This window comes from Pteronotus mesoamericanus, unplaced genomic scaffold (genome assembly GCF_021234165.1).
Source record: "Pteronotus mesoamericanus isolate MK-2021 breed Mesoamerican mustached bat unplaced genomic scaffold, CSHL_Meso_final scaffold_31, whole genome shotgun sequence".
Lineage (NCBI taxonomy): Eukaryota > Metazoa > Chordata > Mammalia > Chiroptera > Mormoopidae > Pteronotus > Pteronotus mesoamericanus.
In genome coordinates, this window is record NW_026555312.1 from 3,197,526 (window position 1) to 3,341,704 (window position 144,179).

Here is a 144,179-nt window from a genome sequence, read left to right on the forward strand (position 1 = left end):
TTTCTGTTTTATAACTTGGGTTGCCATTTTTCCAGGTGGCTATAGCAGTTTTCTTGCCATTTTCCAACCTATACCCAAAGCTCAATTTCAAAACTGATGCTACACATTTTTAGTTTTTGTTATGGAAAGTCTCTATTCCTTAGAACCAGTATCAGTTTGTTTTTATTATGTAACAAACACCTAAAATTTAGTGCTTAAAACATATATTTAGCCCTTGAGTCTTAGGAAGGGCTGGGTAGTATTTTTGGCCTGAAGTGGCTGACCTCTGCCGGGCTTTCTCTAGCTTCTACAATGAGTTGGCAGGGCAGCTGGCAGCTGGGTGACCTACGATGGCTTCCGTCCTACATCTGACAGTTGGCAGTTTCTCATTTGGTAGCTGTGTCACTAAACTCTTACCAACCTTAGGACAACAAGAGAGGGCAAACCCTAATGTGCAAGTTGTAGTTGAGTCTCTGCTTATTTCACATTTTCTATTTCCCATTGGCCAAAACAAGCCACAGTCACATGACTAAACACAGCAGGTATATAAGAGGGTATAACCTGAAGCACGGACATGAGAAAGCATGGACAAAGTGGGGCCATCATTACCACAATCTACAACACAGAGTTTCCTGAAACTATAAATTGTCACTGTACATTCACTGATCAGGCATTGTTTCCAAAGAATGATTGTCGGGTCAGGGGCTGACTTGAGTAAAGTTTCTCATCATAATCATGCGTTTTGCAGAAACTAGCCATTTTCTTTCTCTCCAGCCATGTCCCAGTATAAAGGGCTTGGCTTTAAACAAAGTCATCTATATAGACTTTTGTTCATGGAGAGAATACTCTCTGTGGACCATGAGTATATTTTTCCAACAGAAAACTTTAAGCCTGGTTCATTTCAGTCTATCCAAAGAGTTCTAATAATGCTGAACCTCAAAAAGGCTTGGATTTCCATTTCCTTCTCTCTAGGAAGAAAAAAAAATTGTCCCTATGCAGGTTTTCCTACCCACTGACTGATTCTTCACTCATAGTTATTGCTTTTGCAAAAAGAATTTTAAGCTCTGCTTCATCGGTGCCTTGAAGTAAATTGACACACACATACATCCCCCAGTACACACTCACATACACAAAATAAACACACTCTAATAATATAAACATGAATATGGGCAGTGGGCATGGCTCGGCCTCAACACTGAGACTCACTAGAACTCAAATAAAATTCTGTTTGAATGTTCTAAGCAGTCACACACATTTACCTACCAAAATACAGTATAGCTTAGTGGTTAGTAACATGGGCTCTGGAGTCAGACTGCCAGAGTTGAATCTTAGCTCTGCCTTTTACTGATTTTATGACCTTGGGCAAATTAAATAGCTGTTCTGTGCCTTAGTTTCCTCATTTGTAAAATGGTGATAATAAAAGTGCCTTCCTCCTGAAGTTGTTCTGGGGAACAGCAAGATGTTTGCAGAGCACTTGCCACAAGTAGGTTCTCAATAAAGAAGAGCTAACGACCTCTGTCATGTAACTGGGACAGGGAAGGGCCCAGGGTCTCAGCAGAGCAGTTGAGATATAATATTTTCCTGCTGAGGTAGAGGGCTGGGAGGCTCCTCTTTTTCTCAATACTGAGACAAGTTTCCTAATAGCTGCATTATCTTTCAAGACTTTAGAGAACCCATGCTGAGCCCTGAGGCCTAAGCCAGAGACTCAGCTACCACAGTTCTTTGCCTCCTATCGCAGACACTGGAGAGGCTGCAAAAGTAGTGAGGGAAACTTCTCCTGGGTACTTTCTGAAGTGCACTTCATTTGCCTCACAAAGAGTTGTGGAAGCTTCAGCATCCCTTTTCAGAAAAGTCTCCTTTGTGGCAGGCAGAGTTAATGCTTGTTTTATTTCACAAAACCTTATTTTCTTACCAAGTGCCATGACCAGTTCTAACTATTTTATAAATATCAACTCATTCAATCTTCATAATAGTCTTATGGAGTAGGTTCAGTTATTGTCTCCATTTTAGAGATAGGAAAACTGAGGCACAGGCAGCTCAAATATCCAGCCTAAGGACGGCTAGTAAAGTGGCAGAGCCAGGACTCAAACCCATGCAGTCTGGGCCAGAATCTGTGCTTTTAATTACTAACCTGAGCTGACTTTCTCAATGACAGGTTATTACTTATTAAGCAATTCTTCTGTGTTTGCACCAAGCAAAAGTCTTGTCATTCATTATCTCATTTAATCTTTCAAAAGGTATTAGGATCCCCATTTTATAGACATGGAGACTGAAGCTGGTTGAGTTTCAGTGGCTCGGCCCAGCTCCCATAGGTGATTAGGATCAGAGCGGTACCTAGTCTTGTGAGGCCCACACGATCTCACCACCCGGAGAAATATTTGATAACTAAAAAAAACCACAAAACATGTTTTTGCTCCAAGTACAAAACATACCACTATTGTCCCTGCTTTTTCATGGTTTTGACTAAATCAAACTAATTTCCAGGATAATTCATTTAATAAAAATCTTAGAATATTAGAATAAGCACATTTCATATTATTCATTCATTCATTCCACAAACATTTGCATAGAGCTCATTCTATGCCAGGTACTGCTTGTGTTGGATCTGATCGATGTGCCAAAAGATACACAAATTGCAGACCTTTTTTGTCTAATGGTGATTACAAATGTGGCTCCGAAGACACACACCTCTGGCATCACAGCCCTAGTTATTTCTTTCCCAACACATCTGTTTGCAGTTGTGCACTTATTCAGGATAATCATTGGCTTCAGACTCCTAGAGGACACGCGTCAGATGGGGTGAGGGAAGTTCTCACTGGATTTAAAAGAGCTTTGGTTGATACCTGCTAGGAAGATTTACCTTGCCCGCGCAGGCTGCTGTGCTATAAATCCCTATTCTGTAGCCAATTGCAAATTTCGTAGGCATTTAAATTTGCTGTCCACTTCTGGAGAATAATTACAGCTATTTAATTGTATTCATAATTTAGCATACACCTGAAAAATATGCTGTGAAATATCAGAGGGATCCTTTAATCCTGGTGTTCCATTTACAAACTGTCACATTTATAAAGCATCTTTAATCTTCTAGGGTCTGCTGGAATTTTTTATTACAGTCTGCTTTGTGCTTTAAATATTAAAGATTCAGCAATACTTCAAAAGGTGATAATGCCTGATGCTCTGATGGAACTTCAACCTTACCAGCTAAATATATTGAGGAATGTTCAGCGGCCCTGGCTTAATTAAACATGCATGTGTATTTTCAAATACAATATTTTTCTGCTGGTTAGGTTTCTGACAAACATCCAAACGGGCCCAGGTGGAACAAAGCATGTAAACAGCCTTGTGAGTGAAGCTTAAAGCACTCAAATTAGCACCTTCCCTCAATTAATATGCAAACCTTGGAATCTCTGCATTTGATAATGTCATTGAATACTATTTGCAGCTTAACAGTGTATCTTTGTCATTTCATTCTTCTAAAACATGTCCAGTTTAATTATGTGGAAAAAAACACACTGGTGCCGGTTTTTTTAGCCAATGAGATGGTATTTGTTCTCAGTAACTTACTCATCTCTCTGGAACATGGCATACATTATAAGGCAATGGCAGGCTTTAAATGTACCATTTGTTTTCATTATAGAGCACTTAAAAGGTACCCTTCTTCTAATTTAGCATGCCATCTTTAAGCAGCCAGAGTTCTCATAAGCCTTGAGACCAAATTACCTATGGCTATGGCTACCTGAAAAATTACTTAAACACCTTTCACAATTTAAAAAAAAAATGCATCAATGCAAAAATTGCCTATTTTTGTTTGTTTATTTATTTAATTGTTGACATGAATACAGATGTCTCCATTTTCTCTGTTTTATTTTGAAAAGAAATCTCTATCTGGCATTTGCCATGCTTTGAATTTCTCTGAGAAACCTGTTCTGAAGGAACTATATTTTGTTTTTAAACAGGTATATTTAAATTTTTATAAGAAGAAATGAAATACTAAGCTCAGATTTTCAACCCAAAACTTCCAGATATCTTTTCATACAGTTATATAATATTGCCTAAAATATTAAAATCTCCAAATAAATACCACTTGGAATAGCTGCTCATCTATTTGGAAATATGACTTACTAAAGCTACCCAGATAGAGATTGGCAGTAGTTTGAAGAGGGAACAAGATGTTTTACAGATGAGCAAAAGAAGATTGGCTTTGAATGATTCAACTTGCTGTAGAATCAACATGTAACAATTGCTGGACTAGAAAAAATATATAGTAAAACTATATGCATAGGCTTCCAATAAAAGTTCAATCATTGTGCTGTAATAGGTAAACTTGTGCAAAAAAATTAATAAAAATTGCAAGATCTGAGGCAGTATTAGAGCAATTTTCTAGGTGAGGCAGTACTAGTGGAATATGACAGATGAGGTATTGTTATTATAATACCTAAGGCAAAGCAGCAACCACACAAAATGATAGACAAATCTGAATTAATATGACCAGCAAGGTGGCATTCGAATATAATCTTCCTTTATTGTGGGGAAGGCTGCATGCATATTGTACAGTGAAGGAATTGTGTGGACGTCTGTAGACAGAAGACTCAGTGGGAGGAAAGATTTCAGGAGATAGCTGTGCTTTGCTGGGTAAGGAGTACACTTGGAAATTGGATTTGTAAACAAATTAAAAGCCGAATTTCTTTTTTTAAAGCAGTCTTCAGTGGGTGTTGACAATAATCACTTAACCTTGGCAATTGGAAGCCTTTGAAACAAATAATTAGGGTAAAATGGGGAATGTGAACTACATTTTAATTTCGGCTCCTGTTTTGATAATCCTTACTTAGTGTTTCTATCCTGGATCTGTGAGCCAAGTGGCCATTTTAGATCCCTGGATGGGAAAATATTGCCTCCCCTGAGGATTCAGCCATCTTTTGCTGTCTTAATCTGCAATCACCACCTCTAATTAAAAGCCTTAATAGTATCCTGGCCCTAACAGTAAAAAGGACGCCACAGCCTACTGAAAGGGCGCATTTTATTAAGCGACAGAAACTCTCAGAAATTTGAGCCTGCAGAAACTGCCTGCATGATCTTTAATGGATTTTTAAAGATGACAAGAAAGGAAATGGGAAAGTAAAGCCATGGAAGGCAGAAATTCCCTGAAGGAGCATTCTGAAGTAAATCAGTGCAACTGAAAAAGTGAGCTCCCAGGGCCTGGGGATATCTCCCAGGTTTTTCAGCTGGACACTTATGGCCTGTTGGGTCCCTGAACACCTCTGCTCTGGGCGGACTTTGACAGAGCAAGTCACAGAAAGATGAACGACAGCACCTGAAGTGCTGTTTGTGGGGCAGAAAATTGCTCCCTTTGCACGCTGGGCTGCCTTTGCTCTCTGTCACATGACTTATTACAGTCTCCCCACATAACAGTGCCATTTATGTATGTTAACTTGTCGAGCAGTAATGGTATTCTTTGCCTTCTTTTTCTCTGCTGCTCAGCCAATTAAAAACAAAGGAAGCAAATGAGGTCAGCACTCCTAAAATCTGAGTCTAGAGGTGACAGACACCCCAAGACCAAACGGCCTTGGATGATGTTACAGTATAAGTAAACCGTGAGCAAGAAAACATCCCTGCTTCTCAGGACTTTTACTTATATATTCATTTTTTCAGGTAAGAAGATGATTTCAGGTTTTTCTCTTTTAATCAACCTAAATAATATACATCTTTTAAGGAGTTGGGTAATGCCGCTAATACAATTATGTGTCCCATATGGAAAAAAGGACATAAATGAGAGGTTGTCTTTAGTCTTCTAGCACAAAGATCAAGATTAAACCACGAAGTAGATTTTTATCTCCAGAAGCTCTTAAAATAGCCCCAACAATGTTGCACAATTACAATAAGTGCTTTTGAAATGTTCCATGCACAGGTATACAGAGATACCTCATCCCATTCTGATCCCAGCCTTGTGATCGCAGTGATTTTGAAAAGCTAATTAGAAGAATCTTCTTGCTTCCTTTAGGTGTGATTTAAATAACACACTGGTTCTTATTCCATGTCCCTCGGCTTGACTTCTACATTATGTATCCTATACATCTTGGCATGTAGGACAATCCCTTACGGAGAGAAACTGCTCTCAAAATCAGAGGTGACTTATACGATGCCCTGGCTTTACTGCTATAGCTCGGCTGCTGTCCCCGAAGCCGGCAATAGCCCCGGAGCCCTTCCCACCCTGAGGCCTCCTCGGTGTGCTGTAAAAAGCCCCCTGGAGGGGTTAGTGTGGAAGGAGGTGGTCAGTACATGTTGTCCTCTATCAGCTGCTGAAGGGGATGTAGCAAGGGAGACTACAAAGTCCCCCTTGACCTAATTACTTATATTTTCTGCATAGACTTTGAATCTGAAGATATAGATCTTAAATTTGAAGATACAGATAGCACCTACTCTAAACTTGACTCCAATTGAACAGATATCTCAAACCAACCAACCAACAGACAAACCCAAAACTATCCTGGAAACTAGGATTATCAAGACTCTTGAGTAGAATAACACACAGGACAAGGCAGGGCTCAAAATGGTCAAGAAGAGAAAGGATTCTAACACCATCCTGGTGTGGCTTTCTGCCTCAAGACTTAAACTGTGCTTGTCTTTTGACCCCTCACACTCAAGAAAAGTGAGAGATAGCCTTGCTTTTCATATATCAGGCGAGAGGAATCTCTATTATTAAATTCCTGGGTTGTACCCCATGTAAAATCTTTATCATCTTAGTGATAGATTGCCTTCTGTCTTCTTCTTATTTTATTTTATACATATTTAGCCTCCAAATAGATTGCTTATAAGATCTTTAGAAGGAGGACTAAATTGTTCACTGCTTTTGAATTCTCACTTTTAATCATACTTTACCTATTATTGGGCACACAGTATGCACTTCATAAATGACTGATGGATCTGTGGACACTTCACATATCATACTCACATAAAGAAAAATATGTACAACCTCTGCTCTTGTGGGTAATGCATATGTTTGCAAGTAACAGAAACCTGGGAAAACTCTCATACTTTTTATTTTTGGGGGAGTATTAACATTTTATTTTATATTTTTAATTAATTAATTAATTATTTCAAATACATTTGTCTCTGCTTACCCCCCACCACTTTCCCTTGCCCCCTCCCTCCCTCCCTCCCTCAGCTCTTCCCCTTTGGTTTTGTCCATGAGTCCTTGCTATATGTTCCTTGACTTTCCCCTTCCCTTCCTTTTCTCCTGTCCCCCGCCCCCCGCTTCCCTCTTGTCTCTGTTGGTTTCCTAACCAACAATACAAAGATGCAAGGAAAATAAGACCAGCAACTCTGAAAGGAAAAGGAAAAAAAACTCTCATACTTTAAACAGCAGATTCATAATTCAAAAAATCTTAGTCAATTGTAGTGCTGAACTGAACTAATGGCGCAGTGAAAAATTCTGAGACAGCAATGTTTAACATCTCTGAGACACCTCAAATTTATATTCATTCTTTTAGCAAACATTTAGTGAGCATCTACTACATCCTGGGGATTGTTCTATGGGCTACAGTTACAACATGGAACAAGATACATATGATTTCACTCTCATGGAGCTTACTTTCTATGGTCCATACAGTTTTGCTATATCCCCAGAACATAGAATAGTCCCCAGAATACGGTATGATGCTCAATAAATGTTTTCTCCTGCATCTTTCTTCTGGGTGGGCACAGGGGTACGAAAACTCATGGGTGTTAAAAGAAAAGGAAGTGGCCCAGTACTTTTACAGCAGTAATTCTAATCCTGGCTGTGCATTAGAGTCACCTGGGGAACTTTCAAAAAAGTATACTCCTATGTGTGTTCTGTGGCCAAAAATTCCCCATTGATTTCATACTGGGCACAAGTCTGGTATTTGCTGAAAGCTCCACCTATAGGTGGGTCTAACATACAACCAGAGAGGATAACTTTTAAAGTAGAGCATGATTGCATAGAGATGAGCCTGGAAAAGACATATCAAAATGATATTGTGAGAGCCTTGAATAACATGATAATGAGCTTGGAATTAATTCTGTAATAAAAAGGGGGCATTAAAAGTCATTTAAAAACACACAAATGACATGATTACATCTGTCTTAGCAAGAACTCTGGTGACAGGATGTCGGGTAAATTGGAGAGAGAGAAGTGATCATAGGCAAGGGAACTTGTTGGAGAGTCTTTGAAACAGCCCTAGTGAGAGATAATTAAGCCTGAACAGAGGTTGTGGCAACACAGCCGGGAGGCCGAAACTGTTTTTAAGAAACACTGGTGGATAGCACGGGTGATACCGAGTGCAGGGGTTTGAGAGACAAGGAGTCAAAGCTGAACGTAGGTTTCTAATGTAAATGTTTGGCTAAGAGAAAGACACTATTAACTGAGGGCAGGGATTCTCATCAAGCATGTGCAGTCCAGGTTGGTAGACCACTTGGTGAGAATGTCATAGAAAATATTAAAGCTCTAAAGAGGAGAACTGGACTAACTAACATTTAAGAAGGCTTTCAGGTTTGAAATTCCATGGTTCTATTGCATAAGGTTATTAACTCATTAAAGATATGGTTTGTATTTTTATCTTTATATTCTCCACAATGCATTTTGCAGGGGATCTAACATATCTGATGGATGAAGAAATGTAAAATTAAAAGCACACTTTTAATGGGCTTCCCAACATGCAGGACGGTTTGTTTCTATCCTATTGTCCTAAACTTTTTTTCACATCAATCTGAACTATGCCATATTTCTAGAAAACACTATTGCTTTCATAATCCAATGCAGAAACCTGACTGAGCTTCTTTTACCCAACTATAAAATTGAGCTGATAATAATAATAATATCACCTTCTTAGAGGGTAATGTGAGTGCATTATTATCACCCAAAGGACATGAAAGTGAGGGGGTGCAGGAGAGACACTTTTCACCCAAACTACTGTTGATGATGTGGGCATGGCCACACAGAAACCCCAGGCAGTGCTGTGCTGCCAGATAAGCTCAGATGTTTGGTATTTGCAGCTTTGAATACACTCTCAGTAACCTAGTGGGCCAAGTTAATATTAGCTTGCACTGGGTATATGAGGGTATTTTGTTGCTGTTTGGAGAAATGACCAGTTTACTTGGTTATATTGACAGCTCTACTGTAAAATTTGCTGGCATTAAAGGTCAAAAAGACCCAGTTTTCCTCTGGTTGCTGCTACCCAAAAGAGAATAGATCTGGGAGCTGATTCACTTCTCTGACAATAATTTATGAATCATGCATTGACTGTGTTTGAATTGAGAAAGGCTTTCATATCCTTTCCATTAGCTCAGATTAAGTTTTCATATAGATGCTAGGAAGCATGCTAGCAATATCCTTAGCTCATTTTTATGAAAATTTTATCAGTGCTTTTTTCTGTACTACACTCCAATTGGGATGTCTCAGAATCTAAAGCTCAGCTTTGAACATGAACTTCTCTCAACCTGGCTGGCTGCTGCTCTAAAGGTTTCAATATTTTATGGGCTCCGGCTAACTCAGCCGTGAGATTCAAGCTGCAGAGATTTAACTCTAATGTAAAATCATGAACAGATGAAAACTGGGATGTCATAAGTAATACATCTACAAGAGCAGGATGCAGTTACCATTTTTAAAAGGGCTTTAAAAAGAAAACAACATTCTCTGTTCTGTCTTTATGCCTCAAAATGAAAAGCCCCTGAGCTATTGTACTAACACAGGGCCATCTTTTTTTTGCCTGCTTTTCTTCAATTGCTGCTTAATTGCTGTTGTGGGCTGGGTTTTTTCCCCCTTAAGGTTCCCCCACCCACATGAAAGCCCCTAATGTCTGCATTCCAGAGAAATGGGCACCGCATGGTGAAATGTGTATAGGCCAAATCCATTTCTTAGCATCTTCCTCTTTTTGTCTCAAAACTGATTTAAAACATTTGGAAAATCTGTCTATTCAGCTGAAGTGTTCCACCGCATTCTTTCCTGGAAACAGTGGGGTCACATGTGATCCATCTGATGGACTTTTCTGCTGCAATCTATAGCTATTTCCCTCGAGCCCCGCAGAGCCTGGTGAAGCAGAGGAGCTCTGTAATGGCTCCAATAACAATGTGTTCTTTGTGTGCAAGAATCCAGGGGGAAGAGCTGGGGTGGAGTGGTCAGCAACAAAACACCAGCATTTTGGCACTATTTATGTCTTCATATGTACTCTGCCATTAAACATATTTTTTAATAGTAAATACCTCTTTCCATAAAACACTGCCCGAGCATGAAAAGAACAAATACAGAAAATTTTATTTTTAAAAGACTGTGTTCATTATTGCTAGTTATTAACCAGTGTTAAATAAGATTGCAGATGGCAGGACTGCATTGCATGTGTCTGAACTTGTAAAGGTAGAAGTGGTTCTAAATGGAGCTTAATTCATCGATTCAAAAATAGCACCTGGTATATGCATTGGAATAAAACCGTTTCTCTCTAGTTTCAAAAATATCCCAAAATCAACACCCACTAAAATAAGTCCAAATTTGCAGACTGGGAGAGACCCAAGAATCCGGCGATGTGCCTCCTTCCCTCAGGACGCTGCATCTCCAGCCACCCAAGGCAGAAGCGTGGCTCCGCTATTCTTAGAGGTTCAGGGACCCACACTCTCTCTGAGGAAAACTCCCAGTGTTTCAACATTTTGTAAGTTGCTTTTCTGCCCTTGTATTCAAGAGATATCTATCCTATTTTAATTGAAGCCCAGTTCCTCCTGTTTAGTTAAACCACACACAACATGGGAAGTGATTCTTTCTCATAGACTTCTTTTATCCTTGAAGAGAGTAATGAAGTTTCCCCTTTGATCTTATCTGCTGTAGGATAACACCAGTTTCTTTAACATAAGTAATGTGAAGAGCACTTCTCATTCATGTAATCACCAATATTAATATTAAATGTCCCAGAGAAACCTGATTTCAAATGATACTGTAATACTTAAATATTAAAGTATGGAGGGGTTTTTTGTGCCTTACTAAACTGGAAATATTTAAATGTATTTGTATATGTGTATAGTAGTTCCCCCTTATCCAGGTTTTGTTTTAAGCAGTTTCAAAATATTGCATGTCCAAAAATATTAAACGCACAGTTCCATAAACAACAACTTATAAGTTTTAAATTGCTCACCACTCTAAGTAGCATGATGAAATCTCTCACTGTCCCACTCTGCCCTGCCCAGGACATGCATCATCCCTTTGGCCAGCATATGCATGCAGTGCTAAGTGTTAGTTACTCAGTGGCCCACTCAGTTATCAAATCGATTGTCATGGTATCACAGTGCTTGTGTTCAAGTAACCCTTACCTTTCTTAATAATGTCCCCACAACACAAGAGTAGTGATTTTGGCAATTCAGATATACCAAAGAGAAGCCATAAAGTGCTTCTTTTAAGTGAAAAGGTGAAAATTCCTGACTTGATAAGAAATGAAAAAAATCCTATGCTGAGGTTGCTAAGATCTACCAGCAAGGGTGTCCAACCCATGGCCCGCGGGCCACACACAGCTCAGGATGGCTATGAATGCAGCCCAACACAAAATCATAAATTTACTTAAGACCTTTTTTTTTTTTTTTTTTTTTTGCTCATCAGTTTTCATTAGTGTTTGTGTTTTTCATGTGTGGCCCAAGACAACTCTTCTTCTTCTAGTGTGGCCCAGAGACACCAAAAGGTTGGATGCCTATGATAACAGTAAGAACAAACCTTCTATCCATGAAATTGTGAAAAAGAAAGAGAAAGTCATACCAGTTTCTCTGTTGCACCTCAAATTGCATGGTAAAGCCACAGTGCAGAATAAGTCCTTAGTTTTAAGATGGAAAATGCATTAAACTTGTGGGTGAAAGAGATGAACAGAAAATGTGGTCCAACTGATGACAATGTGTTACACCAGAGAACACTGATTGAGCCTCTACAAAGACTTCAGCCAGGGATCCCAGAAACAAGTGATGCCAAACACTTTCTGCAAGTAAGGGATGCTTATAGATATTTAAGAATAGATTTGGATGGAAAAATATGAAAATAACTGGAGAAAGAGAGACCATATTCACATAACTTTTATTATAGTATATTATAATTGTTCTATTTTATTATTGTTATTAATCTTTACTGTGCCTAAATTATAAATTAAACTCTATCATATGTATGTATGTATACTAACGCATAGTATCTTTAGGATTTTGTACTATCTATGGTTTCAGGCATCCATTAGGGGTCTTGGAATATATTCCCCATGGATAAGGGGGACTACTGTATGGATATGTTTGTGAGAGGGTGAGAAACAAGACTTCTCATACTAGGCCACAGGGAGAATGAATTGGTATATCTTATCTGGGGGATAATTTGGCACCAAATATGAAGAATCTCCAAATATTCATGCTCTTTGATCCAGTTATTCCACTTTCAGCCTTTTCATCCTAAGAAAATAATCATGAATATGATAGAGATTGAGTTAATTAGCATTTGTTGCAGTATTATTTATAACCATTAAAAACTGAAAACCAGACTTCTGGCCAAGATGGAGGTGTAGGTAGATACATGCTGCCTCATCACACAACCAAAAGAAGGACAACAACAAATTTAAAAACAAAAAATAACTAGAACTGCCAGAAAATCGGACTGCATGGAAGTCTGACAACCAAGGAGCTAAAGAAGAAACATTCATCCAGACCAGTAGGAGGGGCAAAGATGGGTGGCCAGGGAGGAGAGGATGCAAAGCAAGGCAGCAGCTGGCGGACCAGGGGTCCCACATTTGTGTGCAGATAAACCATGAGGAACAGCTGGGGAGCGAGACAGACTGCACAACACAGGGTTCCAGTGCAGGAAAAGAAAGCCTCAAAATCTCTGCAGGTGAAAACCTGTGAGGGTTGTAGCAGCAGGAGAAACTCTCAGCCTCACAGCAGAGTTCTCTGGAGAGACCCACAGGGTCCTAGAATGTCCACAAACCCACCTACCAGGGAATCAGCACCAGAAGGGTCCAATTTGCTTGTAGGTAGTGGGGGAAGTGACTGAAAACTGACTGAGAGCTTAGCAAGCAGCATTGTTCCCTCTCAGACCCCTCCCCTACATACAGCACCACAGCACAGCAATGTGCGTTGCCTGGCCCTGGCAAATACCTAAGGCTCTGCCCCCTCTGATGTAACAGGCATGCTGAGACAAAGAAATATGGCCCAAATGAAAGAACAGATAAAAGCTCCAAAAAGAGCAGTAAGCCATGAACAGATAGCCAACCTATCAGATGCACAGTTCAAAACACTGGTAATCAGCATGATCACAGAAATGGTTGAGTATGGTTGCAAAATGGAGGAAAAAATGAAGGCTATGCAAAGTAAAAGAAGGAAAAATATACAGGGAACCAACAGGAAAGGGAAGGAAACTGGGACTCAAATCAGCGATTTGGAGCAGAAGAGAGAGATAAACATTCAACCAGAGCATAATGAAAAAAAAAAATTCAAAAAAATGAGGAGAGGTTTAGGAACCTCTGGGACAACTTTAAATGTTTCAACATCCAAATCATACGGGTGCCAGAAGGAGAAGAGGAAGAGCAAGAAACTGAAAGCTTTTTTGAAAAAAATAATAAAAGAGAACTTCCCCAATCTGGCCAAGGAAATAGACTTCCAGGAGATCCAGGAAGCTCAGGGAGTCTCAAAGAAGTTGGACCCAAGGAAGCACACACCAAGGCACATCATAATTACATTACCCAAGATTAAAGATAAGGAGAGAATCTTAAAAGCAGCAAGAGGAAAGGAGACAGCTACCTACAAAGGAGTTCCTATAAGACTATCAGCTGATATCTCAAAAGAAACCTTGCAGGCAAGAAGGGGCTGGAAAGAAATATTCAAAGGCATGAAAAACAAGGGCCTACATCCAAGATTACTCTCTCCAGAAAAGCTATCATTTAGAATGGAAGGGCAGATAAAGTGCTTCCCAGATAAGGTCAAGTTAAAGGAGTTCGCTATCACTAAGCCCTTATTATACGAAATGTTACAGGGCCTTATCTAAGAAAAAGAGCAAAACTATGAACAGTAAAATGATAAACTCACAACTATCAACAACTGAACCTTTAAAAAAAACAAACTAAGGAAACAAGTAGAACAGGAACAGAATCGCAGAAATGGAGATGGGGGTAGGGAGAATGGGGAAAAAGGTACAGGGAATAAGAAGCATAAATAGTAGGTACAAAATAGACAGGGGGAGGTTAAGAATAGAATAGGAAATGGAGAAGCCAAAGAACTTATATGTATGACCCACAGAAATGAAAGAAGGACGAGCAGGGAATCCTGATGGAATGGGGGGTGCAGGGTGGAGAGGAATAAAGAGGAGAAAAAGATGGGACAACTATAATAGCATAATCAATAATATATATAAAAAATAATAATAAAACTAAAAAGGCAAAAAAAAATCTATCATAAAAACTGAACACTAGCTTTCTAACCTCAGTAGAAGATAAAATAAATTACCATATGATTAGAAAGTATTAGAAAGAAAAAGCATGATAAGAAACTACATATATGCACACACTATAAAATCCATTTTGTTAAATAAAATTACATATATTTTGTTAAAAAATACACTACCCAGTATTTTTTAGGCAGAGACAAATGTATTTGAAAAAAAATCTGTCAGTTTTATTAATAAAAGCAGTTAATCACAAAAAAAAATACACTACCCAAAATTTATTGTGTACTTACTATGTGTGTTAGGCACCATACTAGGAATTCCATGCATGTTATTTATTTAATATTCAAAATAAACCTATGGTAACATATTATTTTCCATATTATGTGGAAAAAGAAACTGAGGCTTAGAAAATTTACATAACTTACCAAGGCCAAGGAGGTAGTAAGTGGCAGAACCAAGACTTGTAATCATGTTCACTTGATGGCAGAGACTGTGGTTATTAACATGTTATACTATTTATATAAACATACAGAAGACCAGAATTTAGTAATCTAAAATATTAAATTATTATTCCTGATGTTGGGACTACTATTGATCTTTTTCTTCTTTAAATTTATTTTCCAAGATATCTAAAATGAACACCTATCTCTTTTATAATTGGAGAAAAAAGCTACTAAATTTGGAACTTCTCTCACGGACCCTTTCTCCATTTGCGCACACACATGCACGTGCGCGCGCGCGCGCACAAACACACGGAAATAAAGAGAGAGTATATGGCCTGTCTGTCTTCAAGCACAAATTTTCTTCAATCTTCAAAATTTTTGTCATTCTGATCCTTTTTAGGTATATGCTTTTCTAAAGATGTCCTGAGGAATCCCACTAAATAGAGGACAGTTCTAGTCCTTGCCTTTGAGGCCATGTCAATTTTTTGTCTTGTCTAGTTCCAATTAACAAAGCTCCACTGGGGACCTTTACCACCAAAGCAATGATATTATCTTCAGTCTTTGTTCACTAAAAACAAATCACTCTTATAAACTCATTCCTGCTTTCAAGCCTTATTTATAACTTCCCAGGATGTGAGTGCAACCTTCTCTCTAAAAATGAGCTACATTTTTTTTCCCCTGTTCTATAGTACATCATCCATCATCAGCACTAAGTGCAATGACTGGATATTCACTGCAATCTGGGGATGGTGATGATGATGAGGAGGAGGTTAGAGGAGACCAGCAAAGCCATTGTTCATTCTGCCAGTCATTTGCCCACAGCAAAATGCAGCATGGGTTATTTTAGGTTGAAAAGAAGTAAATGTATATGGTGGAAAGGTGCCACTTTTATATTCCCTATCTTTCAGCAAACATTTATTGAGCAAATACTATGTCATTCATATGCGCATACCAGACATTCAGTCTACAAAGATGAGTAAGGCCTAGACTGCCCTGGTAGAGTTAATAATCTAGTGGGGTAGAGAGACTAAAAATATAATTTGGGGCCTGACTGGGAAGAACCTGTTAAGAAATTTTGGGGCATTGCAAGATGGCAGTAGAGTAGAAGACTATAATATTGCGCACCGCCCCCGCCCCCCACCCCCCGCAGGAAAAGTTGGAAATAAAACTAGAGAGGACTAGACGCCTGAAATAAACTGAAGACTACCCAAAAAAGAGACTTTTAACCAAGGACAAGGAAAAAACTCCACCATGACCAATAGGAAGAGTAAGGTTATTAAAGGGGCTGGCCTATTCACAAGGGAGGTAGCAGCACGAGGGCTTCCCCTTGAAAGGAGAGAAGCAGGAACACAAGCCAGGTTCCCAAACACAGAGTGCCAAAGCAGACCACTTAGCACCCAGTGGTGAAAGGCCACAGGGTTTGTCTCTGCTGAGAAGAGACAAGACCTGCTGGAGATAAAGCCACTACTTTTTCTTTTTCTTTCTTAATTTTTAAAGAGGCCAAAGCACAGGTTTTATGTTCACAACCACTCACCTTGGGCCCCAGAGAAGGGAAGGTGGTGCCAACTGCCGCCATGTGAGGAGAGTGTGGAGTAGGAGGCAGTGGGGAGAGACGTGGGGGAGCAGCTGTGAGGCTTTGTGTGCTGGGATGTAACTCAACTCCACAGCAGCCATCTCTCCTGAGAAGAGCAAGCCCCTCCCAGGGGAAAAGCAATTACCTCACACTGTGGGATACCACCTTCCCCAACCTCTGAAATCCTGCTTGTCCCACCCTGCGTCTTTTTTGTTTTGTTTAATTCTGTGTTTTGCCTTATTTTGTATGTTTTTTTTCTTCTTTCTTTCCTCCTATCCTGCATCTTAACCCCTGCTGAAGATACAGCAACATACTCAGACTTAGGGGGTGTCTGAGACCGGCTATAGGGTGCAGCCGTACCATACACTTTCCAGGGAAATGGACTGGCACTTCCTCCGTATAGGAGAACCATAGAAACACCCTGCTGGTTTCTGGCAGACCCCACATCTGGGCTCTGGAGACTCCACCCATTAGCCTGCTAGGGACCCTGCCCTGCTAAGTATAGGGAAAAAGTCCTGGACAGGCTCAGACTAATGGCTTGGGGTCAGGAGAACATATCCATTGCCTCCTCTGAAATCTGAAAGGCATGTGCCATGGGAGATTCAGGAGTCCCAACCACCCCCCTCCATCTGCCCCCGCAATTTGACCTGAAACCGTCTCAGAAACAGTCAAGCTGTGACTAGTCTGAGGCTGACAGCAGACCAGCAGGCAGAGACAGAGGAGGACCCTGTGGTGACTTGGGTGGCTTGCCGATACACCTCTGTACCCACAGTACTGATAAAACCCAGCTTGGCGGAGCATCTTGGCCCAACTTGGGTGCAGCCTAGCCGAGAGGAATCAACCGCAAACTGGGGATCACTTGCAACTTTGAGTAGACTGTGGAGAGCTAGACGTGGACAGCAGCTGATATTGGATTATACCAGCCTCAAACCACATCAGGGCTGTATCCAAAGGGAGAACCCAGAAGGCAAGCACTAAACTCTGCTCAGACGAATCCCACTTTGTTCTTTTTTATTATTTTTTCTTTTTCATAGCTTTTATTATTTTTCTTTTTCTTCTTCTATTTTTATTGCTCTATTTTTCTTTCATATCTCTTATTTTAGTCTTACCACTAACTACTGCTTTGTTCCCTTCTTATTTCATTTTCTTATTTTTGTTATTATCTCTCTTTCTTTGTCCCTTTTACTGTTTTTCTCTTTCAATTCATCATTTGTATTAGTTCTCTGTCCTTTTCTCCTCCCATAATCACTTTACTACCCCTTGTCCTCTTATTCTTTTTCTTTTCCTTTTCCCCTAATATTCCACTTCTCTTTCCATTTTTATTATTCTCTGATCTTTTATCATTGAAATTGCTGTTGTTTTGGGGCAGAGGGGGGAAGTTTGCTTCTTTAATTTTTGTTTTTTGTGTTGTTCTGCTTTGTTCTGCCAGTACCTGTACAACAGTGTACAAGACGTTGTAGAGGTTTAGCGTCTCATTCAATAAGCACGGGGCAGGGGGGACCCTGCCAATGAACAAGCCAACAAAATTCAGAACCCAAATACAACAGAACAGCCTACATAACCCACAAAAAGTGCATTCCTAGAGCATCTAGACCAGCAGAGCAAGGAGTCTGCACCACTGGGTCCCACAGGACTCCTACGCCATAAACCCATCCCACAATAAAGGGAGTCAAAGTAGATCTATCTAATACATGGAAACAAACAAAAAGAGACAGTTAAAATGGGGAGACAAAGAAACAACCTCCAAATGAAAGAAGAGGAAGCAACCCCATAAAAAGAGCTAAGTGAAATTGAGGCAAGTCAATGATCAGAGATAGATTTCAAAATAATTGTTATAAGGATGCTCAAGGAACTTAATTATAACTACGCTAGCATCAAAAAGGACATAGAAGATATAAATAATACCTTGCATCCAGTTGGGAATGAAGAACGCAATATTTAATATGAAGAATACACTAGAAGGAATTAAAAGCAGGCTACACAAAGTAGAGGATCAAATCAGCAGTTTAGAAGACAAGGTGAAAAAAACACCCGATTAGAGAAACAAAATGAAAAACACTTAAAAAGAAAGTGGATAGTCTATGAGAGCTTTAGGACAACATGAAATGTAACAATATTCACATCCCAGGGATACCAGAAGGAGAGGAAAGGGAACAAGGGATAGAAAGCATGCTTGAAGAAATAATCACAGAAAACTTCCCTAATTTGGTGAGGGAGAGAGTCATGCAGATTCAGGGACACAGAGAGTCCCAATGAAGATGAACCCAAAGAGGCTTACACGAAGACACATCATAATTAAAATGGCAAAGTTTCAAGATGAAGAGAGAATCTTAAAGGCAGCAAAAGAGAAGCAATTAGTTACCTTCAAGAGAGCTCCAATTAAGGGTTTCTCATCAGAAACAGTACAAGCCAGAAGGGGCTGGCACAAAATATTCCAAGTAATGAAACACAAGGACCTGCAACCAGAACTACTCTATCTAGTGAGACTCTCATTTAAAGAGGAAGGTGAAATAAAGAGCTTCCCAGACCAAAACAAACAAACAAACAAACAAACAAATGAACAAACAAATGTTAAACAAGTATATTTATACCAAACTAGGATGCAAGAGATGCTAAAGGGACTGCTTTAAGAAGAAGAAGAAACAGGGAAAGGAATTCTGGTACAAAAGGTAAAAATGGCACTGAATAAGTACCTATCAATAATAACCTTAAATGTAAATGGATTAAATGCTCCAATCAAAAGACAAAGGGTAACTGAATGGATAAGAAAATATGAGCCACATATATGTTGTTTCCAAGAGATCCACCTCAGAACAAAAGATTTACACAGACTGAAAGTGAAGTGATGGAAAAAAACATTCCACACAAATGGAGGTAAAAGTAAAACTGGGGTACAAAATAGACTTCAAAACAAAGACCATAGTAAGACACAGACAAGATCACTATAGAATACTTATTCTATATAGTCTATATATTCTATATAGATATTCTATCTATATCCTATCTATATCTTATCTATATTCTATCTATAGAATATCACTATAGAATATCACTATAGAATAGCCCAGCAAGAGGATATAATGCTAGTAAACAAATATGCACCTAATATATGAGCACCTAAATATATAAAGAAAATCTTGGAGGACTTTAAGAAAAGAGGTTGACAACAATGCAGTCATAGTAGAAGATTTTAACACTCCATTGACAACAATGGACAGATCTTCCAGACAAAAAATCAATAAGGATACAGTGGCAATAAATGAGTGGCAAGGAGACATGCTAGATCAAATGAACTTAACTGATATTCACAGAACATTCCATCCCAAAGAAGCAGAATATACATTCTTCTCAGATCACACAAGACATTCTCAAAGACAGACTACATGGTAGGACACAAAATAAGCCTTAATAAATTAAAAAAAAACACACACACAAAAACCTGTAGTTTTTTGTTTCAAGGAAGAAATCAAAAAGTACCTGGAAACAAATGAAAATGAACACACAACAACCCCAAACTTATGGGACACAGCAAAAGCAGACCTGAGAGGGAAGTTCATAGCATTGCAGGCCTACCTAAAAAAGATGGAAAAATCTCAAATAAACAACCTAGCCTTACACCTCAAAGAACTAGAAAAACAACAAACAAAGCCAACAGTGAGTAGAAGAAAGGAAATAATCAAGATCAGAGCAGAAATAAATGACATAGAGACTATAAAAACAATTCAAAAGATCAATGAATACAGAGCTGGTTCTTTGAAAAAAATAAACAAAATCGACAAATTAAGCAGACTAACAAAGAAAAAAAAAGATTGGACCCAAATAAATACAATTAGAAACAAAAAAGGAGAAGTAACAACTGATACCACAGAAATACAAAGGATTGTAAGAAATTACTATAAACTACTACATGTCAAGAAATTGGACAACCTGGGCAGAATGGATATATTTCTAGAAACATACAATCTTCCAAAACTGCATCAGGAAGATGAAAACCTAAGTAGACCATAACAACTAGTGAAATCGAAGCAATAATCAAAACACTCACTACAACAAAAAGCCTGGATCAGATGGTTTCACAGGTGAATTTTATCAAATATTCAAAGGATTAACACCTATCTTTCTTAAATGATTCCAAAGGTCTTTGTCGAGGTCAGTATTATCCTAATTCCAAAACCTGGTAAAGAACAGCAAAGAAAGAAGATTACAGGCCAATATCTCTGATGAACATAGATGCTAAAATCCTCAGCACAATATCAGCAAACTGGATCCAGCAATACATTAAAAGGATCATACATCATGATCAAGTGGGATTTATTCCATGGATTCAAGGATGGTACAATATCTGCAAATCAATAAATGTGATATATCATATAAACAAAATGAAAGACAAAAATTACATGATCATATCAATAGATGCAGAAAAGCATTTGGTAAAACCCAGCACCCATTTATGATAAAAACATTCATCAAAGTGTGACTAGAGAGAGCATATCTAAACATAATAAAGGCCATATACAAAAACTTACTGCCAACATCATATTCAATGGGCAAAAGTTAAAAGCATTTTCCTTAATATCGGGAACAAGGCAGGGGTGTCTGCTTTAACCACGCTTACTCAACATAGTTATGGAAGTCCTAGCCACAGAGATCAGACAAGAAGAAATAAAAGGCATCCAAATTTGAAAAGAGGAAGTAAAGCTGTCATTGTTTGCAGATGACATGATAGTATACATAAAAAAACCAATAGACTCCACCAAAAACCTACTTAACTTAATAAATGAATATGGCAAAGGAGGGGTATACAAAGTCAATATTCAGAAATCGATGGCATTTTTATACACTAAGTGAACTATCAGAACGAGAAACTAAGGAAACCATCCCATTTATGAATACTATTGCAACAACAACAAAAAATAAAGTATTTAGGATAGATTTAACCAAGGAGGCAAAAAACCTGTACTCCAAAAACTATAAGACACTGAAGAAAGAAATTGAGGAAGATACAAGTAAGTGGAAGCATATATCCTGTTCATGGATTGGGAGGATTAACATCATTAAAATGTCCATACTACTTGAAGCAATCTATAGATTCAGTGCAATTCCTATTAAGATACCAAGGGCATATTTCATAGAGGTAGAACAAATATTCCAAAAATTTACATGGAACCAAAAATGACCCCAAATAGTCTTGGCAATCTTGAGAAAGAAGAACAAAGTTGGAGGGAATCATAATACCTGATATAAAACAATACTGCAAGTCCACTGTAATCAAAACAGCTTGGTACTGGTATAAGAATAGGGACATAGACCAATGGAACAGAGAGCCCAGAAATAAATCCACATCTTAATGGTCAATTAATGTTTGACAAAAAAGGCAAGAACATACAATGGAGTAAAGGCAGTCTCTTCAATAAGTGGTGTTGGGAGAACAGGACTGGTACAAAAAAAAAAAAAAAAAGAAAGAAAGAAACTAGATTACCGTCTTACACCACATACCAGAATAAACTCAAAATGGATAAAAGACTTAAATGTAAGTCATGATACCATAAAAATCCTAGAGGAAAACATAGGCAGTAAAATTTCAGATATCTCACACAGCAATATTTTTGCTGATATATCCCCTAGAATAAGGGAAATAAAGGAAAAAATAAATGGGACTACATCAAATTCAAAAGCTTCTGCACATTAATAAATAAACAAACAAGTGCTAGAGAGGACATGGAGAAAAGGGAACCATGTACTGTGGAAAACAGTATGGAATTTATTCAAAAAATTAAAAATGGAACTGCTTTTCAACCCAACAATGCCATTGCTGTAAATACACCTGAAAGATCCCAAAACACCATTCAAAAGAACTTATGCACCCCCATGTTCATAGCAGTACTATTTACAATAGTCAAGATTTAGAAACAGCCTAAGTGCCCATTAGTAGATGAATGGATTAAAAAAACTGCAGTACACCTACACAATGGAATACTACAAAGCAGAAAGAAAGAAGGAATTCCTCCTTTTGCGACAGCATGGATGGAACCAGAGACTATTATACTAAGTGAAATAAGCCATTCAGTGAAAGAGAAATACCATATGATTTCACTTATAAGAGGAATCTAATGAATAAAATAAACTAATGAGCAAAATTGAACCAGAGGCATAGAATCATGGGACAGACTAACTGGGGACATAACTGGGTAAGTGGGGAGGGAGGAAGTGGGGACTGATTGAAAGAAGGTAAAGAGATTAGTCAAGGAACATATATATGAAGGACTCATGGACATGGACAACAGTGAGGGGACTGATTATGGAGGAGTGGGGCAGGCTGGGAAGAGGGGCTGAAGGGAAAAACAATGGGGCAACTGTAATAGCATAAACAAAATTTAAAAAGCACTTTTTTAACGTAAGAAAAAGAAATTTCGACATCATTTGGATATGAACAGTGTTCAGAAGTTTTTAAGATCAAGTTGTGACATGAATCTGACTTATTTATAGATGTATTCTAACAAGAATAGAAAAAATGGAGTGGTATCCAGGAGACCATTATGAGTCTGTGAATTAGTCAAGGAAGAAAAGATGCCAGTCCAAACTAGGTCAGTGGGCATACTGATACATTTTGGATGTTGACCTGACAAGCCTTCCTAACCAGCTGGATTGGGCAGGGGTGTGTGCAATGAGGAAAGAGGAGAAGGAGAGGCCATGGTTGACTTCAAAGTTTTTAACTTGAATGATCAGTAGACAGTGACACCATCCACCAACATAGGGATATAGAAGGAAGATTCTTAAGTTGTTTTTAAAGTCTGATGTTTCTAAAGGACATTATGTCAAGGTTTTTAGAAAGCAATTGAGAATGTAAGTATATAATTCATTAGAGAGATCGGCAATGGGTTGGTTGTGATTCTTTCATGTAGACATGAATTCAGCCATCGGGAGAGTTCCAATTACCATTGATGTGAGTTGTTTTTTGTCCCCTTTCCAAGTGAGAAAGGAGGCCAAAATAGGTTTTTGAGCATGCAAACCCTTCATATTCTCCATGCTCCTACCCTAACATGCTGATGTAACCTGTTTTGGTTTTCTAATTATTTACTTAATTGTGTACAAGCTCCTAGAGGGCATGCACTATACATATTAAATTTGATGAATGGATTAATAGTTGCATGAAATGAGGTAATGGGAAACAAGAGATTTTGTAGTCTGTTTTTCCAAGAACTGCTAACTCCATGAGCAGCAAATGAAGGGAGTGTGGCCTGCAGTCCTGCTCACAGCCAACTTTTTCTGCGGAGCTCTTCCTTCACTATGTTACGGTTCCATCTTTGACTCTTGACCCACCCCTCTTTCAAACTCCTCTCCAAGCAAGCTATTGAACTAGCCAGGCCAGCATCTTCTCTCATCTGTGTTACTACAGCAAGATCCCAGTAGTACCTATCTAGTCTTGCATCTTTTAAGTCATTGTCCACCCTTCAGCTGTACAGTATTTGTATACTGTAAACCTGATCATGTCACGTCCTTGTTCAAAATATTTTAATGGCTCATGTCATAATCATGGTAAAAACAAAACTCCTTAGATTTATAGCAGGGCCTGTCATCCAAAATCCTTCTGTTTATCTCTACAGCCTTACCTTTCTTACCACAGGGCCTCCCTCTTCCTTCTGCCATCTTCAAACCCTTTCTCTTGTCATTTTAAACTATATCTGTCTCCAATTGCCTTCTCTTTTTAGCCTCAGGACTTGCGCACATGCTGTTTCCACAGCCTGGAGCCCTGTGCCTTTTCTCTTGCCCCTTCACTCTGACTACAACCCCTGTTTAGCCTTCAGGTCTCTGCTTCGTTATTTCCTCTGCCTGCAAGAAGCTTGCCCTGATACTCTAAGTCTTGGGTTCATTCTCCTTATGTGTCTACCAATGGCAGGAACTCTGTTTCTCTTCTGGCAGCACTTACCACACTGAACTGCTGCTACAGCCTGTGATTCTTTCCTCCTCAATGAATCCTGAACTCTTATTCTCTGTTGTTTCCCAGCATCTAATGCATAACGGGCAGCGGCTTGGCCCGTAATAAGTCTTCTGCAAATATCTGATGGATGAACATATGATCTGCAGGGATGGGGAAAGCATGAGCACGGAGTTGGGCAAAACAGACTTCATGCTTCCTCTATATCCTGTTTGGGTTAAGTCTGCAAATGAGGTCAATGTTTAATCAATTGGTCCACCAAGTGCCATTAAACTATAGCTTCTCATGCAGAGTCAGAGATGAAAGAACAGTGAAGCTGGAATATTTCTCAGAAAAAGAGCAAGCACTGGTATTTCAAAGAGAAGATGCTCAGATGAATTATACCTATTTCCTGCTTGTACTGGCAGGTGGGATGTTATTAGCATCCCTGATAAGCAACCAGATGGAGGCCAAGGCACTTCCTCTCCCCTGTCTCCCCTGTCTCCCTCCTTTCCTCTCTCTCTCTCTCTCCCTTCCCTCTCCCTCCCCTTCTTGTTCTCCTCTCTTTCTGTTTCTTTCCTTCCCTCTTGACCAAGCAACAATCTTAGAAAAGCGAAGTGCAATGCACAGTGACTGTTTGAATTTAAGAGGACAAAAATGAGTTGAGGTTTTTTTTTTCCTTCTTTTTGCAGGAAAACAAATTAGCCCACAGTAGACTTGTGCCTGCAAGCAGCCCGTTTAATTTGGTTGTTTCCTATGCCTAGAGGCTAGCTTCTTCCCACTAACTCTGCCAGCCTCTTTCTATATCGGAGCTCATCTCCTCACTATATCCGGAATCATATGACAAGTAAGAGTCCTATCTGTATGTTATCTACTTAATCATCCCACCATCTTATTCCAGGAAGAATCTAAGGTGATGAGTCATTTTTATAAGCACAATCTCTTCCCTAAATTGATGCCCAAAGGTTTCGACCAGGGCTCACTAAAATTTCAAACCCCACAATTAAGCATATAGTTTAAAAAATCAATTCATAAAGTTCCTGTTTCCAATATGTTTGGAATATTGAGGACATAGGCCCCCAAAAGTGAGCATACAGGGCTGCTTGCTCCTGGTTGCCCAGTTGCAGACCAACCCTGTGCTTCATCAAGTTCAAGCTGGCAGAGTAATTCAGATCTTCACCTTTGACTCCAGGACTACGGGCCCAACTCCCTACTGGATACTGTTATTTGATGATTTTACAGGCATCCTGAAACTGAGATGCCCAAAACTGAACTTGTCACTTTACTCCCAGCATAGGATAGTAGTCAAGAGTGCAGAATCTGATGCCAAACTGCCTGAGTTCAAATCCTGGCTCTACTGCTCAGCAGTTGCAAACGGGCAAATTACTTAACCCCTCTGTGTCCCTTTTTCTTCATCTATAAAATGTGGATAATCACAGTGCCTACACCACAGGGCCGTTTTTAGGGGTAAATCAGTGAATAATTGTCAACTGCTTAGACAGCCTGTTCAGCATCTACTGGCTGGTGAGGTTGCAGTTGCTGTACTTCCCTCCTCCTCATCCCCTATCTGGTGAACGCTGTCAGCATCCACCAAGTCTCCAGAAAGTCAAAGTTGACTTAGGTTTTGCCCAGTCCCTCACTTCAGGCATAATTGGTCTCCAAGCTTTACCCTCCTAAAAATGTCCGTTTTTCCACCTCCAGGAATGCTGTTTTGGTTCAGGATTTCTCTTTTTTCCCCTCACCTAGATTAATGAAGTTGACTTCTAAATCATCTGAGCACCTCTAGCCTTGTTTCCCCAACAAAATCCTCCACACATATCCACTTGTGTTACGTCCCTGACCAGCCCTTCCAGGCCTTCTCTGTGGCGTGTCACCTTCCTTAATTTACTCCCCCAGTGCATTTAACGTCAGCCTCTGCCTCTCTAGTCCCCTTTCCCACTCCCTCTAACAGACACCCCAGCCTCCAGACCCATGAATTATTAGATACCAAAAACATTCTGCTCTTTTGCCTTCTGGCCTTTGCACAAACCACTCTCTTCTGCCTAATAATCCATTCTCTTCACGGGGCAATCCGCCACATTTTCTCCCTAAGTTCACTTGGGTATCTCCCCTACTCCACCATTTCTTTGATGAGGAGTCAAATACAGCACAGTTAAGATCTTTAAGGTCATTCTGCCAGGTTTGAATTTTGGTTCTATCACTTTCTAGCTGTGTGGATTTAGGTACTTGTCTGTACCTCCGTTTTCTTATCTATAAGCATAATAAAAATATCTACCTCAGAGGATTGTTGTGAGAATTAAGTGAATTATTTCAGATAAGGTATTTGGAACCATGCCTGGCGCATAGGAAAATATAAATAAATAGAGGCCATTATTATTATTATCATCATGATTGACTCTGTTCTATTATTAGTTGGGACCTCACACAGTGCCTAACAAAAAGTTAGCAACTAAAATAGGTTTTAAAGTAAAAAGGCACAATGTCCCTACTTGAAACTGGTTCTGCTGCTCTTCATTGGGCAGCAGGTGTTTGCAGAGCACTTAGGCCTCACGGCCCTACCGTGCAGCCTCCTCTCTGGGGGCCCCAGGGCTGGTTCCCAGCCCCTGGTGGTTTGGTACAAAAGGAAGAGTGTGCATTTTGGAGCTGAAAGTCCAAAGTCTGCCACCCAGAAAACATGTTTTACCCCAGACAAAATAATTTCTCTAAGTGTTCTCATCTGTAAAATGGAAAACCATACATACTTTACAATAAAATATGTAAGGCAATTACCCCTGTGCTGGCATGTGGTAAATAACTATTAAATTATGAAAAGATCTTTTTTCAGCACTATTGCAAAAACATTCTAACTAATCAACACTCACACAAAACTCTTATAGAAAAAGGTAGTTTTAAGTGACTAGTGGCATAACATTAATAGAAAGGGAAACAGGGTTATTAAAGAGAGTTCCACATATATATTAGAGATAAGGAATTTGTGTGAAATAAATTGTTGATATTTTTCTGATTTTCTGAAAGTGAGATCCTGGCAAGTATGATCTTGAACAAGAAATGTTGGCTGTTTAAAGCCTGTTCTGGTAACTGATTCATGCTGGGTCTTCCTCATACAACTGGTGAGCCACACATATGACATAATTTCAACACCTACCTTGACTCCGTGTCCCAGGTTGGCCAAAGGGGTGGGTTCCCTGCTATACCCCCAATACCTAGTCCAACACCTGGCACGTAGAAGGTATTCAATAAATATTTGTTGAACTGAATGACTAAATGATCTCTTGTTAGCTCAGTGAATAGGGTTGTTTGGCCTCAGCTAGAGGCCGCATCTCTGCTCCCCAACTATTCCTGGGAAGTTACTTCTGATACATTTGCTGATCAAAGTAGTCATTCCCTGGGAAGAGGTTCTATGTTTCATGCGTGAGTCACTGCTTGAGTGAGGATTCCACCTGTTCTTCTAGAGCATCAGGATCTGGCCACAGGAGATAAAGTTTGCTTCTTTCTCTCTCCTTTAGTTTAAAAAAACCCCCAAAACTGTAAATGAAAAAACACAGTAGCTCCAGGTATAAATTAGTAATAGAGAAGACTGTGTGAAGAGGTAGATAAAGGTAGCAACAGTCTTTTAAAAGTTAATTTAGAGAGAAATGCCATTAGGGTTCTGAGAGACCTTTCTCTCTATCTCTCATATCAAGAAAAAAAGAATCCTCAATGACAAAACCAACCATCACTGAACATTTTTACTGCACAAACTCCAGGTAAGAATTCCAGAAGACAGGTGCCACTCTATTCCAACAAGCCCTGACCTCTGCAGTCTCCAGGGCAGTTCTGCCAAGCCTTCACGTAACCACAGACTGAGAAAGTCATCTTCCCTCCAGGTGGCCTCATTCATCTAACCAATCAGGTGGCATCACTTACCTAACCAATGCATTCTGGGCAGCACGACTGCATTTCTCCTGGGTTTTAATCTCAATTTGAAGTTATCCTGTTGCCACTTTTTACAAAAATTGTTTCATCATGGCAGGTTAAACATGGCATAAAATCAAATGCTCTTAACACATGGTTGTTTTGCCTTCAGGATGAGGCAGCCCAGTAGAAAACACAAAGGCCTATGGAGCCAGGAGTCCTGGTTCTACTCTACCAACTATAGTCATGGGACTTCAGGTACATTATTTAGCTCCCAGAGTCTCAGTGTTTCATCTGCAACATGAGATGAAGTGGTTCAGAGGAACTCCAGGACTCCTTCCAGGATGAAAATCTATTTAAAGCCATGCATATTTAGTCCATCAATTTCATCATATTTTATTGCCTTTGAATTACTAACCAGATATATCTTAATAGTTCCATTGTGTAAATTAAATTAAAGGGCACTTCTTTAGCTTAAAACTCTTTTCCTAGATTACTTTTCCAAATTATTACATAGATAAACCAAAAGTCCCTGTTCACCTGTATTTAAAAAGGCTACAAATTTGTGTGTATCTTAACAAACAAGATAAAAACTGTAAATGGCACCTACAGGCAACTGGGGGATATTTTCACCATTTATTGTGACAAAGAATAAGATCTGTGCTAATGTGTACCTGTGTGTGTGGAGATTCACTGATAACTCACCTTGCATGATAGATGCATCATGCTGCTGGGCAGATTCTGCCTGCAAAAGTAAAACATTGGTTACTTAGACTTTCCCAGTAATTACTATAGGAAACAAACCAGTCATGAATGTAAAAGCATGTTTGTTTGTTTTTTTGCAACTATGATTTCTTATACTTGAAATAGGGAGAAATAAGAGATATTAATAAACAAAGTCCTCTCCATTTCCCCTTGGCTCTACTGTCTTGTAAACATTTATTCATCCTCCAGAAAGTCTCAATGGAGGTAGAGCCCTCCTCTCAAAAAGTCATTTTCTCCTCCATGTTGGTAATTGTTTCCCTCTATGATGGATATGTACCTAATTCCAGAGTCACTGCTCTTTGTCTCATTCATATATCTTTAATCTCTCCCTTCCCCTGGGTCCTCCCCACATCCCTCTAAACATAGACTTATTCTGTATAACCAGAATAATTTGCTTTGTCATAATGCAACCTTTATTGAAAGTCCTTCTATTGAAAACAATACATCTTTATTTATTTTTTTATTGTTATTTTTTCAAATACATTTGTCTCTGCCTCCCCCCCACCACTTTCCCTTGCCCCCTCCCTCCATCCCTCCCTCAGCTCTTCCCCTTTGGTTTTGTCCATGAGTCCTTGCTATATTAAAACAAAACATCTTTAAAATATATCCGTATCTCTGCTATCTCTATTATCTCTCCATTATTTAATTTCTTAGCCTCCTAAAAGTCATTCCCTTCTAGGTTACTAAAAGAACTCTAAGGAGTCCACTCAAAACCACTTCCCTTTGCCTCCATTCCAGATTCAGCAAAATGGTGTTAGTGAATGACTAGTTGAACAGGCTTGAAATCTTGGAGCCATCTGAGGCCTTTCCTCTGAACTCTGGTTTCAAATATCTGTGTCTACTCAATATTGCCACTTGGATTTTATACAATTCATGGTTCCCGCAGGTCACAGACAGCACACTGAAGGGACACCTAGAGAGTTTTGATGAAGGGACACTTGACAAAAGAGTGAGCAGTGTTAGGGCAACCAATGAGAGATGATGAAGCAGTGATAGAACCAGCAAGAGCAAGGAGCCATTATCACCTCTAGGTTTGAAGTATTATGAGCTGAACTGTGCTTCCCCCTCAAAAAATTCATGTTGAAGTCCTAACCCCCAATATCTCATAATGTGACTACATTTGGAGATTGAGTTTTTATAGAGGTGATTAAGTTAAATTGAGATCACTATGCCTGATGTCCTTGTAAAGAGAAATTTGGACACAGACACATGCGGCGGGAAGAGGATGTGAAGACATAAGGAGAAGATAACTACCTACAGGCCATGCAGCAGGGCCTGGAACAGATCCTTCTCTCATTGTCATCAGAAGGAACCAACCCTCCTGGCCCTGCAACCTCAAACTTCTAGACTCTTAAAATGTAAGAATTTCTGTTGTTTAAACCACTCAATCTGTGACATATAACTTTGTTAGGGCAACCCTAGGAAAGTAATGCAAAGATGAAAGAGAAGGAGCTGCTATAAATGCCTGACAAGAACCATAGGTATGGGAGTGAGGCCCCATGACAAGAGCTACAGCCTTAGTTAGGTAGATGAATGCAGCCACTGTCAACCTGCACCACAGAGGATAGAACTGGAGAAATAACTTGTACATTCTGCCTTCTCTGCCCTCTGAGTTTCTGTCTGCCATTGGCCTAACCAGAAGCTAGAGGGCAAGGGATCTTGGCTAAGTCTCTGGTGCTCAGCTTCCCAGGATGCAGAGCAAAGTGATAGTGATTCATGGGGTGCAAATGGAGAATATTCAGCAAATGTGTCTAATACTTTTTTCAAGTGTAACATGTCTGAAACAGTTACACTTTTCAGTAACTGTTACTGAACAGTAAAACAGCAGACTGTTTTCCACCAAACCTGCTTCTTCCCTAGTCCTCTACCTCAGTAAACATAACTTCTGTCTTCTAAATGCTCAGGCCAAAAATCTTTTTTTTTTTTAAATAAAACCTATTATTTTATTTTATTTTTCAAAAATCTTGAAGTCATCTTGACTCCATCGACAAATTCTATTTGCTCTACCTTAGAAGTTTCTAGAATTTAACCACTTCTTATCAGCCCTACATAGATGCTTTCCTCAACACAACCTCTGGTTCACAAACCTGTCTGCAACCATTCTCTAGTACCTAGTCCAGGTTCTACCTTTTCCAAAGCTGTGTTTGCGCGATGTCCATCTCCATCATGCATCGTCACCAGAGGGAATCTCTCAGACTCACCACTGCTCCAGGTGTTAGGAAGGCCATCCCAGGGTGAGTTTAGGTGCTGTACTTCAGCAGGACACAAGCCCCTCATGCTCTCGCCTCAGAGCTCCAGCATACCCAGCTCATGGACTTCCACCTTTAATGCACCAGGTCTCTTTCCTGGTATCTCCCAGGCAAATTTTCCTCAATGGCACAGAAATACATGTAAAAACATGTTTAAGGAGCCCCCCAAATTAAAATATAGGCTTATTACTTTTTCTGTATATATAAATAATGGATTCTTACTTTTAGAAAGTCAAGCAATTCAGAAGATTATAATGAACAAGGTAAAAAAACATTGCTTAAGTTCTACCACCCAGAGTAATTCATTATTAATGTTTAAAAGACTATAATTTCATCCATGATTTTAGGCACACATATACATGTATATAATTTTATATAAATGAGTTCATATTATACATGCCTTTTAAAATTCTAAATACCTTTTCCTGACCTTCAATCATTCTGTTTACTCACCTCTCCTTTCCCTTCCTTCTGACTGCTATACTTCGTGTCACCCCTGACCCAGAAACCAAAATTTACATTTTGATATATAGCTTTCCGTGCTAAGTAATGTGTGACTATTTTAGTATATATATAGATCTTTTGGGTAATGTATAGTAAAAAAGCCCTTAGGTTATATAATATTTTCCTGCTATATCTCATGAGAAAATCCTTATGAGTCACCTAGATGTAACTTATTTTTTTCAATAGCTGCATAATAATATAAATTCACTATAATTTATTCAACAAATATGATATTAATGAATATTCAGGGTGTTTCTTATTTGGTCATTACAAATAATGTAGTGTTTTTTCTTAAATTGGCATATTTATTTCTAAAAGAAAATTCCCCCAAGGCAGGCTGATATTAAATTATATGTATACTTTTAAATTATTAGAGATATTACTAGATTGTAAGGCTCAAAGGTTGTAATACTTTGATATAAATGTATAATATTAATGCTGCTCACTGGTTAAAATTGAAAAATACAACATAGTAGAAAGTGAACAAATTAACAGTTCACAGAAGGGTACTTCCCAAAAGCTAATAAATATAAAATATACCCAGTCTCACTGATTGTCAGAGAAATGCAAATTAAAGAAACAGAAATCATAGTTCACTCATCAAATTGGAAAAAGAAAAGAAGAAAAAGAGTAAAAAGAGTACTAACATACATTGATGGCGTACATGAGGTAGAAGTGGAATGGGCATTCTTTTGACATTAGGGATAATAATCATTTCCTGTACTATGTGCTCCAAATATTTTTTTCAATCTCTAGTTTATCTTTTGACTTTTCATATATTTTGGGCCAAGTTTAAAAATGCAACTTTTATGTAGTCATGTGTTTTACTATTGAAGCTTCCAAGGTCCTGTCTTGCTTCAAAAAAAATATCATTCATCCCATCCTCTCCTAATTTTTCCTCTAAAGTTTATACTGCCTTTTATTTTATATTTAAATTTGTAATATATTTAGGATTTACTTTTACATATGATGAGAGGTGAGAGTACAATTTTAATTTTCTACCAGACAGGAAGCAAATTATGCCAACATTGTTTATTAAGTCAATTCTTTGTACCCCCCCCAAAAAAAAATAATGTCATCTTTCACATGTATTACTTCTCATGGTCATTGGGACCTATTTCTTGACTCCATTTTATTCCACTGGTCTTTTATGTCAATACTACATTGCTTCAATTACAGTGGCTATTTAGCATGATTTAATCTCTGGTAAAACATCGTTTTTATTTTTACAATTTTGTTGATTATTTCTCATACATTTAATTGCATGAGTTCTTTTCCTAAAATTACTCTTGTTACTTTGAAATAATTGTAGATTCACATACAGTTGATTCTCCCAATGGTAACTTATTGACAACCATAGTACAACATCACAGTCGGGATATTGGCATTGATACAGTCACGATATAAAACATTTCCATCATCACATAAATCCCTTGTGCTATCTTATTACAGCCACACCCACTTCTCTCCTGTCCCCAACCCACTCCTTAATATCTGGCAACCCCTTATTTATTCTCCATTTCTATAATTTTGAAATTCAAGTGTGTTATATACATGGAACCACACAGTATATACATTTTGGGATTGACTTGAGATTCCTTCAAGTTGTTGCCTGCATCAATGGTTCATTTTGTTTGTTGCTGGGTAGCATTCCATGGTATCAATGAATCACAATTTGTATAACAATTCACTCAATGAAAAACATCTGGATAATTTCCAGTTTGAGTCTATTACAAATTAGGCTGTTTTATACATTCACATACAGGTGTCTTTGTGAACATAAGTTTTCATTTCTCTAGAATAAAGGACAAAACTGTAATTGCTAAATTGAGGTCATATGCTACTTATATCTTAGCTTTACAAGAAATGGCCAACATGTTTTCCAGAGTGCCTGTACCATTTTACATGCCTACAAACAATGTATGCATGATTCAGTTTTTCTTATTTTCACCTTCTTCAGTGAAATGTCTGTGCATATTTTTGCCCATTTTCCAACTGGATTTGTTTTATATATTGAAATTACAGTTTCTTTGTCAGATAATGTGGTTTGCAAACATTTTATCCCAGAATGGAGTTTGTTTTTTCATTCTCTTGAAAGGGTAACTCACAGAACAAAAGTGCTTAATTTTGATGTAGTAAACACCAGCAATTTTGTTTTTATGAATTATGCTTTAAGATCTACCCCTATTTTTTAAAATTTTATATTTTTGCATTATACATTTAAGTGTGTGATCCATTTTAAGTTAATTTTTGTATCTGGTGGGGTGTTACGTTGAGGTTCATTTTTTTGCCTATGGATATTCAATTGTTCCAGCACCATTGTTGAAAAGCTGCTTTCCTTCATCAAATTGTTATTATACCTTTGTTAAAAATCAGTGAGGCATATTAGCGGATGATGTTTCTGGTTTCTCTGTGCTCTATGTCCACCGATCTCAGTGTCTAGCCCTCTGCCAATACAACACAGTCTTGATTATTATAGTTATATAATATTTTTGAAATCATGGATGTTAATTTCTTCCACTTCTCATTTTCAAAATTGTTTTACCTATTCTAGTTTTCCCCCTTTTCCACATACATTTTAGCATAATATTGCCTATACCTAGAAAAATATTTTCAATAAAACTGTTTATCAATTAAGGGGGACCTGACATCTTGAATTTTCCAATCCATGAATATATGTCTCTCCCTGTATTTTGATATCTTTCATCAATGTTTTATAGTTTTTATCACATATGTTCTATACAGTTCACTTTGTATGTTTATCTTGTATCCTGTGACTGTGTTGAATTCAATTTTTTGGTTCTACAGGTTTTTTGTAGGTTCATTGGGATTTTCTGCAAAAATAATCATGAAATCTGCAGGTAGGGACAGTTTTATTTCTTCATTTCTCATATGTACCTTTACCTCCTGTCCTGGACCTCCTGACCTCCTGTCCTGGCTAGAACTTCCAGTATTGGGTTAGCCAAAAAGTCCATTCAGTTTTTTCTGTAAAATAAAGGACACATTTTCTTTTTCACCAGTAACTTACTTTATTGATTTTGATATTTTGAGTATGTCAGTTATCTCCTGTGTGGTATAACATTGATTGTTCTTGATTAAAGTCTCAATTTGATCACTTTCAACTTCAACTGGTCTACCCGACAGTAGAGCATAGTCCAGTGAGAAACTTCACAAACAAGGTTTGACACATTTGATCAGTCATAGCACCTTTGGCATATGCAGTGCAAATCTTCTTTTGCTTTTCAGTGTATTTTTCCCTTCCTTGAAACAATAAAGCATATTATGCCCAAAATGTTGCATATTCTCATCCATCTTCACTATTAAAATGGCTACACAAAAATTCACCAATTTTGATAAGTTTCTTTTTATTTAAATGCATGCTGATATGACAGCTGTCACAGTATAATCTAACAAAAATGTTTTAAATGAAATTAAAGACAACTAAGCACTACTAGAACCATCTTATAGGGGGGAGAAGGGCTTTTTGGCTAATGCAAGATTTTTTCAACCTTTTTCTGTGTCAGTCTTAGTCTTGCTTGTGGTATTTCAATTTTACTGATTTTTCCAAAGAACCAGTATTTTTGTTCCACTATTTTTTCCTATTGTTTTTCTGTTTTCAAAGTCATTGATTTTTGCCCTTCTATTTATCTTTATTATTTTATTCCTTCTGCTCATTTTCCATTTATTTTGGTTTTCTATATCTTGTTTCTTTAAGTGAAAGCTTAGATTATTGATTTGAGACTTTTTTTTTCCTACTATAAAGCTCCTTCTCAGTACTACTTGAGTTATGTCCTACAAAATTTTGTTATATATTTTTATTTTCATATATTTTTATTTCTTTTTAGACTTCCTGTTGACCCACTGATTATTTAGAAGTATATTGTTTACTTGCCAAAAATTTGGAGAGCTTTTGTTATCATTCTGTTATAGATTTTTAGTTTGATTCTTCTGTGGTTACAGAACATAGTCTGTACGATTTTAATTATTTTTAAATTGTTGAGGCTTGTTTCATGGCTCAGTATATGGTCTCCTTTGGTATAAGTTCTGTGAACACTTAAACAAAATGTGTATTTGTTTATTTTCTTTTGGGGTTGAGTGTTCTATAAATATTGATTAAATTCATTCCACTGTTTGGTAGTGTTTATTTCTTCTATTCACTGCTCATTTTCTGTCTAGTTGCTCCATGAACTGATGGGAGAGGGCTTTTGAATTCTTCAACTATGTATAATTTTTTATTTATATATTTCTTCTTATAGTTCATATCTGTTTCTCATATTTTGAAGCTCCTTTTCTATTTACATATATATATTTTTGGTACATACACATTTAGGATTCTATGTTTTATGTGATATCATAGCCCTTCTATCATTATGTAATGTCCCTGACTCTGGTAGTAATTATTTTTTTGCTCTGAAATCTATTTGATAATAATATACTCCTGCTTTCATTTTATCAATGCTGCATACTGTACCTTTTTCCAGTCTTTACTTTCAACCTACCTATATTGTTATAGTTGAAGTGAGCTTGTTGTAGGTAGCATATAATTAGGTAATATTTTTCAACCCACTCTGCCAACTACTGTCTTTAAATTGGTTCTTTTATGCCATTTACATTTAATGTAATTATTGATATGTTAGGACTTAAGTTTGCCATTCATTTTTGATTTTCTGTTTGTTTGTTTTTTAATTCTGTTTTTTTCCTGTAAGATACTTGAACATTTAAAAAAATTATTTTTATTTATTAATGCTGTTTTTTGAGTGTGTCTCTTTGTATAGCTTTTTTAAATGGTTACTTTAGGTACTTTGTCATATATACATAATTTATCAGTCTACTGGGGACATCATTTTTACCAGTTCAAGTAAAATGTAGAAACCCCCTTTTCATATTCCTTTACCCTCTCCCATTTATAATTGTCTTAAATATATTCTTTTCATACATTTAGAACCACTTATAACGATCTTTGCTATTACAGTCAGTATAATTTGGTAAGCTCAAGAGGAAAAAAAGTAACATATTTGCCTATGTTTTTATTTTGGTTTTTTTTTCTGATATTCTAGGACTTCTTTTATTATTTATTTTCTGTTTATAGAGCTTTCTTTAGCTGTCTGTCGGATGTTATACAATGAGACCCTGAATGTTATTTGTACCAACAGTCTCCAGCTTTTTGCCACCAGGGACTAGTTTCATGGAAGAGAATTTTTCCATGGACAGAGAAGGGGGGTGCAGGAGTGGGGTGGGGAAGACAAGAGGTGGAAGGAGGCAGAGCTCAGGCAGTAACGGCAGCAGCGAAGCTTCGCTAGCTCTCATCTGCCGCTTACCTCCTGCTGTGTGCTCAGTTTATAATAAGCCACTGACCAGTATGGTCTGTGGCCTGGGGGTTGGATACCCCTGATTTATACCTTCTTTTTAGTTGTTTCCCTCCAATTTTTTCCACCTATCTGCCTGCCTATCTATCTATCTATCCTATCTATCTATCTATCTACCTACCTATCTATCCATCTTACACTGATTGTTTTTCTCTGTAGAATCCTGACTAACACGGTGGTTGTCTAAATATTGTCTGTCTTGTTAGTCTTGTCCTATCTTGGCCCTTTGGCTGAAGAAAATAGGTTTTAATTGGGCTTCTTTTGTCTGAGTCTGTTATAACTTACAGCGTCTTCAGTTATAAGCCTGAGATATATGAGGCAAAGAGAAACCTCAGAAAACTCACCACTGAGTTGTTCTTTGGGTCACAAATGTCCTAGCTGATCTAATTTCTTATCTCCACTTTTCAGAGTCTTTTTATGTTTGTTTTATATGGGTCTCAGGGTTGTTAGTTATACTTAATAGAAGGAGTACGGAGAAGTCAGTCTACTCCATTTTCTCAGAAATGGAATTCTCCTATATGTTCTAAGTCCTGTTCTTCAATTTTAAAAGCTGTGATATTAATTGAAAATACACTAAACTAATACATTTAGCTGAGAAATCAAGGTGCTGTGAAGAAGAAGAAATGGATGCCACATGACCACAAAACCCCACAAGAACTCTACAACCACCACAGTGCCTAACACAGTGCTGAGAGCATACTACACACCCCATGAAAACTTGCAGCTTAGTATGTTCATTCCTGAGTGTCTAATTACCATTCTGGTCTTGATTCTTTGATCACAGGTCTACATTAATATTTACTGAGGTGGTTATTTGGAAAGAATTCCCTGGAATGCTTCATCCAATTGGGTTTTACGTAGTATCTTTTCATCCATATCGAGACTAAAACATCATAATAAAAACTGTAGGACCAGAAAAGAACGTGGAAGCAGTTCTTCCAAGTTAGTTACAGTTACTTGGCAACAAACTAGCCACCAGTCCAATGAGGCTTGATAGTCTAGTCACCTTGGCTCAACTTCTAGGGAAGTTCCCAAGGTCCCAAGTGACACAAAGATATAAAATGTTGACAGTAAAGAAGCAGGTTAATTTACAGACAATTGCTACTATTTGGAAATCAGTCAATAGATTTTTAACTTCCGTTTTTATAAGTATTTCTATAATAATATTTCACTTTCTCACTTTTTCTCAAAGGCAGGGCTCTAGCTTGTTCTTCTTTTTCATATTTTCTGTGTGTGTTTCAATGAAGTAATTAGAAATGTATGACTTGGGTTCCTGAGAAAAGACCCTTCTGCATAGGCCTTGCATGTGTAGCATCTAGCTTGACTCTCTCCTCTAGGGATAGAAAAGGAACCTTTCATGTAGCTGTTCCTTAGAATGTAAAAAACCACCACTTTCTTGATATTCCTGTCACTTGGAAAGTGTTAATTGGTATTAGTTGAAGGCAGTGATCTTGGCCTTCGTTAATATTGTGTTTCTGTTCCTTTTTGCCATAGAGAAAGCACTGTTATAATTGAAAGGCAGCTCCACAGCTTCCCAGGTAGGGATGAGAGGAGTATTGCTAATTTGCTCAGTGTCACACCTGCTTTGTTCTTCATTAGACCAGAGGGGAAAGTCAAAGCTCCCAGGTAGCCTGTAGGGGGAAAGAAGCTTGCTTGGTTCCAGCTGTTGCCTAGGAATCCAGGCAGTCCCAGAGGGCACAGGACAGCCCTTATCAAAAACCTGCATGGTCAGGTATAATCATTTCTTCCTTGCAATAAGGAGTTATTATTCCAAATTCCCTCCTCCCACCCTCCCTCCCTCCCTTCCTCTTTCCTTTTAAGATGTGACAGGCAATACTGCTCTGGACACTAGAGACATATAGAAGAATAGGAGAGACAGGGCTCCTCTCCTCACATAACTTACATGCTGGTGAGGGAGACAGATATATAATGTAATTTCAGTTATTTATAAGAGGTACAAAGAAATGCAAAGTGGGGAAGGTAATAATGATAGGGCAGGCATGCTATTTTAGATAGAGTGGCCAGGGTGATCTCTTGAAGGGGTGACATTTGAACAAAGACCTAAATGAAGCGAAGAAGCAATGCACTATTGAAGGGACAGAGATTTCATGACAAAGCACAGAGGCCTAGAGGCAGAATATTGCTCGGTGGGTTTGAAAACAGGTAAGGCCAGTGTAGTATCCCCCTCACACCTAGGAAAAGGGGCCCCTGCCCTTGGCCTCTGCCTCCGAAAGCCTATCACAAACATACACACACAAATGACAGACACACAGGTGCCTCCATCACACAGAAGCGCATGATGGTTCTAGTTATAGCACAACCTGTCATTTTAAGCAGCTGCCCTCCTGACTCTATCCAGGTCCCAAACACTGGGCTCTCCATATCTCTTGCCCTGTGTCCTCAAAACAGAAGGCAACTGTATCTGACAGCAAAGAGTTGTAGTTTGCTGAGCTGACTCACAGCTTCAGAATGCATTGAGGGTTTGAGGCATGGAAACACTTTGGCTTTTGAAAAAGACAAATTAACTTGTCAAATCCTTCTTCTTGGAAAACATGAATGCAATTGATTCTTGCATAATGAAGGTTGCTTCTTAGTAGCACCAAGCATCCATTTTCTTGCTTCTCTTCCCATTCCATTTCCTGGCTCTAGCAGTGTGCACAGATTAGGGCGTTATTCACATCAGTTCCTGCTGAGGAAGCAGAGGAAGATTTTGCCAATATCAAACATTACATTTTTCTCCTAAGTTTGAATATATGTAGATCCAGATGTAACAAATGTGAAGAGTGATACTGAGACAACTAAACATTACACTCTAGAACTGTCCATATTTTATAGTACAACAATGTTGAATAACATTTAAATTTTTACAAACCTAAAACCTTTTATACAATTAAATACCAATTTCATTTAAAATGTTGGTAGTTATATTTGCCTTTTTAATCTTAATAATTTCACTATTTTAAAAGATTAACTTTTGAAAACATAGAAAAATATTTTAATCTTTTAATTTTATTTTTATTAGACACCCAGTTATATGCAATAATTAAATTCACATGTCTGATATTTGGTAGACCTTCAGTTATATAAATCCATAAACCATAGCTTCACACATTTTTTTCTTTTGTATTTAGAAAGGTATGTTTGCCAAAACTGGAGAATAAAATATCTTTTATTTAATAGTTTACTAGCTTGATTTATAATTTTAATAGTTAGATATAGGTATGTGGTCACTAGCTTGATTTATAATTTTAATAGTTAGATATAGGTATGTGGCTCTTGCCTGGGTCCTATGGATGTTAGGGGTTAGTCTTGGCCAATGAACCTAGAGCCTTGGCTGGTTCACATAGAGTGGAGTAGGCCACGGTAGGAGTTGGGATTTGATTCCAGGTTTGATGGAAGACCATTAGATGGTTCTGAAGTAGGTTGTGGCCAACTGAAAGCTCATGAATATTGTATAGAACCAACTGAACTTTGACTTTTTGGAAACCGAGGGATCTGATGAAAGAATTCTCTAACCTCTCTTCCCTATCATCACTCTCAAGTATAAATACTATAATTGATATATGTGTCATAGAGATTCCAGAACCATCCCAACCCACACCACCACATTCAGGGAGTGGTCTGGGTTACCCAACACATGAAACACAGCTAATGTGCAGCAGACCCTTTTGGGTAAAGAAGTAATTTCCCTGGCATACAATTTCCTTTTGGGAAGACTTGACTTTGCTCATACAAATAATGGACAGAAAAAACTAGTATTCCAGGATTAATCTATGTTATGTTCAGACAATACATTCTCTATAATCAGACTCCTGGCTCTTCTGCTTTCTAGCTGTATGATCTTGAAAAATTTATGTGGCTCTTCTCTGTCTCTAAGGAGGTTAATGATAGTATCTGCCTCAGAGGATTTTTGTGAAGATCAAATAAAACTATATGCAAAATTTAGAGCAGGGCCTAACATATATTAAGCACCTAAAAACAATAGTTATTTTTCTTTATTTCCAATTTCTTGGCTAACAAGTGATAAGACCGAAAGGACCAGATTTCAATTCTGTAAATTTCCTTTAGTTGAGCAATTCATGAAAAAGTGGGCTTTCCACACTTGGGAATATTCAGGCAGGGGCTGCATAATTATCTTTGTGAAAGATTGTAGAAATAAGCACAGCCTAAGAGGGAAATTGAATTTCATGAGCTCTGTGCCAGTGTCAATATACTATGATTCTTACTATGAATTCAGCTTTTTGTGGGTGCTGCTGCTTTGCAGAGCTTATGATCTCATTGGAGAGCTTAAAATGATTCACACAAAGAAGATAAAAATAAAGGAGAAGGTGATTCTGATCAAAGGCACTGAGGCGAATGGTTCAGTGGAGAGACCTGTGTAGAAGGCAGACAGAAAGACTTAATGGACCACATCAGCTCATAACAGAGAGACGTATTAGTTCTGTAGATTGGGTGATTAAAGAATGCCTATGTCATGGCCCCCATCCCTGCTACTTATACTGCATTCCAGGCCATTCCATCCTGCAGTTCTCAGGAGCCAGAGGTCTGGGCATTAAGAAACATCTGTTGATGCTTGATAGACAGCAGAGGTGGAGTGAATTAGCCCTCCCCTGTCCTGGAATTTGGACTTTCCCTCGTTCCCTTTATTCCAGGGAGCTAGTCAAGTTCCAGTATTGACAGTGCTGCAGAGAGCCTTGCTACTCAGAGTATGGTCTAAGGACCAGCAGCTTTGGATTTTTAGGAATACATCCAGCCTATGGTCTGCTGAACCAGAATCTGCACTTGAAAAAGAAACCCAGGCAAGTCGTATGCACATAAAGTATGAAAAGCACTTTTACAACAGTGGTTTTCAAATACAGAAGAACTGAGAGAGCATCCATCTGTGGATGCTGGGTACCCAGGCAGATCCTTCTTGGGCTTACTGAATGAGAATCTGGAGATGAGGTTTTGGTATCTGTATTTTAAAAATGTGGAATTTTAAAAATTAGAAACAAATGTGAGTCAATGAGGCTTGGAAATTGTTGTTTTAGGAGAAAATCCAGGTGCAGTTCAGGCACCCAGGACTCTTAGAATCACCCACTAGCACCAAATTGTACCAATTTTGAAAAAAAAAATGTGTTGAGCCCAACTTTTTGTAGATACCCTCAAAAGTCACTCAAGTTCCCTAGAGCCCTTGGTATTGCTCATTGTAGGACTTGGAGAAAGAATTTACTTATGTGTAAACTGGGGATATTAAGGTATCTACTTCAAGAACTGTCCCCCAGCCACATACACACGCACACACACAGAATGAAACTCAAGTCTTTAAATGCTGAAACTCTTTAAGTCTTTCTAATGTTGAAAAACTGGACAGGATTGTAAATTCCACCTGGAATGACCTTCCCCAGGCACCCACATGGTTCACAATGGCAGCCCTGCAGCCGTTTGTTGAAACCTTATTTCCTCATCTCCTCCTGGTCAGGCATCTCCCGACTTCCCCACATACGACAGTACAACTTGCCATTACCATCATCGCTGCACTTTATCTGCGATTTTTATTCTTCTTCATAGCCTTTGCCCTTGCCTAATATTTCAGATATTTATTTGATAACTGTCCCCTCCAACTAAAACTTAAGATGTATGAGAAACTTTGTCTTTCTTTTCACATTTATATCACCACTGCTAGAACAGTGCCAAGCAAGCATACAGTTGACATCAATAAATATTATTGGATGACTGCATTAATAAATGCACAACACTAACATTCCTTGACTCCTCAATTATTTCTGATTAAAAGCTAATGGACCCCGTCAGGACCCTACCCATATATTGTCTTCTACCTGAAGTTTTCCTGACAGTCTTCTTCTGACCCAGAGAGAACTGATGACCCCCTGCTTTGTGTTTCCTTTGTATTTTATATATTCTTTCCTCCTATTATTCATCAGTCAGTGTATCTTTTTCAACATCTCTATAGACTATCACTTCCTCAAGAACAAGAACCATTACTAACTCATTGTTGTGCTAGCCTTCCTAGTGTCTGTTGAATGAAAAATGAGTGAATTTTCCCCACATGAAAGATTCAACAAATTCAACAAAAGCGTCTTTCTGATTTCAGAGTTGTAACTGAGGGAGATGGGGGGCCAGGGCGGGGTGGGGAGTGGAGAAGATCTTCTTAAAGAGTTGTTGGCTTCCATTCCTGGATTCACAATCCTAGATCACATCTTTCTATCAAGATCAAAGTGAGAGCCCGCTGCCTTAACCATGAAGAGTGATGGCAGTAAGCTTAGAGTAGGGCAGGGGAGACCTGATGCTGCAGAGAGGGCAGCAAAGTCCAGAATCAAAGAAAAGCCAGTTCCCAGAATGGTTCCCAAAGGCAATTCGGTGGCCTCTGGGTCTCTAGTATTTGGGGGCCAACTACATCAATCTTTCAGAAGACCTAGTGTTCGATCTGCCAGGAGAAGCATGCAAAGCATATTTACTTGCAAGTGCCCAAGCTGCTATGCTGAATAATAAAGGAAAGGAGAAAGGAGACAGTGAATGCAATTGTCTTCGATGCAATTGGTCTTCGACTACAAAGCCCTCACAGCCAACATCACCAAGCCAGTTCTCACCAGGCACTCATAACCAGGAAAGCTGCTTTCCAGAGGGAAAGGTTTTGGCAAATTGTACAGTGTGCCTTCACCTTCAAACAATTCAAAGCCTGATATGTCAACATTTGGAAAGATTGATGAAAATCTACTTATGCTGTTTTAAAATTTGACTTTACCGAATCTTTTTGTTTAAAAAGTTTTTTTAAAAAAAGTTTTTGGTTTCAGTATATTGAAAAAGTCCTTTGCATTCTTACTAAAAGGTTTATATTTAAATAGATTGACTCATGGCCATGGACAACAGTGTGGTGATTGCTGGGGGGAGGGGCGTATAAGGGGACTAAATGGTAATGGAAAAAATACAGTAAATTTTAAATAAAAAATAAATTGATTGTTTCTGTCTCACATAAGGTGAAACCAGTTTTTTTAATTTTTTTTCATACAGTCAATATTTACTGAGTACCCAAGTGCTAGACGCTTGTAAGCAAAAGTGTGGTTTGTGTTTTTTTAAGTGGGGGAGACATGATAATGCAGGGAAGTAAAGATCCATCAATACAGCTGTGATATATAATCTAATGCTGATAAAAATTAAGGAAAGAAATGCACATAATCTAGTCATTAATTCCAAAATGCACCCAATTACTGAGTTTCTGCTATTTATGGACTTGCTACATATAAACATTTTCTATCTCGTCATCACTAAACATATCCCAAGTGCAGGTCACAAAATAAACCAGCTTCAAGTCTGAGTTGGGAGAGACACCCTCTGCCCCGATTTCTTGCCAACGAGCTGATGAACATTCAGTTGCTATCTCCCATTTAATTAATTCTGATGAGCTATTGATTTACCACAACTGTTTGTCCTAATAATGAGCTCCAAAATTAGAACAACTGCAACCCACTTAGACAGCTGCCACAGAAAATAAGCATTTGAAAATGCTCTTGGTCAAGGCGATGGGGTAGAAATGGCTGTAGTTCAGCAGCAAATTTCCATGATTATGTCACATGAGTTTTATTCTTCCATTTCAAGCATAGTTAACATACCAGCAGTGATGACCACAAGAATCATTACTAGCTGCAGTTAAGACTGCTACTTCATATCAGCATGGCAAGGATAAACATGCAGCCTGAAGTGTGCTAATCATGGAGTCGATATAGCAACAGGCATTGAACAATTTAGGTCAGTTCCTTGCAATGTTTAATTAGACTAATATGTCTGTTTGCAATTAATAGCAGATGTGACAAGCTAATGTGTCCATGTACAGGCAAATTAACCTCTTCCCGTCAGCTGCTTGGATCTGTGAGAAAGTTGCCATGTTTTGCTTCTATGCATCTGAGTCTAAATAAAACTGCAGGGTAATTATAAACATAGATGTTAATAGAATATATATTTCACATGAAGCACTGCCCATAAAAATATCATTTTTCAGGCAGGCCATATGACTTCAACAATGACAATGAAAGTGAACATCTGTGTTTCCCTTGACATTTTATAAAATATGGTCACATAGATTATGTTTTTATTCCCCAGGAATAAAAATGATTCTATAATTTTACAATTGTTGCGAAAGAGGCCTCTCTGTTCCTAATGCAGTTAAGGCTGACAAGTCCCTGAAATTTGGCGTTATTTCCTCAAAATAGAGATCTCCATATTGCAGCTGGGAAACAATGCCTACTTCCCTACTTCAGTCAGTTGCTATTACCCAGTTCTGGAGGGGGAACTCAGAAACAAGACAGATTTTCACAGGGCAGGATTCCAGGTGTTGGTTTTATTTGGTTGGGAAAAAGGTCAAGAGCAGGACATGACTGTCTGTCATTGCTGTTCCTCCCAGGCCTTCCTTCAGAAAAGCTGTGGCCCTGCCCACACCCCTGGGGGAACCCAGAATGTCCCAGAGCTGACCCTTTTTGGGGTAAAAAGAAAAGAATTAGGTCTTGATTCTTGGTCTCTGAAAAGCTGGTCAGGAGCCCAGAGTTCTTGCAGGACTTGTAAACTGCCCTGTCTCTGGGGTCATAGAGACTCTTAAAGATGTGACATCAGAAGTCAAACTTCCATTCCCATGCTGTGAGCTGAACCCACAATCCCACCGGCACTTCTCATGCTCCTGGCCTGCTTTTCACCGTGCCAGTGACCCTGGAATTTAAGAGGACACTGGCAATGGTGTGGGAAATGCCCTGTTACGTGTCTACAGGATCCAGTGACATACTCCCACTCCATTGTACAATGTTTAGTGGACAGGTCTTCAAAGTCAACCATGTAGAAGTAGTACATGGAAAGTGACTTTGACATTGGAAACCCCCACAAGTTAAAACTCCTGCCAAGTAAATAAGCCTAGCTTGAGACATCAAAAACTTCCGAGGGATATGGGAAATGGGTGAATGCGAAGAGGATAAAGCCCCTGGGATGATTTAGTCTCAAAAAGAGAAAGAAATGGGTCACTTAATGTCTCTTTAAATATAGGAAGGATTATTATTCACAAGCTGTATCTGGATGTGTGAACATTTCTTTACTGAGGACAGAACAAGAAACAATGGGCTTTAGCCAGAGAAAAAAAAGGATATATATGTATAAAGAGGGGCTTCCTGACACTAGTGGTTATAAAGCATAGTAATGGGATACTAGAAAGGCTGTCAAATCCACTTCCCTACAGAATTTTAAGAACACGACAGACACCTCTTGGAAAAAATGGTTTAGATAAAACCTCCCTGGAGATTGAGGGATGGATCAGATGACTTCTCAGGGGCCCTTTCAGCCGTATGTGTTTATCATTTTAAAACTGGATGACAACACTTTTTCAGATAAGCCTTATCTGGTAAACTAGGAACTATATCATTTCTTCTCCCCCCTCCCCCCAAGCCCTGTCCAATCTTATTTTCTGTTTATACCTTGCTTTGCTGATGCCAACTTGACACTTGCTCTTTGGATATTGTACTCACACTGGTGTGGCATGCTATCATCACACAAACTATCAAAGATGGATGGGACATTGGCAAGGACAGAGAAAAGATGGATTCTTAGTACATTATACAAAGAAGCTGTGGGCTCCCTGCACTTAGAAACATAAACTCTAATAAAGCAAGCCCTATCTTAACAATTTTTATCATGACAAATCTTAGTTCATGATATCAAAATATTTTGTTTTCACGGGGTAAACCTTATGTCATATCACATATGGTTTGATTTTCCTCAGACTTGGCGTTCCCTTGAAGTGACACATCCTGTCTATTTACAGTGCCCTCCTGAGTGCCTGGTGCTGGGGGAGACCCGAGGTGGCCGTTGGAGTCCTCCATCACACGAGGCAAACTGGAGAGCACATGAACGATGCTTCACAATGTGAAGGGCTCTTCTGAAACCCCACATGTTTCCAGTTCCAGATGGTCGCCTGTCTTCTCTAATTCAGAGTTTAACAAATGCATGTGGGCTTTCCAGGACATACCCTAACAAGAGAAGGTTGAAAATTAAGAGTCTGAGATTTGCAAGGCCAAGAAATTAGTTTAGGTCACTTGAGAATTATTCAAAATCATTTGAAAAGTAATCCAATATCTAAACTGATTGCCAGCAGGAGAAACTCCACTAAATGAAGTAGAATCAACAAAACCATCAGCTTGAAATGTAAATAAAACTGCCATAGATGCAAATTGCATAGTACTTACATGGGTAGCAGTGCATGTGCAAATAAATAAACCTATCCATAAATTAAGTCACACTTTTCCTTATGGAGTGGTAGGTAAAATCTTTAGTGTATACATTCATGAATGCAAGAAATGTCATTTTTTAAATTATTTTGATTAAATTTATTTGAGCTCCCATTTGATCGGGTGTGGGAAACAAAATCTCAGGCTATACCAGGTCTCCCCCTGTGGTTCCCTAGGCGACCGTGAGTTCCAGGACACTTGTGGGATGTTAAAGCCTCGGTTGGGAGCATCTGGTCCTCAGTATCTGTGTTGGCACCACTGACACGTCTGCCGTCCCATCTGGTCTTTAGTCCTCAGTTGATGTGTACCACTGTTACATTGCCCTTGTTCCTGCTACAAAGGTTCTTCAGGTGTCATCTATCTCCCTACTACTTCTCCCCCCTCTTGGTGGATGGGGGACATCTGTATACTGTTCCCATTTATACTGGGGGCTCAGAATTGTTTCAGGCCCCTTTGTGCAGACAGAACCAGCTACATAATTTGTGGGGCAGAATGAAGGGCTTGTCCCTTGTTCAAAAAGTATTACAAATTCCAAGATGGCAACAGGAGAACATTAAACCAAGATTGAGACCCTGCGTGGCTGCACAGGTAACACAATCAAGAAGCTGGCCCTATGTGCAGACACCCTATTCCTCCAGACATACATCATCCTGGTTGTCACCAATAACAGGATACTTCTTCCTATGCAAGGCACAGGGCTGCCTGTTCTCAGTAACTCATACCTTTCTGGACACCAGAACTCAACCCCCAGTGGAAGTGATTGGTGCACAGGACACAAGGTCCCTTCTCTCAGGCCCATGGACCCCAGGCTACGTTCTTTCTCCGTCTCATCTTTCTCCCTCCGTGCAAACAAGCCTGTGAACCCCATCAAGTCAGGGAGTGGTTCTTTTCTATCCTTAACATATTTTTATCAGGGCAGGGGCAGGAGTGAGATCTGCTTATGCCCTGAGACCTTTAGTGCTTAGACCTTTGAAACTAAACTAAAAGAGCAGGTTATCTTAACTCAAAGTCTTTTTCTTCAAAAATATTATATTCTCTATTTGCTATAGAACCTATTTTAAAACACAAAAGCTCTGTTTTGACTCCCTTTTCTCTCTTTCTGCTGTGATATCCCTTCTGGGAGTAAATAAGCATCTAAATACTCCAGTGGCTGATGAATGGGTAAAGAGCCAAAAGGTAACAGCAATGAAGGGGAAAGCAACTCTTGGTCCTCAGTTTACCAATAAGGGAGGTTACTTATGAGGGGGAACCAAAAAATCACCTAAGTAATTTTGTTTGATACATAGCCTTTTATTTCTAGAGAACATTTTATCCTCTTGATCTTGATTACTATTAGATAAAAGTCAGAGAATATTTCAGTAATCTTAGTGTGGGCTGGCCTTCCAAAGCCAGGGAAGAAAGCTATAACCCATAAAGTAAAAGATAGACTAACTACATAAAAATTCAGAACTTCAAGATAATCATAAGTCAAGTTATAAGACAAATGGCAAATGGGGAGATAATACTTGTATCATCAATAATAGTCAAAGGCTTAAAATCTGTAATATATAAGTAACTTCTATAAATTAATGAGAAAAAGGAAGATAATTCAATAAAAAATTGGTAAATAATATAAAAAGATGATCACAAAAAAGAAACAAATCACTAGTGTATATGAAAATTTACTCAATCTCATTAACAACCAAGAAATGATAATTAAAACAATAATGAGATATCATTTCTTGCCCATTGGATTATCAAAAAAAAATACAATACCCAAAGTAGCAAAAGTGTGGGCAAATAATATTCTCATATGATTTTGTAGAAGTATAAATTGTAATAGCATTTTTGGAAAGAAACTTGGCAGTACATATCAAAATTTAAAATGTATAAACTCTTTGATTTAACAATACACATCTAAGAATCTAATCAACAGGAGTATTGTACATGCCCTCAGAGCTATATGTATAAGACATTCAATACAACATTATTGGTAATAGTTTTTAAAAATGTAAATCAAAATTCAACAAAAAGGACTGGCAAAATAAATATAAATTAAATAATACCTCACACAAAAATTTTTACCTTACATAACTAATTGATTCAACACCATTTGTTTAATTCCATTTCTTCCATTAAATTGCTTTGTCAAAAAATCAATTTTTCATGTAGGTCTATTTCTGAACTTTCTACTTTTCCAATGATCTTTATGTCTATCTTTCCACTAACATCAATTTATCTTGGTAAGTGTAATTTTATAATAAGAAGTCTTGAAATCAGGAAGAGTGAGTCCTTTATCTTTGTTCTTTTAAAAAATTATTTGGGTTTTTCTAGGTTCTTTATAGCATTTCCACATACTTTTAGAATCAGCTCGTCAATTTTGACCAAAAAACCCCCAAACCCTTAAAAAACAGGTGGACTTTTGATTGGGGTTGTGTTTTATCTGTAGATCAATTTGGGAAGAACTGTCATCTTAACATTAAGTCTTCCAATGCAGGAAACACAAAACTTTTAAAACAATATTGTTTATATATGTAACTCAAGTTTTCTCAAACCTAATTAACTTGTACAACCTGTGCACACAAATGCATCCATTCATTCATTTATTCCTTTAACAGGAGTTTAAAGTGCTTACCAAGCTCCCTCCCTTCTAGGTGCTTGGGATGGATACACATTAAACAAATAGATAAAATCTTTGCTCTCTTAGGTTTTATAGGGTTAACTCAATAGTTACAACCCCAGTTTCTTTCCCTCTACCTCCTGATGAAGGCCTCTGGTTTTTCTGTATTTCTGGGAGGCCCCAGGGAATGCCTTACCTGCTAAGCCCCCCAACCCGAAGAACTCCAGTCCAGGGACTATGGTTAAGATTGCCTTTAGCCCAGGAGGAGCAGGAGAGAGCTAAGTGTTTTTGCATCTCTGTTTGAGGGCAATGTTTACTTCATCCTCACATGACAGATAAGAAAATGAAGACCCAGAGATATTAAGTGGCTTGGCTACATTCACACAGATATTAAGTGACAGAACCTGGATTCACATTCAGACCTAATTAATGGTAAGGTCAAGTGATTTAGATACAAGTGCATATGTAACCTCAGAGCCTTAAGAAAATGCACATTTGTAAGTTAAGCTGCTACCTGCCTGCTGAGAAAGAAGCCAGTAGGTACCTTCTGCCTTGCTCCTGAGAGTCTCAAAAGGTCTCTCACACAGAACAGGCCTTGTTAGAGGAGGGTTTTCTGCATCAGGCTTCCTTAGATGACCTTCAGGAAGAGTCAGGAAACTGCTGAAACTATAAGTAAAGATTTTTGTATATACATAGGAAGTCTGAGAAAAGTCAAGCCATTGTTAACATAATGATAACAGTTTGCATGACGTTCATGTAACCTGGTAGCCAAGGAGAAGGACTGGAATATGCATGCGTGAACAATGACAACTTTACTGTACTAGTCAGTAGGGGCAGTAGACACCATTGAATGAACATGTGTATTGTGTGGCCGTCACATTCAAAATGACTGAGTGAATAGAGAAACAAATCTGCATCAAATTTTGTATTAAGCTTGAACATTCCTCCACAGAAACTATTCAGATGATCCAGAAGACTTTTGGGGATGATGGAATGAGTGCAGCACTAATAAAAGTGTGGCACAAATGCTGCAAAGATGGTCAAGAATTTGTTGAAAATGATCCATGTTCTGGAAGGCCTGCAACAAGCAGAACACCTGAGAATGTTGAACGTGTACAGGCTGAAACAAACAAAGATCGGCATCTGACAGTGTGAGAACTAGAAAATGATCTGGGGATTCCAAACACTACTGTGCCCAAGATTTTGACGGAGGGTCTTGGCATGAAATGTGCTGTGGCAAAATTTGTTCTATGGCTTCTGCTACCAAAGCAGAAGGAACACTGTGCTGTAGTTGCTAATGACTTGATTCAAACCACTACCAATGAACCAGATTTTCTCCAGAAGGTCATAACCAGAGATGAATTGTGGGTCCGTGGCTATGATTCAGAAATGAAAGCCCAGTTGTTCCAAAGAAAGTTGACTGGTTCTTCATGCCTGAAATTGCGGCAAAGTTGCAGCAAGATCAAGACCATGTTAACTGTGTTGTTTGATTGGGAAAGTGTGGTCCATCATGAGTAGGGCCTTCCAGGTCAAACAATTAATAAGGAGTACTGCCTCAATGTTCTTCATTGGTTGAGAGATGCAGTAATGATGAAAATGGCTGTTGATTGGCAGCTTCATCACGACAATGAGCCCGTTTATGTATCCTGCCTTGTGCAGAGTTTTTTGGTGAAATATCAAATTACCCAGGTGACTTAGCTCCTCTACAGCCCAGATTTGGTGTCCTGTGACTTCTGGCTTTTCCCAAAACTAAAATCACTTTTGAAAGCAAGAGATTTTAGATCGCTGTTGAGATTCAGGAAAATATGACAGGGCAGCTGATGAAAATTCCAACTAAGGATTTTGCAGAGTGTTTTGATTATTGGAAGAGACTTTGGGAGAATGGTGTGAGGTCCCAAGGTGCCTATTGTGAAATAGGGCTGAGGCGTCATTGGTCTACATACAGTGTTTCTTGTATTTTGCATCTTCTTCAATAAATGGCTCTATTTTTCATAGAATATGGCTGAATACTTTATAGACAGGCCTGTGTACCTTTTCTGGTGCAGAGGTGTACAATTTGCATATGTTTTCTAAAGTGGTACTATGCCTGCCCAAATGTTAAAAGCTGCCATCCTATGGACAAAGCCTATTGCTAGGCCACCCTGTCTGAGAAGAAGCAATCTAATTAATATACAAGTACTTATTTAGCTCAGACAGAGAAAGCCATGACCAATGTTTATTAACAGCTAAGGAAGCAACAGAAAATACTAAGTGGTAAATGTGTGGGAGAGGCAGAGAGAGCTACTGTTGTTGAGAGGAGAGAGGGAACATTGTGGATTCCTTAGGGAAGCAGGACAGAAATTAAAACTTGAAGGATAAATGTTCCAGGATTTGCTCTCAGGAATAAACAATAAAAACTCTGCTCCCGGGGCCTGGTTCAGTGTCGGTGGGTAACCAGGCAGCTGTGGCCACCAGATTACCATTAAATGCAGCTTGCCTGTTGTCATATTGGGTCATCAGCATTCAGCTAGTACCAGAGCATAAAGGGGGAAAGAAAAGCTACATTGAAGAGAAGATAAAAAGAACACAGCAAGCAGAAAATAAAATGCCTTGAGTCTATTTGCCGACCCAAACCCAGTAATCGATCTTTCTGACTCTAAGTTGAGCTAACATAGGACATAATATACATCCATATCCGTAGTAACACACACATTTTGACATAATTTGGGCATGGAAAAGAAAGTCACTTTAAAGACATTATTATGTCATTGGGTTTAACATTTGAAAGGCTCTCATTACTAGGACTACGACATTGCAGCTTTAGGCAATAGGAATGTTTCCTATAATTTTCTGTTTGAAAATGAATGTGAATTTAAAGACATAGCTTTGACAAAATTAATCACAAAAAGATTTTTAAAGCCTAAAATTTGAAACAGAAACATAAACCACACACTTAAGTGACTTTATAATTACAGCACATTTAGTTACAAGACCTAATTGAGCATAGGATGTAAACAGTTATTCAAAATCCTTTGTGATTAGGTTGGTTTCTGGAGGGAAAAGTTAATGAAGTGGCTGCATAGATATGAAAATCCCACCCATCGCTTATCATCTCAGTGAACATTTACAGAATCCCTACTATGTGCAAAGAGCATTCTATCCACTGGAAATGTAAAGATGTGCAGGAGGCTCTGCCTTATCTCTGCAGGCTGCCCTCAGTCGCTGTGTGGAGTCTTTCTTCCAGAGAATGAGGCAAGCCCTTCTCTCTCTAACCTCCAAAGCCCATCATCAGAGCACATCTTCAAGTGACATACAAGCCACCAAGAGCAAGCACACCTTATCTGTGCCAAAACTTATTTAATTAAATAACTTTAGAGTTGCAAATGATGTTACCAAAATAGAAGGTAATGCTATTAGAATAAACTGTGATTACTCTGACATCCTATGGGCAATACTCATTCACACTGTCTTTCAATTTTAATCCACTTGTGATTTTTAAATAAAATGTTTCTACATCTTGACACACACCTTAATAATCACCATTATTTACAAAATGCCCTTTTGTAAAATATTTATACATTTTGACACACACTTTAATGATAACTTCCATTGTTTGCCACCTTGAGGGTTCTGGAGTGGGTACATAAATATTCTTATTTAACCTCACAACCACCATCATGACCATCTGCATAAAAAGTGACATTGAGGCCATGTTATCAGTGAGTGGCAGATCTGGGACTAAAAACTTGGTCTGGGTGATTCCAAAACTCTGATCCTTCCACTCTGTGCTATAGATTGCAGTATGTCTCACCTTACTCTTGCCTTTCCAAAAGATCCAGATGACTGAGGCATTAGTACCCATATCTGTCAAGCCACGTTGTTGCTCAGCCATTTCGGATAGTCTTTCCTTCCCTTTGCCATCCCTGACCATGTCAGCCATTCTCAGGCTGATCCCAGAGTTCACACAAATAGAAACATAGGCCAACTAAAGTCACTAAGGTTAATAGGGGAAGGAAGTTTAATATGACTTTTTCACTAACTCTCAGCTAGCATTTCCAAGAGAGCGTTAGGATTATTAAATGTTATAGCCTAACAAAGACATAATAGACAAAATTGCACTAAATAAAATATTTATGTGCTAGATGACAAAAAGTCTTTGTCAGAAAGTTAGATAATTGAAAATAGAAAAGGTAAATTATTTGGGGAGCACACGACATACATCCTGACTAGAAGAAATTTTTTTTAAGTAATTAATTTTAAATTCCATAACATATATTATGGAATAACATAACATATCATTCAGTTAGTTATTATTTATACAATGATCACTAATTTTAACTTAAAAAAACATAATTGGGTGTCTCTGAGACACAATCATTTAGCATATTCAGTCATTAACCAAAATGTTGGTGGTTCCTTTCCAATGTAAGATATAATTTAACTGTTCAAGGATTTAGGATTGTCCTGCTGTTTATCACCTGTTTGTCATGTAATATTTACCCTCCCATATTCATGGTCCTATTAATCTCATGTCTGATACCTGGCAAGGCCACCCAGCTCACCAATCCGATTCTCACAGAATACCTCCTGGGATATCAGAATCATACCTATGTGACAGAAACTCCTAAAACAGAGACCTAAGAACTCAACCTTGGCGCTGCTAAAATCTTTAACAGCAAGGAGATAGCACTTCAACCTATTAGAATGGCCAAAATCTGAAACACCGACAGCACCAAATGCTGATGAAGATGTGGAACAAGAGGAACTCCCACTTATTTCTGCTGAAAGTGTAAAATGGCTCAACCACTTTGGAAGACAGTTTGTTTTTTTCTTTAAAAAAAGAAACAAATTCATATGATCCAGCAATCACAGTCCTTAGTATTTACCCAAAGGGCTTGAAAGCCTATGTCCACACAAAACACACACAGATGTTTATAGCAGCTTTATTCATAATTGCCAAAATTTGGAAGCAACCAAGATACCCTTCAGTTAGTGAATGAATAAATAAACTATGGTATATCCAGACAATGGAATATTATCCAGCACTAAAAAGAAATGAGCTATCAAGCTTTGAAAAGGCATGAAGGAATTTTAAATGAATACTATTAAGTGAAAGAAGCCAAATGCTACATACTGTTTGAAAGAAGCCAAAAGCTGCATACTGTCCGATTCCAACTATAAGACATTCTGGAAAAGACAACACAATAGAGATAATAAAAAGCTCAATAGCTAGGAGAAGGGGGCAAATGAATAGGCAGAGCACAGGGGCTTTTTAAGGCAGTGAAAGTATTTCAAGTCATACTACAATGGAGGACACATGTCATTACACATTTGTCAAAGCCCAAAGCATGTATGACACCAAAAGTGAACCTTACCTAAATATGGACTTTTGGGGAAAACGATGTATCAATGTAGGTTCATCAGTTACAATAAATACCTCACTCCGCTGGGGGTTGTTGATAACGGGGGAGGCAATGCCTGTGTTGAAGCAGGGAACATACGGACAATTTCTAACTTCCTCTGAAATTTGCTGTGAACCTAAAACTGCTCTAAAATATAACATTTTAAATATATGTATATATTTCTAAATATAACTGGGATATAGATAACTACAGATAGAGGAAAATGTTCTTAGGTAAAAGGCAACAAACTGATCACATTTGATTCACTTAATTTTCTTTTCAGTGGTACAAATACCAAACCAACTTAAAGATAGGTATTGGTGACCTACCCATTTTTTTTTCTTATAACAGAAAGATGGTTATTTTAAATAGAAAGGCCATTATTATTTGAATTTATTCAACCCAGAGTGCTGCTGAGGGTGGGAGTGGACGGAACAGGGAGTCAAGTTTTTTAGAAGAAACCGAGTAGACATGAAGACTTGGAAGAATCCTATGTTGGCTATATGTTTATTTAATCAGTAAATGTGAACTGTCTAGTACAAACTTTTGCACAAAGGCTGAATTACAAAACAAAAAAATTAATGAAAGGAAATCACCAATATTCACTTGAAACCAAATACATATAATTTAAAGGAGAAAATAAAATACTAGCCTATTAAGGTCTGCTGTTTTACTTTATTTAAAAAGAGGCTTAAAAATGTTTCTTTTTATACCCCTCAACTTCCACATCTTTCATCGAAGGGGTTTTTTTTTCCCCCTTCATTTTCTCTCTGGTGATATAATCAAAGGAGAAATATATGAGAAGGCTGATAATTTCAGAGTCTTCATTTTGAGCCATTAAAGATGAATTGCATCATTTTCTTTCTAAAGATTGAAGCTCTCCAAAATGAACAGATGAAAGGTCTCAGCTTTCTAGGATACTTGTTCATCCACTTATACAAATAACATATAATAACATGCATTCTAAAACTAGTTATTTTTCCTTTAGTATCTCAAAGCAGTATGAATTGCTGCAGCCTAGATCAGCTATTAAGCCCCTCCATTGCTTACCCATCAATAACAGGTCAGCAGCAGAGGTTTACGGAGCTGCATTACTGAGCCACGCATTACCGAACAATGATCATCATATGAAATTAGATTCTCCATCAAAAACAAAATTTTGTTTTTGTGGATGAAATTATGATTCTGGGTGCAGGCCTCCAGCTCCAGCATCAACATTGATGCAAAATTGATGAAACTTCCAAGTGAAATTGCATTGTTTGATCTTCACAGCCCTGGAATAACATAGCCTAAAGCTACAGTTTCTGTAAACTTACTTTGCACAAACGACTTAGCCAGAACGGATGTATTGACATAGAGTGCCCATGAATGACATTAGGGCTACTTAGAAAAGAGACAAAATAACAGCAAAAGAATGCAGCAATTGGTTCTGAAAATTACCTTTTTCCAGTGAACCTCTCTGAAAAATTACCTTTTTCTGCTGAATCTCACTCAAAAATTACCTTTTCCAACTGAAGCTCTCTCAAAGTGCCTTGATGTTAAGCAATATAGTTTTAAGTTGAAAATGTCACAAGGCCATGAAAAGAAATTGATAGAAAATTTCAGGGTTCCTTGTTGATATTTGAAGCAGCCTGTGGATTTTTGTTCTTTAACACAGATCTGCTCTGCTGTGCTACCACTTTGATTTCTGTATTGCCAAAAACAGCATGTTTCTAGGCTTAATGGCTTCACAGAGAAGAGTATGAAGGTGATTTATTTATTGCTGCCGAGGTTTTGTTACCAGTAGGAAATTGGTAAACATATTTTCAAAATCCTCACCATTCACTTTTAAAAAATACAGTAAATAAAATTTTGAAGTTTCTTTATCCTTTAAAAAAGAAACTATAATCTAGTCACTACAGTGTCCTTTCAGAAATTACACAGTCAAGGTGAGATTTTTATTTCCTTGACAGAAGTAAATTTATTCCTTCGGTCAAAGACGCAGGAAAGGTATCATGCATCTTGAAAGAAGGATCATTGGATTAGACAGCCAAGGACCTGGGTTCCAGCCTTCGGTCTACTTCTCCCAGCAGCGTGACCTTGGGCAAGTCCTTGTGGAATAAGGAAATGGACAGGCTAATGTCAGAGGTTTCTTTCAGCTATAAAATTCTAGTTTTCTCTGAATCCAGATTTAGAAGCTGTAGAAATTCTTTTGCTTTGGAGGGTGTGTGTATCTACTAGGAACAAAATACATACTGCCTAGTCTGAGATGCTTTGGTTGTCTCTTATAAAGACAGAGGGGTGAGCTATGTCAATAGGGAAATTATCAAAGTAATCCACCCCTCCCTACCACGCAGAGGAATTTTCTCATTTTTGCTTATCTTTCTTCTTGCTCCTCCTCCTTTACCATCTCCCTACCTACCTGCCTCTTCTCAACCCTACACTGCCCCACTCTGTACCATCCCATGTCTTTCCTTCTTCTCCTTTTATTCTATCTTCACTCACACGTATTTTATTTTCTCCTGAGCACCTGCCAAAATGGCCCAGCTGGTAGAACCAAGATATGAGTGATGTGAACTGCTATAGCAGATCAATCTTGAATTTTCTCAAGTTCATGACAGATTTGGGATTAGAGGCTCATCACATAGTCATTTTGTCTAAGTGATTAATTGTCAATGTTGACTAAAATCAATATTCTGCCAAAGCTGAGTTTAAACAAATTTGGGAATGTGATAATAAATCAGAATGCTAATATTATAACTAGAATTTTATTATTAACTACTTTAATAGTCAAATTTTAAAGTTTTGACACTATAATGCAGGAATAATAATTTTACTTTCTCAGTGCTAAATTGCCCTGGTCGTCTTTATCCTGCATATTTCTGATAACTAAGCAGAGTCTCACATTCAAGTAGCACATTTAATATTTGATTAACTTTTGTGCAAAACAAAATATAAATTCTTAAAAACACTTTCATTAGCATTTTCTAGAAGAAACTGTACGTATATTTCATACTTGGGCAAATCTTTTAAAAAGTCTTCATTTCAATTACAGACTATGACTAGCAGTTGAACGTGATGATTACAGAAAGACTTTTATTTAAGTTTTTAGCCTCCATAGATCTACAATTATAAGAAATTATCTTATTAATGTATTATTGCAAAGCCCATTCTGAAGTTTGATTAACGAGAATAAAATGAGGTTTAGTGACTTTATTTTTCTCTTTTCTTCATGCACTTTATATCTTGATTTTATCATGGATGTTATTGCATGTGATTTTGGAATTTTTCCTCATAAAATTTTGAGATTGAAAAGATGATATTCTATGTTAGCTGTGGCCCAGATTTTGAGTCAGAAAATTCTGAATGTGAATCTTGGCTCTGTTATTGGGTGCCTGTGGGCAAGATGCAAAACTTCACTAAGCCTCAAATTACTATTTTTTTAGTTCAGCATCTTCACAACTATACTGCTATCTGTGGTGTGGCCAACTGTCAGTCCTGTCTCTAGAAATCAGGTAGGAGGAGGAGGAAAGGAAAAGGGCATGAGTTCTCTTTTAGGAAGGCTTTGTGTTTTTGTATTTGAGAAGGGAATTTCTCCTTAGAGACAAAATCCCAAATTTCAATGAGTAAAAGCAAGTTACATGACCACTGCTCACTTCAAGGGTCAAGATTCAGGCTTTCCAGACCTCTATGATCCAGGCAAGTAAGGGTAAAAGGAGTCATAAATGGCTTTTGGAGAGTTAATTATTAATTTTTTGCTACAGTTAACCATTACAGTTTAGAAACACAATAAAAAACTAATTCCTCTATCCTAGAGGAGGACAAACTGAGAATGAGGATCTCAGAAAGCAAAAAACCCAACATGAAGTAATGCATTATATACATACATACATCCATATATATACATATCACATATATACACTATATACATATATATTATCTACATGCATATATCTCTTTTTGTTATTAAACCTCCCTCAGCTCTACCTGGTCTTTTTCTCTTTGAAAGGGCTTTATGAAGAAAGAAATTATCTTTTTTATGATATGTTTTCCTGTAAAGAACTATCAAAGACCATAATATGATAATTTGCAGATAAACAATAGAAAATTAAGATACTAATGACATAACTATTTTTTTTTAGAAAACTGCATTTTTATACCTAGCTGATAGTTATAAATTAGAACAGAACAGTCTTTAAAATTTCTACCAATTGAAATAGGAGTTCCATTTCTATAATTTTATTCTAAAAAACATGAATACGTTAAATGATTTATCCATAAATATGTTTATCACTGCATTGCTTGTAATAGTAAATAATAAAAAACAACCTTTACGTCCATCATTAGAAAATTATTTAAATAAATTGTAGAATGGATTCAAAGTTAAATAAACTGAATGGATAAACAACATTCTGCTTTCCATTCATTCTCCCAAGAAATGATGAATTACAAAATACTTTTTTTCTTGAAAAGCTCATGGACTAAATAAAGTTAAATATCTAAAATTTAGGTACAGCTCTGGAGGGGAAGTGGAAGAACATGCCCTTCCAAACATTACCATGGGAATACAACCTCTATAAAAGAAATTTTGAATATCTAACAATACTGCAAATGCATTTCCACTTTGTTCTATCGATCCCACTTCTAGAAACTTACCCTTAAAATACACCCCCAATGATATGAAATTACATAGGCATAAGGTTATTCACTGCAGTAATTTTTATAATTGAAAATATTGTAAATTTCTAATTGTCTAATCATACCGTATTAGGTGAATAAACTATACTATGTATAGACAATGAAGTACTATGCATCTATAAAAAAGCATGAGGAAGATTTCTATGAATTGATGGGGGGTTATTCCCAGGAGATATGTTTAAATAAAAAAAGTACCAAACAACTTATATATAGTTACCTTTTACGTAAAAAAGAAGGGAATATAGAAAAATTGTAATCTTTGCTTCTCTATATAGAAAAAAAAAAAAAAAGGAAGAGTAAACCAGAGAACAATGTAACTGGTTACTTACAAGGGACAGGGGATAGGGATGAAATGAGGTTAAAGGATTCAGAAGGAAGTGGCATTTCTCTGAGTATACATTTTATGTAGTTTGACTTCTGGAAACGTTAATATTCTACATATTTAACAAATTAAAATGAAATCAGTAAAAATGGAAAGAGGCAGAACCTAACACTGAAAGCAAGCTGAAACAAATGAACTGCATTGTATCTCAAAGGCATACCATGATGACAGGGTAGGTGAGAGAGAGAGAGACGTGACAGGAACACAGGAGTTGTCTTGAAGGGCACCAACTGGGAACATTTGAACATGGAAATAATTGAACACACTAATGAATTATAAACCCTGAGAAAATTTGAATTTGCATTAATAAGTCCATATAAATATTAAATAGATAAATGAAAAATTGGAAGAATGAAGGGCTCTTGCTTATAATAGGCCAAATGTCAACTAGCCAATATAGAGGAGGTGCAGGAAATAATCATTAATTGATACTACATCTAGGGGAAATTTTTGATGAGGAACAGGATACTTTTATGCCCTTAAAGTGAAATCAGGTATCAGAAATACCTTGACCAGATGATCAAAATTCATATCACCAATGAAAGCCAGATGGGCACTGTTTGCTTCCAGAGATGACACCCCAAGAAGGAGACATCACCGACCTGGAACCTCAGCAGAAAATAGATAGGGGACTCTGTTCATGACAGAGCATCAGACTTAAAGTGAAGAATTTTCTATAGAAAGAAAAAAAAGGAAAATATATTCTACAAAAGTCAGTTCTTTCTGGTTACCTGGAGTTGCCCTTTTTAATCCTCTAGCTGTTTTTATTACCCATCTAGGCAGCCCACTTCTGTGATTGTGTCCACATCTGGGGCCAAACAACAGAAGGAACGGCGGGGGGGGGGGGGAGATAGAGAGAGAGAGAGAGAGAGAGAGAGAGAGAGAGAGAGCATCGGTTTTCCCACCACTTTGGGATTACAGCTATACTTACAAGAGAAGAAAGTTCTCTACTCTCAGAGATTTGGCTCCTGTGGGCTCTCTTTGCAATCTGTTATCACTGAACTAAGAGTGCTTGTGGGCTGGGGACTGAGAGAACTGAGAGAAAGAAAAAACAGGAAATGTTTGCACTGTCTCATCATTAGCAGTTTCTTTTCCTCCTCTTTGAGCCAGAAAGAGAGGATGTCTGAAGCTCTCTCTTATTCTGCTGATGACCACCTCTGGGGTTCCGGCTGAACTGAGTTCACGCAGGGAGATATGGGGGGTGGGGCGTGGAATGGTAAAATCACTGCAGGTTGGGTGGTATTTCAAATTCTGGTCTTTTCCTCCAATTTACCTGCTATTGTTTACTTTCAGACAACATTCTTGGGTTACATACTTTTTTGCAGTGCACATAAAGGAAAAAGAATGTGTAAGTAGTTCATGGATTAGTGTAAAATAAATAAAAATAGAAATAACTACTTAAGGCTTTATTGAGTTGATTAAAACTTTATACCTTCAAGTGCAAATTTTAATCATAAAGAGAACTTCAATTTTTCTATGGTTAGTATATTAGCCATTACACAAGTAAGTGGCCAGTGTGAGGTGGTGAATGCATGTGGATTGACAGAGGACACAGAAAAAGGAATGAAAGAGCTAAAGAAAAAACAGTAATCTAGACATGAGCAACACAGCCACTTCTCATAGCTACTTAATGAATAAAACTTACATCAATTCTCTAGTGAAAAGGCTAAGTGAAGAAGCAAGTTTTGTTACAGATTCCTTAATTGGTGCCTGCGTCCCTATATATTCACCTAACCACATATAAACTTATATATATTTCTTTCCATAGTATGTTTTGTGATATTCTCTGCTAATATTTTTAATTTTTTAAAGTCTCAAGTTAAAAGAATCGTCTCAGATATTGTTAAAATTAAACACTTAAACCAAGTAGTTTCAATTATTATTGTATGCAAGATATTACTCAGTCTGAAGAGATCAGTTTACTGTATCCATTACAGAATAATAAATAGACAAGACCTATTCATATCTAGGCATATAACGCTTTATATTTCCTTATGGTGTTTTCCCTGTCTAGTCTATCTATGGATGGATAGCCTCTGCTCATTTACAAGAACAAACTTTATATTATTGCCTATGTTAGGCCATTCATGGTTTAACATTAAATAATTTGTTACTTCTTTTTTCGTACTTCCAGAGCACTGTGTTCCTACATCTATCAAAACTCTTATCATTAGTATTTTACTTATCTAGTTCTAATCTATGTTTCCTCAACCTATGAAAACTCCCAAAACATTTATTTCAGTGCAGGAAAGGAGGAGAGAAAAAAGAGAGTAATGGTGGATAAAAGAGAAAGAAGACCACCATATTTTATTCAATTAAAAGTGAACTTTTTCTACATTTTAATGTCTCTGAAATAGAGTTCTATCTTATAATCTTTTTGTCTCTTCCAGTTGAAATCTAGCTAACAATCACAATGGAGTTGTAATTGCCTGTTCATGATCTTGGTCATTTCATGTGCATGCCTAAATGGCTGCAGACCTATTGGAAGCCCATTTTACAAAGTAATACAAGTCATGGTTGTTGTCTGAAAACTTCTGTTGTCACTTTCTGGTAAGTAAGTAAGGTTCAGCATAAAAACTTTGCAACAGCATGATGAACATGGAGATTATTATGCTAAGTGAAATAAACCAGTCAGAGAAAGACAAATACCATATGATCTCACTTATATGTGGAATCTAATGAATAAAATAAATTCATGAACAAAATAGAAACAGAGGCATGGACACATGGAACAGACTGAAAATTGTTAGAGGGGAGCAGGAAGGAGGACTGGATGAAAGACAGTGAAGGGATTAGCCAAAGACCATTTATGCATAACCCATAGACACAGGCAACAGTGTGCTGATGCCCAGAGGGATGGGGGAGAGGAGGCTGGGTGGAGGTAGGAAAAGAGGGAAAAAAAATGGGGCCGTGTGTAATAGTGTCAACAATAAAATAACCTTTAAAAAATTGCAGAATTGATGTCAGTAGCTTGAAAGAAAATCCCAGAGACTACAATAGAAAATTTTAAGAAATGCTGTACCACCACTGCTCTTGATAGAATATTATGACTTTTTAAAGTTAAAAAGGAACTTAGACAAGTCTAACACATATAGAGCTACATAAAAACTTTAATGATGTCTTAGTCACTTTATGTCACTTCTGTTTTCCTCCTTAGATATTCTTAAGAGTAATATGTGATTTTTAAAAATATGCTGTATATCTAAATAAGGTTTTGAAAGTTTTTTTAGGAAGCACAAATACTCTATACATCAGGGAGATATTTGTTTAGTTGACATAGTGCTTTACATTTTATAATCAATAAAATAGATTAAATAAAATGTGGAAATAGTACAGCTCATTAGCATTAATTAACAGAGCTAACACTAAGAGGAATTTTGACAAATTATCTCTAATTCTTGGGACCCCTCCATACTTCAGAATCAATTCAGACAAGCTTTTTTACCTAGGAAAAATCCTCCTGAATAAAATAATTTCCATTATAATTTTAAGTACCAAATGTTATTAAACGAAGTGAGAAATCAGAAAATAACTTACTTTTCCAAAAAATGAATAAATGCATTGATGAGTTCCTCTGAATGAAAAACATCTCAGGATCAGCTAACAATTTTGAATTCTCAACAAGGCAGCATGACAGCTAAGAAAATCATACTTTTATTTCAACTACTAGATACCCTAAGTTGTTTTATTTAACGTTAAAAGTCATATCATCATCATAGCACCTGTTTTGCTGAATGCCTCCCATCTTAATTTAGTGAGAAAAACACATGACAAACACCTTCTCACAATAACGACTCAAATTAGTAGAATGGACAAATGCTCTGGTTGAATCCATTACATTCATAAATATAACAGCTCTGAGTGATAATAGAAATAAATGTTTTTAGATGGCAAATTAAGGAGTCTTTCAAACAAGAACAAAAATTCAGATACCTCTTACATTTAACGTGACTACTTTGGCACTATTTTAAGGAAAGACATGCATCCAAATGCTCAGATAAGATCTTTCTTAGAGTAATTAATTGTATTTTCTGCCACCTTCACTAGCAATGAGCCTCTAATGTAGACCTCTAAAAGCCCAAATGTCGACCGCTCCCTCTTCCCATGGTGAATTAAGAAATGTCACGAGTTAAACTCATTCCATTAACAATTAGAAGCTGTACAAAACTGTTGTCATGTATTGGATTGCAGATAGTACAAGATGTGATCCCAAAGAGAAAACAAACAAAGCTAGCTACGTAAACACTCTGGCTGACTGTGTGGAGCTAATTTTCAAACTATACAGGATGGGAAAAGAAACTCAACTTGAGCCCAAAGGCTTCATTAAGTTGAGGAAATTGGAATTCAGGGAGACTGAAGTGCCTTGATACTTCAAGGTAGAGTTTCAGAGAGGAGGACGCTACAACCTAAACATCTCTTTGAATTTTTGTAATTATTTGGTCATTACTAGGCCACGTGAAACTCCACAAGGCTAGCCAAGGTATGAGTAGAGAGTTGTAAGCTGAACAATTCCCAGAACATACACAAAATGGTAGGATGTTCAAACTTCAACCAGACAAAGTTGAATCTTTAGTGATCACTTGTGATACTTACAGGAGACTCCATTAAGGTCATAATTTAGTAGTAGAAATGAATTATTCCTGGAGAGAAGACTATCCCAAACTTACCATATGTTATTGAACTTAAGTTGACATAAATTTAGATTAGAGTGTTATAACTTTAGAGTGTTAACTATAATCTCTACAATAGCCACAAAGAAAACAGTTATAGAATATACACAAAAGGAAATGAGAAAGGAATGTAAAGAGTTAACTACCACCGAAAAATCAATTAAACACAAAAGATGGTAATGGAGGCAATAAGGGACCATAAAGCTGTAAGGAATATAAAAACTAAATAGCATGACAGAATGTCTCTGCCTATTAGTAATTATTTTAAATGTAAATGGACTGAATTCTTCAGTCAAAAGATAGAGATTAGCAAATGGAAAAAAACATATGCTCTAAATCTAGTAGACTCTTTATCAACAGGGGTTTGAAAAATGCAGGTTCATGGATTTTTTTTTTCACTAAATATACAGTTAGCCTTCTGTATCCCTGGGTTTCCCATTTTCAGTATCAAGCAACAGTATTTTTGATCCACAGTAGGAAATATTAATATGTTTAGGGCAAATTTAAGTTTTACTCAGATTTTCAATTACACAGAAACTTGGTGCCCCTAACCATCATTTTATTCAAGAATCAACTGTATATGTTCTCTACAAAAGACTCACTTAGCTACAAAGATATGAATAGATTCAAAGTAAAAGATATTCCATACAAACAGTAACAACAACAACAACAAAAAAGCAGCAGTGGCTATGCTAAATACCAGACAAAATAAACTTTAAAACAAAAAAGGTTATAAGAAACAAAGGAGACATTATATATTAATAAAAGGTTCAATACAGCAAGAAAATATAATAATTATAAATTTTACACACCTAATGACAGAACATCAAAATATAATGACAAAAACTGACAGAACTGAAGGAAGAAATACTTCTACAATAATACTTTAAGACTTCATTATCCCACTCATAATAACAGATAGAACAACCAGGCATAAAGTAATCAAGGAGTAGATTACTTAACCAATACAATAAACCATCTATATCTAACAGGCTGAATACATGTTCTCTTCAAGTGCATATATGACATTTTCTAGGACAGCCTATATGTTAGGCCACAAATTAAGTCTCAATGGATTTTAAAAGATAAATATAATACAAAGTATTCTCTCTTATCACAATGGGATAAAGTTAAAATCATAAAGAAAAGGAAAAAAGGAATGATAGAATACCACAGGAGATTGCAACACCACTCTCAGTAACAGATAGAACAGACAAAATATCAGTGAAGCCATAGAACACTTGATCAACAATATCAGCCAACTGGACCTAATTAACATAAACATCCCATCCAACATGAGATCATAATCTTTTCAAGTACAAGTGGAACATTCATCAAGACAGACTATATGTTGGGCCATAAAATAAGTCCAAATAAGTTTAAATAATTTAAATAATAGAGAGTATGTTTTATGACCACAAGAAAACTGAATTTGATATTTATAGTGAAAAGATACCTGAGAAATCTGAACTATTGAAAATTAAATAGCATGCTTTTAAATAGAAGGTGCTTTAGAACAAATTATAAGATATTTTTTAACTGAATTAAGATAAAATTCAATACATCAAAATTCGTGTGATGCAGTTAAAAGAGTACATTGTGGAAATTTTATAGTTTTAAACTCTTAAAGAAAGAACTAAAATCATTAATCTAAGCATCCATCTCAAGAAGCTAGTAAAAGAAGAAAAATTAAACTCAAGGTAAGTAGAAAGAAAGAATAAAGATAGCAGAAATCAATGAAATAAAAATAATAAAAAATTATAGAAATCCAATAAAACCAAAATTTGTTTCTTTGAAAAAAAAAACAAAGTGGGGAAGGATTGAGGGAGGGAGAAGGGGAGGGGGGCAGGGGAAAGAGGTGGGGGGAAGGCAGAGACAAATGGATTTGGAAAAATAAATTAATTAATTTAAAAATAATCAAGAAAATGGAGAATTTCTAGCAAGTATCTAATTAATTTTTTATTCACCAATGATATCATCAGGTGTATAGGAAATCCCAAAGAATCATAAGTAAAAAATAAATAAGTAAGCTACTAGAATTAAAAACTGAGGTTAGCAAGGTCACAAGATAAGAACTCAATCTATAAAAGTAAACAATTTTTGATTTAAGCAAAAATTTATTTTTATACATGAACATCAGACAACTAAAACATGAAATTTTTTAAGTATCACTTACAATATCATCAAAATGGAAAAATACATAGAAATTAATTTACCAAAACATATATGGGACCTGTATAATAAAAACTACAATATGTTGTTGAGAGTTACTAAAGAATAAATAAGTAAAGATATATTTATGGATTTAAAAATTCAATATTATTAAGATAGTAATTCTCTTGTAGAAACTAACAAGCTTTTATTAAAAATGTACCTAGAAATGGAAAGAAACTAAAATAGTCAAAAATTTTTTGAAAATGAAAATAAAGGTAAATAACAAATTTGCCTGAGTTCAAGATTTAAAGCAAAGTTATAATAGGACACTGTAGAACTGACAAAAGGATAGACAAAGATATGTAAGGAGCAAAATTAATAGAAAGTACAGAATTAAATTTCACATTTATGGTCATTTGATTTTTCAACAAAGGTACCAAGATAATTGGGTGGGGAAAGAATAGTCTTTTCAACAACTGGTGATGGAAAACTGAATATCTATATGGGAAAAAATATACCTCCATTTTTATTTCACAAAAATATTAATTTGAAATGCTTCACAGGCCTAAATATAGAAGCAAAACTGTAAAACTTCTGGAAAAAAATCAGCGGAACAAATCTACATGACCTTATGGTAGGCAAAGATTTCTTAAATCACAAACATATAAACAAAGCATAGAAGAAAAAAATGGTAAGTTTAAGTTTATCAAAATTTAAGACTTTTGCTCTTTGAAATATACATTAAGAAAATTAAAAGTTAGTCTATACAGTGAATTAAAATTTTCATAATATATGTACTTAACAAAGGATTTATATCTAGAACATTATATAATAATATTGTACAATAAAAAGATGACCAAAAGTATTTCAAATGTGCAAGACATTTGAACAGAAGCTATGCAAAGAATATACATGTAAATGACCAATTAATATATTTTTTAAAAGTTCAACATCATTAGTTACCATGGAAATGAAAGTTAAAACTCTAATGAGATACCACAACACACTTATTAAAATAGCTTAAATTTTTACGTGTAACAATACCAAGTGTTGGTAAGCACGTGAAACTCTCGCATAGGTATTGCTGGTGGGAATGTAAAATGGTACAGCTACTTTGAGGAAAGTTTCAGCAGTTTCTTATAAAGATAAACATGCACTTACCATATAATTCAACAGTCCCACTTAAAGGTATTGCCAAGGAATGAAAACATATGTCCATACAAATAATAGAGAAAAATTTTTATAGTACCTTTATTTTTTGAGACTTTACTTTTTTTTAGAGAATTTTTGGTTCACAACAAAATTGAGAACAAGACATACAGAGGTATGGAGATTTTCCATATAATCCCTGCCCCCGCAGATAGTAGCCTCTTCTATTATCAATACCATTCATCAGAATGGTACATCTGTTACCAAGAATGAACCCACACTGACACATCATAATTACCCAAAATCCATAGTTTATCTCAAGGTGTTGTATATTTTCTGGGTTTGAACAAATGCATAATCTCATATATCCATCACTGTAATATTATAGAGAGTATTTTTACTTTCCTAAAAATCCTCTATGCTCATATGAACATCAGACATGATGCCTTCACCCCACCTCCCAGAAACCACTAATATTTTTACTTTCTCCATAGTTTTACCTTTTCCAGAATGCCATATAGTTGGACTCATACAGTATGTAGTCTTTTCAGGTTAGCTTATTTAACTTAGTAATATTCATGTGAAATTCCTCCATGTCTTTTTCAGGCCTAATAGCTCATTTCCTTTTAGTACTGAGTAATATTCCAATGTCTAGATGTTTATTTATCTGTTCACCTGTGGAAGAATGCTCTGGCATGTTCAAGCTTTGACAATTATGAATAAATCTGTTATAAACATCCATAAGCAGATTTTTATGTAGACATAAGTTTTCAATTCCTTTGGGTAAATACCAAGGAGTAAGAATGTTGGATCATATGGTAAGAGCATGTTTAGTTTAGTAAGAAACTAACAAACTGTCTTCCAAAGTGGCTGTACCACTTTGCGCTCCCACTAGCAATGTATGAGTGTTCCTGTTGCTCGACATCATTACCAACATATGCTATGACTGTTTCAGATTTTGGCCATTTTAATAGGTATGTAGTGGTATCTCATCATTGGTTTAATTTGCAGTTCTCTGATGGCATGATGTGGACCATTTTTTCATATGCTTATTTGCCATCTTTATATCTTCTTTGGTGAGGTGTCTATTCAGGTCTTTGGCCTATTTTTTTAATTGGGCTGATTTTTTCTTACCATTGAGTTTTAACAGTTCTTTGTATATTTGGGATAACAGTGATTTATCTGATAATGTGTCTTTTGCAAATATTTTCTCCCAGTCTGTGGCTTTTTTCTTAATTTCCCTGATATTATCTTTCACAGAGCAGATATTTTTAATTTTAATAAATTCAGCTTATCAATTGTTTCTTTCAAGGATTATGCCTTTGGTGTTGTACCTAAAAAGGCATCACCATACACAAGGTCATCTAGGTTTCCTCCTGTGGTAACTTCTTGGAGTTTTATAGTTTGGTGTTTTACATTTAGGCTGATAATCCATTCTGAGTGAATTTTGGGAAGGCTTTATGGTCTGTATCTAGATTCATTTTTTCACACGTAGATATTCAGTTGTTCTGGCACCATTTGTTAAAGAGATCATCTTTGCTCGTTTGTATTTCCTTTGCTTCTTTGTCAAAGATCAGTTGACAAATCAGTTATTCATGAGGTTCTATTTGTGGATCCTCTGTTCTATTCCACTGATCTGTTTTCTTTCTCTAATACCACACTGTTGTAATTACTGTAGCTTTATAGTAGATCTTAAGTTTGGGTCACATCCGTCCTTCAACTTTGTTCTTCTCCTTCAATATTGTGTTGGTTATTCTGGGTCTTGTGCCTCTTCATATAAACTTTAGAATGAATCTTTTAATAATCATCAAGTAACCCGCTGGAATTTTGAATGGCATTTCATTGATTCTATAGACAAAGTTGGGATGAACCAACATCTTGATAATATTGAATTTTTCTATCCATGAACATGGATTAGCTCTCCATTTATTTAGCTTCTTTCTTTCTTTCTTTCTTTCTTTCTTTCTTTCTTTCTTTCTTTCTTTCTTTCTTTCTTTCTTTCTTTCTTTCTTTCTTTTTTGGAGGGTTTCATTTATTTTGCATTATCAAGGTCATTTTTTTTTACTTTTTTATACTTTTTTTGAATTTATTAATTTATTTTTTTCAAATACATTTGTCTCTGCCTCCCCCCCACCACTTTCCCTTGCCCCCTCCCTCCCTCAAGTCTTCCTCTTTGGTTTTGTCCATGAGTCCTTGCTATATGTTCCTTGACTTTCCCCTTCTCTTCCTTTTCCTCCACCCCCCTCCCTCCTTCCCTCTTGTCTCTGTTGGTTTCTTTTCCTTTCAGTGTTGCTGGTATTATTTTCCTTGCATCTTTGTATTGTTGGTTAGGTTCCACTTATAGGTGACATCATATGGTATTTGTCTTTCGCCACCTGGCTTATTTCGCTTAGCATAATGCTCTCGAGTTCCATCCATGCTGTCACAAAGTTTAGAAGTTCTTTTTTTCTTTCTGCTGCATAGTATTCCATTGTGTAAATGTACCATAGTTTTTTGATCCAATCATCTACTACTGATGGGCATTTGGGCTGCTTCCAACACTTGACTATTGTAAATTGTGCTGCTATGAACATTGGGGTGCATAGGTTCTTTTGAATTGGCGTTTTGGTATTCTTAGGGTATAGTCCTAGCAGGGGAATCACTGGATCAAAAGGCAGTTCCATTTTCAGCTTTTTGAGGAAATTCCACACTGCTTTCCACAATAGCTGCACCAGTCTGCATTCCCACCAACAGTGTACTAGGGCTCCCTTTTCTCCATAACCTCTCCAGCACCTGTTTGTTGATCTGTTTATGATGGCCATTCTGACCGGTGTGAGGTGGTACCTCATGGTGGTTTTGATCTGCATTTCTCTGATGGCTAGTGATGCTGAGCATCCTTTCAAATGCCTCTGGACCCTCTGTATCTCCTCCTTGGAAAAGCATCTGCCCAGGTCCTTTGCCCATTTTTTGATTGGATCGTTTGTCTTCTTGGAGTAGAGTCGAGTGAGTTCTTTATATATCTTGGAGATCAAACCTCTATCTGATGTATCATTAGCAAATATATTTTCCCATACGGTTGGCTCCCTTTTCATTTTGCTGATGTTTTCTTTAGCTGTGCAGAAGCTTCTTATTTTGATGAGGTCCCACTTGTTTATTCTTTCCTTTATGTCCCTTGCTTTAGGAGACATATCAGTGAAAAAATTGCTGCGTGGGATATCTGAGAGTTTCTTGCCAATGTTCTCCTCGAGGACTTTGATGGTGTTGCGACTTATATTTAAGTCTTTTATCCATCTTGAGTTTATTTTTGTGTATTGTGTCAGCTGATGATCCAATTTCAATTTTTTGTAGCCGTCCCGCTGTCCCAACACCATTTGTTGAAGAGGCTGTTATTGCTCCATTTTATGCTTCTGTCCCCTTTATCAAATATTAGATGCCCATAGAGACCTGGGCTTATTTCTGGGCTTTCTATTCTGTTCCACTGGTCTACGGGTCTGCTCTTGTGCCAGTACCAGATTGTTTTGAGTATAGTGGCTTTGTAGTAGAGTTTGATGTCCGGTATTGTGATCCCTCCTACTTTGTTTTTCTTTCTCATAATTGCTGCGGCTATTCAGGGTTGTTTATGGTTCCATATACATTTTTGAAATGTCTGTTCTATTTCTGTGAAATATGTCATTGGAATCTTAATAGGGATTGTGTTGAACCTATAAATTGCTTGGGTAGTATGGACATTTTGATAATATTAATTCTTCCAATCCATGAGCACGGTAGATGCTTCCATTTATTTGTGTCTTCCTTAATTTCTTTCTTCAAAGTTGCATAGTTTTCTGTGTACAGGTCTTTTACCTCTTTGGTTAAATTTATTCCTAGGTACTTTATTTTTCTTCTTGCTATATTGAATGGTATTTTTTTTCCTGAATTCTTCTTCTATTTCATTGCTGGTGTACAAAAATGTCTTTGATTTCTGAATATTGACTTTGTATCCTGCTGTTTTGCCAAATTCACTTATTAGGTTGAGGAGTTTTTTGGTAGAGTCTACAGGGTTCTCTATGTACACTATCATGTCATCTGCAAACAATGATAGCTTTACTTCCTCCTTTCCTATTTGGATGCCTTTTATTTCTTTTTCTTGTCTGACCACTGTGGCTAGGACTTCCAATACGATGTTGAAAAGAAGCGGTGAAAGCGGACATCCTTGTTGTGTTCCCGATCTTACTGGGAAAACTTTTAGTTTTTGCCCATTGAGCATGATGTTGGCTGTAGGTTTTTCATATATGGCTTTTATTACGTTAAGGAATGGCCCATTAATCCCATTTTGCTGAGTGTTTTGATCATAAGTGGGTGCTGTACCTTATCAAATGCTCTTTCTGTGTCGATTGAGATGATCATGTGGTTTTTGTCCTTTCTTTTATTTATGTGATGTATTACATTTATTGACTTGCATATATTGAACCATCCCTGCATGCCTGGGATGAATCCCACTTGATCGTGGTGGATAATCTTTTTAATGTATTGCTGGATGCGGTTTGCCAATATTTTGTTTAGGATTTTAGCATCTATGTTCATCAGCGAAATTGGCCTGTAGTTTTCTTTCTTTGTAGTGTCTTTATCTGGTTTTGGGATCAGGGTGATGCTGGCCTCACAAAAAAAGTCTGGGAGTCTTCCCTCCTCTTGGATTTTTTGGAATAGTCTGAGAAGGACAGGGGTTAGCTCTTCCTTAAATGTTTTGTAAAATTCTCCTGTGAAACCATCTGGCCCAGGGCGTTTGTGTGCTGGAAGTTTCTTGATTACTGCTTCAATTTCCCCAGCTGTTATTGGTCTGTTCAAGCTTTCTGTTTCTTCCTCCTTCAGTGTTGGAAGATTATACTTTTCTAGAAATTTGTCCATTTCATCAAGGTTTTCAAATTTCTTGGCATATAATTGTTCACAGTAGTTTCTGACAATCCTTTGTATTTCTGTGGTATCAGTTGTTATTTCTCCTCTTTCGTTTCTGATATTATTAATTTGGTTCCTCTCCCCTTTTTTCTTGATGAGTCTGCCGAAAGGCTTGTCAATTTTATTTATCTTTTCAAAGAACCAGCTTCTAGATTGGTTGATCTTCTGAATTGTTCTTTTTGTCTCTATGTCATTCAGTTCTGCTCTAATCTTGACTATTTCCTTCCTTCTACTTGCTCTGGGATTTATTTGTTGTTGTTTCTCCAGTTCTTGAAGTTGTAGTGTTAGGTCTTTTATTTGAAATGTTTCTATCTTTTTTAGGTAAGCCTTTATTGCTGTGAACTTCCCTCTCAGGACTGCCTTTGCTGTGTCCCATAGGTTTTGGACTGTTGTCTGTTCATTTTCATTTGTTTCCAGAAATTTTTTGATTTCTTTTCTTACCTCATTATTGACCCATTCTTTGTTTAATAGTGTACTGTTCAGTCTCCATGAGTTTGCAAGTTTTTGAAGTTTCTCTTTGAGGTTGATTTCCAGTTTCAAGCCCTTGTGGTCCGAGAAAAAGTTTGGTATTATTTCAATTTTCCTGAATTTACTGAGGTTTGCTTTGTGTCCTATCATGTGGTCTATCTTTGAAAAACTGCCATGAGCATTTGAAAAGAATGTGTGTTTTTCTTCTTTGGGATGTAAGGTTCTATATATGTCAGTTAAGTCTCTTTGGTTCAGTGTGTCATTCAGCGCCACAATATGTTTATTAATGTTTTGTTTGGAAGATCTGTCCATTTTTGACAGTGGGGTGTTGAAATCCCCTACTATCTGTGTGTTGCTGTCTGTATCTTTTTCGAAGTCGTCCAACAATTTTCTTATATACTTGGGGGCTCCTATATTGGGAGCATATATGTTCACAATATTCATGTCTTCTTGATAGATTCTTCTTTTAAGTATTATAAAGTGCCCCTCTGGGTCTCTCTTTATGGCCTTTGTTTTGAAATCTACTTTGTCTGATACAAGTATGGCAACCCCGGCCTTTTTCTCTTGCCCATTTGCTTGGAATATTTTTTTCCATCCCTTTACTTTCAATCTGTGTAGGCCTTTGGCTCTGAGGTGGGTCTCTTGTAGGCAGCATATGTGTGGGTCATGTTTTCTTATCCATTCAGCTACCCTGTATCTTTTGATTGGGGCATTTAGTCCATTCACATTGAGAGTTATTACTGATAGAAACTTATTCATTTCTTCTCTTTGTACCTGTGTTTTTCTCTTTCTCACTCTTTTATTTCATCTTCTTAAACCAGTCCCTTTAGCATATCTTGGAGTGCTGGTTTGGTAGAGATGTATTCTTTTAGCCTTCTTTTGTCTGGGAAACTCCATATTTCCCCTTCTATTTTAATTGAGAGCCTTGTTGGGTAGAGCAGCCTTGGTTGTAGGCCCTTGCTTTTCATGACTTGGAATATTTGTTGCCATTTCCTTCTGGCTTGTAGTGTTTCTGTTGAGAAGTCAGCTCCTAGACATATCAGGGTGCACTTGTATGTTACTTTCTCCTTCTCCCTTGCTGCCTTGAGGATTCTCTCTTTGTCTTTGACATTTGCCATTTTAATGATGATGTGTCTTGGAGTGGACCCCCTTGAGTCCCTCTTGAGTGGGGTCCTCTGTGCCTCCTGGATCCATGAGAGCCTTTCTCTCCTCAAATTAGGGAAATTTTCCGTCATTACTTTTTCAAAGAGGTTCTCTATCCCTTGCTCCTCTTCTTCTCCTTCTGATATCCCTATTATACGGATATTATTGCGTTTCAGGTTGTCCTGCATTTCCCTAAATGCCTCTTCATTCTTTATGAGTCTTTTTTCCATTTCTTGTTCTTTCTGGGAGCTTTTTTCTACCTTGTCCTCCATCTCACTGATTCGATCCTCGGCTTCATCCAGCCTGCTTTGGATTCCTTCTACAGTGTTCTTCAATTCAGAAATGATATTCTTCATATCCTCTTGTGTCTTCTTCACAGTTTCTATGTCCTTTTCCAGGTTGATACAGTTTGTTGTAAGGTCCTGATAGTTTCTCTGCAGTTTCTCAAAGTTCTCTTTGAGCTGGCTGAGGTCATTGAGTTTCCTTAGAACCATTGTTTTGAATTCAGTATCTGATAGTTCCCTTGCCTCTATTTCACTTAGCTCTCTCTGTGGGGAGTCCCCTTTTCCACTCATTTGGGGGGAACTTCTTTTTCTTCCTATTTTTGTGAGAGTCTGTTCAGTAATTTATTTATTTATTTATTTTTGCTTCTGCTTCAATTGGGCCGTCTAGATTTCCTGACTTTGTGGATTAAACTTCTATGGTAGTAGGTGGGTCTTTTTATTTATTTATTTATTTATTTATTTATTTATTTATTTATTTATTTATTATTTTTGTCCTTTATTATTTATTATTTTAGGCCTGCCTCTGATGATGTCAGTTGTTAACCCTATATGGCCTTGGGTCGTTTGTTTGAGCCTTCCAGGAGTCTACTGTCTGTGTGTGACTCCTGCTTGGGGCAGCTCTGTGACCCCTTCGGTCAGGGATGGACTATTTCTTTGGATCACTCTGCACTCTCACACTGGCTCCTTGATCGTGCTACCCGCCTGGCAGGATCCCCCGCCTGCCTGGGCTGGTGCGTGCTTGCCCCAGCCCAGGGGGCTTCTTCGCGACCTTGTGTACTTGTCTAGCCCCCCAGGCCGGAGGGCACCCCGGCACTGGTCTGTTTAGGGTCTTCTATTGTGTGCTTTCCCCGCTTTTGGCTCTTTGGATGCGTTGCTTGCCCTCGCCAAATGGAGACTACGGAAATGGGAGGAAGCCCGCTCCAGGACTCTCCGGTTAATCCTGTCTCCAGTCTCTCCTCCAGGGACTCTGGACAGCTCTGTGACCCCTTCGGCCCCGGATCCACTCTTTCTGTGGCCTGCTCTGCACTCGCAGCCCACATGGGTCAATTTACACCTGCGCTCCCCGATCTGCGCACTCCCTCGCAGGCCCCATCAATGCCAACTTGTGGGAGGCCTTGCCAGCCCGCGTGAGCCCTCGCCATGTGGGTCCACACACACATTCGCCAACTCCTGCTGGCCACTCGGCTCAAGTGTGCGCGCCTGCACTGGGTAGTTTTGGGCTCTCTATTGTGTGCTTTTTGGCTTTTAGCTCTTTGGGGGCATGTCCTTTTCCCGCACAATGGAGACTAGGGAAAGGAGAAGGAGTCGGGACTCCCCGGTTCCTCCTCCCGTTCTTTCCCCAATGCCTCCATTTCCAGTCTCTCCTCAGGGGTCTCTGGGCAGTTCTGTGACCCCTTCGCCCAAGGATCCACCACCTGAGCAGACTGCATTTCAATAGCAGGCAGTCTGGTTTGAGCGGGCCCTGCTTCTGCCTCTTTGGGGTCGCACCTTGCCTGCCCAGAATGGAGACTAAGGAACAGGGGGAGGGAGTTGGGACTCCCCGGTTCCTCCTCCCGTTCTTTCCCCAACGCCTCCGTCTCCAGTCTCTCCTCAAGGCTCTCCCAGCCAGTCTACACTCAGCCCCCCAGCTCACACATGCACAAGCTGTGTGCAGAGCGCACAAAAAGCAGGTTAATTGATTCCCTTATGCCTGAGCGAGATGGTAGCTGCAGAGTGGGAGGTGCGTTATCACCCGGGCTCCACAGGCCGCCATGTCAGTTCTCTTCACAAAGTTTTCCTCACCAGTCTTTCCCCAGGCACCAGCCCACCCTGCTGCCACCTCTACCCAGAGATCAAGGAGGGTGGCTGCCACTGCAATGTTGGCCCTTTAAATGTCTCTTTGCATCCCCAGCCACCTGTCTCTGGCAGAGAGTGCCCCTAAGCTTTTTGGGGTTGCATTTTGTCTGTATTTTCTTGGTTATAGCTGCTGTAGTTTAGAGGTCCCTGTTTATGATTCAGACCCCGTTCTTCTCGGGGGGGAGCTAACTGGCTGTTTCAAAGTCCCTCTGGTGCTAGTGCCCATGGGCACCCAACCCACCCTCTCGAGCCTCCACCACACTTCTCACCCGTTGGGATGTGTGAGAGTCAAATCCACTGTCTGTCCGCGGCTCCAAGGCTCCTCTCCCACTATCGCTCCACTGCTTTCCAGGTGATTACTCCACTATTTAGTCACAATTCCAGTTTGGTCTTGGGAGGAGGAGGTCAGTGTGACTCCCATTCACTCCTCCGCCATCTTTCAAGGTCATTCTGCATATCTAGTTCTTTCTTAATATCTTTCATCAGAATGTTGCAGCTTTGTGGTCTTTATATATACCTTGTATATATTTCTTTGATATATACCTGATCATTTCATTTTAGCAGTACTAATGTACAAGGTATTGTATTTTTAATTTCAAATTCTACTTGTTCATTGTTTGTATATAGGAAAGCAATTGACTTTTTTACATTCACCTTGTGCACCTTTATTTTTAACAGCTCCAAATGGAAGCATCCCAAATATCCATCAATGGGCTAATGGAGAAACATATTGTACTTATTCATACAATGGAATGCTACCCCACAACACAAAGAAATTAACTTCAGATACACTCCACAACATGGACAAATCTCAAAAACATTATGCTGAGTAAAAGAAGATTCCAAAGAATTCATACTGCGTGACTATATCCATATGAAACTTCAGAAAAGATAAACCTAATTTACAGTGACAGAACGTAGATCAGCTGTCTACAGCTGATGGTGTGGGAGTGATTGGAAGAGGACACATGAGAATTTTTTGAAGTGATGAAAATGTACACCTTATTGTGTCAGTGATTACACAGATGTGTAAATTATCAAATTGCTTTCTACTTAAACTAGCTCATGTGGTTCCTATTATTAAAATTGGATACTAAGTGAGAGAGTCTTAAAGGAAGAAGAGAGGCTGCCCGGCAAACCAATAGAGAAGTACTTTCAGAGAAAGAACAGTGTGGACATAGTCACTGAAGTATGAGGAAGTATGTGACACATGCAACAGGCCTTGTTAACCAGTGTTACAGATTCCATGAGTCACAGAAAACATACCTCTTTACATAAAGACTATTCATTTTAAATGTGTTTAATATGGTGTTAGATTTTCTATTACCATAGAGTAAAAGCAATATTGTTCAAAAGTTCTCCTCACTCAAACACGAGGAAAACTGTGCTTAAGGAAACAGAAAGGAAAAAAATATTGCTCCCCACCATCACCAATGCCACATTAGTGTTTGCATACAGAGGAAACTTCACAGGCCATACCATAGCAGCAGAGGTTCACATTAAATCTAGAAACACAGGCTTTAGACCCCTAGTACACTCAGATATGCCCAGAGGAATTCCTACAACCTAATGGAGAATTGGAGACACTTTTAATGGAAATTAGAGAATGCATTTTATTTTAAAGTATCCACACTCTATAGCTGCTGGTCATTTCAGAGACTCGGGCTGTATAAAATTTATGACAAACATATTGGTATTACTTCTAGAATCAGAAATTAAATGATGCAAAATTCAATGAATTAACAAAATACAACCAGTAAACAACTAGGAGAAGATATTTACCTTGATAGTAATTAGAAAAGATAGTAATGAAAACACTGAGGAGACTTTTTAAAACTAGTAACAAAAAGTAAAAAATAATTCCAAATATCAACCAGAGCACAGGGGAAAAGATATGCTCTACCCTTGCTAGTTGCAGTAAAATTTTATATAATATCTTTAGAAAGAAATTTGGCAATGTGAAATAAGACCTTTACTTTTTTTACCAAGGAGTTCACTTCTAGAAGTTTATTCTAAGGATATATTTAGATGAAAGAATAATTTTATGATAGAAGATTTTCACTATAACTTTGTTCATAGTAGTGAAAAACTAGAAGCTGCTTGAATTCAACAGCACATAAATGATTAAATTGAGGTACAGAATATACTATGAATGCACAGTTGTATGGAAATACATTTATGCTATACTGTGAGATAAAATTTATAATGCAAAATTAAATTACACTGTGATTGCCAGTGTATCCATTTACTTACTGACTGGCTGGCTGGCTGACTTATTTATTAGCAAGAATGAGGATTTCTTGGCTATTTAGGCTCCTTCTGTGCCAGTGACTATGCCAGGGTTATCTCAGTTGTCATGAATGCACACTCATGAGAAAAGCCTTTTATTTCCCTTTTACATATGCGAAAACTGAGACTTCTCGAAGTTTAATAACTTTCCAAAGTTAGTAAATATCAAGGTTGCCTGAATCCAAATGCTTTATTTTTACCCCATGCACTGACTCATCTAAGGGAGTCTGTGAGTCTGAAAGAGTTGGTTTCTGGTGGTTGTGTTGTTACTTTTTAAAGCCATACACCAAATCTGATGTTCAAGTTGGGGGTTAGAAACCATTATAAAAAGAGGAAAACCTTTACATTGGTATGGCAATTTAATATGTCTATGGATACAAACAGAAATGTTACATATTTAATATACTTGGATGGTTTGGTCTTTCAACCAAATACTCTTGTTTGTTTATTTATTTATTTATTTTAGTATATAAGTTGTTTTTTATTTTATTTTATTTTTTATTGTTATTCTATTACAGTTTTCTCAATTTTTTTCCCTTTGCCCTCCTCAGCCCAGCCCACCCCCTCTCCCACAGTCAGTCCCCACTCTGTTGTCCATGTCATTGGGTCATTCATTCATGTTCTTTGACTGGTCCCTTCCCCTTCTTTTCACCATTATCTCCCTCCCCTCTCCCCTCTGGTCACCGTCAGTCTGTTCCAAGTTTCCATGCCTCTGATTCTATTTTGCTTGTTAGTTCATTTTGTTTATTAGATTCCTCTTATAAGTGAGATCAAATGGTATTTGTCTTTCACAAACTGGCTTATTTCATTTAGCATAATGTTCTCCAATTCCATCCAGGCTGTTGCAAAAGGTAGAGGTTCCTTCTTTCTTTCTGCTGTGTAGTATTCCATTGTGTAAATGTACCATAGTTTTTTGATCTGCTCACTTACTGATGGGCACTTAAGTTGTTTCCAGCAGTTGGTTATTGAAAATAGTGCTGCTATGAACATAGGGGTTCACAAATTCTTTTGGTGATTGGGAATTTGTAGGGAATAGTCCCAGCTGTGGAATCACTGGGTAAAAAGACAGTTCCATTATTTAGTCTTTTTAGGAGATTCCATACTGTTTTACACAGTGGCTTCACCAGTCTCCATTCCCACCAACAGTGGACTAGGGTTCCCTTTTCTCCACATCTTCACAAGCACTTGTTGTTTGTTGATTTATTAATGATAGCCATTCTGACTGGTGTGAATTGATATCTCATGAAAAGGGAACCAACCGTATGGGCCAACACATTCACCAAAAATACACCAGACAAGGGCCTGATCTCCAAAATACACAAAGAACTCATCCGACTCAACAAAAGGAAGACAAACAATGCAATCAAAAAATGAGCAAAGAACCTAATAGGCAATTCTCCAAGAAGGACATACAGAGGTCCCATAGGTACACGAAAAGATGCCCCACATTGCCAGCCATCAAAGAGTTGCAAATCAAAACAACAAAAGGTTTTTTATTTTTTATTTTATTTTATTTATTTTTTAATTTAATTTAAATTTATTTTTTCAAATACATTTGTCTCTGCCTCCCCCCCACCACTTTCCCTTGCCCCCTCCCTTCTTCCCTCCCTCAGCTCTTCCCCTTTGGTTTTGTCCATGAGTCCTTGCTATCTGTTCTTTGACTTTCCCCTTCCCTTCCTTTTCCTCCACCCCACTCCCTCCTTCCCTCTTGTCTCTGTTGGTTTCTTTTCCTTTCAGTGTTGCTGGTCTTATTTTCCTTGCATCTTTGTATTGTTGGTTAGGTTCTGCTTATAGGTGAGAGCATATGGTATTTGTCTTTTGCCCCCTGGCTTATTTCACTTAGCATAATGCTCTCCAGTTCCATCCATGCTGTTGCAAAGTTTAGTAGTTCTTTTTTTCTTTCTGCTGCGTAGTATTCCATTGTGTATATGTACCATAACTTTTTGATCCAATCATCTACTGATGGGCATTTAGGTTGCTTCCAACACTTGGCTATTGTAAATTGTGCTGCTATGAACATTGGGGTGCATAGGTTCTTTTGAATTGGCGTTTTGGTGTTCTTAGGGTATAGTCCCAGCAGGGGAATCGCTGGATCAAAAGGCAGTTCCATTTTCAGCTTTCTGAGGAAACTCCACACTGCTTTCCACAGTGGCTGCACCAGTCTGCATTCCCACCAACAGTGGACTAGGGTTCCCTTTTCTCCACAGCCTCTCCAGCACCTGTTGTTTGTTGATCTGTTTATGATGGCCATTCTGACTGGTGTGAGGTGGTACCTCATGGTGGTTTTGATCTGCATTTCTCTGATGGCTAGTGATGCTGAGCATCCCCTCAAATGCCCCTGGGCCCTCCACATCTCCTCCCCGGAAAAGCGTCTGCCCAGGTCCTTTGCCCATCTCTCAACCGGATCGCCCGTCCTCCTGGAGTGGAGTCCAGCGAGTTCCCCACATATCTTGGAGATCAAACCTCCATCCAATGCACCATTGGCAAACATACTTTACAGCAAACTATATCAGCCTGGAAAAAGATATGTTTGTTTGTTTTTTTAAACTGGTGTGACAGGGGTTAACAAAATTGTACAGGTTTCAGATGCACAATTCTGCAACACATCACCTGTACACTGTGTTGTGTGTTCACCACCCCAAGTCAAGTCTCCTTCCATTACCATTTATCCTCCCTTTACTCTCCTCCACCTACCCCACCCCTGTCCTCCCAGCAATCACCACACAGTTATCTGGGTCCATGAGTTTTTCTCTCCTTTTTCCTCAGTTCCTCCACCCACCTTGCCCTCAAGGCCCCCAACAGCTGTCAGCCTGCTTTATATCTATGAATCTGTCTATTTTGTTTGTTAGTTCAGTTTGTTCATTAGAATTCACATATGAGTGAAATCATGCAGTACCTGTCTTTCTCTGACTGGCTTATTTCACTTAGCATAATGCTCTCCAGGTCACAGTTGTGTTTAAAAATGTGTTTATTAACAAAGCCTCAAGGTGATAAAGAAAATGCTAAACTAGGTTAGGTGAAAGACTTATGAACATTTTTTCTATTTCATAAACTATTGTGATTTAATTATTTTTATAATTAAATAAGGAGTAATGAATCTTCTGAGTCATGGAGGATTTAAAAAAAAGGACTATTAGTAGATGATTGGATCAAAAAATTATGGTACATATACACAATGGAGTACTACACAGCAGAAAGAAAAAAAGAACTACTAAACTTTGCAACAGCATGGATGGAACTGGAGAGCATCATGCTAAGCGAAATAAGCCAGGGGGCGAAAGACAAATACCATATGCTCTCACCTATAAGTGGAACCTAACCAACAATGCAAAGATGCAGAGAAAATATGACCAGCAACATTGAAAGGAAAACAAACCAACAGAGACAAGAGAGAAGGCGGGGGGCAGGGAAGGGGAAGGGAAGAGGAAAGTCAAGGAACATATAGCAAGGACTCATAGACAAAACCAAAGGGGAAGAGCTGAGGGAGGGAAGGTGGGAGGGGGCAAGGGAAAGTGGTGGGGGGAGGCAGAGACAAATGTATTTAAAAAGTAAATTAAAAAAAAATTAAAAAAAAATAGAGTCCACATAAAAGCAAAAAAAAAAAGAAAAAGAAAAAAAAGGACTAAGCAAATTACTAAAAGTTAAAAACTGCGGAAGAAACCTTTCATCTCATTATGAAGAAAGTGATTATAACCTAACCATCAGAAGAACACAAAAACTGATCAATCTAATAGAAATTTTAAAATGGGTTCTCCATTTCTGGGCATCAGATTCAACCCTTGGAAGGACAAAGAGCTCATAACTTTCATCCAGAAGTCCTGAATTACAGTTCTGGCCCTGCCACTTTATATATATGTAATTTCATGTAAATCACTTAAAGATATATTTACCTATGTGTACAAGAGGAATAATGATAATGCTCACCTGCCTCACTACTCAGTATAGTTGTAAGAATTATACTAGATAACACAAATCAAAGTCTTTTGTAAACAAAGAACTGGCTACAGGCAATTGTCAGCATTCATTGTTAGAACTAAGCTTCTACCACACCAACTTCCTCAGGAGGTTGAGTCTGAAACAGAGTCACAGTAGACATTCTGCGGCCTTAGAAGAACGTCTAGGGAGATTGAACTGCCATCAACATAACTTCAAATTGGTCCAATCATCCATTGTACAATGGGATTTCCATAAGTAATCACTGGGGGCTAGGGGAGAAGGGCCACAGATTTTTGTATTTTCTTTGAGGAAAAGGATAAAGAAAGAAGGCAAAGAGACCATTAGAAGAGAGAAGAACCTGTAATCTTGATAACCAAACTTCCCTCTGAGGTGCGTAACTACCTGGCAATGACCCAGACAGAGGTAGAGTCCAACACAGTTTCCTGCAGGAAAGAATGGTCCTTCTTGCTGATGCCAAGAGACTGCTCTCGAATTGCCAGGGCAATGGCACAAATGGCTTGCAGATATGTGTCAGCAGCTGAGCAGAGGCAAAGTGACCGAAAGTTTGTGGTCAACAGCAAACTCTTAAGAAATGTTTAAGGTTTAACAAAGATGAGAGGGGCTGGGGGTCCCAGAGCCTCTAGTATGAAAATTCTTTCAGAACAGAAATCTTGTGAAACTTTTATGGTTTTCTTCTTAAAACTTTGGCTCTGTCTGTTAGCTGAAGGGAGTGGGGTGTCTTATACACACCGACCTCCAGTTTTTGTAATATCAGTCAGTCATGGCACAGCAATCACACTGCTACTAGAAAGGGGAAAGTGGTGGCGGGAACATGAAGACAACTGTATTTGAATGAGAAAAAAATAAAAGTTAAATTAAAAAAAGGAATTTTCTTTGCTAGGTTTTATAATCGATTGCCTTTTCAGTAGATCTGCACATCCCTGGAGCAGGACTAATGATTTCTGATTTGGTTGACAAATATTTTCAGAAATTCTAAATTCATTTTTTAATAAACATTTATATCGCACTTAATTAGTGCCAAGCACTACTGTAAGTACTATGCAAATATTAACTCTTATTCTGACAGGCCTCTCTGCGGAGTCGCAGTGGTGTCCCTCTCCAGAGCAGGCTGCAATGTGAAATTGCTCCACACGAACTGGAAACATTATGTTGTCTAGTCGTCACCAATTGTAGATGATTCCCCACAGTGTATTCTCTAGAGATTTGTCCTGATGGGATGTAAATGACTTCTCTCTCTCATCCCCAGGGAAGCAACCATACTTTACTTGAACTGATCCCACTACGTACTGGCACCGAGAACATCTGCCCACCAATCTTTTCTCTCACTCCCCCCGGATGTTTCTGCCTTCCCCATCTGCAAACCTGACCAGCATATTATAACACAGATTCACTATACTGTGATATAGATGTCTAGTTTTCAAAAATCTTCAATCAAATTTTAGTCCCTTGAGCCCTTTTTTTCTGCTTTTCATTCTTTCTTATTGGTTAACACCTTTCTAATAATCAGATGTCCAGAACTGTATCATCTTATCACTTTGCAGGTTCACTCTCCAGGTGCTGTTTACTGTGACTCTAGGGCTTTTGAGGCATTTCTGCCTTTCACTGGGTATCTCTGTTTCCAATTATTTATCCCCAGGCTCTTAGCTCCTTCTTACTTTAAACTGTAGTTATTTTCTGCCTCAAATTTCTAGTCTTACTGGGTTTCTATTATTGTCTGTCACTCTATAATGCATATAACACATCCAGGTTTATAATGACCTCATAATATAATTCCTATGTTACTTAAAATCACTTTACAAAGTTAATAAATGACAATGACAGCTAAAAGGATTATACTGATAATGATAACAGAGTTAACATTCATTGAACACTTTCCACATGCTGGGCACCAGCTAAGCACTTTCATTTATACTCTTCCAGTAAATCATAATCTGAAGGAACTATTGTCAACCTTTTTTCATTACAGATAAAGAGATCTGAGGTTTAGTAAAATAAAGGAACTTGCACAAGGTCACAAAGCTAGTAAGTGAAAAGATCAGGATTGGAACCCAGGTTGTGGGCTTAATCATTAACCTACATTGTTTTCACCTGTATTTAATAAGGACCATATGTAAAGAGGCTTTATTTAGTTCTGCTTTCTATTTTGAATAATACAAAATAGATACATTCATTGTTTTCAGTAACAAAAAAGCCTTGATAATTAGCTTACTGATTAAAAAGAGTATAGTATTTAAACATGGTTACTTCACAGAGACACATTAAACATAGACACTGACGGAGACTTCAGAAATTATCTAGTCCAAATACAGTAGTCCCCACCTTACCGGCAGTTTCACTTTCCACGGTCTCAGTTACCCATGGTCAACCACAGTCTGAAAACATTAAGTGAAACATTCTAGAAATAAGCAAACACCCCATAAGTGTTAAGTTGCACATGGTCCTGAGTAGTGTGATGAAATCTCACACCATCCCACTCTTTCCCCACTGGGACATGAATTTTGCTTACTGCAGCCACACTGCTTACCCTATCCACCTATAGTTAGTGACTTAGTGGCCATCTTTGTTCATTACCCTTATTTTTCTTAAAACTGGTCCCCAAACACAAGAGAGGTGAGGCTGGCCATTCGGATATCCCAAAGAGAAGCCGTAAAGTGTTTTCTTTAAATGGAAAGGTGAAATTTTCAACTTAATAAGAAAGAAAAAATTGTATGCTGAGGTTGATAAGATCTACGGTAAAAACAAATCTTCTATGAAATTGTGTAAAAGGAAAAAGAAATTCATGAAGTTTTTTTGTCACACCTCAAAATGCAAAAGTTACAACCACAGTGCATGATCAATGCTTAGTTAATATGGAAAGTGCATTAATGGTGTGGATGAAACACATGAACAGAAAACATGTTCCAACTGATTAGAAATGCGCTTTCACCAGAAAGCATGGAGCCTATAAAGAGACTTTAGCAAGGGACCCCCTGAAATGAGTGACACCAAGATATTTGTTGCAAGTAAGGGATGGTTATATACATTAAAGAATAGATTTGGACTGAAAATATAAAAATTGCTGGAGGAGAGAGAGACAAAGGGAAAGAGAGCACATTCACATAACTTTTATTATAGTACATTGGTATAATAGTTTTATTATTGGTTATTAGTTATTTTTGTTAATCTCTTACTATACCTAATTTATAATTTAAACTTTATCATAGGTATGTATGTATATAAGAAATCATAGCATAAGTAGGGCTCAATACTATTCGTGGTTTCAGGGTATCCACTGGGTGTTGGGAGAGGAACTACTGTATCTTATTTGAAAGGGGAGGACCCTGAGGCACAGTTACATACATGATTTGGTGACATTTACAGATTAATTCATAGGAGAGCATGGGTTTCAGTGCTCCTTCACTCCAAGGTCTTGCTTCCATATTGAGGAGAAACAACTTCCCAGAGCTACCCAAGTGTCCATCTCTGGGTCTCTATGGTTCTCTGAGCCAGAGTACCAGAGCCCATTATTGCTGTAGCTTACTTGCAAATTAAATCTTGCATTTTGCCCTCCCAGTTGCCTCTGTCTGTCCTCAAGCAAGGTGTAGGCCAGCTCTATGCCCTATTCCTGGCCTAACATCGATGGCCACCTACAGAGGCTGCTTACTTACTTTCCTGGTCAGATCATCAACACAGCTCCATCCCTCTTCACTCCATTGTTTCTGCTTGCCATGCTGTCCCCTTATCTACTTACTTGTTTTAGCCATCCATCCCCCAAAGTCCACGCCATCTCTTACGTATTCCCTGAAGCCCTCTCCTATCACCTTAGGCCAAAATGATCTCTCCCACCTCTAAAACCCTAGAACTCTTATTTCCCATGCCACTCATTTACCACTTATCATATGCTGCCCTGTATTGTTTGTTTGGTATCTTTTTATCTGAGAGCCTGGCTTGCCTCGAGGGCAGAGATCATCTCTTATTCATCACTGTATCCACCACATTGCTTAGCCTAAGGCCCAGAACAAAATAGGTGTTCTATAAATGTTCATTGATTTATTGTACGTGGAAATGAAAATGACTTCCTTGCTTTTCTGGTGACCCAAGGAAAAAAAGCAACTTTTTTGAGACCCATGGGATTGGCTGAGAAAATATTTTTAGAGCTCTCAAAAGAAAAAATAATTTGAAGTATTTATGAATAAGAACGTGTCGATGAGTTGTTAAAATAGCTAAAAATGTTCAAATTATTGGGAATCAGGCAAACAAAAATGAAAAAACAAGTGATCACTCTACAGGTTTGGATGCTTAAAGATAGTTTTCATTGAATTTTTCAAACCAGTTATGTATATAAACATGGTTTGAAAATTTGACTGGCTATCCACCGTCAGATTACTAAAACTACAGAACATAAATAAATCATAATCCTGAAATTCTGAATATGAAGTGCTCTTATTTTGCAGGGTTTGAAAATTCTGTTGAGATGAGTCAATATATTTTGATTACCTTCCCTAGTATGCTAACATATTAAATACTGAGAAGCCAAAGCTCTGAAATGTACCTGTAGAAGAACAAATCTAACATTTATAGATAAGACTATTCAGAAAAGGATAGTCTTTCATAGCTTTCTTCCACAGCCTTTAACTTATTTTTATCTTCCTAAAGTTGATGAAAAGCTTTTGGCTATCTTTTTTCTGATATCTCCATGTCATTTATCAACAGACTGATCATTTGGATCAAGGCTGATTTGGTCAATATACTTCATTATATTTAGCTAGGTAATTATTTAATAATTTGGTTCTTGTCATTGTCTAATGCTTTTTTTCCACTCTGTGTCATAGAAGAGTAGAAATCTAGAATTAAAAGGGACTTTAGAAATCAACTCATCCAGTTTTTAAAATTTTATAGGGTAAAAAGGAAGCCATCAAAGATTAGATAACTTGCCTAAAGCCATACATTTTTACTGACAATAATCAATGAAGTAGTTATTTTTATTATAGAATACACTTTTTGTCATCTTACAATTAGCCTAATTGGCAATAAACAATAAAAATGTCTTTAAAATTATTATCTAGTAGAATTGCACTCATAGTAGAATATAGAAATAGTAATAGAAATAATCTTTTAAAAATATGGTATTTCCAAATTTATTTCTCTGTAAGTTCCTCCAACACAGTAATGTCAGAAAACTAGTTACATAATACATTTTTAATTTCTTTTTAAAAGATTTTATTTTATTTATTTTTAGAGGAAGGAAAAGGAAGGAGAAGGACAGGGAGAGAAACATTGCTGTGTGAAAGAAACATCAATTCGGACTCCCCCTACTGAGGACCTGGCCCACAACCCAGGCATGTCCCCTGACTGGGAATAGAAATGGTGACCTTTCAATTCACAGGCTGGAGTTCAATCCACAGAACCACATAAGCCAGGACACATTTTTTATTTCTTACATAAATTTATAGGAATGTAAGAAAAGAAATAATCTCAATCATAGATATGAAACTCTTTTCATAACAAGGGCAGGCTTTAAGATGTATAATTGGAAGGGGGATGGCAGAGCCATGTGATAGCTGCAGGGCTCTCACCCTACAGAGAGAGGACCAACTTGTGAAATCCATTTAGTTTGTCTTCACATTCCCAATATCCCTTTCCTATAGATTTTTCCCTTCTCACCCCTTACTTTAGATGTTCTATACCCAGACAGCTTCTTCCCTCTATGAAAGCAAGAATCAAGCATTAATTTAATGTAGATGAATTTCAACCTATATTTTTAAGGAAAGAGATATTTATTTTTATTTTTTTAAAGAATACTTTATTGATTATGCTATTAGAGTTGTTCCAGTTTTCCCCCCTTTGCCCATATCCGCCTGGTATGCCACTTCCCTGCAGCAATCTCCCCCCCGCCTGAATTCATGTCCATGGGTTGTGCATGTAAGTTCTTTGGCTTCTCCTTTTTGTATACTATTCTTAACATCCCCCAGTCCATTGTGTACCTACAAATTATGCTTCTTAATCCCTGTACATTTTCCCCCATTCTCCCCCTTCACTCTCCCCACTGATAACACTCCAAACAATCTCCATATCTGTGATTCAGTTTCTGTTCTAGCTGTTTGCTTAGTTTTTGTTTTTGAGATTCAGTTGTGAGTTTGTCATCATTTTAATGTTCATAGTTTTGATCTTCTTTTTCTTAAATAAGTCCCTTTAACATTTCACATAATAAGCTCTTGATGATGATGAACTCCTTTAGCTTTATCTTGTCTGGGAAGCACTTTATCTGCCCTTCCATTCTAAATGATAGTTTTGCTGGATAGAGTAATCTTGGTTGTAGGCCATTCCTTTTCATCACTTTTGAGTAGTTCATGCTAGTCCCTTCTTGCCTGCAAAATTTCTTTTAAGAAATCAGCTGACAGTCTTATGGGAACGCCTTTCTAGGTAACTCTCTGTTTTGCTGTTTTTAAGATTCTCTCTTTATCTTTAATCTTTGGCATTTTAATTATGACATATCTTGGTGTGTTCCTCTTTGGGCCAACTTTTTTGGGATTCCCTGTGCTTTGTAGACTTGTACGTCTATTTCCTTTGCCAAATTAGGGAAGTTTTCTTTCATTATTTTTTTCAAACATGTTTTCCACTTCTTGCTCTTCTTCTTCTCCTTCTGGCATCCCTATTATTTGGATGTTGGCACTTTTGGAGATGCCCCAGAGTCTCCTTATACTCTTCTCATTTTTTTTGAAATCTTATTTCTTCATTCTGTTATGGTTGACTGTTTTTTTGCTTTCTTATGTTCCAAATTGTTGATTTGAATCCCAGCTTCCTTTCCTTCACTGTTGGTTCCCTGTGGGTTTTTCTTTATTTCACTTAGTGTAGACTTCATTTCTTCCCTTATGCTCTACCATACTCAGTGAGTTCTTTGAGTGTCCTGATCACCAGTGTTTTGAACTCTGCATCTAATGGTTGGCTATCTCTATTTTGATAAGTTCTTTTTCTGGGGTTTTGTTCTGTTCTTTCATTTGGGCCATATTTCTTTGTCTCCTCAATTTGGCAGCCTCCTTTTGTTGGTTTCTGTGTATAGGTAGAGCTACTTTGACTTCCTGTCTTAGTGCACCTGTTATTTTTTTTTCTAATAACAATTATCATATTATTTTATTTTAAAAATAAACATATAAATTTATAGTTCATATACCTTTCTATCACATTAGACTATAGATTTCTTTAAAAAAAATTTTTATTGTTCAAATACATTTGTCTCCATTTTCCCACCACCACTTTCACCTGCCCCACCCATCCCCACCTCCCACCCTCCATCCTTCCCTCTTGTCTCTGTTGGCTTCTTTTATCTTTCAATGTTGCTGGTTATATTTTCCTTGCTTGTTTGTTTTGTTGATTAGGCTCCACTTGTAGGTGAGATCATATGGTATTTGTCTTTCAACCTCTGGTTTATTTCACTTAGCATAATGCTCTCCAGTTCCATCCATGCTGTAGCAAAGGGTAGTAGCTTTTTCTTTCTTTCTGCTGAGTAGTATTCCACTGTGTAAATGTACAATAGTTTTTTGATCCACTCATTTACAGATGGGCACTTAGGTTGCTTTCAGCACTTGGCTATTACAAATTATGCTGCTATGAATATTGGGGTGCCTAGGTTCTTTTGAATTGGTGTTTGGGGATTCTTAGAGTATAGTTCCAGCAGAGGAATCACTGGGTCGAAAATCAGTTCTATTTTTAGCTTTTTGAGGAAATTCCACACTGTTTTCCACAGTGGCTGCAACAGTCTGCATTCCCACCAACAGTGTACTAGGGTTCCCTTTTCTCTGCGACCTCACCAGCACTTGTTTGTTGATTTGTTTATGATGGCCATTCTGATTGGTGTAAAGAGTTATCTCGCTGTGGTTTTAATTTGCATTTCCCTGATGACTAGTGATGCTGAGCATCCTTTCATATGTCTCTGGGCCCTGTGTTTGTCCTCCTTGGAGAAGTGTCTATTCAGGTCCTTTGTCCATTTTTTAATTGGATTGTTCATCTTCCTGGAGTGGAGTCATATGAGTTATTTATATATTTTGGAGATCAAACCCCTGTCTGAGGTATCATTGGCAAATATATTTTCCCATATGGTTGCTTCACTTTTCATTTTGTTGATGTTTTCTTTAGCTGTGCAGAAGCTTCTTATTTTGATGGAGTCCCATTTGTTTATTCTTTCCTTTATGTCCCTTGCTCTAGGGGACATATCAGTGAAAATATTGCTGCTTAAAATATCTGAGAGTTTCCTGCCTATGTTCTCCTCTAGGACTTTTATGGTGTTGCAACTTCTATTTAAGTCTTTTATACATCTTGACTACTTGACCTAATGAATGAATTTGGCAAAACAGCGGGATACAAAGTCATTATTAAGAAACCAAAAGCATTTTGTGCACCAACAATGAAATATCAGAATCAGAAATAAAGAAGAAAATCCCATTTGCTATAGCAACAAGAAAAATAAAGTACCTAGGAATAAACTTAACCAAGGAAGTAAAAGACCTGTATGTAGAAAACTACACAACACTGAAGAAAGAAATTAAGGAAAACACAAATAAATGGAAGCATGTACCGTGTTTGTGGATTGGAAGAATTAACATCATTAAAATGTCCATACTATGCAAAGCACTTTATAGATTCAATGCAGTCCCTATTAAAATACCAATGATGTATTTCCCAGACATAGAACAAACATTTCAAAAATTTATATGGAACAATAAATGAACCCGAATAGCCACAGCAATTTTGAGAAAAAAGAACATAGCAGGAGGGATCACAATACCTGACATCAAACTATATTACAAGGCCACTTGTAATCAAAAGAGTCTGGTACTGGCATAAGAACAGACATATAGATCAAGAGAATAGAGAGTCCAGAAATAAACCCACATCTCTATGGTCACAATATTTGACAATGGGGGCAGAAGCATAAAATGGAATAAAAATAGCCTCTTCAACAAATGGTGTTGGGAGAGCTGGACAGCCACATGCAAAAAATTGAAATTCGACCAACTTACACAATACAAAAAAATGCACCTGTTAATCGTATGGGGTGGAGCCTCAGGTATTCACCAGGGTGTGGCAACCCACTTCCCCACTTTGTGGCTCTGTGGATTAGGGAGGGGTCAGAAAGGGAAAAATGTCACTGGCTTCTGGAGGATTGCCCAGCACTTGCCCCATTTCCAGTCACTTCACACACTTCCCATATGCGACTGGTGCCCTTCTAGCTGTTGGTGGTGATTCTCAGAATAGGTGGGTTTGTGTTGTTCTAGGACCATGAGTGCCCTTTAATTGGACTCTCCTGAGAAACTGGCAGTTTCTTCCACTGCCCTATCCCCCACTGATTTTTACAGCCAGAAGTTATGAGGCTTTATTTTCCAGAGCTGGAACCCTCGGCTCTATGGTCTGGACTGGGGCTGGGATCACTCACTCCCAAGGTATACCTCCTGATTTTTATCCATCACACGTGAATGTGGGACCACCCATTCCACTACTGCAACCGCCACCACCATCTCTCTGATGCCACACTGCATCGTCTCTGTCCCAGTTCCCAGTCTCTGCCCCTCATACCCATTTGGATGGATATGGCTTTTTTAAATCCTTGGTTGTTGGACTTCCACACAGTTTGATTTTCTGGAAGTTCTGGGTATTTTTTGTTTGGAGGTTAGCTGTGATTCTTGTGGTTTCATGAGGAGGTGAATGGTGTCTGCCTATGCCTCCATCTTGACTGGAAGTCCTCAATTGATTTTTTAACCAGACTTTTCTATGTTAAGTCTTTGATAACTCTCATATCATTGAGCAAGTAAAAAATATCTTTGAAATTCCTAAAATCACACTACTCATAAGCCCAGCAAGGAGTTGTATGGTGAGTTTGTTATAGGTTGGTAATAATTAAGGATCTGAGTAATGATCTATCCTTTCCCTACTTCTGTCCTTTAGATAGCAACTGCTCCCCTTGAAGGATATAGCAGGGTCTGGTGACCTTTCCTAAGAGTGGACTGGCACAGAGGAATTTATGTCCTATTGTTACAGTATCTCCTAGCTATAAATTCAGTCTTTTTTTTTTTTTTTGATCCAGGCCTTTTTGGCAGGCAAATTTTCCCCTATCACCTCTCCACCAATTAAGCTATCTGATTATGTCAGCCTTCCACTGATCTTCATTATTCTTATCTATTTCCCAAATCACATTTTGCACTTTCTAGCCCATATTATAATTATATTAATAGTTTCATGACATGATCATCATACTTTATCCATAATTTTGGAATAAAATACATGCTACTTCTTTTATTTCCACCTTGGCAACAATTTCTGACATTGGAGAATATATCCTCACAGGTATTATTGAGTGATCTTTATAATTAAGAGCATAAAATTTACATGACTACTATATAATTCGGCGTAATCATAGTAAGTTACATATCTCTGGCACTTTACAACTCACACTGATTACAATTTCACATTATTTTACAACTTACAATAACTCCTTGAGATACAGGAGGGAGAGCGACTGTTATTATCATGCCCCTTTTATAGTTAAAGAAACTGAGACTCTGACTGTGTCCCTTGCTTGATGGTACTGGCCTTGCTACTTTTCCTACTTCTCCTAGAAGGGAAAAAAAAAGAAATTAACATTTGGAAATTAACATCTAATATGTGTTAGGCACCATATTAGAAACTTTTCACAATACAATATCCTTTGCAACTCACCCAGGTTCCAACTACTAGTATAGATGGAACTAGATGCTCTTCTTTCTTTCCCCATCCTCAACCTCATGACTGATCATCTGAACATCTCAGATTCTCCTTACACTTCAATATTTTCATCATATCCACTTAGCAAAACCCAACTTGTAGCTCTGTCATAACTTACTTTCTCTGTTTCTATAAACCATACATCAGTTTCTTGCTTGAGGAAAAATCATACAACCACAAATTCATGTTCTTTAAATGCAGCTCTGCCCTGCCTCTTTTATTTATTCTTGGTCAGTTCCTCCTCAGTCCTCTTCCAAAGTTATTCTCTTTTTCATGACACACATTATTTTCATTCTTAGCAAATGATCAGAGTCCCATTTCATCAGAAATTAAGCCATCAATCATGATCTTCCTCAGCTCCCAGAGTGCCTAACTATAAATTTAAATATAATAACCACATATGTCTCTTTCCTTCCTTTCTTCCTTGCCATCTGATAAGATGTGTCCCTTCTCCTGGAATAAATTCATTTGTTCTTTTGACACATTCTTTTTCACAGAATTCTTGGGATTCCTTATTTTACCCTGCCATGTACTCTAACCCTCTAGTCCCCAAACAAGCTCAAATCTCTCATATTTTGAGAAGAAATATACTCCTCTTAGCCTGAAGACTTCTCTTATTAACACAAAGCCCCCCTTTCCCTCTTATCAAGCAAACCTGTGAAACAAAACAAAAAATTTAGTCTACACTTATCAACTTACTTTAATTTCATTGTTCCCCCTTCCCACTTCACTTCTATAAATTATTTCCCTAGAGCAACCAAGTGTATCAGTGGGACTATTCTCAGTCCACTGTTTCCTTATTCTACACCACATTCAGGTGAAGGGAAGAGACCCAGAATTAGAACTATACTGGGTTCCCACTTAAGTAGGAACATTTTTCCAAATATCTTTCTCTTATTCTGTTGGAACAAGAAACTTTACAGCCTTCTATGATCCTGTGATTTACTTATCTATTAAACAGAACTATCCATTCATTCTTCTTTCCCCTTCTTTTAATAATTTCCCCACAACTTATTCTAGTTGATATATAAGACTTATAAAATTATAATATTTATCAAATCTACTGATGCTGAACATAAGGAAGGCCCCAGTGGTATCCTTGTTGCCAAAATATTGAAGGATGCCATATTCACTTTGGTTCCCATTCTCCATTATTATGCATCTTAGTTGGAGACATAACACAACTAAGTCGGTCAACAAAGCCAAAAATCTGTGAGTCATCCTTGACTCTCCCCTCTTTCTTCCTCTCCAACAAATCAATCTTTGAGAGTTCTCAGTATTACCTCCTAAACTCTTCTATAGTCTGTCATCTTTTCTCTAGTCCTATTACCAATCACCAAGGAATAGGGTAACACTTCACAACTTTTACCCATACCAGCACTTCTCCACCAACACAGTTGAACCCCCAGGGGACATATGGAAACTCTGAAGACATTTTTGATTGTCACATTTGCAGGTAGAGAGTGGATACTTCCAGTATCTAGTGGGTAGGATTCAGCAATGCTGCAAAAACTTCCTATAGCTACAGACCAGCCTTCTACATCCCTGAAAAAATTTCTGGACCCAAATGCTAATAGCAGCAAAACTTAAAAACCTTTACCTAGTCTATGGCAACAGCCTCTTAGCAGGTATCTCTTTCTTCATTTTTATACCCCTTAAATCCATAATACATACCCACAGCTCTGGGCTGAGTTATCTAAAAGAGAAATGTGTCCATACAACTGTCCTGCTTGCAACCCTTCAATAGTTTCCATTCACTTCTAGGATAAGGCTCACCCTGAACAGTTCCCTACTTATGTCTCACCACTTCCTGACTTTCCTTAGCTTTTACTGTCCAACAGTAATGAAATGTTTTTGATTTCTCATGTAGTTTGTGACTTTCTTATCTGTGTGCATGCTGTTTCTCTGTTTGAAATGCTTTTTGTCCCCTCTACTCTATTTTACTCCTTTAACTCATTCTCACTATTTAAGATTAAGCACACACCAAGGAAAACAAAAATAAATAAATAAATAAATAAATAAATAACTTACAAGGATACATCAAAATAAAATTTTTGCACAGCAAAGGAAGCCATCAACAAAATGAAAAGACAACCTACTGAATGGAAGAAGACATTTGTCTATGACACATCTGATAAGGGATTAATATGTAAAATTTATAAAGAGCCCATACAAGTCACTCCAGCTGGGTTGCTCAGTTGGACACCAAAGGGGTGTGGGTTTGATTTCCAATCAGGGCACATACCTAGCTTGTGGGTTCAATCCCCTTGATTCCCAGTGAGGGTGCATATGGGAGGCAGCCAATCAATATTTCTCTCTTACATTGACTTCTCTCTCTCTCTCCCCTCCTCCTCCTCTCTCTAAAATTAAATATATATATCTTTGGGTAAGGATTTAAAAAAAAAACTCATAGAACTCAACACCGCAAAAACAAACAATCCAATTAAAATATGGGCAGAAGAACTAAATAGACACTTCTCAAAAGAGGACATACAGATGGCCAATAGACATGTGAAGAGATGCTCACCATAATTAATCATCAGAGAAATACAAATTAAAACCACAATGAGATAATACTTCATACCTGTGAGAATAGCTGTCCTCAATAACTCAACAAAAAACAAGTGTTGAAAAGGTTAAGGAGGAAATGGAACCCTTGTGCACTGTTGGTGGAAATGCAGATTGGTGCAGCAATATGGAAAACAGTATGGAATTTCCTCAAAAAATTAAAAATGGTATTGCCTTAAGACCCAGTGATTCCACTTCTATTGCATGTATATATCTGAAGAAACCCAAACACTAATTTGAAAAAATATGTGCACTTGTATGTTCATTGCCGCGTTATTTACAATAACCAAGATATGGAAGCAACCCAAGTTGCCCATCAATAGACAAGTGGATAAAAAAGTGATAGTAACATGTACAATGGAATATTACTTGGCCATAAAAAAAGAATTAAATCTTACCATTTGCAACAGTATGGATAGACCTAGAGGATATCATGCTAAGTGAAATAAGCCAGAGAGAAAAAGACAAATATCATATGATTTCAGTTATACATGGAAATTGAAGAACAGAATAAACTAAACGACAAAACTGAAACAGACTCATAGATACAGAGAACAGACTGATTGATGATAGCCAGAGAGGGGTAGGGGTTCGAATAGTGGGTGAAAAGATGAAGAGATTAAGAAGTACAAATTGGAAGTTACAAAATAGTCATGAAATATAAAGTGCAGCATAGTAAATATGGCCAATAACTATGTATGGTGCCAGGGGTGTACTTGAAATATCAGGTGGACCACTTTGTAAAATATATCATTGCTTAACCACTATGCTATACACCTGAAACTAATACCAAATAATATTGGATGTAAACTGTAATTGAAAAAAATTTTTTTTTTAAAAAGACTGAGCCCATACAACATTTCCTGGGCCATAAGCTCTTTCTCTGTATTTCCAAAATAACTTATACCAAATTGAGTTTAATATCAGGCTTATCAGACTGCATATAAATTTCTGGTTTTGACCCACCTTCATTTTAAGTAAGGCATCTGAGGGCGAGTCCGTGAAGACTGCATTTTGTACATATTTTTAGTAGTTTCTTTTTTAAAAATGAATCAATGGCTTATAATTTACATAGACATAAGTGCTTTACACCTGACAAAATTCTTTCACCTGTGAAACTCCCTTTGATTCTTATATTTCTCTGAGTCTACCTAGGATAGACATAACAATACTAGTTTTCAGTGTTTTTAAACTGGGGTTCTAAATTTGAACACAGAGTAACCTAGTTCATAAGTAGCAGATGTGACATTGAAATCTAGATGTTTTGGTCTCATGTCCTATGTCCTTCCCAGCATTTCAGACTAGCCAGCCTCACCTACACACACATTAGTCAAACTCACCTACACATATACCCTACATACAACTCACATACACATATGCTTTGTTTATCATACATATACTTGTGAAGGTATATGTGTGTGTGTGTGTGTGTGTACATATGTTTGTGTAGTATATATAAAATACCCTTTCTAATTAAATTATTATATATACTACATGAATGTGGTGAACAAAAAAATTGCAAGAAATACAATTCTTGTTCATAGCATTTGTTGCATTCACGGCTCATCCTAAGATGCTCTGGAAAAATGTTAAACTACTAACATATTCAGGAAAGAAGAGAGAGAGAATATAAGATGATAAAAATTGGCAAGTCATCTCTATTTGGTTTGGCTTAGAGACACCTTTTCATATTCCATTTACTTACCTCTTGCAAACAGTGTAACCATGTGACCTGAGATACTAATGCACAAGAGGAGATCCCTGGATCTTATGGACACTCTCCAGGCCTCTTAGAGATAACTAAACATGGCTTATATGAAAGCTCTGCATCTTTCATACAAAGTAAAATTTCAGTGAATATCTAATAAAAAATTCAACTTCAAGTATCAAGCATAGAATAAGGCATCTAGTTTCTAAACAAAACAGGCCTTTCCTCTCTGACAAGATGTATTAGATTTGTTTTTCTTGTGTGAACTCACCATTGGTATTCATTAGATTCAAAAGTGCAACCGCTCAAAGGCAAGATGCTGGAGAAGAATTGTCAGATCTTTCTAGTTGCAGAAATAGACTTGTGTGCAATATTTGAAGAGGATAGTTTGATTTTTTAAAGCCTGGTTAGGTCAGTAAACTGTAAAGAGAAGCTTTCCAGGTTTACTTTAATGAACGCATTAAGCACTATCATTTGTTGGCAGCTTCAGTTATGAAACAATATAACTGAACTTAGAAGTCTTTATAAATTTCTGGATGTAACTTCAATAGTACATATAATAATAAAAGAATCAAGTATTTGAAGCAAATCTTGGTCAATTAGTAGCAAATAATTCATTTTCAAATAAATTTAATTACTGTATATACCTAAGTTACTGAAAGCTGCTTAATATCTTATGTTTTTATTTCTCCATGAAGAGTAAGAAATGAAGCAGTTTTAAGGAAAAATTGATTAATTAATGAAGAATAAAAATGTTTTCCTATAGGTAGAGGTTGTGGGGTACTGGTTCTTAAGGATGAGTCTTATATTCCAAATTTGTATCCAGTGAAATAGTTTGGATTTTAACTTTCACAATTATCCAATGTTTTTAAAATTTTATTAATTATTCTTATCAGAATTCTTCTAAATTATGATTTTTACTTCTAAAAACATAACAGATAACATTCTTAATTTAGATGAGCTCATTTTAAGAAAACCTGGTATATTCAGCCTCATATGTAAAATTCAGATATGCTAAAGAATATATATAGTCATATATTTTATAAGGATATAAGGTATTTGTTTTATAATTTATTCCAGGTCAGAATACATCAGACAACAGGCTCTTGGTCATCAGCTTTAACATCTAGTGTTTTAACATTTACTACCTCCTTTGACAATAAACATAGATTGTCTCTTGCTATGTCTTCTATTGCTGTCTTGAGCCTTTATTTTGTCTTTTGGAATGTCTTTTTGTCTCTGCAATTAATATGCTAATTCCTTGAGGGCATAGACTGCCTTGTACCATTTTTATTTTTCACAACTAACACACTAACATTAGAACATACCTACTTTACCATTTCATGTCTAACTCTAATATTGGTTATAGAAGAATGACTTTTCTAACATAAAATTTGTTTACTTAAAACTATTTGATGATTTTGAAGTGGGACCTTGCAACAAAATAAGTGGTAGTATTGAATTAGAACAATTAGAATAAAAGAAATATCCATAAATCTATACAAGGATGGTTCAACATCTTCAAAGCAAAAAATGAGATAAACCACAATAACGAAATAAAGGAAAAAATCAGATGATCGTTTCAATGCTGAAAAAACATTTGACAAAATTCATAATAAAAACTCCCAACAGAACTGTACACCCAAAACATATAATGTAATTAATCAACATTACCCCAGTAGGTTTAATAAAAATAAAACTCTCAACAAAGTTGATAATAACATAATAAAGACTACATATGACAAGCCCACCACTCACATCATACTCAATCGTACAAAACTGAAAACTTTTACTCTAAGATAAGGAATAAGACAAGGATGACCATTCTTGCTATTTTTATTCAACATAGTACTGGGAGTCGTAAACAGAGCAATTATGCAAGGAAAAATAATAAAAAGCATCAAAGTAAAAAATAGATAAAACTGTCTCTATTTGCAGATGACACAATATGATATTCCAGAAGATTCCATCAAAAAAGTGTTTAAAATAATAAATGAATTTAGTAAAGTTGCAGGATGAGAAACCAATATACAAAAATCTGCTGCATTTTTATGCACTAACAACAAACTATCAGAGAAATTAATTTACAATCCCATTTACAATTGCAGTAAAAAATAAAATACCTCAGAATAAATTTAACCAAGGAGATAAACAGAAAACTATAATATATTTATTAAAGAAATGAAAGAAGACACAAATAAATAAAAATCTATTCCATGTACAAAATCAGAAAAATTGATATTCTTAAAATGTTCACAGTGCTCAAAGCCATCTACAGATTCAGTACAATCCCTATCCAAATTCTAATGACATTTTTCACAGGGGTAGAAAAAAATCCTAAAATCTGTGACCACAAAAGATCCCAAATAGTCAAAAAATATTGAGAAAGAATAATAAAGTTAGAGGTGTCATTCTTTCTGCTTTGAATCTATATTACAATGCTACAGTAACCAAAACAATATAGTATTGGCATAAAAACAGACATATAGTCAAGGGAACAGAATACAAGGCTCAGACACACATATATGGTCAATTAATTGATGACAAAGAGGGCAGGAATACACAGTGGGAAAATAATAATCTCTTTAATAAACGATGTTTGGAAAATTGGACAGCCACAAATAAAAGAATGAAACTGGATCACTGTGTTACACCAAACACACAAACCAACTAAAATTGTATTAAATATTTGAATGGAAGACTTGAAATCATAAAATTTCTAAAAGAAAACATAAAGGGTAATCTCATTGACATTAGTTTGGCACTGATTTTTTGACACCAAAAAGCAAAAGCAACAAAAGCAAAAACAAAACAAAACAAAAAATCAAGTGGGACTACATCAAACTAAACAGCTTCTGCACAACAAAGAAAACCATTGACAACAAGGAAAAGGCAACCTATGGACAGAATGGGAGAAAATAGAACTCATAGAACTCAACTACACACACACAAAAAGAAAAAACACCTTATTTTTTTAATGGGAAAATAGACATTTTTCAAAAAAAGACATACAAATGCCAAACAGGTATAAGAAAAGGTGCTCAACATCACTGTCAGGGAAATGCAAATCAAAACTACAATGAGATCACGTCACACCCATTAGAATGGCTATTATCAAAAAGACAAGAAATAGCAAATGCTGGTGAGGCTGTGGAGAAAAAGGTACATTTGTGCACTGTTGGTGGGAATGTAAATTGCTGCAGCTACTATGCAAAATATTATGGAGGCTCCTTAACAAATTAAAAATAGAACTACCATATGATCCAGCAATTCTATGTCTTGGTATATATCCAAAGAAAACAAAATCACTATCCGGAAAAGATACAGGTTACTCCATGTTCATTGAAGCATTATTTACAATAGTCAAGATATGGAAACAATGTAACTATCCATTGATAGATGAAAGAAGAAAGAAAAAATATGGAATATTATTCGTGCATTAAAAAGGAAATCCTGCAATTTGGGACAACAGAGATAGTCATTGAGGGCATCCTGCTAAGTGAAATAAGCCAGTCAAAGAAAGATAAATACAATTTGCTCTCACTTATATGTGGAATCCAAAGGGGAAAAAAACCCTCATAAATAAACACAGCAAACAAATTGGTGGTTGCAAGAGATTTGAGGAGAGGGAGTGGTTGAGAAAGTGGATAAAAGTGGTCAAAAGGTAAATCTTCCAGTTATAGGATAAATAAGTTCTATATTTTATAACATAGAGGAGAAAAAAACTGCCTATCTCTTAATTCTAAATTTGAATGGAGAAAAAGGTACTATTTGTTGGGTCTCCTAGTGCCATAACATCATTCATTCATATATACACACATACACCCCCTCACACACACACACATACGTACAATAATAAATTTATAACATAAAATGTTTAATATTGTATTATATATTATATATTACCTGTTATACATATAATATATTCGAGACAGTATAATTTAATAGTTCTGCTATAAATAATTTAAATACCATTTTTTCAAAATGGCTTTGTGAAACTCAGTGTTTCATTTTCACAAAACAGACAAGTAATTATTTAATCTCTATAAACTACTAGTTTCATATTTATCCATTAATTTCATATTAGTTATGAATACTGAAGCCAATAATAAAACTCATTTTTACCATAATTTTTGTTTTATAGTGGATGATATCAAAATATCATGAAATTTACAAGCATTTCCAGTAATTATATTTACAAACCTCATTTAATATTTATATGTTTAGCACTATTTCTGAAACCCAAACTCACTAGCTTAATCAGAACTACTGATACCAAAAGCAAATGACCTTTAGATCGGGAACAAGACAGGGATGTCCACTTTTACCTCTCTTATTCAACACAGTACTGGAAGCCCTAACCACAGAACTCAGAAAAGGAGAAGAAATAAAGGCATTTGGATTGGAAAGGAAGAAGTAAAACTTTCATTATTTGCAGATGACATGATACTGTACATTGAAAATCCCCAAAATTCTACCAAGAAATTACCAGAACTGATAAATGAATTCAGCAAAGTAGCAGGATACAAAATTAAAATCCAGAAATCAGTTGCATTTTTATGTCAATAGCAAAATAACAGAAGGGAAATTTAAGAAAGCAATCCCATTCACCATTGCTACAAAAATATTAAAATACCTAGGAATAAACCTAACCAAGGATGTAAAAGACCTGTACTCAGAGAATTAAAAGACACTGAAGAAATAGAAGACAGAAATAAGTGGATTTTTTGTATCTGGAACGCACATATGGTATTCATGGATAGGTAGAATTAACATAATTAAAATGTCCCAAAGCATACTACCCAAAGCAATCTCTTGCGCTCTCTCTCTCTCTCTCTAGATATATACTTCCCATCAGTGTTCCATTGACATATTTCACAAGACTAGAAAAGATATTTCTAATATTTATAAGAAATCACAAAAGACTCTGCATAGCAACAGCAATCCTGAGAAAGAACAAAGTTGGATAAATCATGCTGCATAACATCAAACTATACTATAAGGCCATAATAATCAAAACAGCATGGTACTGGCATAAAAATAGACACATAGATCAATGGAACAGTATACAGAGCCCAGAAATAAACCCAAACCTTTAGAGTCAATTAATATTTGGCAGAGGAAGCAAGCACATACAATGGACTAAAGGTAGTTTATTCAATAAATGGTCTTGGGAAAAGTTGGACAGATAAGTGCAAAAAAATGAAACCAGATCACCTTCTTATATCACACACAAGAATAAATTCAAAATGTATCAAAGAGTTAAATGTTACACCTGAAACCATAAAAATTGTTGAAGAAAACATAGACAGCAAAATCTTGGATATTGCTTGTAGCAATATTTTGTTGAATATAGCTACCCAGGTAAGGGAAAGAAAAGAAAAAATAAACAAATGGGACTACATCAAACTAAGAAGTTTTTGCACAGTAAAGGAAATCATCAACAAACTAAAAAGACAATGCACAGAGTGGGAGAACATACTCACCGACACATCTCATAAGGTGTTAATATCCAAAATTTATAAAGAACTTACAACACTCAAACCCAAAAAACAACCTATTAAAAATGGGCAAAGGACCTAAATAGACACTTCTCCAAAGAGGACATACAGATGGCCAATAGACATACGAAAAGATGCTCAATGTTGCTAATCATCAGGGAAATGCAAATTAAAACCACAATGAGATATCATCTCACACCTGTTAGTATGGCTGTCCTCAATAAACCAATAAACAACAAGTGCTGGTGAGGATGTGGAGAAAGGTGAACCCTTTTACACTGTTGGTGGGATTGCAGACTGGTGCTGCCACTGTGAAAAGCAGTACAAAAATACCTTAAAAATTTAAAAAGGGATCTACCTTTTGACCCAGCAACCCCACTTCTGGGAATATATCTGAAGGAACCCAAAACACTAATTCAAAAGAACATATAAATGCCCTTATGTTCATTGCAGCATTATCTACATTCACCAAGATATGGAAGCAGCCCAAGTGTCCATCAGTAGATGAGTGGGTAAAACAACTATAAGGCATTTACACAATGGAATACTACTGGGCTATAAAAAAGAAGAAAATTTTACCCTTTGCAACAGGATGGATGGACCTAGAGAACATTATGCTAAGTGAAAGTAGCTAGTCAGAGAAAGACAAATACCATATGATTTCACTCATATGTGGAATCTAATGAACAAACTGAACTAACAAGCAAAACAGAGACAGGATCATAGATGGAGAGCAGCTAATTGAGGGAGGAGAGGTTAGGGGGAGGTTAGGGGTCCGGGGGATTGAGCAAAAAGGAAAAAGGACTCATGGACATGGACAACACTGTGGTGATTGCTGGAGGGAGGGAGGTATAAGGGGACTGCATGGTAATCGAAAAAATACAATAAAGATTAAATTTTTCAAAAAAACTAATGAGTCCTTCTATGGTGATAAGAATTAAGAAGGCAACAATAGTAATAAGTATATGATTTTATACATAGTATGTATAAATACTTTTACACACAGATTTGAAGGCTTTTGCTTTAAAATCAATGGCAAAAAACTGAAAATGATCTTTATTTAAGATATCAATGTCCCATACTACAATATTTACAACTGTTTTACTGCATATTATACTCATAGTATCATGCTATATGGTGTTCACATGTCTTGTGGTCTTTGTCAATCTAATTGGATAGCTAAAAACCAATCTATTTCTGAATTACCCACTTGTTAGTGTTGAGAAATAGAAAGAATCTTTTGGCAATAATTAACAAGGTATGTCCATGAATATTAGCACATAAAGATTAAATTTTTAACACAATTTCATTTCATGCTGAAACAAATCCTATTTTGCTAACTCTATGCTAACCTATGGCATCTCATTCATTATTACCTAATTAACCTCCTAATAGCCACATCGTAAGAGTTTGTGTGTATAATTATTTTAGGTATCAGTTTTAAAAGCTATTAAAGGAATATAATGATGTTTATTTCCAAAATCTGTTTGGGAAACCAAATTCTTGTAATTTATGTAGAAGAAAATGCCCCGCCTGGTGGGTATTGTTTGTTGTAGCATGTTACTCATTTCTTCAAGTTCCTATTTTTATCTATATATTAAATACCAAAAGTGCCTGTTGGAAAGAAAATTAGTGAGGCAATATTTATGGGTATTTGAAGAAAAAGGCTAAAAAAGAGTAATAACTATGTAAACTATATTTATTGTTTATATTATCTTATAAAAAATGCCCAAGCAGAAGTAGAGAGTTTTGAAAACAAAACTTGGGGAACAGTTTTAAAAAGTTCATCACAATGACCAGAGACGTTATTGAGAATCATACATCAAAAAAACTTGCGGCTTTCATGATAATCTATGGTTTATGTGTACATTTCTTTTGAAGTCCTGCAGCCACTCAAATTGCACAGATGCCATTTGATTCCTTAAATCTGACTGATGAGCACACTTGTTTTCTATTAAAAAGTTGTGGATGGGACAGGTAGCCAGTTTTGTTTCCCCAGAAGTGCAATACAGAAAAGACTGGCATTCCTAAAGACAGGTGCTGGGGATGGAAAACACTAACAGGGGCTTCAGTAAGTTGCTGCTACTGCACAGCCTACCACTAGATGTCCTGTAGACTAAGCAAGAACGCTGGAGCGTTATTTGCATTCTTATCCCAGCAATGGGTGTTTCTGATTTTAATAATGTAGCTGTGGATTTCTAAAATAGCTGGTCAATCATTTTCTGCTACGTTTTCCTTTGCCAGCCAAAATAAAATACAATGGTGTAGGTTATGTAATGAAACCCAGCATGCCATTTGTCATGCTTGAAAATAATTATAAAAGTATGGCTGAAATATTTATCTCAGAACCTTTCATAATGAGGAAAGAACACACGCACAAATATAACTCCCTTATTGCAAATATAGATCTTTTAATTAAGCTCTATTTTTCTCATTTAACAGGCTCAACAGGCTGTCTTGTTATAGATTCCTTCCTTTCCTGAGAAGGGTAGTGCATAGTAATAACAAAACAATTATAGCTTATTCAGAGAAACTGTTCACATGTGTTGTCTTCCATGACTGCTAAGCAAATTAAAGTTGAAATTTTACTGTCTATCAACTTAGGTGATTATTATGATAACTCTGAAGTACAGAAGGTACTTAAAAGCAGTGTGAAGCCTTTCTAAAATTCCATCTCCTAACAAGGCATAAAAGTACCTGCAGGTACCAAAAATATGTGCCAAAGTGTAATGTGAAAGGGTGTCTTTAGCTCCAATTGTTTGAGAATGGCACTCAGTATGGGGAAACCTGGCAATGCACCTACTCAAATCCCCAATGTTGTCAGAAAAGGAAATGGAGGAATAAGCTCTTCTCAGTGGTGCTTGATGAGAATCCCACAGAGATCAGGGCAAACAGCAAATGCCTTTCCTGGCAGCACTGTGACTTGCTGGCAGGACAGGAACCTTGACATGGATGCCAAGGCTAGGGATAATCATCGCCAAGGCCTATAATTTCTCAAATCCATTCTTTAGAATTTGATTAATGGTGAAAAACATTTTTGAGTGGAAAAATATAGTAAAAGCAAATAAAAGTAATTTAAAAATTTTGGAAGCATTGCAATAGTGTATTACAAAAAAAATAATAATTTTTTAAGTGTCATTGGCCTTTCTGGGCATGTGTGTCTGCTATATTAGGATGGTGCAGAATTATCCTATCAGACATATGGAGGAAATGAAACCAAGCTGATTGAATGAGATTCCAGGTGAGAGTCACCCTGCAATCTGAGGAAGCAAGAGGTCTCATTTCTTAAATGAGTGAAATAGAACTCTACCGAGACAGTTGCCTTGTTTTCCCCCTCGGCTAGCTTGCTTTCCCTGTAGCACCCTTAACTATTTCCACAGTTGCCACAGGCTGTGACAAAGGAAAGAGATGTGATGAACTGCAAACTTTCTCGGCTTCACTGAGAAGTACCTCAGGAACAAGGCAGTGGTCCTCCTTTAGCATAACCTGAGGCTGCCACAAATAAGGTATGTTTCACTAGGACTGAGAGAAAAGAGGTCTCACTTTAAAATGACTTTTCTGAATCACTTTCCTGCTTCTGAGACCTTTGAGCTGCTGGTCCGAAGGGAAGAATTTGAAGGAGGAGGGGATAGGAAACAGAGATTCATTCTTTCATTTATTTATTGGACAAATATTTATTGAGCACCTATATGTGGTGCATTTTATCTTATCAATGTTGACTGTACCCCTTTGCACTGGTGCAGGACAGGGTCAGAGGAGAATCTAAAAAGCAATTTTTGAATTTGATCACACAAGGGGAAAAGGGAATACTGAAATACTGGGGGAGAAGAGATGGCAAAATTTTGAATCCTGCTATGTGTACAGTTCTAAGCCACTGAAGGTGACACACATTTTCCTCCCTCCCTTTCTTTGTTATCTCCAAGGAAACCTCCATTTATCCATTTTTGCTTATTGAACTTTTATCTACTTTCAAGGCCATTTGGCCTGCTAGCTCTTGTGTGGAGCTTATCAGATTTACTCATCTCCCCATGATTTAGCTATATCATTTTAGCAATGGTAATCCCTAGTCAATACTTGTTTATAACTGATATAATCCCATGATATATCAATGAAATTATTTTGCCTCATAAATAAATGGTAATGTCTTTAAGGAAAGGTCAACTTTTGTAAAGATTTGCACTACATAAAGTCTTGTTAAGTATTTGTTGTCAAATGCATTTGCTTTCTTATAGTTACACAGAGTTCTAGCTAAGCCAGTGCCAGAAACCAGGCCTACAAACACGCTATATGCACTGGCCCACCGCATCACTCTGTTCCTTAGTTGCTATGCAAAACAACTATTTCACATGGTGGCCAAAGCACTTTTCCAAATATGAGATTTATATATAGATTTAAATATACCAGATTTAATTCAAACTATCTGTACATAGTAAGTAGTTCTGTCTCTGAGGAAGAACTAAAGGGCACAATGTACTAAAGTAATTCATTTTACTTTAAAGTGATGTCCATGGTTCATTTTTAAAATGATGAGTAGCTTAAATTCTAATTTTTAAGTAACAACAATTTTAGTTAAAATCAATTTATTTAAAATGGCAAAACTTTAAAATTTCAAGAAATACTGATTCTGGCAAGAAACAGTCATAAAGTCGATTAAGAGGGGAGGGAGGATGGGGAACTGGATAGAAGAAGATGAAAGGATTAAGCAAAAAAACACAAAAACCCAAAACATATATGTATAACACACAGACATGGACAACAGCATGGTGACAGCCAGAGGGAAAGGGTTGGGAGAGTAGATGGAGATAGGCAAAGAGGGGAAATACGGGGACAGTGATAGGCTTTGCGTGGGGTGACGGGTGCATGATGCAGTGTGCAGATGATGTTTTATTGAGCTGTACACTTGCAACCTGTATGACTTTGCGAACCAATGTCACCGCAATACACTAGATTTTTAAAACAAAACAAAACAAATTTAAACTGGACCAATAATTCTTAGATCATTAAGTGATGAATTGATCAGATCGCCCTGTGGTTGATTTTTTTGACATGTTTAGATCACTGAAATAATCAGACTCATGAAAATTACTTTAATTATTTAGTCAAATATAATTGTGTGATGATTCATTTTTGTTGTTCATTATCAGCCCTTTCAATATAACATGTCACCCTATTCAATTGATCTGAAGAAATTCTAAATTATTATAATAACAACACTTAGTTTCATTTATTTTACTTACAGCAGCTTTAAATTCTTTTGTTTTTGTTGTCTCCTTAATTAGACTGCAAATTCCACGAAAGCAGGGACCACATTTGTTTTCCTCATTGCTCTTCTCCCAGTGCTTTCTATAGGACATGCAGAGTAGCTATTCAGTTTAGTGTTTCAGGGATGGGTGGATCGGTGGATGGGTGGGTGGATGGGTGGATGAGTGAATGACACAAAACTAAGTGAAAACTGCAGAGATTCACTATGCAGTTTTATGTCTATTAACTGTGGATAGAACAGTTAAATAGTAAAACATTCAACCAATCAACCAATTGTTGTCATCTCTCTCCCAAATAAATCATTTAGTTATTTTGTTGGATGATATATTTTGGGTTCACATCAACCAGGTCCACGGAGATATGACCCTCTAGTAAGCCAGGCTATATCTGATAACATAAATGGCAAGACCTTTCAGAAATTTTAATGTAAACAAGATGTTCATATTGGAATTTTATGCTTATAACAAAATCAATATTTCTGCATTTTCAAAATTCCATTTTCATTTAGTCTATAAATCTCAACTACAAGGATTAAGTAAATCAGAATCAATAAACATAAGGAATCACTTGATACTGCAAAGCCATTAAGTACTTTAGAGGAGGGCAGAGGGAGGTAAAATATATAGCAAAAGGAGAGCAATATGTATGTGCATGAACACACACACACGCGCGCACACACACACACACAGATTGGACATTAGCTTGGTTCATAAAGGCAGCAGGGTAAACAATTAAGTTTTACATGGATGGTATTTTGTATACTCTTATTAGAATATCTAACAGAGAAGCTATTAGTTAGTGAGGCTTGTATATTCTGTATTTTTCTAGAACAGAGTTTTCTTCTCTCTTAAGGAGAAGAAAAAGCAAACAAAGCATAAAACTACAGCGTATCCTTTGTTAACATAGTAAGTACTCCTCAGTATTCCCTTTATGCTGTCTGGATTTCCAAATGTGCCCTTATCATTTTTAGCAAGTCAAAATTGGGAAGAAAAATAGAAATGTAACATGAATTATATTTTAATGGGATGTCTACTTCTCCGTTTGTCATTATTGAAGTTTTTGTCCTCCTTCATTAAACATTTAATAAATCATCACCACTTTTATGACAGATTTTAACCATAACACAGGCAGCAGGAGGTGTAAACCCAGCTCGATTCATACGGGCATATAATATCCGTGTCTACATCATCATGCCCTGTAGGCATATTGGCAGAACAACCAATGGAGGGTAAGCTTTTTCCGACAAAGCTTCGAAAATAAAGTTTTCTTCTTTTATCTTACCACAAATCAATTGGAGCCCTTACAGCAAAATCCTATAAAATAACTTCAAACACCACTTCTTAGTCTAAAAATTTGTATTATGGCTCTAACTCTTTGAAGTGTTACGACTGAAGTTTGGAGAAAAATGATTTAAGTGCTATCTGCTAGACATCAGAGCTTCAAAAATTCTCTCAGTTTTTCTTGACACATAAACTACTACCCACTGTATGTTTTTAGAATTTTTTTATTGCTTTTAACCATCTAACCCAGTTTGCCTGATAAAAGTTATTTAACTGCCGTTTATCCAATTGAATTAATACTCTTTAAAGGTTCACCAACTTGCAATGGATTATTTTTGTCAAGATTTTTTTTCCCACTCTGCTAGGGTTTGGGCTTGTTTTTAAAGAACTTCCAGAATCTCAAGCATTTTAACTTTAAGTTTTAAAAATCACTGGAGAAAGTATAAAACACAGGCTAAGGGCACCTGTGATTCCTGCTTGGAAGTTAAAAGTTAAAAAGAGAAAGCTGCAAAGTTTTCTGATGGCAGAGCCTCCCTTACACTGAGAGGATGATGAGAACAAAGATGCCTCAGCAAAGGGCGCAAGACCCATCACACCTCCCCCTGTGATGGGCGAGATGGTGTTGTCAGAGATTCAAGTCACTGCATGCTTACTGACATTCTTCAGAAACTAGACAGGAACTAGACACTGAAAACGCTTAGTCTGAAACAGAGAAGATTCCATTCAACAAACTCTTAGTGAGTATCTACCTTATGCAGGTAACTCTGTGAGGTGCTGTGTTGGCTGAAGTGTGCAATTGTGAAAAAGAGTTCCTGACCTCACAGACTGCCTTTGACTCAATGTCTTTGCAATTTCTTTGGCTTTTTATCCCATCCTCGCTAAGGGGTATTTTTGGTCTCTTTAAAAAGAAAATGATGCTTTTCAGAGTCCAAAGTGATTGATATAGCTAATATAAGTTATAAATTGTCATTTCATATTCATAGTGGTCTAACTTCGGTGGAAAATTCTGAGGGGAAAAAGAACCCAGATTTACACAATATCAGTGCTACTGTATTGCCAGTATCCAACAAGACAAAGAACTTGCACCAAAACATATATTAATACACTGCTTCATTACTGAGAAAGTTTGACTACCAAAAAATATCTTGAAAATGTCAGTGAAGCTCAACGGTTTGATAATTAACATAGTATTCGGGAGCTAACACTTTATCCCATGTCCAGTCAGTAACAGTTTAAGGACTGATATCTTGTCAATTAACCAGATTTTAAATAACTCTAATCTTCAAAACCCATCTTAGATTTATAATCATCTAGAGCAAAAGAAATGGCAAAAATCAGGAAACAGAAACAAAGCAAAAATTACTGTGGAGTAGATATTGTGGAGAAAAGTCATGAAATGTAGAAAGTTGAGAAAGAATAAACGAGCTCTGTTTTACCCATCCAAGAAATGAAATCATGCATTTTACCTGCCCTCAATAGGATGCTGCTTAAGATGGGTACCTTTTGTGATTTACATAAAGAGTAGGCCCAGAACAAAATGAAACACAGCAGGTTTTTGCTATTGTTAATTTCTTATAGTCTGTCTACCACAGTAAGTTTCCTCATGCTATTACTGCACTTAAAAAGCATGTCAAAGGCTCAACTACTGACAAGTATATTTTAATAGGAGATGAAGCCCAAACTGCCCGCATTGAGCTGAACATGATAAGCTAAAGTGTTGATGAAGAAAGACACAACAAAGAACTTGATAAATCTGGCTGCAAAATCTGAAAAAGGGTGTTCACAAGAATAGCTGGCATGCAATGAAATCATGCCCTCTTTCATCTTATTGGGTGGCAAAGCTGAAGAATAAGCACAAACATTTCCAAGCACAATGAATCCAAAACCACGGAGATGCCTCAATGGGAGTGTGTGGGAAATACTCATCACATATTAATGTTAACCTCTCTTAACTGCTGAAGAACTCATTCCCTACAGAATTAAGTTACTTGATCAGTTCTTAGATAGGATAGTGAGGATGGATGCTTCTGAAAAATTTAAAAGAACTAGGTTTCCCTTAGGCTATTCTACTTCACCAGGATTTTTCCACTGCTCCCCATAGGCTACATGCACTTTTGGCCCAATCCTCCAACTCCAGCCTCTGAGGCATTTTCTGAGTCCTGCTTGTTATGCACTCCATTCTTTCATATACCCCTTACAATCTTCTGCATGTTCTTCCCTTGGCCAAACAATCCCACTGCCTCCATATATTTTTCTTTCAGAACTACTCCAAAAAGAGATGAAAAACTTCCAATTTTGTCTCTAAACCTAGTTTGCAAATGTGCTTAATGCTTGATAATGTTAGATCCTCTATCAGCTATCTGTATTTCTTGTCTACATGGTTTCTCTATGCACTTATTGGTATCAGTGTTTATACATCTTGATTTTAAGTTTCAAGACAGCGGAGTTGGTGCCTGTGTGAGCCTCTTTTAAACAGTTAAGATCACTTTTATATTTGATATTCTAATGATACAAAAATTCCAAATATTAGATGTGACATGTAGATAGATTGCTTTAATTAAAACCATACCGCTCCCCTTTTTGCTTTCATTCTTCTGTCCCAAAGACTGCAAAGCTAAAAATGTTACTTCCCCAGATCCTTTGCAGCTATACTGCAGGACTGTGGTGTAGGTTTCACCAATGTGATAAACCTGAAGGCAGAAGCAGGCAATATGAGAAGGCAGTTATGCACGGGAAGGTATGATCTTTTACAAAGTACATTTGTAAAAAAGCAAGGAAAGCAAGGAAGAAAACATTGATCCTTGTATGGTTGCTGGAGCAGAACTCCTTGTGTCCAGTTCCAGAATAGTCAGTGCTGGATGGAGGGTAGCTCTGCCGTGGCATTTGCTAGAACAGTTCCATGGGGTAGCTGGGCACTTTCCCAGGCTACACAGTTCCCTTCCACTGTCAGATGTTTTGTGAGCCATGTAATATCTTTTTAATAAATTCTTTTCTCCTTTAAGCAGACAGAGTGAATTATGTGGCTTACAACCAACAACATTTACTAATATGTTAGGCTTCTTTGTTTTTTAAGATAAGCAACCTATGTGGCCCCAGTGCCGCAAGTACACATTTGCTAAGAAAGAAATAATTGGAGTTTCTGGGTAGAGGGAAATGGCATGTGATGATGGGCCTCAGACCAAACTTAGCATCAAGACTTTTATCTAAAGGATTTGGTAGGGGGTAGAGGTTGGGCAGAAGGAGAGTCTTCAAGAGAATCATGGTCCAGGACACAGAAAAGCAGGTAACAATTATTTTGGTCAGAGGTGCCTGAGCTTAGACTTTGTTTCCTCTGATTAATTAAGATATATTCTTTTTAACACTGTGTTTGGTCAAGAAGCTGGGTAGTTCTGTGTTTATAACCACTGCTTATACAGAAGCACTTGGATTGTTAATTTTGTTCTTCCAGGATGGAAGAACATCCTGGCCCAGAATATAAAAGGGCAGCATTGTAACAAAACTTCAACAGTTTTCTCAACTCTGGGAAATGCAGAGAGTTATTAGGATCACTGTGCCCCTTTAGGGCAAGAGGCATCCCCAAGGTAGTGTTTAGATATATATGGGTAGAGAAGGGAGGACAACACAAACCAAAGAGCCCAGAAGAGAACGAGAACATTGGGGAAATAAGTTTAAATGAAGCAATACAAGAAGTTGAAGACAAAGTTGTAAATTTGATTTAAGGTCAGATCAAGAAACACCTTAAATAAATAATCTGGACTCCTTAGGCAATGAAGAATAAGGAAAGGTTTTGCACAGAGGGATGGATGACAAGTACAGCAATGTATGGTAGTATAACCCATTTATATGTGTGTAAATTGAATGGAGTGGGAAAACAGTGAAAACAGGGAGACTAGTTAAGTGCTTACTGCAATAGCAGTGGTAATGACAGGTGAGCAGGGTAATGACAGGTTTGAGGGATGTTGCAGTTCAAATCTATGGGATTTGACCACTGGTTGGAGGGCTAAAAAAAAGAGGGAAGATCAAAGACAATACTAAGATTTTTAACCTGGGGATTAGGAAGACGACAGTGTTATCAACAAAGAGACATAGAGAAAGGCAAGGTTAGGAGGAAAGATGTGAGTTCATGTAGACACAATAACTGTGAGGTGACAGTGGGATATCCACTTGAAGGCAAGTAACAAGTAGCCAGAAGGAGAGAAGCTAAGAGTATATACGTTGGGGGAGAGGTCAGTGAAAGAGGTAATACTTAAAGCAATGAGTATTAGTGAGACACCCAAGGACAGAAACGTAGAGAAGGAGGCCAAGAATTAAAACTTAAAGGATAATAACATTAAAGAGTAGGAAGAAGAGGATCCAGAGAATGAGTTAGAGAAGTGGTTCAGAAACATGGGAATAAGCATAGTGATAGTTATTGACTACCTACTACTGTGGTAAAGATATTACATAGGTCCCTAATTTCAATGGTTGCATCAACTCTATCGGGGAAGTATTATCCTTCCTTCCTTTTAGAGATGAGAAAACTGAGGCTCAGAACAGTTAAATGATGTGTCCCACAAAAAGTGGCAGACCTGGAATTCCCTTCTGAGTCTTTAGAAGGAAAACCATGTGTGTGTATATGTCACTAATGGCAAAGGAATAGAGTGTTTCAAGGATAGCAATGGAACTACCTACATGACAAGATTAAGGAGAATAAACTCTGGGGGGAAATCTAAATGGCTATTAGATTTGCTGACTAGTCATCAAGGATGTTTGGGAGAGTTGTTTATCACAGTGCTGGAAATTATATACTGCAAATATTTAGAGAACACATGGTTGGTTTGAAAGTGTTAAGCAATGAACAAAAACCTGTATTATCCAGGACTATGACAATGAAAGGAAGAGGAGCGTATGGGAACTCAAAATGGTTCTTGAACTGGGAAAAATTTTTCTTATTGTTTTTACCTAATTTTTGTTTTTTCCATTTTTCCCCAGTAAAGGAGCCCTGGGCACATTTTTAGGCAGAGAAAAGGGATCAAATAGCGAGTTTGGAGATAAAAGAGAATGAGGAGAAATCGCTTACATGTGTAACCAAAGAGGCCTATGATAAAGTCAAATAAAAATTTAGATATTTATAAGCACTAAGTGTAAAGAAATTTTTTACATCAAGTATCATAGCTTGGTTTAGTTCACAAAAGTAATAATCAGTACCTTCAAAGTATGTTTTACTCATCAAAGGCTCTCTTTTTAACAGTTTAACATACGCTGCATAAACTGGTTATATAAGGCAAGGCACAAGGCTGGAAGGCTCCCACTCCAACTTGACAACACTATCTTGTCTTCATGGCACCTGTCACATCTATCAACGTTTTAACTAACGTCAGAGTTCACCTTTTGCTAATGAGCTGCTACACAGAGAAGCACTTCTTGTCTTGGTCCGTGAGCTACAGCATAATGAGGCAGAGTGAAAGGTGTGATCTCGGAAGCCCCTCTTTGCTTTGGAAGACCATCGCTGTTCTCTTCCTCTTTTGTCACAGACCCAAACTTAGTTATTTGTAGCCCTTTTCAATGTGTTTTGTTTTAATATAATAAAAATACTCTCTTCCATCTGAAGGTCACCTCAAAGACTGATGTTGGTCATGACCTGGGAGTTATCTGTGTGTTGGAGGGAAGTTGTTGTGCTGTGACCCAACCGCCTGACCAGCCCTTCCGTCTCTCAAATATTATTAGTATTTTCTTACAAAAAGATACATTTTAAAAAATCCTTCTTTCTGTAATATCAAAAATCAAATGCTTATAGTTCCCCAGTCTCCCCCACCTATGCCCACGGTCATGATGTTCTACCTAGAGGCCTCATCTCCCCACCCCCAACATGGTAAACTCCTCCCCAGTTTTTAAGAGTCAGCTATGGCATCACCTCCTTCAGAAGACCTTCCCTGAAAGCCCAGGCTGGGCAGCATCCCTTCTCTGGGCTTCCATTTTATCTTGTGTATGCCTTAGTCCTGGCAATTAACATCATTACACTGAAGCTATTAGTTTTTGCATTTTCCCCAAAACTAGACTATAGCCTCTTTAAATAAAAATTTTCTTATTCATGTTCACCCCCAGTGCTTAGCACAGTGAACTGGAGGTGCCTCAGAAACAATTCTAAAGTATGAACGCATGCTAAACCCGTTTAATTGCAATAACTGATGCCTGGCATTCTACTTCATTAACTGTCATTTCCTTCCTTTGACTCTCCAGCTAGACTAAATTCAGATGAAGTCACTGTTATCCTTAATATAAGAAATAGAAAAGACCTACTACATCAGTCTTTCCAAAAATGTGTTCTTTAGAATACTGGTCTTGGTCACAGGACTCCATGTCCCTATGTGTTTGGGATATGTTTTACACTATCCAAACACTTGGAGATTCCCAAAGCATATTAGATTTAAAATGCTTTAAGAATTCACATTTGCTTTACTTTAACTCAGTGTTTCCAAAATTAATTCATTTGACCAATTAATCCTTATTTGGGGGTGGGGAGATAGGCAGAGACATAGTACCGATTAATATCACACAGACTTAAGAGTTTCTCAGAAAAAAACTTAGAGGAATGCTGGATTATTTATTAAAGTCTTCCTAAAGGGTCATTCATATGCGTACTGGGAAAATCAGAGACAGATTCTTCTTGAGAGGCTATCTGAGCACCTCTAGATTATTTCTGAAATGGAGTTGTGAATTTGCCTATGGGTATATGAAAGAATAATTTCTCTAAGAGACAATATCTTCAATATCAGAAAAAAGTCATTTCTGTCTTGCTACCTTCCATGCATCCCAGACATTGTTCAAGTGTTCTGAGAACTCTTGGGAAATAATTTTATTCTTAATGGAATCTCCTCACTTTTACTAGTCATGATAAGATATCAGAAACGTTTATTCTTGGTGAGGGTTTATAGATTTATTGTCAAATGCACCCACTAAAACTGTCCACACTTTCCACAAAGAAATGTTCTGCATGATACCGATACCTGTTTCATGGACACAAGAGTATGTACAGGTATACATACATATGCATGTCTTTACTCACCTATACAGATTCATTATCAAAACTAAAATAAGAACCTGAGGGTGTTTAATTTGGCACATCCAAACATTTGCTCTCCGTCTCTATAAAATTAGCATTTTCTGTAAAAATTATTTTTTATATTGTTTCAGCACTTCCTGTGATAGCACCTCATCAGTGGAAGAGATAGGTTTCCAATTTTATAACACTGGAGAGGTATTTCAATTAAGAATGAATTAAAGTTAACATATTTACTAAGGGTCTACTACTGACAAGATTCTTTATGACACTATAAGGACTCCCAAGAATACTTTTGCTTACCAATAATGCATATAGGCTAAGGTTGTTCTATATATATATTTAAAATGTGGTGTTGGCTCAGATGAGGTTGCTCAATATGGATAGAGATTGAGTGACGGATGTGATAATCAACATATTCATTTTCTGAGCTAGAAAGAGGTTACATCAAAGCTTTATGGACATTAGTTATAGAACCCTTTCGAATCCAGTGCAGATATTCTCAAAAATCTTCTCAAGGCAACAGGGCATACTGATGAGTTAGGAGACAGTTTTGTATATGTATGCCTTACTGCCTTACGTTAAACTCATTTTGCAGACATAACAATTTCCTTGAATTCCTAATGAGATCTCAACAAAGGCAATAAATAAATGCATCCTAAATAAATCCCTCATGAGGTATCAATAACAGCAAATTTAACAGCATTTTTTAAGTATCCTTCTGACCCCTAAACTAGATGAGGCCTTTTATTAGACCCTACACTTTCCATTTCATAAAACTTGTTACTCATAATTGTTGTTACTTCTTTCCTTTGCTAGCATTTAAACTATGTGAGAACATGGAATTTTCTGTCTTTACTATAGTTTCATTGCCCACTCCTGTGCCTGAGGCATGGAAGATGGATGATAAGTCTTTGTAGAATGAGTGAATTAATATTTTCTGAGTGTCAATTGTTGCCTTCTGTCTTGAGTTAAACTGTGAGCCCCTTAAGAGGAGAGATTTTTGCCTACTTTATCTTTTAATAAACTCTCACTATATATTTTATTCAATTGACATTTAAAATTTCATGTCTATATTCTGTCTGCCTATGTAGGATAACTTTCTTGAGATCGATGATTGTGATTTACTCACCTTTTTCTCCGCATTCTCTGGTGCTTTGGAGATGAATGAATAGTTTTGAATAAATAAAAAAAGATAAATGGAGTGAAATTTGCAATCTAGTATGGTATATAGACTCACAAGTTATATGAAGAAGACTATAATAATACCATTATAGTGTTAACAGAGGTTACCATTGAATGCTATAAAGGAAACAAAATATGCTAGGTGATAGGTGAGATCTAGTTAGATTAGTCAGATCTGCGAAGACTTCATGGGAAAGGTGACATTGGAGCAAGAGTTTTAAGGATGAGTAGAATTTCAACAAACAAAGATGAAGCAAAGGGACTGAGACAGGATAAAAAAAGAGCATTTACACTTGGAAGGAGTAAAGAAAATGTAGAAGTAGAGTAATGACTAAATCATACTACAGGGGAATATGAAAAGAGACAGAAGATGTGTGTTCAGAGATGTGGTAAGAAAACAATTTTTGATGAGATTGCTAAGAACATTAAACACCAGTAGACTGAGGGTGGAATGGAACTTCTCCTGTTGTCTTTGAGTTTCAACTAAGACCCTAAAGCTGAGGACAATATAATAAACATACCACATTTTAAAGTATGGTGCTAGCTACATTAATGCAAGACTCGTAATTAGCCAAACATGGTCACCATCAACAGCCTATATAATAGCTAGAAATTTATTCCTTTGAAATAAGGGAATTAATAAGAGTTGGGAGTACTGTGACATTTTCTTTTCCCATCCACACTAACCTCAAGGCAAGTGAAGGAGACTGCAAAAGAAGAGTTGCAAGACTTGGAATTACCTGCAAGAGCACAGATTTTATTCTCAAGTTCGAATCAGATGCTTATTTAGAGATAGGAACTGGTAGGGCTTCTCATGGCTACTATCAGAGCAGAACTCAAAAACATTCTTGACCGAGCCTCAGGATATATACAGAGGTCCAGAGGGGGAGGGGGGCACATGATGAGACAGAGGCTGGTGTCTGCTTGAGGCTGGCTAGAGCTGTCAGTGAAGGCAAGGCAAGAAGCAAGGGGCAGGTTGGTAATCAAGTTCTCTCATTTGGTAAAGTATGGACATGTAAGTTTCCCCATGGGTAACATGGATGCCAAAGAAGGCAACCTGACTCAAGTCATCCCTAATAGACCCTACCTAAGAGTCCTAAGACTCTGCTTGGGAGAGGAGATTCCAGGAAAAAGGAGCCGAGGATCTACCATGGGAAGGCAGGAACTGAGGTGGGTAAGCATCGCCTGAGTCAGGGAACAATGAAATGTGCAGGGCCACATAGTCTTCCAAGGAAGACATTCATCTGCTCCTAAAGATGGAGTTACCACTGGAATGCTGCCATGACAGAGTATCACCATGCCACAAGAGCTGCAGATAGTACCCTTTGCTTTTCTCCCTTCCTGTCCACCTGTACCACAGAGGATCCAAATGGGGAAAAGGAGAATTATTGGATTCAGGAAAATGGGAGAATAGGACTCCTCTCCACCAGTAGTCCCAGCCTTTAGCTAAACAGAAGAAAGATGTTTTGATTCAAATAAAAAATGTTTTAATAAATATTTGAATAGTTATTAATACAGAAAAAGAGGCATTTGTAATACCCAAAAGGAAAGAAAGTAATAGATTTTGTCCAAAACATCTTCTAGGGTGATGGCAATAATAGAAAAAAAAAATAGAGCCATTTCCTATGGGTCCAATCTATCCAATAAGCTGGTTTGAACTGTTTCTGCTTGTGATGGAAAGACAATAGGTTGTTTTGTTGTTGTTGTTTTCATTTATTTTTATTGTATTTTTCCATTACCATTTAGCCCCCTTATATACATTGTTTTTAAGGAAAGACACACTATGATGCAATTTGTGTTTAAAGATATACCTTATGACTGTGTAGATTACTGAGAGCAAGGGCACTTACTACTGTGTCAGAGTTCAGAAACTTCAGCTATACTATTAAAATTCCCCACATGGTAAAAATGGGATGGCTTTGTGAAAAAGAAATGTTGTCTCCTTCAACTAATTCCCAAAATATGGTAGGATGAAAGTTCTTAATAGACCATCAAAAGTACCCAGAAAGAAAAAAAATATTAAATCTGCCCATTCAATCTTAATGAACTCATGTGCATATCTGTTTCAAGATGTGGAAATCCTATCTTTCAGATTTTAGTCTCTCTTTTTTATTTGTTTGTGCATCCTGACAGTACTCTGTACTTAAAAGCATCTCTTGAGGAAATGGTTTAACTGACACATCTTGGCAAAGACCAGGTGAATCCACAGATTTACCTATAAAATTACTCCCTTCACCCCAGGGCCTCTGTTCTCTGCTGTAGGATCCTAATGTGCAGAACAGAGTAATGCAGATAGTAAGTAGGCTCTCTGGTCCTGTTCACCAGTATTATGAAGTTATAAAAATAAGACTTAGACAATGCAATAGGGAATTTGATATATTTAGATGGTCACAAGCTGAATTTTGCTCATCACTGCTATAAAGAGGTGAGGAAAAGCTTTTTAAAAACTGTTTTTAAGATGCAAGGTGTAGGGAGTTAAGATCATCCCTATAACTTGCTAAAACTGATTCTAACAATATACAGTGCCACTTTCCATCTGTTGGACTCTTATGCAACCCCACCATCACTGGCGATGAGAGCTGGGTCAGGACTGATACACTTTCTTCTCAAACCTCTATTTTCAAGGCCTGCACATGCCCCCCATGACCCATCAGCCCCAGGCCTCTGCCTGCAATATGAGCCATGTTAGCCTGGTGGGTACCACCCACACTTGGTGATCTCTCTCTTCCTTTTCCCTTCTCTCTATCAGTTCTCTTTTGGTCTGAATTTAGAATCTCTCCTTTTCATCTTGTAACCCCAATGCCAAGAAAGAAAGATTTTCTGAATGACATTATTACACTATAATAGAACCACTCTAAATAGTGTGTTTAATTAAACACAATCAGCTACAGTGGTGTGAGCATGTCTTACATTTCTTTGTCTCTGGAAATCATGCTGCCAGTCACAACCACCAGTGGATAGTTCTCAACTGAAAGTTATATAGTTTAAGTGACTCAAAGCAGGGCCAACCTGAAATAAGGGCTGGATTTTATTTTATTATCCTGAAATCTTTTTTTATATCAATAAACATACTGCAACATGGAAAGACAACAATGTAAGAATTGGTCCTCATTGCTGTCTGGATATCTGTCCAGCTTTTAGTTTGCTGTCTGGCTTCTAACCAACAGCAGGGGAATGTATCAGGCTTTTCAAGTCAGAAGCAAGGCAGACAAAAGGAGGAATTACTAGGAACCACACAGCATTGTCCAGAAGAAGAGATTCAAGATAACAAGTCCTGGATAGCAAATTAACCTTCTACTTAAACTTCATACACACTTTTCTGTTGGAATCAGCAACACCAGCAATTACCAGTGCACCTTGGAACTCTTTGATCTGGTAGTTCCCGACAGTAGGTCCAATGTGGTAACTCTACTTGTCACCTCTGGTCAATCCTGAACTGGCATAACAGTAAAGAGCTACTTAGGATCTTTGCATCACAATTTTCCAATTAATAAAAAAAGGGAATCACTGTAAAAACCTGCCTCTAATTTCTACAATTGTATACACTGAGGATAAATAAGTTAATACCTAGGACCTGCTTAGAACACAAGTATTAAAAAGGGATTAATACAGTTCATTTTAGCATTGGCAAAAACAAAATAACCAGATGCCAGCGTCATTTCCTGTGGCTGTGGCCTTAAATTCTGTAGAGAGCCAGGGAATCAAAGGAAATTTTAGGTTTTGATCGTGTCTGGGTCCCTGATCACACAAATGCATTCTTATAAAGTAAATCATACAACAACAAATTCAACCAAAAACTGTAAACCTTTTCAATGTATCTAAACAAATAAAAGTGGGTATTTAAAAAGCTAGCACAGCAGTGTGGCTGCCCGATGTGGCAATGGCGTGCCACTCTGGCATTCGAAGGACTGAACTGACAGTTCTTAAGGCACAGTCAGTTTCCCACGAATGTAACTTACCTCCCTGCATTTCCCATCAACGGCCATCCAGTCTGTAATCTGTTTGGTTTTTTCCCCCTGTGTATTTGGTGATTCAGTATTTGCAGTGCCTACTGTGTGCCAGGCCCTGTTCTGGGTCCTTGAGGTGCAGTGATGAGCATGGGTGGCACTGTCCTTGGCCTCTTGGTGCTTGGTTTTAGGGGGAAAATATACAACAAACATGTAACGAATAAATATGACAACCTCAGAGTGTGAGACTTACTATAAATAACAAAAGAGGCCAACGTAAAAGACAGGAAGGAAATATGCCTCTGAGGAGGTGATATTAGAACTGAAAAAGGGGGTGCCTAAAACTGGTAACTATTCAATATCCAATAGGTATTTGCTGAAAAAATGAGTGAAAGAATAAATAGAGAGATGGATTCACAGATGTTACAAAAAATGCGAGCGAGCAGAGGGGCTGGAAATGCAGGAACATTGAGTTTCGGTTTTAGAGAAAGAAAAGAAAGGCCAACGTGCATTCAGCACAATGAGCCAAGAAAGAAGTGTTGGGGGAGGTGATGTAGGAGAAGGAGGCAGGGCCAGACTGTGTTTCTTGTTAAGACGCTCAAGCCCTAGGCTCCTCAGCAACAATGCGTATTTATAAGCCACTCATCAAGAGTTTTACTTCTGCAGATGGCTAACGTGTACCTGTTTCCAAATTCTGAGTATCCTCTTCTTTATGCAGTGTCTGCAACACATTGGGACTCTTTGTCATGTCAGGGTCTTCACACAGCTCCAGCATCTGCCTGTGATGCTGGACCTCCAGGTGTACCGACTGCTTCTTCCTCGCCCTCCCTCAGTGCTCTCTGACAGAGGCTATGTCTCATCCCCAAATCTCAATCACATCCTTCTGTAGTAATCGCACCCCCCCCACCCCATGCCTATTGCTTTACCTTCATCACACTTACCCTCCAGATATCACCTGTCCCCACTAGACCATAAGCACAATGTGGGCAGAAACTGTGTCTACTTGTTCATCACTGCAGTGGGAACTCAATGAATATTTTCTGAGTGAGTAAATAAACTCTAACCCTTATTTAAATAAAGGAGTGGAGGAAACATGTTTAAAGTTTTCCTATTTTTGGATTCAGAAAGTTAGCTATACAGCGTCTGACCTTACAATGACATTGCCTGGAATAGGCAAATTCCCTGGGCTCTTTTCCTGACTCAACTGCATGTGACTTTGGGCCAGTCACTTACCCTGGCTGGTTCCTGGCATGGGAGCTGGGAATGCGAGCCCCACCACTGCGGGGTGGTGTTGGAGTCAGCATGGGGAGGGGAGAGGAAACAAGAAAAAGGGCCTAAAACTCTCTGGGATTTTAAAGTAGCATGTCCACTGTGTCTCAGAATGATAACTACAAACCATAAGGCTTATTTGTATCCACAGGCTGCTTTTAAGAAATTGGTTTTACTTTCTGTTTCAGAGAAAAACTAAAAGAGCAAATGCACATGAAGGAAGGTGTCCTTAGTTGACATAAAGGTCAGCCACACGTAGAAAGATGCATTGACAACTTAATCATTGCTTATTGGGATATCAGTTTTTAATTAAATTGAGAGGGAATCATAGAGAAGAAGTTTACATGTGTATTTTTTTTCTGACATCAATACTGCCATTGATGAGCAGATCTAATTTAGTTTCACTCTGAGTGAGCAGACAATGGTCAGTTTTCCTCCAGCTGCCTTATTTTACAAGCATTAATGAACAATTAGCCAACACTGGCACTCTTTCCGTCTGTAATCCTGTGCTAGGATCACTAATCTCTACCACTAGCAGCTAATGATGAAGGTCTCTTAAGCTTTACTTCTTATCTCAGCCAGTTCTTAATACTTGCATAAGTATGCTTTCTGAGGAGGGGGCCCCCTACTGCTATGCAACCTGAGAACAAAAGCCCAAAGACATTTTTGAAGGGGTTTCTGTTCAATAACACTTCTATGCTTATGTTTGCCTTCCTCCTACAACAAACACCCGTGATCAACAGAGGGCTCTGGAGGTCACGGAGGGCTCTGTGTTTCCATACTTCTAATACTTATAAGAATGTATTCAGACCGTATTATACACAACCCCACCCCCAATTGCACAGGCAGACACCCTAAAGTGGGGAGGGAAATGTGGACTAAATAGAATCAAACAGTAGTTTTCTCCATGAGTCAGCTTTGATTTGGTATTGAATAACACTGAGTTTAAAAACACATTGTCATTAAAAATGTATAGGGGAGAGGCAGATTTATCTAGAAAACCCCACATAAGATAGGTTTTCATTTCTCTGAATTTAATACAACTTATATTCAGTTGTCTCGCTCTAGTGGGGCAGAAACCAATTCACTATTTCATTAGAACTCCTCCATAGGGTCAAGATTTAAAGAAAATGCAGGGTCAAGATTAAAAAAAAAATCCAACTGTAGAGTGAGCCCAACTGTAGGATAATAGCATGGCTGCAATGACACTGTTTTCATTTGTAACTACTTTTCAGACTCTTACAACTTGCTGGGAAAGTTATTAATTCAGGGAAAGTTGTACTCACGATTTAATTCTAAGACTAAATTGTTAGAAAAGCTTTTGTGAACACAGATTTTGTTGGGTTTTGAGTATTGGGAGAGAAGGGGGAGAAGAAAGAGCAGCAAATACAGCAGGCAACATCTGCAGATGCCACTTTTGCATCCAAATAAAAAGACAAAGCAAACAGCAGCACGTTCCCATCAGGGCTAAAACTTCAAAATTGGCATTTTCTACAGATTTTGGTCATCAGAAACAATGTTGATCTGGAAGCAGGAAAACTACCAAGATAATATGGAGGGTGACTTAGTACTAAGAGATCAGGTACCGTGACATGTCTGGATGGAATGGTCCCAAGGACTTGTCTCTGGAAGAGGAGTAGGGAGGAGGAACCGGAAGACAGGTGTGACAATATGATGCCAGTCACTCATTTCTTGAGCCTCAAACTTGCAAAAGTTCTAACTACCTACATCCCTACAATGGACTACAATTTGGGCACTTGAAGATGCATAATGCTCTAAAATAAATAAATAGACACTTCCAGCAACATTCACCCAAAATGAAATAAATCTTTTTCATAAATCACTTCACTTTTTTACTTCTCCATTTGGGATGCTGAAACACTATCCTTTCCCCCGCTAACATTCAGAGCTACCTGCAAGGAAAGGGGCTTAGTGGACAGAGCCCTGGACTAAAAGTTTGGAGGCAGAGTCCTATTCACACACAGTCCCTGACCCTTGTGTGATTTCTACAAGTCACTTAACCTCTCTGCCCTTCTGCTTCCTTATTCATTCCACAGACACAATGCTACCTGCCCCTCCCCACCTCCATGGAGCCGTGAGAGTGAATGAGCTACATCTGCAAAGTGTTTGAAAATGCCATTCATTGGTGCCAGGCTCAAAGAGTGTAAAACATTGTAAAAGGGCTGCAGCATTATAACACATACAATGAAAATAAGGATAGACTATGAGACAAAGAAACATGGAGGTCAGAAACACTTGCCACTGAAAATTTTGTAGTCATTTGCTTTAAAAGCAAGTCTCAATGACAGGATATTTACTTTATTTGCTCTTTATGAATCACTGGGCTGATCTAATTAATTAAAGTGAGTGTTTGGACAAGAATAGTAAATAGTGGATGAAGTCGTGGTATCCTGTGAATCTCAGATGGTTGCTTATTAATCCTCAATTAGGAAAAATAGTTCAAGACTATCTACTATTCTCACTCTTGGAAACATATTTTCCTTACTGTCCCATGACTATACCACAGTCATTTCTACTCCTCATTTTTCCACATATCGCTTCACACCTTCTCCCCTCTACCCATTTAAATCCCACTCATTTTTGCATTTCAATTGTAGTTCCATCCTCCTCCTCCATCAAATATTCTGTAACAATCTAGCCTATACATACATGCATACATATATACAAGTATTTATTCCACACAATTCCTAGAACAATACTAGACCCTGGGTAAAAGTGCAGTGAATTCTTATGGCATGATGTAGTAAAAGTACCCTGCCTAGAAAATCAGTTCCTTGAACACACTACTTGTTTCTTGCCTCAGGACCATTGTATATGCTGTTCCTTATGCCCTGTAACTTCTCTCTCCATCTGATCCCCTTGCTCTGTCCTATCCCTTCCTTTGCAATGCCTGGCTCTTTCTTACCCTCTGGATCACCTTGTGTAATCTAGTCACAGAGATCTAAATTGACCACTCAATATAAAGAACCCCCATTTGCTCCACTATTCTCTCACATGTACTATTCTTCCTTCTTAGTAGCAGTTTTTATTGCAATTATATATTTTCTTATTTCTTTTTTATACTTCATTCTTATCTGTCTTCAATACTAGGGAGTACAAGGGGGGAGCACAGAAAACCCAGAATTTATTTATTAAAAAGTTGCGTATTTATTTTTACATATTTAAACTTCAGTTACCTTCTAAAACTTCAATACTCTCCATTTGATGCAAACCTACTGTTTTTTTTCCCACTGCTCACAAAAATTTTTGAACTCATTGATTTTGATACTTTTTAGTGCTTCTGCCATTTTTTGTTTCACCTCTCCTACATCGGCAGAACATTTCCCTTTGAGGACTTTTTTCATATGGAAAAGCAAAAAAAAAGTCACTCAGGAGAAACTGGATGAATAGGGAGAGCAGGGCATGGAGGTCATGCTGTTTTTGGTCAAAAACTGCTGAATACTCAGCACAGTGTGGGCAGGTGAGCTCATAAATCGCCCATTGTGAAATGGGCAAACGTGTTGAGTCTTTTAAAAAAATTCTCTGAAGCCAAACACAGCCTCTCAAAACAATGCCAGCTGGTACACAGATGGGTTCCTAGAACGCTCACCTAGTGGGAGAAGCCTATATTATAAGGGGCCCACCCTCCAGAAGATAATTCCAGTTTGGGGGGGCTCCCCTCTCATCTGTACCTTTTACCTTTAAGACAAGAGGCATGTTTGCTTTGTTCAGTATTGTTCAATAAATGTTTGTTAAAATAATCAATGCCACTTAATCTGTTAGTCACCAATTTGCTCAGTGCCTGTTTGGCTGCCCTTACTGTTCTCCCTAAGGTAGAGAAGTTCTCCCTTTCTACAAATATTGCAACTCTTCTCTCAAGAACCCCACAAAGGAGCTCAGTATGTTTGATATTTTACAGTAGTTTCTGTTTTCTGATATTTTACTCAGTGTCTTACCTCCTGGGTGATCCCACCCCACAGAAAAACCATCAGTGTCCTTGGACAGAGTCCAGGCATCCCATTGTCTTGAGTCAGTGTTATGCCTCACCAACTCAAGACCCTCCATGAAAAACTGGAAGTCGTCTTTCTTCTCATCCTCTTTGTTTTGGTGGTTTGGTATGAGAGACCAATCATTAGTTTCAATCCAAGGGACCAATCCTTAGTTCTATCTAATTAGCAGGCTCTCCACCTGAGATTCCCCTCGATGAGCATAAGATTAGTACCTGTCCTGGGAAGCTTGATACTTGGTAATACATTAATATCCCTGCTTCACAAGGTTATTGTAAGAACCAAATGAAATAAAAGCATTGTGCAAACTAACGATTGCTATGCAAATGTTAGGTTTTATTACTGTGACAACAGCACAGCAAGCACTGGGAAATACTAGACCTGCATGGCTTACAACTGCTATGGGCCATCAATCTTGCATGAGATTTATAAACAAACATGGTGATGGTATCAGATAGTGTTGTTTGCTTTTAAAAAGTGCTTTAAAAAAAGTCCTGTGGTAGCGAGCTCCAGGGTTAGTTATGCAGAGGATATATATATTTGTTTGTTTGTTTGTTTGTTTGTTTTAATCAAGGATCCAGGTTTTTCTTTCTGTTCTTCCATCCTTAGCATGTTGGCAAGCAACCCTCAAGGCCCCATGTTTGCAAGCATCAAATCTTACGCATCGATATCCAGAAGTCTCCAGGAGATTTTCTGTTATATTCATTTTCATTGTCTAAAACTAAGTTAAACAGCAACTCTAAACAAATCACTTACTTGGGAATGGATTTCTCATGACTGGCCTAGATCAGTCAAGATAAACCCCATTAGAAATGGAGTCAAGGGCCACTTCAGCCATGCTGAAAAGTGGATGCATTTTGGGTGGGTACCCAATACTATTTGCAACAGGGATGCAATGAAGAAGGCTGAGCCCTGAATTGTCCCCAGGCCAAACATTATGTAGACACATTCATTTATGATAGTGAAATGTTTCCTTGAGAACTAGCCTGTTTTGAAGCTACACATCTTTCTCTCAGACACTGCTTCCATAAAATTGGCTAACAGTTTTGCTTTTTCTATGGATCTAGAAAATTGTTCCATCTCAGAGTAAGAAAATGACAGCTCCCAGCAGCTAAGTCTTGGGCTGGCCAGACCAGGCATAGAGAAGATTCGACTGCAGATAGCCATAAACAAAAACACAACAGGTCATTTCCATGCTATGGTATCGCCAGGTGTCTAAAGATCCCAAGACTTTTGGCCCATTTTACCTCATCTGCTCATTAACCAACCAAAAAATGCATATTCACATAATGCCCACCAGGAATGAGACTGTTTTAGAAAACCGAAGTATTTTTAAATGCAAATTTAAATTTGTCAATCCACTGCTTAAAATCCCTTCCGTGGCTCCTGATCATGCTTGGGATAAAATTCAACTAAAAGTGGGCCCTGCTGACCTCTACCCTCTCCTTCCCTGCCATCCCCCTTCTGTCCCAGCTCCCATCCTCTGCTGAACCTCATGCTCCATATTTTGGCTTCCTTGAATTATTTATGTTTCCAAGAACCTGCCTTGCTTTATCTAGCTTTGAGGCCTTTGTACATGGTGCTTCCATTGCAAAACTTTTCTCTCTTTGCCTCCAGAAGTTCTATTCATTCTTTTGCTTAGACGGTTCCTCCTCCAGAAAGGCTTCCCTGATCCTCTTAGTCTGGATTTTCCCAGTACTCTGAGAGATGTCTCTGCTGTGTCGCCAATCACACTGGAACTGATCGCTTGCCTGCCTCCCCAGCTGTGGCAGGGCAGTTCCCTATAATCCCAGCCCTAAACACTGTGCCCGGCAAATAATAGTTGTAATAAATGATTGTCGAATGAATAAATAATCAATTTGCTTTTAGATGGGCACAGGGTGTATAGCTCTGGGTTCCCTCTTCTAACAGCTGTGGGACAAGTTCTTATGTGGCAGTCAGCCCAATATTGTGTCCTAGAAGTCAAATAAACCATACCAAAAGTACAATGAATTCTAATATCCAGATATGTGGATGAGCTAATTTCCTCACAGTACAGAACTCTTAGAGACTAGCTGCTATTACTACTCAAACAACTGTGTATATTCAGAGCTCCAATGTAAATAGAAGCAACACGTACACCAACTAGTTCATTTATCTAAGATCATATAATGACTTCTAAATGACAAAGAAAAAGAATCTGGATAACCTAGAATAAGTCATCTTCTATAATGTTATATCAAATTTGATTAATAACCAAGCTGAGGACTTTCACATATGTTCCCGTTACTCCTCCCAACAACTTTGTGTGGTGGAGAGACATTTGCCGACTTCATTTAGAAATGAGAAACGTAGAATTCACAAAAGGTAAGAAATAGAGCTGCAGTTCCAGAATGTCTGTTTTCCAATTTATATGTCACTTCCATTATTCTATAATTGTATCAAAAGTATAAAAACAAAATATTAAGCAATTTCTTTTCTGGATATTAGTTATACTACTTGGAGAAAGAAAATTTTTAAATAAATAAAATGTCTAACAGTAAGGCATTAGTTAAATAATTATATATTATTTATTATATATATTTTATTATGCATCATGGTTACATTATTATATTTTATAATAAATTATGATATAAAGCAACCATTTAAACCATGCTGTAGAATATTAATGACATGGAGACTTGTTCACAATAATGCAAAAAAAAATGGAAAAGTGAAGAAGAATATCAAAATCTAGGTATAGGTTTGGCCCTAATTTATAATATACATGAATAAACATGCATAAAAATGAACTAGAATGCTATACACAAATGGTAATAATAGCTATTTATGGAGAATAAAAGAACAAAAGATTTTAACCTTGTTCTTTAGATTTTTATCTAGTTTTCAAATTTTATACAGTGAATGCATATTACTTTGACAATCAGAAACAAATTCCTTGAAAAACAAGTGAAAGCATGAAACATATAAGTGACTCTTCCTGGAAAACACTGCAACTAAATGTTTCTGTCTGTATTTTCAAACAGTTTCACATTCAGCCACAATCCACCCCAGTTCTCTGGCCGCACTCACATTCAAGTGCACATTTAGCAGCACTTAACCTCCACCTAGCTGTTGATTTACTGTGGTGCTGCAGACAATACCAACTAGAAAAAATTCAGGGCCTGGAATTTAATCATAATTCACATGCTTTCAAATTTGATAGAAAAAATTGTGGGAAGATGGCTCCCTCACTGCACCAGTCTTACGGTACACATCATAATGTTTGAATTATAGCTGCTAGATTGCTGCTAGGGTGTAGCTCCTCTTAAAGTCAAGTTCATGACTTAGCCATCTTCATACTTGCTGAGCCCTTGTGTCTTGAACGTAGTATGTGCTCTAAATACCTCCTTAACAGAATACAAGTGATCTACCAATTTAATACATTGATAATCAGTAGATGAACTGATTTTTGAGTATCTATATACCCCAGAAAATATGCTAGATTCTGTTTTAACAACAACAACAATAACAACAAAATAAGATAAAATGTCCTGCTTTCAAGAACTTCCAACCTGATAGGAAAGGAACGCTACTGCACATGAGCAAAGTAAGTGCTAACCTGGGTTACACTGGTATAGCCGAAATAGATATTCAGAGAAGAAATAGGTGCGCATAAATGAGAGTACAAAGCAACTCTAAAATAGATTCTTCTCTCTAACCAGAGACCATGCTTTCAAGGGCAACCCCCTATTCTTCTCCCCAATCCTGCCCACCCAGCCTCACCGGTTCTGCTTCAGTTCAATCCATTTAGTCAACTAGTTTATTGAGTCCATGTACATAATTGTTCCTATGCAAAGAAAACTATAATTATATACTAAGGGGAGAAAAAGCAGTATACATCATATACCCATATTCATCTATAAGGCTGCTGAATTTAGACATGGTTCTAGGGAGAAGACTGACAAAGTCTGGGTTATTCTAAAACTTCAAATCCACTGTGGTTTAGACCTTAAGCAGACCCCCTCCCTTTTGTTTGAGATTTGTTCCTTATTCCTTCCTTTCATTGATTCAGGTAACCAGCCTCCAATTCCACAAACAGGAGATTTTAGTCTAAAAGGAGAAATAAAATATGTATCTACACAATCAAAATTAAAAGATGTTGATTGCCTTATGAGAGGTGCAGATGAAATGCTTTGCGAGCACTTCTAGCTGGGAGAAGTCAATGAGAATAAAATATGGACTTATGAGATGGAGAGGAATGAAACAGGTAGAAATTGAAAAATGAAACAGGGAGACAGCATTATGAAAGAAAATAAAAATGTTACATACACACATTACACACACAGAGTTAGAATAGCTCAGTTTGGTAGGATGACAGGGAGTTAGAGTTAAAGATACAAAGGTAAACTTAGAGCACAGTTCAAAGGATATTGGCCTTAATTGTTGGGATAATGGGGAGCCAGTGAAAGTTACTAAGGGGGAGACTGACATGCTGCTACCCAAGTTTTAGCTGTTTGTGCTAAGAATGCTACTAAATGAATCTCTTACCTAATAGTTTCTTTAATTTTGACTATTCAAAACAGGTACATTCTCTGAGCATACCTCCAAGGGGCACCTTTAATTTTCATTTCCATAGTCTATCTTCCCTTGAGAAAGGAATTTTATTACTTGCGCTGTGATAGTACTAGAATGCTCCCACTCCGTCTTGGCTGTGTTGTGTCATCAACCTAAAAATAGATGCCAATTAACAAGGTTATTTCTAACTTACATTGTTAAGAGAGAGGAAAACAGTGATGAAACACATATGGAGTATCAAATTAATCAAGGATGGAGCCAAATTCTGGTTCAAAATTCCCACCTCACAGATATTCAATTCACTAAATAGTCTCCTTTTTTTCTAAATCAGATAGTCATTATCCAAATTTCTTATCCCTGATGTGATAATATAGTGTGATGAGACATGCCCCAACAGAACACAAATTGACTTTTGGAGCCTAGATGCTAGATGGTGTGTGGATGGTAAAGCAAATATCTCACTCTATTATCTGTTGTCTCTGAACCAACAGATTATATGGTTCACTGACTAGCTGAATAACTTTTAGACAGTTTGCTCATGTCTATTTACACATATTCCACAGAAATATATTAACAACTAAGGAACAGCTGTAAAAATTATATGGCAAGATGGATAGATGAGAACAGCAATCTTTCCATGTACGTTTCTGAAAAAGGACGATAGTTATACATGGTAAAGGAAGTGGTGAAAAACACACATATGCACATCTGTATATTGTGGCCACTATGAAATGTAAATTCTATACAGTAATAAAGGCAAAGAAAACACATCATAAAATCTCCTGGAGACCCCTTACATCTACCTAGGATATTACTGGAATATAGATTTTTACAGCATCGGGTTTAAGATTTATGTTTGTGCTCTAAAATATTTTACTAAACAATTGCATTTCTTAATAAAAAAGCCACCATTCATATTTGTTCAACGGCCAATAATGAAAGTTTCCTCTTTACACTTATACTTAAATAGTAAGATATTTATTCTCAAATCAGAACTCAGTTTTAATCTCCTCTCCAAGTTACATGTATCTAACATCAAAAGATATTAGCATATATAAAAAGAGTCTGTTATCTACTACAATAACACTGGTCACTAAATATTTTGCTTTAAGAAATAGTAGTAATATTATGTAAAACTTTCTTCAGATAAATGCTGCTTATTGTTCCATAACATTCCCAACTGAATTTCTGTAGGTAAATGGATGATTGCGTGGCATTGGGATAGTGTTTCCTTATTATTCAATGGAGAAAAGGCTCCACTTCATACTGTATCTCCTTTCAGAGATTCCAATACACCACTCCCATCCTCCAGAGGACTAAATGCCTTTAACTCCCAGGATGCTCTATATTCCCTTAGTTTTGCTCCTTCCTGGCAGCCCTTTCTCAATCTCCTTTGCAAGCCTATTTTCATTTAAAGGCCCTAAAATATTGGAGTTCTCCAATATTTAGTAATTGGAGCTTTGCTTAGTACACTGCCTCCCTAGCCAACCACATCCAAGTCCATTGTTTTAGTTACATCTGAGGTCTCCTAAAAAAAGTATTATATTTGCGTGGAACTCCAAATATACATCCTCCCTCTTGACGGTTGGATTTGAATATTTCCTCCAATTCAACATGTCTAAAATCCCAAGAGGCCTAATTCCAAACCTGACCTTCTTTCAGGTCTCCGTCCCAGGGATAGCAGCAGCCTCCTTCCGGAGGAACCCTAGCAGATGCCTTTGACACATCAGTTACTCTTACCTTTAATATCTGATCTATCTCAAACTATGATACTTTTCTGATATCAGTCTGCTGCTGACCATTTCCACCACTGTTCCCACAGTGAAGTTGCCTCTCACTGGATTTCTGCAGGAGCCTCATAACTAGCTTCCCCTATACCTTCCCTGTAGTGCAGTAAACTAATATTTTAAAATGCAAATCTCATTTGTTAATTTCCCACTTAAAACTCTACAAAGGCTTTCTATTGCTCTTGGGATAATTCCTTAACAGGATCCTGCTTGGCCATGCCCCAGGTTGTCTCTACGGCCTCATCTCCTGCTCCTTTCTGCCCCACCCAGCTCTCCGATCAAGCTTTCTTTCTGTTACACCTCTGAGGATTTCCCTCCCCAGCTTCGAAGTGTCTACACACTCTTCCCTCTGCCTAGAATATTTCCCCAGCCTGCCCTTTTATTTTCTTTATTTCTACGCGTCCTTTAGAGTTCAACTCAAGCATCTCATCCATGAAGAAAATTTCCCCTGCTCCACCCCAGGTCACTGCAGACTGAGTCAAGGTTCCACACATATCCCAGGAGTTCCTTATGCATTTTCTTCTTAGAATGTATCAAAGTCACAAATTATTTATTTATGTGTGTTATTGTTTGATTAATTCCTAATCTTTCCTTCATTTTTCTGTAAGCTCCAATGGGTCAAAGACCAAGCCCTCTTCCCCCACCAGTGCGACCTCAATGCCTGACCCAGTACCTGTCTTGAAGAGAATATGTGATAACATTATTTGGTGAATAAATTAATGAAGCAGTAGGAGATGAGGCTAGAAAGACAGCACGGGATAGTTTATAAATAAAAATAGATGCCTAACTGGTTTTCCTGTTTGCCATCTCTTCTCACTCGCCTCTAGGATTATTGTCCTAAAGCACAAGAACATGGAAAAACTTGACAAGTTGTAAAGTACTCGCATTAAAAAGTATTATTATTATGTTACTCAAAAATCTTTGATTTTCTTACCAAGGTTCTCCATGATCTCACCTCAACCTATTCTTCCAGCTTCTTGTAATAATACATCCCACTATAAACACAGTGCCCTGACTCTGTGTGTTATAGCAGGTAAGATAGAGTCCTATATGGTGGTAAAACAGGTAAGACAGAATACTATACTGTGATATAGCAGGTAAGACAGAGGACTATACAACTTATGCAGTTCTTCAGAAACGTCTAGTCTCCTGTACCTTTGTTCCTACTGTCCCCTCAGCCATTGTGCCTGATCTTCACCAAGACACACCTCAGAATTCACTACCTCTACTAAGCTTTCCGTTTTGTATTAATTATAATTAGTTCAGTAGATATTCTTTTTCCTCTACTATGTTATAAACTTCTGAAAGGATATTTTATTCATTTTTGTTCTCTCACAGGGTCTAATACATTTCTGGGCACAGAAGTGACCCTCTTAAGATGAGCTGAATAAAAGTCCACCACTGAGATGAACTAATTACTGAGGTGAGTGTGTCTAGGAAAGGAAAAAGCAGCACGCAGAATGGTAAAAGCCCAGCTCCCAAGAAGAGATACCTGGGGACCCTCTCATATTACTTAAAGTTCCCAAGGGTAAAAGTTGATTTATTCAATGAGCCTCAACAAAGTCCAGATCAAATGATATGAATCTCTTCTGTTGATTTTCAGATTCTGTAGTCAATGTTTGAATATTTCTAAAGTTCAAATATTATCTTTTGTTACTGCAAGCATGTTCTCAGAGAATATTTTTGAGGGCCCAGTGAAACTTTACTGAAATTATGACAGAAAGGATTACTATCCTGTCTTACCAAATAAAAACAATAACAAAAGTCATTAACGCCTAAAAAGTTCTAGAATTTGCACATCCAGCTCATCTGTGTCTCCCAGTAAATCATGATGCTAAAGCATTCTTTGTCCTCTCAAATCAGAATTTCTTAAGCTCACTCGATCTGTTAAAAACCCTGTTTGTAATCAGTCTCTGGGTGCTTTATTTAAATCCATGAACTAAGATGTCTGTTCCAGCATTCCAATGTCATAAATCTACTTTGTGAAAGAAAAAAGTATGATAGCTCTAACAATCCCTGGGCACTCCAATTTTCCTTTCAAGGTGCAGCTAAATTAAATCTGCAGAACAAAGTAACATTTTTCTCTCATTTTTTCCCCAGTAGCCAGCTCTCTCTTCATATAATTTATTACATTTAGGGCATAATCACTAGAAATCACCCCATTGTTTATAATTTAATTTCATTAGGTTGTTCTTTGTTCAAAAAGACACAATTTGTTAACTGGAAGGAAAAATATGATTCTATTTTAGACAAAAATGCCTGACTCGTGCAAATGCTCACCCATCCCAAGTTCATGTCTATTTCATTGGTACCCAATACAGTAATCTAGCGTTCATAGCTACTTTTTGGGGGGGAATGCTGAATACAGTGAATTTTTTTCTGTAAATAGAAATCTTATAAAGAACATGTTATACATTTCGACTGAAAATTAAAATGATTTCCAACCTTTATTAATGCATATAAAGGTTGCTATCTCCTGCTTGTCTAGTTACTTCAGGCCAGGTCTTAAAAGGAAAGTGCCTGGACTAATTACCTTTTCTTTTTGCTGCTCTGCTGCCAAAGCTGCAGTCACTGAGGATAATCTTCAGAAGCTTGGCTTTGTTGCTAGAGCAACCAACCCAACTTTAAACATTTTTCAATATCTTTCTTTGGAGTATTTTAAAAAGTAATAAACTATAACTAATCTAGTCCATCATGATAAACATTGAGCTCATTTTTATAATTCTGACCTAGGTATATGAAACTCTGCAACCTAATCTAGTAGACATCTGAAACAACAAACACTGTTTGTGTGGAAACCACATGGCATGTGCCACCTTCAGGCCAGTATCCTTTCCCCAGGGTGAGTGGTCACAATCAAAAGGAAAAGGCTGACAAGAAAATTTCTGCTTCTTCCAGCTCAGCCCCTCCAGCCGTCTCAGAATTTAAATGCATCACAGACCACTTTTACCCTATCTCTCTGTTTACTTGTACAGATCTGGAGATAAGCAGATTTTGACTCTCTTATTGAATATTAAGAAACTAGTGCATTTGTATCCAAATATCCTAGCTAACTAGAAACATCAAGCTCTTTGCTACCATTACCTCATTCTTAGTTTACTTTTATTTAATTGTTCTATATTTGACTAGGAAGCCTGACATACTTTTTGAAAGTAGATAGATAATAATTCTAAATATTAACAAACACATCATACATAAAATCAGAGTCCTTACCTAGTTACTCAATTTCAATAATGGTCACCTTGTATTTGCTCCCTATGCACTTTCTACAAAGAATACAAACCATTTCAACACTAAGACACCTGTGTGTAGCTGTGCTTACCACTGAGAAAGAATAGAAAAGAGTAGGGTTTTGGGTCAATCAGTTAAATTTATCAGATACCTAAACCGTGCTGGCAACACATAAACATATGACACATTTCTGCCTTATGTATCCATCAACAATCTAATGATATTTGGTTGCTACTCAATTAAACAGGGAAAAATGATTATTGGGCTTCGGAGGAACTTGGAAACAGGACTGTGTTGGTAGTAGTCCATTATAAAGATAAGAAAATAAGTTCTGGGGAGTTAAATAATTTGAATGGCTATTGTTTGAACACATTCCCCAAAATGACTGTCTTTACTAAAACCACTTTTATGTATCCTATGGCTGGGATACATATATGCCAACTTTTTATCCCCATAACATGAGATAAAGTGTCTCTATATTATTAATTACACATTATAATTACTAGAAAACTATTTGTTAACTGGGTTAGCTTTCATTTACTTGAAACCCAGTGAGTGAGTTGAATATTCTCTTCCAAGAGGTTCTAAATGTTTTGATGATTCTTTCTTTAAAGACATTCTGTTTCCTTGAGATATTGAGGACAGACACAATTCGTGTGCTCCTCAGTAGTTTACATAATGATTGTAAATGTACTATGAATCACTAAAGATGAAGCACTTATATTTTAGTAGTTGTTTTCAAATGCATAGCTCTCAAATAGTTTCTACCTATGGTGATTCAGTATCTGTCAATATAAAATATGACCTCTACCACTTTTCCTCTTCTTATTTTCTGTGATGCTTGCTCAGATGATCCCTATCCTAAAAGATCTTTTTCTTTTCCTCTAAAAATAAAATTTAAAAATCTGTACTTCTTTACAAGGGCAGTTTAATAAAAAATATTGTAAAAATTCCACCTTTTTACAAAATCTGTTCCTAAGAAGCCATCCACAATGATTTTTCCCTTTTAGATCCTTCAGCACGTAGTATAATTTGTTCTGCTTTGTCATGTAGCAGCTACACATGAGGATATGTCTTGCCTCACTAACTAAATGCCACGCTTCTAAAGAAAAGAAATCTTTTTATTTCATTTATATCTGAATTGTTTATGATATGTTTGAGAATAGATCAGTATAACTATTATTTGAAAAGATAAAAATAAACATGAAAGTCTTGGTGAGTACGACATTTGAACTTAAATTATTTTTATATTTGTGGTTTGTTAAAAAAATCAATATTTTCAGATAAGACTTTTACATGATTAAAAAGGTGAACTTGGTCTTTCAATAAATATTTATTAAACATCTGCTATGGGAAGCCCCAAGACAGCAGAGTAAATAGATGTTACACTCACTTTCTCCCAGGACCAAACTGGAATTGCAACTAAAATATAGAGCAATCAACCTGAAAAACCAACTGAAGACTAGCTGAAGAGTAGTCATACAACTAAGGATTTACAGAAGAAGAAGCCACACTGAGACTACTGGTAGGAAAGGCAGAGAAACGAAAAGGGCTGTTCCCTCTCCCATAGGCAGTGGCTGAGACTTGGGAGAAATATCTCAGCTGCAAAGTTCCTCCTGAGAAGTGTGAAGTCTTGACCCCAAACCAGAGCACCAAAGCCAAGAAGAGGAGCCCACATAACATCTGGCTGTGAAAATCAGTGGGGATTCCATCCTCTAGGGAGAGATAGCTAAAGACACAGGAACATGCTTAAAGGGCCAATGCACAAAATCTTGTTCACAGCCACTCACACTGGGTTCCAGCAGAGAAAGAGCAGAGCAGAGTCATGTGGAGAGAATCCAGGATTTATGACTCTGGGGAAAGAGCTGAAGGGACAACCACCAGGATTCCTGTGCTGAGTCCCTCTCCCACAGCACAGACACCATCTTTTGTAGGCAAGTACTCTCTTCCACATGGCATCAGCCTGGGTTAATGAAACCACCCTACACTCTGGACTCCCTGTTGCCCCATCCTGTGGAATTCATGTGCTATTAAAGATTTAGCTGCTGGGCTGGTGTGTAGAGGTATGGGCAGACTCAAGGGAGTGTCAGTGACTGACTTAAGTGACTTTGGGGCAGAGGGCCATTCCCGCAACTTGCCCATGAATCTGACTGGTGCCTCCACATTGTGGGAGATGTTCCAGTCCCACCCTCTGGGTTCCAGCAGCCCCACCCTTCTGACCCCTGGTAGCTCTGCCCTGCCAAGGTCTGGGCAGAATCCAGACAGATTTGTGTGGCTCTAGGACAGGGATCATTTTTCCCTCGCATGTCTGACCAGTGTAGAGCCCTCCCTTCACATTGCCAAATCTTGGTCTGTGCAGGCCTGATAAACTCTGCTGGCCTTACCCTGATGACTCCCTAAGACCCTACCCCACAACAAAGCTGTGTGACCACCTCACAGCGGCAGCTAGGTTTGGTATACCCTGGAGCATTTACTGAGTGGCCTCAGACCCAGTACTGAGTTTGAACCTGTGTCAGTCTGGTGGACACCAGTCACCCCTATCTGGTGACTGACTGAGAACTAACCTAATGTAACTCAAGTACCACCGGAGACTCTTTCAGCAACTGAGCCTAACAGGCAGCTGGCTGGTGCAGGTAGGCAGGTGGATCTTGGGGTTGCTTGAGACTTTTGCTGACCTGCCTTGGACCAGTGCTGGTAAAGACCAGCCTCGGTACACAGTTTGGTCCTTCCTACATACAACCAGGACAAGCAGAAGCAGCCAAAAACTGGATTGCTTTGTAGCTTCAAATAGGGTCTGTCATAGGCTACATCTGATATTGGCCTGCACTAGAGTCCCTCCCAAGAGGCCCCAGAACCAACACACCCAGTGCTCAGTTTCAACATCTGAGCAGGATTCAGTTAACTTCACAAGTGGCATATCTAAAGGGAGATCTCAGCAGGCATCAGACCCTACAGAGGCAAATTTGTCTTTATGTGGTCAGCACCTGTATAGTAGCTCATACACTGTGGTCAGGGTAGATCATCACAGTCAACTAGCTTGAGTGTCGACCTCATACGTGAACAGCATAAGAGCAATCAAGAATCAATTACAACAAGAAGGCCCGCATCACCCACACAAGGGACACTCCTGGAGTACCCAGCTCAGGTGATCAAGGGGACTGCACCACTAAACCCCACTGGATACCTGCTATGTAAGGCCATCCAAGAAGACTGGAAATCATATAAGATCTATCCAATACATAGAAGAAAAAAGAACAAAAAGAGGCAGCCAAAATGGGGAGACAAAGAAAGAGGCATCAAATAAAAAAATAGGAGAAACTTTCAGAAAAAGAGCTAAACAAAATAAAGGCAAGGCATTTATCAGATATAGAGTTCAAAGTAATGGTTAAAAGGATGCTCAACAGCATGAAAGAGGACATATAAACCATAAGGGACCAGTCAGAAATAAAAAGTACAATATTTGAAATGAAGAATACACTGGAAGGAATAAGTAGTAGGTTAGATAAAGCAGAGGACTGAATCAGCGATTTGGAAGACAAGGTAACTGAAAACACCCAATCAGACCAGTAAAGAGAAAAATAACTTTTAAAATAAGAATAGTTAAAGGGACCTTTGGGACAACATGAAGCATAGCAACATCCACAACATAGAGGTCCGAGAAGGAGAAAAGAGAGAGCAAGGGACCAAAAACCTACATAAAGAAATAAGGACCAAAAACTTTCCTAACTTGTGAAGGAGAAAAAAAAATGCACGTGTCCAGGAATCACAGAGAATCCCAAATACGATGAACTCAAAGTGATTCATACATAGGTACATCATAATTAAAATGGCAAAGGTTAAAGACAAAGAGGACTCTGACTGGTGTGGCATAATTAGTTGGGCATCATGCCACAAAGTGAAAGGTTACCAGTTTGATTCCTGATCAGGGCACATGTGTGGGTTGTGTGCTTGATCCCCAGTCAGTGCACACATGTGAGGCAACCAATATTTCTTTCTCACATTGATGTTTCTCTCCTTCTCTTTCCCCCTCCCTTCCCCTCTCTATAAAAATAAATAAATAAAATCTAAAAAAAAAGAAAGACAGAGAAGCTTAAAAGCAGCAGGAGAAAGACAGTTACTTATAAGGGAGTTCCCACAAGACTGTCAGCTGATTTCTCAACAAAAGCATTTCAAGCCAGGAGAGATAGGCATGAAATATTCAAAGTAATGTAAAGCAGTGGTCCCCAACGTTTTTGGTACCAGGGACTGATTTTGTGGAAGACAATTTTTCCATGGACAGGGGTGAAGGTGAGGGCTGGGGTACAGGAGGCAGAGCTCAAGAGGTAATGAAAGTGAAGTTTCACTTGCTTACCAGACACTTACCTCCTGCTGTGTGGCCTGGTTCCTAATAGGCCACGGACTGGTATCAGTTCATGGTCCAGGGGCTGGGGACCCCGATGTAAAGCAAGTACCTACAACCAAGTACCTTCAGTCATTTAAAATTGAAGGAGAAATAAAGAGCATCCCAGACAACAAAAAGCTAAAAGAGTTCATTTCTACCAAACCAGCATTATAAGAACTGTTAAAGGTCTTATGAGAAAGAAGAAGAAGGGAGTAGGGGGAGGAGGAGAAAGGGGAGGAGGGAGAGAAGAAGAAATGATAAGCAGAAGAACATGGTAAAAAGAGTAAAATGGCAATAAATATGTACCTATCAATAATCACTTTAAATGTTAATGGTTTGAAAGCTCCAATTAAAAGATAGAGATTAGCTGAATGGATAAAAAAACAAGACCCAAATATATGCTGTCTATGAGAGACCCACCTCAGAACAAAAGATACACACAGATTAAAAGGAAAAGTATGGGAAAAGATATTTCATGCAGATGGAAAGGGAAAAAATCAGAGGTAGCAATATTTATATCTCACAAAGTAGATTTTAAAACAAATGCTATATTAAGAGACAGAGGAACACTACATAATGATAAAGGGAATAATCCAACAAGATACTATAACCCTTGTAAACATTTATAAACCCAAAATAGGAGCACATAAATACATAAAGCAAATTTTGATGGACATAAATGGTGAGATCAACAGTAATGCAATCATAGTAGGGGATTTTAACACCCCATTGACATCAATTGATTAGATCTTCCACACAGAAAATCAACAAGGAAATGGTGGCCTTAAATGACACTCTAGATTAGATGAAATTAATTGATATCTTCAGACCATTTCACCCCAAGGCAACTGAATACACATTCCTTTCAAGTGCACATAGGACATTTTCTAGGATAGACCATATGTTAGGACGCAAAACAAGTCTCAATAATTTAAGAAGATTGAAATCATAACAAGCATCTTCTCTGACCATAATGGTATAAAATTAAAGACTAATCACAAGAAAAAAACGGAAAAACACACAAACAGATGGAAGCTAAATAACATGTTACTTAACAATGAATGGGTTAACAATGAGGCCAAGGAAGAAATCAAAAGATAACCCTGAAACCTCATTTCAATGAAAATGAGAACACAACAACACAAAATCTATGGGACACAGTAAAAGCAGTCCTAAGAGGGAAATTCATAGCATTACAGGCCTACCTCAAGAAACAAGAAAAATCTCAAATAAACTTTACACTTTATACTTAAAGGAACTTAAAAAAGAACAACAAACAAAGCCCAAAGTGAGTAGACAAAAGGAAATATTAAATATCAGAGCAGATGTGAACAAAATAAACTCTAAAAAAAATACAAAAGATCAATGAAACCAAGAGCTGGTCCTTCAAAAAGGTAAACAAGATTGACAAACCTTTAACCAGACTCATCAAGAAAAAAAGAGAGGATTCAAATGATTAAATCAGAAATGAAAGAGCAGAAGTAACAACTGACACCAAAGAAAGACAACAGACGGTAAGAAGATATAATGAACAAGTCTATGCCAACAAATTAAACAAGCTGGACAAAATGGATGAATTCATAGAAACAAATATTTCTAAAACTGAATCAGGAAGAATCAGAAAATTTGAATAGACCAATTACAACAGAGGAAACTAAAGAAGTAATAAAAAAAAATCCCAACAAACAAATCCTGTCTATGGACAGGCTTCGCAGGAGAATTTTACCAAACATTAAAAGAACTAACATCTATATTTCTCAAACTATTCCAAAAATATCAAGATGAAGGAAGAGTTCCAAGCTTATTTTATGAAACAAGAATTATCCTAATTCCAAAACCAGATAAAGACACTACAAAAAAGAAAATTATAGGTCAATATCATATATGAACATAGATGCTAAAATCCTCAACAAAATATTAGCAAACTGGATTCAACAATGCATTAAAAAGATCATACACCATCATTAAGTGGGATTTATTCCTGGGATGCAAGGTTGGTACAATATCTGCAAATCAATAAATGTGGTACACCATATAAACAAAACAAAAGATAAAAACCACATGATCATATCAATAGACATAGAAAATACATTTGCTAAAATCCAGCAGCCATTTATGATAAAAAACAAACAAACGAACGCTCAGCGAAATGGAAATACAGGGAAAACACTTCAACATAATGAATGCCATATATGACAAACCCACAGGCAACCTCATACTCAATGGGCAAAAACTCAAAGTGTTTCCCTTAAGATTAGTAATAAGACAGATATGTCTGTTTTCACCACTTTTATTCAACATAGTACCGGAAGTCCTAGCCACAGCAATCAGACAAGAAGAAGAAATAAAAGTCTTTCAAATTGGAGAGGAAGAAATAAATATTTGCAGGTGATATGATATTGTATATAGCAAATCCTAAAGATTCCACCAAAAAACTACTAGGACTGATAAATTCAATAAAGTAGTAGGGTACAAAATAAACACTCAGAGATCAGTTGCATT